The 143,063-nt window shown below is 37.3% G+C and overlaps 5 protein-coding genes, 2 long non-coding RNA genes and 2 pseudogenes across 10 annotated transcripts; 3 read left to right on the top strand and 6 right to left on the bottom strand.

The window, feature by feature from the left end:
* The first annotated feature begins 5,049 nt into the window (after positions 1-5,049).
* Positions 5,050-43,803, top strand: LOC144074454 (uncharacterized). Of its 2 annotated transcripts, XR_013300301.1 has the most exons (13): positions 5,050-5,127; positions 36,178-36,315; positions 37,184-37,277; positions 38,369-38,645; positions 38,722-39,211; positions 40,378-40,427; positions 41,223-41,388; positions 41,906-42,107; positions 42,188-42,261; positions 42,810-42,869; positions 42,972-43,048; positions 43,117-43,583; positions 43,670-43,803. It is a non-coding gene; the product is annotated as an uncharacterized LOC144074454 (long non-coding RNA). The 2 variants fall into 2 exon arrangements; XR_013300302.1 differs by lacking the exon at positions 42,188-42,261 and having other exon boundaries at positions 41,906-41,998.
* Positions 36,099-83,489, bottom strand: hmcn2 (hemicentin 2). The gene is made up of 81 exons (XM_077600893.1): positions 83,200-83,489; positions 80,967-81,037; positions 80,394-80,552; positions 79,244-79,366; positions 75,265-75,436; positions 75,089-75,195; positions 74,901-75,021; positions 74,554-74,817; positions 74,301-74,445; positions 73,870-73,991; positions 72,564-72,836; positions 72,101-72,242; positions 71,710-71,837; positions 70,685-70,798; positions 70,443-70,601; positions 70,172-70,366; positions 69,770-69,865; positions 69,020-69,147; positions 68,776-68,920; positions 68,356-68,468; positions 66,644-66,803; positions 66,421-66,580; positions 63,232-63,359; positions 62,856-63,107; positions 61,610-61,693; positions 59,740-59,931; positions 59,531-59,667; positions 58,615-58,759; positions 58,291-58,417; positions 58,050-58,207; positions 57,578-57,856; positions 57,003-57,139; positions 56,142-56,292; positions 55,852-56,070; positions 55,662-55,775; positions 54,775-54,962; positions 54,608-54,704; positions 54,349-54,510; positions 53,313-53,426; positions 52,939-53,135; positions 52,790-52,871; positions 52,586-52,717; positions 52,368-52,511; positions 51,585-51,744; positions 51,130-51,254; positions 50,576-50,759; positions 50,393-50,490; positions 49,728-50,006; positions 49,456-49,646; positions 49,127-49,208; positions 48,870-49,006; positions 48,644-48,785; positions 48,421-48,565; positions 48,094-48,221; positions 47,859-48,015; positions 47,628-47,749; positions 47,392-47,556; positions 46,793-46,900; positions 46,579-46,713; positions 46,366-46,500; positions 46,030-46,299; positions 45,766-45,956; positions 45,485-45,698; positions 45,257-45,391; positions 44,485-44,675; positions 44,308-44,389; positions 43,967-44,137; positions 43,645-43,797; positions 43,405-43,542; positions 43,152-43,273; positions 42,826-43,066; positions 42,401-42,460; positions 42,180-42,299; positions 41,938-42,072; positions 41,252-41,371; positions 40,736-40,861; positions 38,718-38,846; positions 38,333-38,626; positions 37,704-37,823; positions 37,498-37,624; positions 36,099-37,433 (listed from the first exon to the last, which is right to left on the bottom strand). Exons 1-81 carry the CDS (start codon positions 83,456-83,458, stop codon positions 37,055-37,057), a joined length of 12,606 nt encoding a protein of 4,201 aa, XP_077457019.1. The 5' UTR covers positions 83,459-83,489; the 3' UTR covers positions 36,099-37,054.
* LOC144075052 (5S ribosomal RNA) lies at positions 39,358-39,475 on the top strand (annotated as a pseudogene).
* LOC144075057 (5S ribosomal RNA) lies at positions 39,883-40,000 on the bottom strand (annotated as a pseudogene).
* A 1,490-nt stretch (positions 83,490-84,979) lies between the features above and the next one.
* Positions 84,980-99,955, bottom strand: ncs1b (neuronal calcium sensor 1b). Of its 2 annotated transcripts, none has more exons than XM_077601489.1 (9): positions 99,661-99,955; positions 98,600-98,774; positions 97,493-97,614; positions 93,324-93,348; positions 89,405-89,543; positions 88,052-88,130; positions 87,769-87,857; positions 87,130-87,207; positions 84,980-86,381 (listed from the first exon to the last, which is right to left on the bottom strand). In XM_077601489.1, the coding sequence occupies exons 3-9, from the start codon at positions 97,554-97,556 to the stop codon at positions 86,283-86,285; spliced, it is 573 nt and encodes a 190-aa protein (XP_077457615.1). In that variant the 5' UTR covers positions 97,557-97,614; positions 98,600-98,774; positions 99,661-99,955; the 3' UTR covers positions 84,980-86,282. The 2 variants fall into 2 exon arrangements, with proteins under 2 accessions (XP_077457615.1, XP_077457613.1); XM_077601487.1 differs by having other exon boundaries at positions 97,493-97,617; positions 99,661-99,953.
* A 4,371-nt stretch (positions 99,956-104,326) lies between these two features.
* adamts13 (ADAM metallopeptidase with thrombospondin type 1 motif, 13) lies at positions 104,327-113,793 on the top strand. 2 transcript variants are annotated; one of them, XM_077600823.1, is made up of 29 exons: positions 104,327-104,484; positions 104,668-104,731; positions 104,806-104,939; positions 105,006-105,089; positions 105,166-105,290; positions 105,363-105,509; positions 105,619-105,753; positions 106,422-106,572; positions 106,647-106,751; positions 106,818-106,969; positions 107,059-107,122; positions 107,245-107,371; positions 107,435-107,583; positions 107,642-107,762; positions 107,930-108,010; positions 108,079-108,260; positions 108,366-108,522; positions 108,631-108,757; positions 109,323-109,502; positions 109,694-109,889; positions 109,957-110,047; positions 110,110-110,239; positions 110,309-110,485; positions 110,568-110,772; positions 111,449-111,776; positions 111,850-111,993; positions 112,081-112,260; positions 113,161-113,336; positions 113,448-113,793. In XM_077600823.1, exons 1-29 carry the CDS (start codon positions 104,383-104,385, stop codon positions 113,601-113,603), a joined length of 4,170 nt encoding a protein of 1,389 aa, XP_077456949.1. In that variant the 5' UTR covers positions 104,327-104,382; the 3' UTR covers positions 113,604-113,793. The 2 variants fall into 2 exon arrangements, 1 of the variants encoding a protein (XP_077456949.1); XR_013300284.1 differs by lacking the exons at positions 112,081-112,260; positions 113,161-113,336; positions 113,448-113,793 and having other exon boundaries at positions 110,568-110,747.
* Positions 107,237-112,637, bottom strand: LOC144074406 (uncharacterized). The gene is made up of 3 exons (XR_013300285.1): positions 111,847-112,637; positions 107,426-107,580; positions 107,237-107,360 (listed from the first exon to the last, which is right to left on the bottom strand). It is a non-coding gene; the product is annotated as an uncharacterized LOC144074406 (long non-coding RNA).
* LOC144074405 (carnitine O-acetyltransferase) lies at positions 113,284-121,767 on the bottom strand. Its single transcript, XM_077600825.1, has 14 exons — positions 121,586-121,767; positions 119,538-119,807; positions 118,371-118,489; positions 117,847-117,900; positions 116,766-116,931; positions 116,509-116,683; positions 116,255-116,433; positions 116,073-116,173; positions 115,865-115,984; positions 115,656-115,778; positions 115,431-115,566; positions 115,181-115,243; positions 114,978-115,115; positions 113,284-114,186 (listed from the first exon to the last, which is right to left on the bottom strand). Exons 1-14 carry the CDS (start codon positions 121,610-121,612, stop codon positions 113,971-113,973), a joined length of 1,887 nt encoding a protein of 628 aa, XP_077456951.1. The 5' UTR covers positions 121,613-121,767; the 3' UTR covers positions 113,284-113,970.
* A 494-nt stretch (positions 121,768-122,261) lies between these two features.
* Positions 122,262-123,665, bottom strand: LOC144074561 (immediate early response gene 5-like protein). Its single transcript, XM_077601055.1, has one exon. It carries the CDS (start codon positions 123,300-123,302, stop codon positions 122,337-122,339), a length of 966 nt encoding a protein of 321 aa, XP_077457181.1. The 5' UTR covers positions 123,303-123,665; the 3' UTR covers positions 122,262-122,336.
* Between the last annotated feature and the right edge of the window lie 19,398 nt (positions 123,666-143,063).

Genomic DNA, 143,063 nt, shown 5'->3' on the forward strand with positions numbered 1-143,063 from the left:
ACCTGTCTACAAGGGCGGTAAATCTCAGCCTGAGGATTAGTTGAACAACTGAGGGTCTGGCAATAGGGGGCTTTGGACTCCTGATATAGCTGACACAAAATATCCCGAGGGGGCAGTAAACTTTTCTCTTGTGGATCTGCGAAATGGTTTTCTTGCCGGTGGTGGGCCATGATTGAAAGCAGCTTCTGAAACAGAGTTACTGAAATCTTTAGCAAGTCTTGTTGGAATCTCCCGGTCTTTTCTTAAATGGATGTATTTTTGGCATAATCAGGAGCAGCAGTCACGCTAATGTTCTCTTCTTCTTTTTTTTAAATTTACGAATGGCCCCTTCATTGCAGTTACAATTAGTCTGGTCTCAGTAATCAATTCCAGATAATGTAATACAACCCTGTCTGAATCAGAGTAAATCTGGCCAAGATTAATCCAACCTAACCTTTCTAAAGTATGCACAAATTGTAATTTCTCTCTGTCTAATGTTTATTAACATTATTTTCAACAACAATTGAAAATTATTCTGTTACTTCTACCTACAAAGGCAATTTACTTCGGTACACAGTCGATTGGTCGCCGATCTTTTGGTCACCCGGAAGGTAAGTGATAATTACCATTTAAATCGTTGCTCAAATTCCCTAAATACAAACTGTGAATTACTATTTAGTCATACTTAATGCCCTAGTAATTATTAGGCTAAAGAAAAGCTAAAAATTTCCCGGACTTTTATTGTTTTTAGTTGGAGAACTTGTTAAGACCCTGACTGACGTAGCTTCTTAAAGGGCCAACGCATGTACATACAAACTCTTCTACACTCACGTCGGCTCAGTGAAACTGCTCATGGCCATTGTTGGCTTTTATTGATGCGTAGACCGTGTTGTTTTACCTTGTTTTGTCGCCGGTCTTTTGGTTGTCGGTCTTTTGGTCGCCGGTCTTTTGGTCGCCGGTCTTTTGGTCGTCCGTTGTCGCGGTCGGGGCGACCAAAAGACCGCGACCAAAAGACCGGCGACCAAAAGACCGCACACGTTTACTTCCATACACCATAGAAAAACAAAAAACAAAATAGGAAGTATTTGAAAAGTAAATAAGCGTTTTAACAAAATGCATGCTTAAAAACTATCCTTCATCTAAGTAGAACATAGAACTAATAGTATCAAGCGAAAAGCATAATCCTTCTGTTGTGGTGAGATACCGCAAATAGCTTCCGACGTCATCCATGTTACTGGCAAATACCCTTCTTGACTCAAGAATAAGTGTTCCAAGGTGACTTAACCTATCATCAGCCATTCTTGTCATTACGTGAGTTTTAATGAGTTTTAAGGCAGATAAGCTTCTCTCACAGGGATCATTGCTGATTGGAATAACAACCGCAAACAAAAAAAACCCTGCAAAAATATCATACTATACATCGATCGTAAATTCTATTGTGATTCCTAATGAAAATCAAGTCTATTTTATATGTTAAGACCCCTCAACAGTCAGGTCCCACTTCAAACAGAAGCTTTGAGTCTAATGGAAATCATCAAAGATGTGCGTGTGGTCTCCTCATTTTTATTCACGTGTTGCTCCGTCTACCATTTTCCATTTGAAAGTCAAAAATTAGTTAAGTTTAGATACTCATCTGATTTTCCCCAGTCTACAGCCCTGAGGGAATAATGATAGGAAGCAGGACTTGGCTGGTAGATGGGGAAGCAGGATGGATGGAACTACTGTGGTCAGCATTGTGGCAATGAAGTCAGAGTCTGGCCCAAATTAAAACCAAGCAGACGCCGGCACTCAGACAGCGGCAACAATCCAGCCAACATGTTTAGCACACATGAGCGTATTTTCAGGCTGTGTCACGTGTGGGTAAATGTTTAGCAAGTGTAGGAAATGTCAGATATCTTGTAGCTCTCTACAGATACCCATAACAATCCATATTGTGTTGTAAAAACTGAAGGATTATTGTCAGGATGGATCAAATCATGATGTCAAGAATTACGCCGCCCACTGCGCTACTTTTTTTTATTGCCTTGTGTTGGAATTGCTTTGAAGGCTTTCCGTAGAACCCTCTTGTTGCTTTCCTTGTGTATTGCTAAGAACGCGAATGGTGACTAAGATGCTTCAAGGGAGGTGAGAAGCAAAAGGTAACAAGTTAGAACATTAAAATGTCATTTACCTTTCATTATATATGACGGGTGTCAACTCTTCATTATCCCACACTTGTGTATTTTGCCACTGACCTACTTGAGTGTTTTATTAGAATCTGTTGCCCCCGGCAACAAGTAAATATTAGCCAACCAATCTTTTCATCTATGCAGTCATTTTCAACGGGTTATACGGTTGCTCTGGTTAAGTAAATGTGAGCATTTATTATTATATTAGTTATTGGCTAGACAAGCGTTGAAAAGAGAAACGTGGTACGTCATCTGGAACCACGCACACGTTTCGTTTATTTGTCGGTAGACTGCGTGCGGTGTTGACAAATTCTGTTCAAGGTCATATTTCACATTGCTAGCATCGCTACATTTGGTCACTGCAACAGCCTGATTGAATTTAAATTCTTGGAATGGGATGACTGAACATTTCTGTGAATTCTGTTGGATGATGAGTTGAGAACAAGCATATGGAAGCGCCACTCTTTCTGTATGTTGACAATGAAAAGCATGTCCCGAGAACCCACTCCGTGCCCAGCAGGGCTCAAAAACATTACCACTTTTTCAAGTGCCAATTGGCCACAGATATGCTACATGACTATCATTATCGCTACATCCCCCAAACCGTTATTCAATCATCCCTAAATGACTTTGACAACCTTCTGCAACCATGGCATTACTCATAGTTGGACGGTTCTTTTCCAGTGACAACATGGCTTCAAAAAAAACCAAAAAAATTAAAAAGAAATCCAAGATTGACATTTTTTTTGTCTTGGACTCGTCTTCCATCTTCTTGGAAACAGCTGACCTCATATGCTGGTTCCCTGCCATATTGTTATGTCAATAATGCACTTTGGCCTATCAAACAATGTTCCATGACAAAACTAACAAAGCTTGTCAGTTTCTTAGACTGAGACCTGCCACCCACATGTAAAGCACTCCACCCAAGAGTCAACCGTATACACAAAACCTAATCCATCACACAATGACCGACGACGGACATCTGCATGTTTAGTCATTCAGCAAACACGTGAACACATTCGAAACGAGGGAGCTTTTCAGACAATTCTAAAAGGTCTCTCTCAGGATTCATTACCAGCTGCAGTTTAAGTTTGTGGCTTCCAATGCTTAAACTGTTGCAACAGGTTGCAAACTTTGCCTCCTGAAGCATCTTAACCTGCTTACTGTATAATATTTCTGCTCAGTAGGCGCGTGGACAAAGGGATAATATGAAAAAAAACAAATCAATGACATGAAATGCATCAATTTAACAATATGACAGGCTCAATAGCTACATTTCAGATCATTTGTGATGAAGTTAGAGCATGGGTGTCAAAGTGGTGGCCCGGGGGCCAAATCTGGCCCACCTTATCATTTTGTGTGGCCCGGGAAAGTAAATCATGAGTGCCGACTTTCTGTTTTAGGATCAAATTAAAATGATTTTCCTCCTTTTAAATCAATAATTGTAATTTTTTAATCCATTTTTTCTGTGTTTTTAGTTCAAAAATCATTTTGTAAAATCTAAAAATATATCAAAAAAGCTAAAATAAACATTGTTTTAGATCTATAAAAACGTAATATTCAGGGCTTTTAATCCAATTCTTTTAATCCATTTATTTTAAAAAAATCTAAATATTATATCTAAAATGGTCCGGCCCACGTGAAATCAAGTTGACGTTAAAGCGGCCCGCGAACCACCCTTGAGTTAGAGCATCATACATTGTAAGGTGTACAATGTATAATACTTATTTGTCCTCTTTTTAGTTTGGACCTGAACGCAACACACACCTGCGTGTTCACGAGTGCTCGCTACATCAGGAGGAGCTGCAGGTAGCCAAGGTAAGGCAAAATAATGTGGTTCAGAAAATGAGATGAGATGTCCTTAAATGATTTGCGAGCAAAAGTTGCCTCAGCTCTCAGGAATTAAATCTAATAAAGACCGATTCATACTAGCTATTAGTGCATGATTAAATTAATAGTATTATTCCAGAGGAATTTAAACTGCAGAACAGATTGTTTTAATGAGATTCATGTGTAGAACTGAGCTCAAGGCTTTTTGTTTGGTTATTAAATAAGGTGCCTGGCTATTAATCTTTTACGTGGAAAACACAATGCTGTGGCAACTGTTTACAACAGTTCTCAACATTCATGTGAATATATATTAACCTCGTGCAAATTGACTAAGACACGTCGTTTTATATTATAAGTGTGATCTTGAGGAGAGGTTACAAAAAAGTTGCATAACACTCCCAGCCAATAAAGTTCTGTTCAGATGCTAGTAAACACAGCGTCCAAATTAATGACATTAAACCAGAAGTCAAACATCTCTAAGCAACGCAACATGAAAGACGAAAACAAACACCAACTTTGAAAATCAAATTTAAAAACTCATTTTAATACCATCGTGAAAAAGAAAAACACTGGTTTCAAACATTTGTAATAATTATAATTTTTTTAAATTTAGATTTTATTGATTTAAAAAAAACATTTTTTACTAAAATTATACAAAATTCAATGAATAGTAAGGCTTTTTTGTTAAAAAATGACCATGTATAGTAAGGTTTTTAATGAAAAAAATGACCATATATAGTAAGGCTTTTATTCATTATAAAATAAGGCATTATTTTTCTTAAAACTGACCATGTATAGTAAAGCTTTTTTGTTAAAAAATAATCATGTATGATAAGGCTTTTTTCATTTTAAAAAAATAGCATGTAAAGTAAGGCATTTTTTCTTTTAAAAAATGACTATGTATCATAGCAAGGCTTTTTTGGGGAAAAGATCATGTATAGTAAGGCTTTTTTGTTTTAAAAAAAGACTATGTATAGTAAAGCGTTTTTGTTTAATAAAAAATAACCATGTATAGTAAGGCTTTTTTTCTTAAGCATATACAAGCTTCATATCAATCCCAATTATTTGATTCAGGTGTGTTGGTGGAGAGAGAGATGGAAAACAGTGGATAGGTGCTCTCGAGGACCAGACCTGGCCACCCTGACGTATAGTAAGACTTTTTCTTTAAAAATGATCATGTATAGTAAGTTTTTTTATGTTTAAAAATAACCATGTATATATAGTAAGGTTTTTTTCTTAAAAAATGACATAGTATATTAAGGCTTTTTTTCTTAAAAAACGACATAGTATAGTAGGGCTTTTTTATTAAAAAACGACATAGTATAGTAAGGCTTTTTTCTTAAAAAACGACAGTATAGTAAGGCTTTTTTAAATAAAAAAACGACATAGTATAGTAAGGCTTTTTTTCTTTAAATAAACGACATAGTAAGGGTTTCTTTCTTTAAAAAACGACATAGTAAGGCTTTTTTCTTAAAAAACGACATAGTATAGTAAGGCTTTTTTTCTTAAAAAACGACATAGTATAGTAAGGCTTTTTTTCTTAAAAAACGACATAGTATAGTAGGGCTTTTTTTCTCAAACAACATAGTATAGTAAGGCTTTTTTTCTTTAAATAAACGGCATAGTATAGTAAGGGTTTTTTTCTTTAAAAAACGACATAGTATAGTAAGGCTTTTTTTCTTTAAATAAACGACATAGTATAGTAAGGCTTTTTTTCTTAAAAAACGACATAGTATAGTAAGGCTTTTTTTCTTTAAATAAACGGCATAGTATAGTAAGGTTTTTTTTCTTTAAAAACGACATAGTATAGTAAGGCTTTTTTTCTTAAAAAACGACATAGTATAGTAGGGCTTTTTTTCTTAAACGACATAGTATAGTAAGGCTTTTTTTCTTTAAATAAACGACATAGTATAGTAAGGGTTTCTTTCTTTAAAAAACGACATAGTATAGTAAGGCTTTTTTCTTAAAAAACGACATAGTATAGTAAGGCTTTTTTCTTTAAAAACGACATAGTATAGTAAGGCTTTTTTTCTTTAAAAAAACGACATAGTATAGTAAGGCTTTTTTTCTTAAAAAACGGCATAGTACTATAGTAAGGCTTTTTTTTTCTTAAAAACGACATAGTATAGTAAGGCTTTTTTTTTCTTAAAAACGACATAGTATATATAGTAAGGCTTTTTTTCTTTAAAAAACGACATAGTATAGTAAGGCTTTTTTCTTAAACGACAGTATAGTAAGGCTTTTTTCTTTAAATAAACGGCATAGTATAGTAAGGCTTTTTTTCTTAAACGAGATAGTATAGTAAGGCTTTTTTCTTTAAATAAACGGCATAGTATAGTGAGGCTTTTTTTCTTTAAAAAACGACATAGTATAGTAAGGCTTTTTTCTTTAAAAAACGACATAGTATAGTAAGGCTTTTTTTCTTTAAAAAAATGACATAGTATAGTAAGGCTTTTTTTCTTAAAAAACGGCATAGTACTATAGTAAGGATTTTTTTTCTTAAAAACGACATAGTATAGTAAGGCTTTTTTTTTCTTAAAAACGACATAGTATATATAGTAAGGCTTTTTTTCTTTAAAAAACGACATAGTATAGTAAGGCTTTTTTTCTTAAACGACAGTATAGTAAGGCTTTTTTCTTTAAATAAACGGCATAGTATAGTAAGGTTTTTTTAAAAACGACATAGTATAGTAAGGCTTTTTGTTTAAAAATGATCATATATAGTAAGGTTTTCTAAAAAACGACATAGTATAGTAAGGCTTTTTTTCTTTAAAAATGACATAGTATAGTAAGGCTTTTTTCCTTAAAAAACAACATAGTATAATAAGGCTTTTTTTCGTTAAAAAACGACATAGTATAGTAAGGCTTTTTTCTTTAAATAAACGGCATAGTATAGTAAGGCTTTTTTTCTTAAAAAACGACATAGTATGGTAAGGCTTTTTCTTTAAAAATGATCATGTATAGTAAGGTTTTTTAAAAAACGACATAATATAGTAGGGCTTTTTTTCTTTAAAAACGACATAGTATAGTAAGGCTTTTTCTTTAAAAGTGATCATGTATAGTAAGGTTTTTTAAAAAACGACATAGTATAGTAAGGCTTTTTTCTTAAAAAACGGCATAGTATAGTAAGGGTTTTTTTTCTTTAAAAAAACGACATAGTATAATAAGGCTTTTTCTTAAAAAATGACATAGTATAGTTAGGCTTTTTTTCTTAAAAAACGACATAGTATAGTAGGGCTTTTTTTCTTAAAAAACGACATAGTATAGTAAGGCTTTTTTTCTTTAAATAAACGGCATAGTATAGTAAGGGTTTTTTTCTTTAAAAAACGACATAGTATAGTAAGGCTTTTTTTCTTAAAAAACGACATAGTATAGTAAGGCTTTTTTTCTTAAAAAACGACATAGTATAGTAAGGCTTTTTTTCTTAAAAAAAGACATAGTTTAGTAAGGCTTTTTCCCTTAAAAAACGACATAGTATAGTAAGGCTTTTTTTTCTTAAAAAACGACATAGTATAGTAAGGCTTTTTTTCTTTAAATAAACGGCATAGTAAAGTAAGGTTTTTTTTCTTAAAAAAACGACATAGTATAGTAAGGCTTTTTCCCTTAAAAAAAGACACAGTATAGTAAGGCTTTTTTTCTTAAAAAACGACATAGTATAGTAAGGCTTTTTTTCTTTAAATAAACGGCATAGTATAGTAAGGCTTTTTTTCTTAAAAAAACGACATAGTATAGTAAGGCTTTTTTCCTAAAAAACGACATAGTATAGTAAGGCTTTTTCCCTTAAAAAACGACATAGTATAGTAAGGCTTTTTTTTCTTAAAAAACGACATAGTATAGTAAGGCTTTTTTTCTTAAAAAACGACATAGTATAGTAAGGCTTTTTTTCTTAAAAAAAGGACATAGTATAGTAAGGCTTTTTCCCTTAAAAAACGACATAGTATAGTAAGGCTTTTTTTCTTAAAAAACGACATAGTATAGTAAGGCTTTTTTTCTTAAAAAACGACATAGTATAGTAAGGCTTTTTCCCTTAAAAAACGACATAGTATAGTAAGGCTTTTTCCCTTAAAAAACGACATAGTATAGTAAGGCTTTTTTCTTAAAAAACGACATAGTATAGTAAGGCTTTTTTTCTTAAAAAACGACATAGTATAGTAAGGGTTTTTATCTTAAAAAAACGACATAGTATAGTAAGGCTTTTTTCTTAAAAAACGACATAGTATAGTAAGGCTTTTTCCCTTAAAAAACGACATAGTATAGTAAGGCTTTTTTTCTTAAAAAACGACATAGTATAGTAAGGCTTTTCCCTTAAAAAATGACATAGTATAGTAAGGCTTTTTTTCTTAAAAAAACGACATAGTATAGTAAGGCTTTTTTTCTTAAAAAACGACATAGTATAGTAAGGCTTTTTTTTCTTAAAAAACGACATAGTATAGTAAGGCTTTTTTTCTTAAAAAAAGACATAGTTTAGTAAGGCTTTTTCCCTTAAAAAACGACATAGTATAGTAAGGCTTTTTTTCTTAAAAAACGACATAGTATAGTAGGGCTTTTTTTCTTAAACGACATAGTATAGTAAGGCTTTTTCCCTTAAAAAACAACATGGTATAGTAAGGCTTTTTTTTCTTAAAAACGACATAGTATAGTAAGGCTTTTTTTTCTTAAAAAACGACATAGTATAGTAAGGCTTTTTTTCTTAAAAAAAGACATAGTTTAGTAAGGCTTTTTCCCTTAAAAAACGACATAGTATAGTAAGGCTTTTTTTCTTAAAAAACGACATAGTATAGTAGGGCTTTTTTTCTTAAACGACATAGTATAGTAAGGCTTTTTCCCTTAAAAAACAACATAGTATAGTAAGGCTTTTTTTTCTTAAAAACGACATAGTATAGTAAGGCTTTTTTCTTAAAAAACGACATAGTATCGTAAGGCTTTTTTTCTTAAAAAAACAACATAGTATAGTAAGGCTTTTTCCCTTAAAAAACGACATAGTATAGTAAGGCTTTTTTTCTTAAAAAACGACATAGTATAGTTAGGCTTTTTTTTCTTAAAAAACGACATAGTATAGTAGGGCTTTTTTTCTTAAACGACAGTATACTAAGGCTTTTTTTCTTTAAATAAACGGCATAGTATAGTAAGGTTTTTTTTCTTAAAAAAACGACATAGTATAGTAAGGCTTTTTTCTTAAAAGAACGACATAGTATAGTAAGGCTTTTTCCCTTAAAAAACGACATAGTATAGTAAGGCTTTTTTCTTAAAAAACGACATAATATAGTAAGGCTTTTTTTCTTAAAAAACGACATAGTATATAGTATAGTAAGGCTTTTTTCTTAAAAGACGACATAGTATAGTAAGGCTTTTTCCCTTAAAAAATGACATAGTATAGTAAGGCTTTTTTTCTTAAAAAACGACATAGTATTGTAAGGCTTTTTCTTTAAAAATGATCATGTATAGTAAGGTTTTTTAAAAAACGACATAGTATAGTAAGGCTTTTTTCTTAAAAAACGACATAGTATAGTAAGGCTTTTTCCCTTAAAAAACGACATAGTATAGTAAGGCTTTTTCTTTAATAATGATCATGTATAGTAAGGTTTTTTAAAAAACGACATAGTATAGTAAGGCTTTTTTTCTTAAAAAACGACATAGTATAGTAGGGCTTTTTTTCTTAAACGACATAGTATAGTAAGGCTTTTTTTCTTAAAAAACGACGTAGTATAGTAAGGCTTTTTCCCTTAAAAAAAGACACAGTATAGTAAGGCTTTTTTTCTTAAAAAACGACATAGTATAGTAAGGCTTTTTCCCTTAAAAAACGACATAGTATAGTAAGGCTTTTTTCCCTTAAAAAACGACATAGTATAGTAAGGCTTTTTTTCTTAAAAAACGACATAGTATAGTAAGGCTTTTTTTCTTAAAAAACGACATAGTATAGTAAGGCTTTTTTTCTTTAAATAAACGGCATAGTATAGTAAGGGTTCTTTTCTTAAAAAAACGACATAGTATAGTAAGGCTTTTTTTCTTAAAAAACGACATAGTATAGTAAGGCTTTTTTTCTTTAAATAAACGGCATAGTATAGTAAGGGTTTTTTTCTTAAAAAAACGACATAGTAGAGTAAGGCTTTTTTCCTAAAAAACGACATAGTATAGTAAGGCTTTTTCCCTTAAAAAACGACATAGTATAGTAAGGCTTTTTTTCTTAAAAAACGACATAGTATAGTAAGGCCTTTTTTCTTAAAAAACGACATAGTATAGTAAGGCTTTTTCCCTTAAAAAACGACATAGTATAGTAAGGCTTTTTTTCTTAAAAAACGACATAATATAGTAAGGCTTTTTTTCTTAAAAAACGACATAGTATAGTAAGGGTTTTTATCTTAAAAAAACGACATAGTATAGTAAGGCTTTTTTTCTTAAAAAACGACATAGTATAGTTAGGCTTTTTTTTCTTAAAAAACGACATAGTATAGTAGGGCTTTTTTTCTTAAACGACAGTATACTAAGGCTTTTTTTCTTTAAATAAACGGCATAGTATAGTAAGGTTTTTTTTCTTAAAAAAACGACATAGTATAGTAAGGCTTTTTTCTTAAAAGAACGACATAGTATAGTAAGGCTTTTTCCCTTAAAAAACGACATAGTATAGTAAGGCTTTTTTCTTAAAAAACGACATAATATAGTAAGGCTTTTTTTCTTAAAAAACGACATAGTATATAGTATAGTAAGGCTTTTTTCTTAAAAGACGACATAGTATAGTAAGGCTTTTTCCCTTAAAAAATGACATAGTATAGTAAGGCTTTTTTTCTTAAAAAACGACATAGTATTGTAAGGCTTTTTCTTTAAAAATGATCATGTATAGTAAGGTTTTTTAAAAAACGACATAGTATAGTAAGGCTTTTTTCTTAAAAAACGACATAGTATAGTAAGGCTTTTTCCCTTAAAAAACGACATAGTATAGTAAGGCTTTTTCTTTAATAATGATCATGTATAGTAAGGTTTTTTAAAAAACGACATAGTATAGTAAGGCTTTTTTTCTTAAAAAACGACATAGTATAGTAGGGCTTTTTTTCTTAAACGACATAGTATAGTAAGGCTTTTTTTCTTAAAAAACGACGTAGTATAGTAAGGCTTTTTCCCTTAAAAAAAGACACAGTATAGTAAGGCTTTTTTTCTTAAAAAACGACATAGTATAGTAAGGCTTTTTCCCTTAAAAAACGACATAGTATAGTAAGGCTTTTTTCCCTTAAAAAACGACATAGTATAGTAAGGCTTTTTTTCTTAAAAAACGACATAGTATAGTAAGGCTTTTTTTCTTAAAAAACGACATAGTATAGTAAGGCTTTTTTTCTTTAAATAAACGGCATAGTATAGTAAGGGTTCTTTTCTTAAAAAAACGACATAGTATAGTAAGGCTTTTTTTCTTAAAAAACGACATAGTATAGTAAGGCTTTTTTTCTTTAAATAAACGGCATAGTATAGTAAGGGTTTTTTTCTTAAAAAAACGACATAGTAGAGTAAGGCTTTTTTCCTAAAAAACGACATAGTATAGTAAGGCTTTTTCCCTTAAAAAACGACATAGTATAGTAAGGCTTTTTTTCTTAAAAAACGACATAGTATAGTAAGGCCTTTTTTCTTAAAAAACGACATAGTATAGTAAGGCTTTTTCCCTTAAAAAACGACATAGTATAGTAAGGCTTTTTTTCTTAAAAAACGACATAATATAGTAAGGCTTTTTTTCTTAAAAAACGACATAGTATAGTAAGGGTTTTTATCTTAAAAAAACGACATAGTATAGTAAGGCTTTTTTTAAAAAAAACGACATAGTATAGTAAGGCTTTTTCCCTTAAAAAACGACATAGTATAGTAAGGCTTTTTTTCTTAAATAAACGACATAGTATAGTAAGGGTTTTTTTCTTTAAATAAACGGCATAGTATAGTAAGGGTTTTTTTCTTAAAAAAAACGACATAGTATAGTAAGGCTTTTTTCTTAAAAAACGACATAGTATAGTAAGGCTTTTTCCCTTAAAAAAACGACATAGTATAGTAAGGCTTTTTTTCTTAAAAAACGACATAGTATTGTAAGGCTTTTTCTTTAAAAATGATCATGTATAGAAAGGTTTTTTTAAAAAACGACATAGTATAGTAAGGCTTTTTTCTTAAAAAACGACATAGTATAGTAAGGCTTTTTCGCTTAAAAAACGACATAGTATAGTAAGGCTTTTTTTCTTAAAAAACGACATAGTATAGTAAGGCTTTTTTTCTTAAAAAACGACATAGTATAGTAAGGCTTTTTTTCTTAAAAAACGACATAGTATAGTAAGGCTTTTTCCCTTAAAAAACGACATAGTATAGTAAGGCTTTTTTTCTTAAAAAACGACATAGTATAGTAAGGCTTTTTTTTCTTAAAAAACGACATAGTATAGTAAGGCTTTTTTTCTTAAAAAAAGACATAGTTTAGTAAGGCTTTTTCCCTTAAAAAACGACATAGTATAGTAAGGCTTTTTTTCTTAAAAAACGACATAGTATAGTAGGGCTTTTTTTCTTAAACGACATAGTATAGTAAGGCTTTTTCCCTTAAAAAACAACATAGTATAGTAAGGCTTTTTTTTCTTAAAAACGACATAGTATAGTAAGGCTTTTTTCTTAAAAAACGACATAGTATCGTAAGGCTTTTTTTCTTAAAAAAACAACATAGTATAGTAAGGCTTTTTCCCTTAAAAAACGACATAGTATAGTAAGGCTTTTTTTCTTAAAAAACGACATAGTATAGTTAGGCTTTTTTTTCTTAAAAAACGACATAGTATAGTAGGGCTTTTTTTCTTAAACGACAGTATACTAAGGCTTTTTTTCTTTAAATAAACGGCATAGTATAGTAAGGTTTTTTTTCTTAAAAAAACGACATAGTATAGTAAGGCTTTTTTCTTAAAAGAACGACATAGTATAGTAAGGCTTTTTCCCTTAAAAAACGACATAGTATAGTAAGGCTTTTTTCTTAAAAAACGACATAATATAGTAAGGCTTTTTTTCTTAAAAAACGACATAGTATATAGTATAGTAAGGCTTTTTTCTTAAAAGACGACATAGTATAGTAAGGCTTTTTCCCTTAAAAAATGACATAGTATAGTAAGGCTTTTTTTCTTAAAAAACGACATAGTATTGTAAGGCTTTTTCTTTAAAAATGATCATGTATAGTAAGGTTTTTTAAAAAACGACATAGTATAGTAAGGCTTTTTTCTTAAAAAACGACATAGTATAGTAAGGCTTTTTCCCTTAAAAAACGACATAGTATAGTAAGGCTTTTTCTTTAATAATGATCATGTATAGTAAGGTTTTTTAAAAAACGACATAGTATAGTAAGGCTTTTTTTCTTAAAAAACGACATAGTATAGTAGGGCTTTTTTTCTTAAACGACATAGTATAGTAAGGCTTTTTTTCTTAAAAAACGACGTAGTATAGTAAGGCTTTTTCCCTTAAAAAAAGACACAGTATAGTAAGGCTTTTTTTCTTAAAAAACGACATAGTATAGTAAGGCTTTTTCCCTTAAAAAACGACATAGTATAGTAAGGCTTTTTTCCCTTAAAAAACGACATAGTATAGTAAGGCTTTTTTTCTTAAAAAACGACATAGTATAGTAAGGCTTTTTTTCTTAAAAAACGACATAGTATAGTAAGGCTTTTTTTCTTTAAATAAACGGCATAGTATAGTAAGGGTTCTTTTCTTAAAAAAACGACATAGTATAGTAAGGCTTTTTTTCTTAAAAAACGACATAGTATAGTAAGGCTTTTTTTCTTTAAATAAACGGCATAGTATAGTAAGGGTTTTTTTCTTAAAAAAACGACATAGTAGAGTAAGGCTTTTTTCCTAAAAAACGACATAGTATAGTAAGGCTTTTTCCCTTAAAAAACGACATAGTATAGTAAGGCTTTTTTTCTTAAAAAACGACATAGTATAGTAAGGCCTTTTTTCTTAAAAAACGACATAGTATAGTAAGGCTTTTTCCCTTAAAAAACGACATAGTATAGTAAGGCTTTTTTTCTTAAAAAACGACATAATATAGTAAGGCTTTTTTTCTTAAAAAACGACATAGTATAGTAAGGGTTTTTATCTTAAAAAAACGACATAGTATAGTAAGGCTTTTTTTCTTAAAAAACGACATAGTATAGTTAGGCTTTTTTTTCTTAAAAAACGACATAGTATAGTAGGGCTTTTTTTCTTAAACGACAGTATACTAAGGCTTTTTTTCTTTAAATAAACGGCATAGTATAGTAAGGTTTTTTTTCTTAAAAAAACGACATAGTATAGTAAGGCTTTTTTCTTAAAAGAACGACATAGTATAGTAAGGCTTTTTCCCTTAAAAAACGACATAGTATAGTAAGGCTTTTTTCTTAAAAAACGACATAATATAGTAAGGCTTTTTTTCTTAAAAAACGACATAGTATATAGTATAGTAAGGCTTTTTTCTTAAAAGACGACATAGTATAGTAAGGCTTTTTCCCTTAAAAAATGACATAGTATAGTAAGGCTTTTTTTCTTAAAAAACGACATAGTATTGTAAGGCTTTTTCTTTAAAAATGATCATGTATAGTAAGGTTTTTTAAAAAACGACATAGTATAGTAAGGCTTTTTTCTTAAAAAACGACATAGTATAGTAAGGCTTTTTCCCTTAAAAAACGACATAGTATAGTAAGGCTTTTTCTTTAATAATGATCATGTATAGTAAGGTTTTTTAAAAAACGACATAGTATAGTAAGGCTTTTTTTCTTAAAAAACGACATAGTATAGTAGGGCTTTTTTTCTTAAACGACATAGTATAGTAAGGCTTTTTTTCTTAAAAAACGACGTAGTATAGTAAGGCTTTTTCCCTTAAAAAAAGACACAGTATAGTAAGGCTTTTTTTCTTAAAAAACGACATAGTATAGTAAGGCTTTTTCCCTTAAAAAACGACATAGTATAGTAAGGCTTTTTTCCCTTAAAAAACGACATAGTATAGTAAGGCTTTTTTTCTTAAAAAACGACATAGTATAGTAAGGCTTTTTTTCTTAAAAAACGACATAGTATAGTAAGGCTTTTTTTCTTTAAATAAACGGCATAGTATAGTAAGGGTTCTTTTCTTAAAAAAACGACATAGTATAGTAAGGCTTTTTTTCTTAAAAAACGACATAGTATAGTAAGGCTTTTTTTCTTTAAATAAACGGCATAGTATAGTAAGGGTTTTTTTCTTAAAAAAACGACATAGTAGAGTAAGGCTTTTTTCCTAAAAAACGACATAGTATAGTAAGGCTTTTTCCCTTAAAAAACGACATAGTATAGTAAGGCTTTTTTTCTTAAAAAACGACATAGTATAGTAAGGCCTTTTTTCTTAAAAAACGACATAGTATAGTAAGGCTTTTTCCCTTAAAAAACGACATAGTATAGTCAGGCTTTTTTTCTTAAAAAACGACATAATATAGTAAGGCTTTTTTTCTTAAAAAACGACATAGTATAGTAAGGGTTTTTATCTTAAAAAAACGACATAGTATAGTAAGGCTTTTTTTAAAAAAAACGACATAGTATAGTAAGGCTTTTTCCCTTAAAAAACGACATAGTATAGTAAGGCTTTTTTTCTTAAATAAACGACATAGTATAGTAAGGGTTTTTTTCTTTAAATAAACGGCATAGTATAGTAAGGGTTTTTTTCTTAAAAAAAACGACATAGTATAGTAAGGCTTTTTTCTTAAAAAACGACATAGTATAGTAAGGCTTTTTCCCTTAAAAAAACGACATAGTATAGTAAGGCTTTTTTTCTTAAAAAACGACATAGTATTGTAAGGCTTTTTCTTTAAAAATGATCATGTATAGAAAGGTTTTTTTAAAAAACGACATAGTATAGTAAGGCTTTTTTCTTAAAAAACGACATAGTATAGTAAGGCTTTTTCGCTTAAAAAACGACATAGTATAGTAAGGCTTTTTTTCTTAAAAAACGACATAGTATAGTAAGGCTTTTTTTCTTAAAAAACGACATAGTATAGTAAGGCTTTTTTTCTTAAAAAACGACATAGTATAGTAAGGCTTTTTCCCTTAAAAAACGACATAGTATAGTAAGGCTTTTTTTCTTAAAAAACGACATAGTATAGTAAGGCTTTTTTTCTTAAAAAACGACATAGTATAGTAAGGCTTTTTCCCTTAAAAAACGACATAGTATAGTAAGGCTTTTTTTCTTAAAAAACAACATAGTATAGTAAGGCTTTTTCCCTTAAAAAACGACATAGTATAGTAAGGCTTTTTTTCTTAAAAAACGACATAGTATAGTTAGGCTTTTTTTTCTTAAAAAACGACATAGTATAGTAGGGCTTTTTTTCTTAAACGACAGTATACTAAGGCTTTTTTTCTTTAAATAAACGGCATAGTATAGTATGGTTTTTTTTCTTAAAAAAACGACATAGTATAGTAAGGCTTTTTTCTTAAAAAAAACGACATAGTATAGTAAGGCTTTTTCCCTTAAAAAACGACATAGTATAGTAAGGCTTTTTTCTTAAAAAACGACATAATATAGTAAGGCTTTTTTTCTTAAAAAACGACATAGTATATAGTATAGTAAGGCTTTTTTTCTTAAAAAAACGACATAGTATAGTAAGGCTTTTTTTCTTAAAAGACGACATAGTATAGTAAGAATTTTTTTCTTAAAAAACGACATAGTATAGTAAGGCTTTTTCCCTTAAAAAATGACATAGTATAGTAAGGCTTTTTTTCTTAAAAAACGACATAGTATTGTAAGGCTTTTTCTTTAAAAATGATCATGTATAGTAAGGTTTTTTAAAAAACGACATAGTATAGTAAGGCTTTTTTCTTAAAAAACGGCATAGTATAGTAAGGGTTTTTTTCTTAAAAAACGACATAGTATAGTAAGGTTTTTTTCTTCAAAAACGACATAGTATAGTAAGGCTTTTTCCCTTAAAAAACGACATAGTATTGTAAGGCTTTTTCTTTAATAATGATCATGTATAGTAAGGTTTTTTAAAAAACGACATAGTATAGTAAGGCTTTTTTTCTTAAAAAACGACATAGTATAGTAGGGCTTTTTTTCTTAAACGACATAGTATAGTAAGGCTTTTTTTCTTTAAATAAACGGCATAGTATAGTAAGGGTTTTTTTCTTAAACGACATAGTATAGTAAGGCTTTTTTTCTTTAAATAAACGGCATAGTATAGTAAGGCTTTTTTTCTTTAAAAAACGACATAGTATAGTAAGGCTTTTTTTCTTAAAAAACGACATAGTATAGTAAGGCTTTTTTTCTTTAAATAAACGGCATAGTATAGTAAGGCTTTTTTTTAAAAAAACGACATAGTATAGTAAGGCTTTTTCCCTTAAAAAACGACATAGTATAGTAAGGCTTTTTCCCTTAAAAAACGACATAGTATAGTAAGGCTTTTTTTCTTAAAAAACGACATAGTATAGTAAGGCTTTTTTTCTTTAAATAAACGGCATAGTAAAGTAAGGTTTTTTTTCTTAAAAAAACGACATAGTATAGTAAGGCTTTTTCCCTTAAAAAAAGACACAGTATAGTAAGGGTTTTTTTCTTAAAAAACGACATAGTATAGTAAGGTTTTTTTCTTAAAAAACGACATAGTATAGTAAGGTTTTTTTCTTAAAAAACGACATAGTATAGTAAGGCTTTTTCCCTTAAAAAACGACATAGTATTGTAAGGCTTTTTCTTTAATAATGATCATGTATAGTAAGGTTTTTTAAAAAACGACATAGTATAGTAAGGCTTTTTCCCTTAAAAAACGACATAGTATAGTAAGGCTTTTTTTTCTTAAAAAACGACATAGTATAGTAAGGCTTTTTTTCTTAAAAACGACATAGTATAGTAAGGCTTTTTTTCTTAAAAAACGACATAGTATAGTAAGGCTTTTTCCCTTAAAAAACGACATAGTATAGTAAGGCTTTTTCCCTTAAAAAACGACATAGTATAGTAAGGCTTTTTTTCTTAAAAAACGACATAGTATAGTAAGGGTTTTTATCTTAAAAAAACGACATAGTATAGTAAGGCTTTTTTCTTAAAAAACGACATAGTATAGTAAGGCTTTTCCCTTAAAAAACGACATAGTATAGTAAGGCTTTTTTTCTTAAAAAACGACATAGTATAGTAAGGCTTTTCCCTTAAAAAATGACATAGTATAGTAAGGCTTTTTTTCTTAAAAAAAACGACATAGTATAGTAAGGCTTTTTTTCTTAAAAAACGACATAGTATAGTAAGGCTTTCTTTCTTAAAAAACGACATAGTATAGTAAGGCTTTTTTTCTTAAAAAAAGACATAGTTTAGTAAGGCTTTTTCCCTTAAAAAACGACATAGTATAGTAGGCTTTTTTTCTTAAAAAACGACATAGTATTGTAAGGCTTTTTCTTTAAAAATTATCATGTATAGTAAGGTTTTTTAAAAAACGACATAGTATAGTAAGGCTTTTTCCCTTAAAAAACGACATAGTATAGTAAGGCTTTTTTTCTTAAAAAACGACATAGTATAGTAAGGCTTTTTTTCTTTAAATAAACGGCATAGTAAAGTAAGGTTTTTTTTCTTAAAAAAACGACATAGTATAGTAAGGCTTTTTCCCTTAAAAAAAGACACAGTATAGTAAGGCTTTTTTTCTTAAAAAACGACATAGTATAGTAAGGCTTTTTCCCTTAAAAAACGACATAGTATAGTAAGGCTTTTTTTCTTAAAAAATGACATAGTACAGTAAGGCTTTTTTTCTTAAAAAACGACATAGTATAGTAAGGCTTTTTTTCTTTAAATAAACGGCACAGTATAGTAAGGGTTCTTTTCTTAAAAAAACGACATAGTATAGTAAGGCTTTTTTTCTTAAAAAACGACATAGTATAGTAAGGCTTTTTTTCTTTAAATAAACGGCATAGTAAAGTTAGGGTTTTTTTCTTAAAAAAACGACATAGTATAGTAAGGCTTTTTCCCTTAAAAAAAGACATAGTATAGTAAGGCTTTTTTTCTTAAAAAACGTCATAGTATAGTAAGGCTTTTTTTCTTTAAATAAACGGCATAGTATAGTAAGGGTTTTTTTCTTAAAAAAACGACATAGTATAGTAAGGCTTTTTTCCTAAAAAACGACATAGTATAGTAAGGCTTTTTCCCTTAAAAAACGACATAGTATAGTAAGGCTTTTTCCCTTAAAAAACGACATAGTATAGTAAGGCTTTTTTCTTAAAAAACGACATAGTATAGTAAGGCTTTTTTTCTTAAAAAACGACATAGTATAGTAAGGGTTTTTATCTTAAAAAAACGACATAGTATAGTAAGGCTTTTTTTTTTAAAAAACACATAGTATAGTAAGGCTTTTTCCCTTAAAAAAACGACATAGTATAGTAAGGCTTTTTTTCTTAAAAAACGACATAGTATAGTAAGGCTTTTTTTCTTAAAAAACGACATAGTATAGTAAGGCTTTTTTTCTTAAAAAACGACATAGTATAGTAAGGCTTTTTCCCTTAAAAAACGACATAGTATAGTAAGGCTTTTTCCCTTAAAAAACGACATAGTATAGTAAGGCTTTTTTCTTAAAAAACGACATAGTATAGTAAGGCTTTTTTTCTTAAAAAACGACATAGTATAGTAAGGTTTTTTTTTTAAAAAAAACACATAGTATAGTAAGGCTTTTTTTCTTAAAAAATGACATAGTATAGTAAGGCTTTTTTTCTTAAAAAACGACATAGTATAGTAAGGGTTTTTATCTTAAAAAAACGACATAGTATAGTAAGGCTTTTTTTCTTAAAAAACGACATAGTATAGTAAGGCTTTCTTTCTTAAAAAACGACATAGTATAGTAAGGCTTTTTTTCTTAAAAAAAGACATAGTTTAGTAAGGCTTTTTCCCTTAAAAAACGACATAGTATAGTAGGCTTTTTTTCTTAAAAAACGACATAGTATTGTAAGGCTTTTTCTTTAAAAATTATCATGTATAGTAAGGTTTTTTAAAAAACGACATAGTATAGTAAGGCTTTTTCCCTTAAAAAACGACATAGTATAGTAAGGCTTTTTTTCTTAAAAAACGACATAGTATAGTAAGGCTTTTTTTCTTTAAATAAACGGCATAGTAAAGTAAGGTTTTTTTTCTTAAAAAAACGACATAGTATAGTAAGGCTTTTTCCCTTAAAAAAAGACACAGTATAGTAAGGCTTTTTTTCTTAAAAAACGACATAGTATAGTAAGGCTTTTTCCCTTAAAAAACGACATAGTATAGTAAGGCTTTTTTTCTTAAAAAATGACATAGTACAGTAAGGCTTTTTTTCTTAAAAAACGACATAGTATAGTAAGGCTTTTTTTCTTTAAATAAACGGCACAGTATAGTAAGGGTTCTTTTCTTAAAAAAACGACATAGTATAGTAAGGCTTTTTTTCTTAAAAAACGACATAGTATAGTAAGGCTTTTTTTCTTAAAAAACGTCATAGTATAGTAAGGCTTTTTTTCTTTAAATAAACGGCATAGTATAGTAAGGGTTTTTTTCTTAAAAAAACGACATAGTATAGTAAGGCTTTTTTCCTAAAAAACGACATAGTATAGTAAGGCTTTTTCCCTTAAAAAACGACATAGTATAGTAAGGCTTTTTTTCTTAAAAAACGACATAGTATAGTAAGGGTTTTTATCTTAAAAAAACGACATAGTATAGTAAGGCTTTTTTTTTTAAAAAACACATAGTATAGTAAGGCTTTTTCCCTTAAAAAAACGACATAGTATAGTAAGGCTTTTTTTCTTAAAAAACGACATAGTATAGTAAGGCTTTTTTCCCTTAAAAAACGACATAGTATAGTAAGGCTTTTTTTCTTAAAAAACGACATAGTATAGTAAGGCTTTTTCCCTTAAAAAACGACATAGTATAGTAAGGCTTTTTCCCTTAAAAAACGACATAGTATAGTAAGGCTTTTTTCTTAAAAAACGACATAGTATAGTAAGGCTTTTTTTCTTAAAAAACGACATAGTATAGTAAGGTTTTTTTTTAAAAAAAAACACATAGTATAGTAAGGCTTTTTCCCTTAAAAAACGACATAGTATAGTAAGGCTTTTTTTCTTAAAAAATGACATAGTATAGTAAGGCTTTTTTTCTTAAAAAACGACATAGTATAGTAAGGGTTTTTATCTTAAAAAAACGACATAGTATAGTAAGGCTTTTTTTAAAAAAAAACACATAGTATAGTAAGGCTTTTTCCCTTAAAAAAACGACATAGTATAGTAAGGCTTTTTTTCTTAAAAAACGACATAGTATAGTAAGGCTTTTTTTCTTAAATAAACGGCATAGTATAGTAAGGGTTTTTTTCTTTAAATAAACGGCATAGTATAGTAAGGGTTTTTTTCTTTAAAAAACGACATAGTATAGTAAGGCTTTTTTCTTAAAAAACGACATAGTATAGTAAGGCTTTTTCCCTTAAAAAAACGACATAGTATAGTAAGGCTTTTTTTCTTAAAAAACGACATAGTATTGTAAGGCTTTTTCTTTAAAAATGATCATGTATAGTAAGGTTTTTTTTAAAAAACGACATAGTATAGTAAGGCTTTTTTCTTAAAAAACGACATAGTATTGTAAGGCTTTTTCTTTAAAAATGATCATGTATAGTAAGGTTTTTTAAAAAACGACATAGTATAGTAAGGCTTTTTTTCTTAAAAAACGACATAGTATAGTAGGGCTTTTTTTCTTAAACAACATAGTATAGTAAGGCTTTTTTTCTTTAAATAAACGGCATAGTATAGGAAGGGTTTTTTTCTTAAAAAAACGACATAGTATAGTAAGGCTTTTTCCCTTAAAAAAACGACATAGTATAGTAAGGCTTTTTTTCTTAAAAAACGACATAGTATAGTAAGGCTTTTTTTCTTAAAAAACGACATAGTATAGTAAGGCTTTTTTTCTTAAAAAACGACATAGTATAGTAAGGCTTTTTCCCTTAAAAAACGACATAGTATAGTAAGGCTTTTTTTCTTAAAAAACGACATAGTATAGTAAGGCTTTTTTTCTTAAAAAACGACATAGTATAGTAAGGCTTTTTCCCTTAAAAAACGACATAGTATAGTAAGGCTTTTTCCCTTAAAAAACGACATAGTATAGTAAGGCTTTTTTCTTAAAAAACGACAAAGTATAGTAAGGCTTTTTTTCTTAAAAAACGACATAGTATAGTAAGGGTTTTTATCTTAAAAAAACGACATAGTATAGTAAGGCTTTTTTCTTAAAAAACGACATAGTATAGTAAGGCTTTTTTTCTTAAAAAACGACATAGTATAGTTAGGCTTTTTTTCTTAAACTACATAGTATAGTAGGGCTTTTTTTCTTAAACGACAGTATAGTAAGGCTTTTTTTCTTTAAATAAACGGCATAGTATAGTAAGGTTTTTTTTCTTAAAAAAACGACATAGTATAGTAAGGCTTTTTTCTTAAAAAACGACATAGTATAGTAAGGCTTTTTCCCTTAAAAAACGACATAGTATAGTAAGGCTTTTTTCTTAAAAAACGACATGGTATAGTAAGGCTTTTTTTCTTAAAAAACGACATAGTATAGTAAGGCTTTTTTTCTTAAAAAACGACATAGTATAGTAAGGCTTTAATTCTTAAAAAACGACATAGTATAGTAAGGCTTTTTTTCTTAAAAAACGACATAGTATTGTAAGGCTTTTTCTTTAAAAATGATCATGTATAGTAAGGTTTTTTAAAAAACGACATAGTATAGTAAGGCTTTTTACTTAAAAAACGGCATAGTATAGTAAGGGCTTTTTTCTTAAAAAACGACATAGTATAGTAAGGCTTTTTCCCTTTAAAAACGACATAGTATAGTAAGGCTTTTTTTCTTAAAAAACGACATAGTATTGTAAGGCTTTTTGTTTAAAAATGATCATGTATAGTAAGGTTTTTTAAAAAACGACATAGTATAGTAAGGCTTTTTACTTAAAAAACGGCATAGTATAGTAAGGGTTTTTTTCTTAAAAAAACGACATAGTATAGTAAGGCTTTTTTCTTAAAAAACGACATAGTATAGTAAGGCTTTTTCCCTTAAAAAACGACATAGTATAGTAAGGCTTTTTTTCTTAAGAAACGACAGTATTGTAAGGCTTTTTCTTTAAAAATGATCATGTATAGTAAGGTTTTTTAAAAAAACGACATAGTATAGTGTTAGGTTTATCCTTAGGTATTTCCAAATTCAGCTTTCAATAAAAAAGGCATCTGTAGTCACATCACCATTTAATTCTTGCAAGAAGAGAATACATCCTCCCGCTCGTCCGGTCAAGATTATTCTAACAACTCGAAGTCCGTTTCGCTAATTTATTCATAAGATTTTAACGCCATGCCCCACAGAAGTCTAAACATTCGTAGAGTCTCACAACAATTTTGTACAGTTATCAAAACAATTGTAGGTCCTGTCGAATCTTCCCAAGCGAGTTTCGATGCGAACCCTTCAGTGAAGAGGTGCTTTCCAAAACAGTCCAAGGTTCCCAAGAGCGCTTGTTGTGAGACCATCTTCCGAAGCCGAAAACAGTCCTCAGTTCCCAAGAGCACCTGTCGTGAGTCCTCCGAAGCCGAAAACAGTTCGCAGTTCCCAAGAGCAATTGTTGTGAGACCTCTCCATGCCCATGGCCATTCCCTGTCCTCTTGATGTGAACCACAGTCCTTACTTTAGCAAGGCATGCATTAAAATGGCTTTTATTAATGCCAATAACTCTAACATAAAAGCACAGCGTTCAACACATATATCGTTTAATATTGTTACACATTTAGGATGAGCATTACTATTCCTAATAAGCAAATATATTGAATAATATAGTAAGCATGTTTATAATAAGGCTTTCTATTCCTAAATAAGCATTGCAAACACATTTATAATAATGATTACTCCAACATATAGTAAGGCATTTTTCTTAAAAAACGACATAGTATTGTAAGGCTTTTTCTTTAAAAATGATCATGTATAGTAAGGTTTTTTAAAAAACGACATAGTATAGTAAGGCTTTTTTTCTTAAACGACATAGTATAGTAAGGCTTTTTTTCTTAAAAAACGACATAGTATAGTAAGGCTTTTTCCCTTAAAAAACGACATAGTATAGTAAGGCTTTTTTCTTAAAAAACGACATAGTATAGTAAGGCTTTTTCCCTTAAAAAACGACATAGTATAGTAAGGTTTTTTTTCTTAAAAAAACGACATAGTATAGTAAGGCTTTTTCCTTTAAAAAAAGACACAGTATAGTAAGGCTTTTTTTCTTAAAAAACGACATAGTATAGTAAGGCTTTTTTCTTTAAATAAACGGCATAGTATAGTAAGGTTTTTTTTTCTAAAAAACGACATCGTATAGTAAGGCTTTTTCCCTTAAAAAACGACATAGTATAGTAAGGCTTTTTTTTCTTAAAAAACGACATAGTATAGTAAGGCTTTTTTCCTAAAAAACGACATAGTATAGTAAGGCTTTTTCCCTTAAAAAACGACATAGTATAGTAAGGCTTTTTTTTCTTAAAAAACGACATAGTATAGTAAGGCTTTTTTTCTTAAAAAAACGACATAGTATAGTAAGGCTTTTTTTCTTAAAAAACGACATAGTATAGTAAGGCTTTTTCCCTTAAAAAACGACATAGTATAGTAAGGCTTTTTTCTTAAAAAACGACAGAGTATAGTAAGGCTTTTTCCCTTAAAAAACAACATAGTATAGTAAGGCTTTTTTTCTTAAAAAACGACATAGTATAGTAAGGCTTTTCCCTTAAAAAACGACATAGTATAGTAAGGCTTTTTTTCTTAAAAAAACGACATAGTATAGTAAGGCTTTTTTTCTTAAAAAAAGACACAGTATAGTAAGGCTTTTTTTCTTAAAAAACGACATAGTATAGTAAGGCTTTTTTTCTTTAAATAAACGGCATAGTATAGTAAGGTTTTTTTTCTAAAAAACGACATAGTATAGTAAGGCTTTTTCCCTTAAAAAACGACATAGTATAGTAAGGCTTTTTTTTCTTAAAAAACGACATAGTATAGTAAGGCTTTTTTCCTAAAAAACGACATAGTATAGTAAAGCTTTTTCCCTTAAAAAACGACATAGTATAGTAAGGCTTTTTTTTCTTAAAAAACGACATAGTATAGTAAGGCTTTTTTTTCTTAAAAAACGACATAGTATAGTAAGGCTTTTTTCCTAAAAAACGACATAGTATAGTAAGGCTTTTTCCCTTAAAAAACGACATAGTATAGTAAGGCTTTTTTTTCTTAAAAAACGACATAGTATAGTAAGGCTTTTTTTCTTAAAAAACGACATAGTATAGTAAGGCTTTTTTTCTTAAAAAACGACATAGTATAGTAAGGCTTTTTCCCTTAAAAAACGACATAGTATAGTAAGGCTTTTTTCTTAAAAAACGACATAGTATAGTAAGGCTTTTTCCCTTAAAAAACGACATAGTATAGTAAGGCTTTTTTTCTTAAAAAACGACATAGTATAGTAAGGCTTTTTTTTCTTTAAATAAACAGCATAGTATAGTAAGGCTTTTTTTCTTAAAAAAACGACATAGTATAGTAAGGCTTTTTTTCTTAAAAAACGACATAGTATAGTAAGGGTTTTTTTCTTAAAAAAACGACATAGTATAGTCAGGCTTTTTCCCTTAAAAAGACATAGTATAGTAAGGCTTTTTTTCTTAAAAAACGACATAGTATAGTAAGGCTTTTTTTCTTAAAAAACGACATAGTATAATAAGGCTTTTTTCCTAAAAAACGACATAGTATAGTAAGGCTTTTTCCCTTAAAAAACGACATATTATAGTAAGGCTTTTTTTTCTTAAAAAACGACATAGTATAGTAAGGCTTTTTTTCTTAAAAAACGACATAGTATAGTAAGGCTTTTTTTCTTAAAAAACGACATAGTATAGTAAGGCTTTTTCCCTTAAAAAACGACATAGTATAGTAAGGCTTTTTTTTCTTAAAAAACGACATAGTATCGTAAGGCATTTTTTCTTAAAAAACGACATAGTATAGTAAGGCTTTTTTTCTTTAAATAAACGGCATAGTATAGTAAGGGTTCTTTTCTTAAAAAAACGACATAGTATAGTAAGGCTTTTCCCTTAAAAAAACGACATAGTATAGTAAGGCTTTTTCCCTTAAAAAATGACATAGTATAGTAAGGCTTTTTTCTTAAAAAACGACATAGTATAGTAAGGCTTTTTGTCTTAAAAAAACGACATAGTATAGTAAGGGTTTTTGTCTTAAAAAACGACATAGTATAGTAAGGCTTTTTTTTTAAAAAACGACATAGTATAGTAAGGCTTTTTCCCTTAAAAAACGACATAGTATAGTAAGGCTTTTTTTCTTAAAAAACGACATAGTATAGTAAGGCTTTTTTTCTTAAAAAACGACATAGTATCGTAAGGCTTTTTTTCTTAAAAAACGACATAGTATAGTAAGGCTTTTTTTCTTAAATAAACGGCATAGTATAGTAAGGGTTTTTTTCTTTAAATAAACGGCATAGTATAGTAAGGTTTTTTTTCTTAAAAAAAACGACATAGTATAGTAAGGCTTTTTTCTTAAAAAACGACATAGTATAGTAAGGCTTTTTCCCTTAAAAAAACGACATAGTATAGTAAGGCTTTTTTTCTTAAAAAACGACATAGTATAGTAAGGCTTTTTTTCTTAAAAAACGACATAGTATGGTAGGGTTTTTTTTCTTTAAAAACGACATAGTATAGTAAGGCTTTTTTTCTTTAAATAAACGGCATAGTATAGTAAGGGTTCTTTTCTTAAAAAAACGACATAGTATAGTAAGGCTTTTTTCTTTAAAAACGACATAGTATAGTAAGGCTTTTTTCTTAAAAAACGACATAGTATAGTAAGGCTTTTTCCCTTAAAAAACGACATAGTATAGTAAGGCTTTTTCCCTTAAAAAACGACATAGTATAGTTAGGCTTTTTTTCTTAAAAAACGACATAGTATAGTTAGGCTTTTTTTCTTAAAAAACGACATAGTATAGTAAGGCTTTTTTTCTTTAAATAAACGGCATAGTATAGTAAGGGTTCTTTTCTTAAAAAAACGACATAGTATAGTAAGGCTTTTTTCTTAAAAAACGACATAGTATAGTAAGGCTTTTTCCCTTAAAAAACGACATAGTATAGTAAGGCTTTTTTTCTTAAAAAAACGACATAGTATAGTAAGGCTTTTTTTCTTAAAAAACGACATAGTATAGTAAGGGTTCTTTTCTTAAAAAAACGACATAGTATAGTAAGGCTTTTTTCTTAAAAAAAACGACATAGTATAGTAAGGCTTTTTTCCTAAAAAACGACATAGTACAGTAAGGCTTTTTCCCTTAAAAAACGACATAGTATAGTAAGGCTTTTTTTCTTAAAAAACGACAGTATAGTAAGGCCTTTTTTCTTAAAAAACGACATAGTATAGTAGGGCTTTTTCCCTTAAAAAACGACATAGTATAGTAAGGCTTTTTTTCTTAAAAAACGACATAGTGTAGTAAGGCTTTTTTTCTTAAAAAACGACATAGTATAGTAAGGCTTTTTCCCTTAAAAAACGACATAGTATATTAAGGCTTTTTTCCCTTAAAAAACGACATAGTATAGTAAGGCTTTTTTCTTAAAAAACGACATAGTATAGTAAGGCTTTTTTTCTTAAAAAACGACATAGTATAGTAAGGGTTTTTGTCTTAAAAAAACGACATAGTATAGTAAGGCTTTTTTTTTAAAAAACGACATAGTATAGTAAGGCTTTTTCCCTTAAAAAACGACATAGTATAGTAAGGCTTTTTTTCTTAAAAAACGACATAGTATTGTAAGGCTTTTTCTTTAAAAATGATCATGTATAGTAAGGTTTTTTAAAAAACGACATAGTATAGTAAGGCTTTTTTTCTTAAAAAAACGACATAGTATAGTAGGGCTTTTTTTCTTAAACAACATAGTATAGTAAGACTTTTTTTCTTTAAATAAACGGCATAGTATAGGAAGGGTTTTTTTCTTAAAAAAACGACATAGTATAGTAAGGCTTTTTCCCTTAAAAAACGACATAGTATAGTAAGGTTTTTTTTCTTAAAAAACGACATAGTATAGTAAGGCTTTTTACCTTAAAAAACGACATAGTATAGTAAGGCTTTTTTTCTTAAAAAACGACATAGTATAGTAAGGTTTTTTTTCTTAAAAAAGACATAGTATAGTAAGGCTTTTTTTCTTAAAAAACGACATAGTATAGTAAGGCTTTTTTTCTTAAAAAACGACATAGTATAGTAAGGTTTTTTTTCTTTAAAAACGACATAGTATAGTAAGGCATTTTTTCTTAAAAAACGACATAGTATAGTAGGGCTTTTTTTCTTAAACGACATAGTATAGTAAGGCTTTTTTCTTTAAATAAACGACATAGTATAGTAAGGGTTTTTTTCTTTAAATAAACGACATAGTATAGTAAGGGTTTTTTTCTTTAAATAAACGGCATAGTATAGTAAGGGTTTTTTTCTTTAAAAAATGACATAGTATAGTAAGGCTTTTTTCTTTAAAAACGACATAGTATAGTAAGGCTTTTTTCTTAAAAAACAACATAGTATAGTAAGGCTTTTTCCCTTAAAAAAACGACATAGTATAGTAAGGCTTTTTCCCTTAAAAAACGACAGAGTATAGTAAGGCTTTTTTTCTTAAAAAACGACATAGTATAGTAAGGGTTCTTTTCTTAAAAAAACGACATAGTATAGTAAGGCTTTTTTCTTAAAAAACGACATAGTATAGTAAGGCTTTTTCCCTTTAAAAAAGACATAGTATAGTAAGGCTTTTTTTCTTAAAAAACGACATAGTATAGTAAGGCTTTTTACCTTAAAAAACGACATAGTATAGTAAGGCTTTTTTTCTTAAAAAACGACATAGTATAGTAAGGCTTTTTTTCTTAAAAAAGACATAGTATAGTAAGGCTTTTTTTCTTAAAAAACGACATAGTATAGTAAGGCTTTTTTTCTTAAAAAACGACATAGTATAGTAAGGCTTTTTTTCTTAAAAAAACGACATAGTATAGTAAGGCTTTTTTTCTTAAAAAACGACATAGTATAGTAAGGTTTTTTTTCTTTAAAAACGACATAGTATAGTAAGGCTTTTTTTCTTAAAAAACGACATAGTATAGTAGGGCTTTTTTTCTTAAACGACATAGTATAGTAAGGCTTTTTTCTTTAAATAAACGACATAGTATAGTAAGGGTTTTTTTCTTTAAAAAACGACATAGTATAGTAAGGCTTTTTCCCTTAAAAAACGAGAGTATAGTAAGGCTTTTTTTCTTAAAAAACGACATAGTATAGTAAGGCTTTTTTTCTTAAAAAACGACATAGTATAGTAAGGTTTTTTTTCTTTAAAAACGACATAGTATAGTAAGGCTTTTTTTCTTAAACGACATAGTATAGTAAGGCTTTTTTTCTTAAAAAACGACATAGTATAGTAAGGCTTTTTTTCTTAAACGACATAGTATAGTAAGGCTTTTTCCCTTAAAAAACGACATAGTATAGTAAGGCTTTTTTTCTTAAAAAACGACATAGTATAGTAAGGCTTTTTTTTCTTTAAATAAACGGCATAGTATAGTAAGGCTTTTTTTCTTAAAAAAACGACATAGTATAGTAAGGCTTTTTTTCTTAAAAAACGACATAGTATAGTAAGGGTTTTTTTCTTAAAAAAACGACATAGTATAGTCAGGCTTTTTCCCTTAAAAAGACATAGTATAGTAAGGCTTTTTTTCTTAAAAAACGACATAGTATAGTAAGGCTTTTTTTCTTAAAAAACGACATAGTATAATAAGGCTTTTTTCCTAAAAAACGACATAGTATAGTAAGGCTTTTTCCCTTAAAAAACGACATATTATAGTAAGGCTTTTTTTTCTTAAAAAACGACATAGTATAGTAAGGCTTTTTTTCTTAAAAAACGACATAGTATAGTAAGGCTTTTTTTCTTAAAAAACGACATAGTATAGTAAGGCTTTTTCCCTTAAAAAACGACATAGTATAGTAAGGCTTTTTTTTCTTAAAAAACGACATAGTATCGTAAGGCATTTTTTCTTAAAAAACGACATAGTATAGTAAGGCTTTTTTTCTTTAAATAAACGGCATAGTATAGTAAGGGTTCTTTTCTTAAAAAAACGACATAGTATAGTAAGGCTTTTCCCTTAAAAAAACGACATAGTATAGTAAGGCTTTTTCCCTTAAAAAATGACATAGTATAGTAAGGCTTTTTTCTTAAAAAACGACATAGTATAGTAAGGCTTTTTGTCTTAAAAAAACGACATAGTATAGTAAGGGTTTTTGTCTTAAAAAACGACATAGTATAGTAAGGCTTTTTTTTTAAAAAACGACATAGTATAGTAAGGCTTTTTCCCTTAAAAAACGACATAGTATAGTAAGGCTTTTTTTCTTAAAAAACGACATAGTATAGTAAGGCTTTTTTTCTTAAAAAACGACATAGTATCGTAAGGCTTTTTTTCTTAAAAAACGACATAGTATAGTAAGGCTTTTTTTCTTAAATAAACGGCATAGTATAGTAAGGGTTTTTTTCTTTAAATAAACGGCATAGTATAGTAAGGTTTTTTTTCTTAAAAAAAACGACATAGTATAGTAAGGCTTTTTTCTTAAAAAACGACATAGTATAGTAAGGCTTTTTCCCTTAAAAAAACGACATAGTATAGTAAGGCTTTTTTTCTTAAAAAACGACATAGTATAGTAAGGCTTTTTTTCTTAAAAAACGACATAGTATGGTAGGGTTTTTTTTCTTTAAAAACGACATAGTATAGTAAGGCTTTTTTTCTTTAAATAAACGGCATAGTATAGTAAGGGTTCTTTTCTTAAAAAAACGACATAGTATAGTAAGGCTTTTTTCTTTAAAAACGACATAGTATAGTAAGGCTTTTTTCTTAAAAAACGACATAGTATAGTAAGGCTTTTTCCCTTAAAAAACGACATAGTATAGTAAGGCTTTTTCCCTTAAAAAACGACATAGTATAGTTAGGCTTTTTTTCTTAAAAAACGACATAGTATAGTTAGGCTTTTTTTCTTAAAAAACGACATAGTATAGTAAGGCTTTTTTTCTTTAAATAAACGGCATAGTATAGTAAGGGTTCTTTTCTTAAAAAAACGACATAGTATAGTAAGGCTTTTTTCTTAAAAAACGACATAGTATAGTAAGGCTTTTTCCCTTAAAAAACGACATAGTATAGTAAGGCTTTTTTTCTTAAAAAAACGACATAGTATAGTAAGGCTTTTTTTCTTAAAAAAACGACATAGTATAGTAAGGCTTTTTTTCTTAAAAAACGACATAGTATAGTAAGGGTTCTTTTCTTAAAAAAACGACATAGTATAGTAAGGCTTTTTTCTTAAAAAAAACGACATAGTATAGTAAGGCTTTTTTCCTAAAAAACGACATAGTACAGTAAGGCTTTTTCCCTTAAAAAACGACATAGTATAGTAAGGCTTTTTTTCTTAAAAAACGACAGTATAGTAAGGCCTTTTTTCTTAAAAAACGACATAGTATAGTAGGGCTTTTTCCCTTAAAAAACGACATAGTATAGTAAGGCTTTTTTTCTTAAAAAACGACATAGTGTAGTAAGGCTTTTTTTCTTAAAAAACGACATAGTATAGTAAGGCTTTTTCCCTTAAAAAACGACATAGTATATTAAGGCTTTTTTCCCTTAAAAAACGACATAGTATAGTAAGGCTTTTTTCTTAAAAAACGACATAGTATAGTAAGGCTTTTTTTCTTAAAAAACGACATAGTATAGTAAGGGTTTTTGTCTTAAAAAAACGACATAGTATAGTAAGGCTTTTTTTTTAAAAAACGACATAGTATAGTAAGGCTTTTTCCCTTAAAAAACGACATAGTATAGTAAGGCTTTTTTTCTTAAAAAACGACATAGTATTGTAAGGCTTTTTCTTTAAAAATGATCATGTATAGTAAGGTTTTTTAAAAAACGACATAGTATAGTAAGGCTTTTTTTCTTAAAAAACGACATAGTATAGTAGGGCTTTTTTTCTTAAACAACATAGTATAGTAAGACTTTTTTTCTTTAAATAAACGGCATAGTATAGGAAGGGTTTTTTTCTTAAAAAAACGACATAGTATAGTAAGGCTTTTTCCCTTAAAAAACGACATAGTATAGTAAGGTTTTTTTTCTTAAAAAACGACATAGTATAGTAAGGCTTTTTACCTTAAAAAACGACATAGTATAGTAAGGCTTTTTTTCTTAAAAAACGACATAGTATAGTAAGGTTTTTTTTCTTAAAAAAGACATAGTATAGTAAGGCTTTTTTTCTTAAAAAACGACATAGTATAGTAAGGCTTTTTTTCTTAAAAAACGACATAGTATAGTAAGGTTTTTTTTCTTTAAAAACGACATAGTATAGTAAGGCATTTTTTCTTAAAAAACGACATAGTATAGTAGGGCTTTTTTTCTTAAACGACATAGTATAGTAAGGCTTTTTTCTTTAAATAAACGACATAGTATAGTAAGGGTTTTTTTCTTTAAATAAACGACATAGTATAGTAAGGGTTTTTTTCTTTAAATAAACGGCATAGTATAGTAAGGGTTTTTTTCTTTAAAAAATGACATAGTATAGTAAGGCTTTTTTCTTTAAAAACGACATAGTATAGTAAGGCTTTTTTCTTAAAAAACAACATAGTATAGTAAGGCTTTTTCCCTTAAAAAAACGACATAGTATAGTAAGGCTTTTTCCCTTAAAAAACGACAGAGTATAGTAAGGCTTTTTTTCTTAAAAAACGACATAGTATAGTAAGGGTTCTTTTCTTAAAAAAACGACATAGTATAGTAAGGCTTTTTTCTTAAAAAACGACATAGTATAGTAAGGCTTTTTCCCTTTAAAAAAGACATAGTATAGTAAGGCTTTTTTTCTTAAAAAACGACATAGTATAGTAAGGCTTTTTACCTTAAAAAACGACATAGTATAGTAAGGCTTTTTTTCTTAAAAAACGACATAGTATAGTAAGGCTTTTTTTCTTAAAAAAGACATAGTATAGTAAGGCTTTTTTTCTTAAAAAACGACATAGTATAGTAAGGCTTTTTTTCTTAAAAAACGACATAGTATAGTAAGGCTTTTTTTCTTAAAAAAACGACATAGTATAGTAAGGCTTTTTTTCTTAAAAAACGACATAGTATAGTAAGGTTTTTTTTCTTTAAAAACGACATAGTATAGTAAGGCTTTTTTTCTTAAAAAACGACATAGTATAGTAGGGCTTTTTTTCTTAAACGACATAGTATAGTAAGGCTTTTTTCTTTAAATAAACGACATAGTATAGTAAGGGTTTTTTTCTTTAAAAAACGACATAGTATAGTAAGGCTTTTTCCCTTAAAAAACGAGAGTATAGTAAGGCTTTTTTTCTTAAAAAACGACATAGTATAGTAAGGCTTTTTTTCTTAAAAAACGACATAGTATAGTAAGGTTTTTTTTCTTTAAAAACGACATAGTATAGTAAGGCTTTTTTTCTTAAACGACATAGTATAGTAAGGCTTTTTTTCTTAAAAAACGACATAGTATAGTAAGGCTTTTTTTCTTTAAATAAACGGCATAGTATAGTAAGGGTTTCTTTCTTAAAAAAACGACATAGTATAGTAAGGCTTTTTTCTTAAAAAACGACATAGTATAGTAAGGCTTTTTCCCTTAAAAAAACGACATAGTATAGTAAGGCTTTTTTTCTTAAAAAAACGACATAGTATAGTAAGGCTTTTTTTCTTAAAAAACGACATAGTATAGTAAGGGTTCTTTTCTTAAAAAAACGACATAGTATAGTAAGGCTTTTTTCTTAAAAAAACGACATAGTATAGTAAGGCTTTTTTCTTAAAAAAACGACATAGTATAGTAAGGCTTTTTGCCTTAAAAAACGACATAGTATAGTAAGGCTTTTTTTCTTAAAAAAACGACATAGTATAGTAAGGCTTTTTTTCTTAAAAAACGACATAGTATAGTAAGGCTTTTTTTCTTTAAATAAACGGCATAGTATAGTAAGGGTTCTTTTCTTAAAAAAACGACATAGTATAGTAAGGCTTTTTTCTTAAAAAACGACATAGTATAGTAAGGCTTTTTCCCTTAAAAAAGACATAGTATAGTAAGGCTTTTTTTCTTAAAAAACGACATAGTATAGTAAGGCTTTTTTTCTTTAAATAAACGGCATAGTATAGTAAGGGTTTTTTTCTTAAAAAAACGACATAGTATAGTAAGGCTTTTTTCCTAAAAAACGACATAGTACAGTAAGGCTTTTTCCCTTAAAAAACGACATAGTATAGTAAGGGTTTTTTTCTTAAAAAAACGACATAGTATAGTAAGGCTTTTTTCTTAAAAAACGACATAGTATAGTAAGGCTTTTTCCCTTAAAAAACGACATAGTATAGTAAGGCTTTTTTCTTAAAAAACGACATAGTATAGTAAGGCTTTTTGCCTTAAAAAACGACATAGTATAGTAAGGCTTTTTTTCTTAAAAAAACGACATAGTATAGTAAGGCTTTTTTTCTTAAAAAACGACATAGTATAGTAAGGCTTTTTTTCTTTAAATAAACAGCATAGTATAGTAAGGGTTCTTTTCTTAAAAAAACGACATAGTATAGTAAGGCTTTTTTCTTAAAAAACGACATAGTATAGTAAGGCTTTTTCCCTTAAAAAAAGACATAGTATAGTAAGGCTTTTTTTCTTAAAAAACGACATAGTATAGTAAGGCTTTTTTTCTTTAAATAAACGGCATAGTATAGTAAGGGTTTTTTTCTTTAAAAAACGACATAGTATAGTAAGGCTTTTTCCCTTAAAAAACGACATAGTATAGTAAGGCTTTTTCCCTTAAAAAAACGACATAGTATAGTAAGGCTTTTTTTCTCAAAAAACGACATAGTATAGTAAGGCTTTTTTTCTTAAAAAACGACATAGTATAGTAAGGCTTTTTTTCTTTAAATAAACGGCATAGTATAGTAAGGGTTTTTTTCTTAAAAAAACGACATAGTATAGTAAGGCTTTTTTCTTAAAAAACGACATAGTATAGTAAGGCTTTTTCCCTTAAAAAACGACATAGTATAGTAGGGCTTTTTTTCTTAAACGACATAGTATAGTAAGGTTTTTTTCTTTAAAAAACGACATAGTATAGTAAGGCTTTTTTTCTTTAAAAAAACGACATAGTATAGTAAGGCTTTTTTTTTCTTAAAAAACGACATAGTATCGTAAGGCTTTTTTCCTTAAAAAACGACATAGTATAGAAAGAATTTTTTCTTAAGAAACGACATAGTATAGTAAGGCTTTTTTTCCTAAAAATCGACCATGCATAGTAAGGCTCTTTTTCTTTAAAAAAAAACTACCATGTAAAGACAGCAAAGAGACCCTACAGTAACGTGCCGAGGAATTGTTAACATTTATGCAGTAATCTGACATCAGCTCCATCTGCTGCGAAGCAAAGGAATAACCTGAGCCAACTTTTCTTTGGGTTTTCACCAAAAGACTCAAACAAATACAAATCTCAAAAGAATAGATGCAATCATCATTTGAAAGCATTTACAGGACGTGGCATATTACGCATTCCTCAAAATCAAGAAAACAGAGTGACGTAAAACGTACAGTCGGATATCTTGATTATGTTTATCCATCGTCTTTTAAAGAAGGGACAGCAAACAAACTTAAACTTTAAATTGGAGTCACAGATTGATTTCCATCTGTTTTTTTAAAGTTATTTTAAAGTACTTTCCATCTTCATTTCGGATCAGACTCTAGTGTACGGAATTTTACAATTTGACAGTGTATATAAAGTCTACAACTCCAGATTTTGCATGTCCAATCATTGGAATGCTTTAGTACGATTGATGTATGATGGAAAAAGAACATTTTCCAAAATTTCGATATTTTTTTATGGGAAAGCTGTCGACTATTCTCCAATAGCAAAGAAAACTTAACGTTCTAAAACCCATAAGACACTCATAGCAAGCTCTCATTAACCTTGTAATATTAGTACAATCATAAAAAACAAATAATTAAACAAAAAAACTCAATCTTAGTGAAAGCATTTCAGGCCTGAGTTCTACTGTTTATGTAAAATAAACACAACTAATTCACCATATGTACTATATTACCTTATTAAGCTCCCGTGTAGATATAAAAGTCTTTTGGAGACCAGGTTTTGATGGGAATAGTTGTTTCACAATTTCTTTTCCAGATACCGGTCGTTGACCTGGTTATAATAGTTAGGCTGTGGAACATACTTAAGTGTGCTTGACGTCATTTTGAGTTCTTTTCCTTTTATTAGGAGCCAGTGGGAGCAGGAACACCTTTGTGCCAAGACTCAGTGCCCAAATACAAAGCTTATTCTCATCTGTTTATCTCAACACTTCATCTTTAACAAATACAGTTTATATTGTCAAAGAAAAGCCACATTCCGTCTAAGGTGAGTATATTTTTTCTCATAGATGGAATTGTCATGGAAAATATATCTTTGACAGTTTTAAAAAATATGTTCTTTTTTTCCTGCCAAAACTCAAGAGCCATTACAGTGAAAACACAAAACTTTAGGGGGATCAACATTTTTTTCACCACGAAATATAATCAATGCGCGTAATGTTATGATTCCAAAAATAAGAACAGTAAAAAAAAAATCTGTGTAGAACACCACCAGCACCAGTTGAAACACCGCGACAAACTTTGACACATAGTTGCATTTTTAAAAATGTAAAATAATCCTGCAAAAAAGTGAGCACATTCATGATTTTGTCATTAATGGTAAACATTTAGAAAGGCTCTTGTGAAAGATCAAGCAATTAATCATTTTGATATATATTCTCCCTAATTAAACAATACCAGTAAAAGTACACCAGGACAGTGACACACTTAAATACGAGAAGAGCCAAGTTTATGGAAGGTTTTGGTCAATAGAAGAGTATTACGGCGTATATACTTACCGCAGGACAAATTTTCTCTTTAAGTGCTCTTAAACTTGGAACAGAAGTTCTCCATTCACACTAAAGGCAAGATTTACCTGTCACAGTTAGGTATCGTCTTTAATCGACCAATCAGATGATGTATGTGGAACCCAAAATCCACATGACGGTCAAATTTCAACGAAACCATCTTGGTAGAAAAGTATCTCGAGGTCTTTGAGAGCCGTAGTCATCCATAGTGGCGGTTGCTCAGTAGGGGAATGCCGAGATTGAGATGTAGATGTTGAAAATGCTCTGGTAGGTCCCCCGGCCTTGCCGTAACACGGTGTCGGCCTGCACTTTGAGTCGCACTAATTCAGGTCTGTCCAAAACTCGCAGGGTGTAGATGATCCCACGGCCGGCATCGTCCTTGATGCCAAACGCCCAATCGTCCAGACCTGACTCGGATTCTTGCTCCAGGATGCTAAAAGAGGTACGTTCTTGCAGGACGCCTGACTGTGAGAAGGCGGATAGTCGAATGATGTTGTGATCGGCCGGTATCCCAGAGGGAAGGGTGAGTAATTTGTACTGCATTAGCAGAGGAGAACCTCCTTTGGCACAGTTTAGACCGCACGGCCTGTAGCATGTCCTTTGAAAAAAACAAACAAGTGTTAAAATCACAATATCATAGATATTATATTCAGCGGATTTACCCTGGGCTTCTTCCACGCTGGTAGGATGCAGGGCAAGGAGTATCTAGGCACTTGTATCCTCCTCCAGTGTTAAAACACATCTGATTGCGGCCACATTGAACGCCTTTCTCTAAACACTCGTCCGTGTCTAGAGTGAAGGAGAAAATTTACTTGGAGTGATTGTGGGACAGATAGTGTACATCATGATGAATTGATTTTACAGGTACCTTTACAGTTCCTGCCATTGGGTAGCAATTGGTAGCCGGGGGGACAGAGACACCGGAAACTGCCAATCGTGTTTCGACATTCGTGTTGGCAGGGCTTTCGGAGCAGGCATTCATCCACGTCTACACAAAGAGCAACTTAGTATACAGTAGGGATGTCATTCCTGTCAACCTTGGCCAATTGCTCCCCTTACTAATGATTGCAATTCCCCTTATTAAGCGATTAAAAAAATCGTACAAATGCAACGAGGCACATATTTACTCAGAAAGAGCGCACTTAAAAGTCTTAAATTTTCTCCAAAGTGGACGAGGTGCCCAATCAGTCAATGCACTAAATTCAAGATTCTGTAAATGTCGCTGTATGACGCTGACAGGTTGATTGTCTGGGTACATTGCTTGCTGATGCGCTATATTATGTGTATAGTGAAAAGGCGGATGGTAGTCGATGATGACGTTTTCGTCTGCTACCAGTGACCGAGACGATCTGGATTACAGCCAAAATGGGTAAAACAAGATAGGTTTTTTACAAAAAACGAACTTGAAAAAAATTCCCATACAAAAGTTGTTATAAAAAACGTATTACATACGGGAAAAACTTATACGTTGACAGGTATGTGATGATGAATGCTTACCAATGCATGCGCCATCTCTGATGCTATATCCTACAGGGCAACTCTGCCTGGTGATACGAGATACCCCAAAAGGACGGGAGAAAATGGGCCTGCCAAGGGTCGACACCAGTTGGGGCCGAAGTCTCGCCTTGACTCTGGTTCCATTACTGAAGATGCGTCCTCTGTCCAGGCCTGCACATGAGCGCCCATCCCCGAGAAGCACGGTTCCAGGGGGACACAGACACCTGAAGCTGCCGGGCACATTGCGGCACTGATGAGCGCAAGGGCTTGGTGTCTGTAGGCATTCGTCAATGTCTAAAAACAAAGAACATAGGTATGACGACAAAGGTATTGCACAAAAATGGTGATTTAAAAAAAAAAAATGAAATTAAGTTTTATGTCCTACCTAGGCATGGCAGACCAATTCCTTGAGATCGGTACCCTCTGGGACAAATACAGCTGTATCCACCGACGGTGTTCTGACAGATCTGAGAGTAACGGCACAAGTGACTTCCATCTGCGCATTCGTCAATATCTGAAAATGATCAAGAAAAGAATTACAAAGCCAAGCCACAAGAAAAGAAATCAAGTTAACAGGTTCAACACGCATACATACACCCCAATTGTTTTATGACCCGTGTTTGACTTTGACTGCCGGCGACGTAATGTCTGTGGGACCACGAAACATCCTTTGCCGAGGGTTTAACTTTGGTCTGAACTCATCACATTTTTACTTTCCGTACTTTTCTTCTTTTTCCATGACATTAAGCTGTTTCCCTGGTAACTGCCATTTTTTTTGGCTGACCCTAAAAGACTCCGATTTCTCCATGTGGAAAAAAAGGCAAAGATACTACCGACACACGAAGCTAAGCCGAAACGAGGGCCTTCATGGTGGATGAGGTACTTTAAGGTCAAGCTTTAAATATCATTGTACTTGTATATTTGTGGGGCGAACTCAATGAAAAATGTGGACTAAACACGTAAAAGTTTGATTTTGCTCAAATTATAGGTGCCACTCAAAATATCGGATCTCATGTCCTAGTTGGGCTTACGGCATACTACCCTGAAAACGCCCGATCACGTCTGATCTCAGAAGCTAAGCAGGGTTGGGCCTGGTTAGTAATTGGATGGGAGACTGCTTGGCAATACCAGGTGCTGTAAGCTCTTATGTTACAAAGGGGCATTAGCTCAAGTGCTCGCTTGGCATGTGAGAAGGAGTGGGATCTCCAAGAGACATTAACATAATAACATGGCCTGAGTAGTTAGTGCGTCAGCCTCGCAGCTCTGGCGCCCTGGGTTCCAATCCTGGTCGGTCCTGTGTGGAGTTTGCCGTACTTGTGCAAGTAGAATTTCCTTTTGCTGGGGGCACCCAGAATCAGTGGCCAGTCGATCGCAAAGCAAACTTCATACAGGACCGACCGGGATTTGTACCCAGGACGCCAGAGCTATGAGGCTGTAAGGCTGACGCAGTAACTACTGAAGCCACTGGTCCCCCCTTAGATTCCATGCATCTTAGAGATCCCACTACTTCTCACATGCTAAGCGAGCAATCTACCCCTTCGTAACATAAGATCTTACCGTACCTGATATTGCCAAGCAGTCTCCCATCCAAGTACTAACCAGGCGCAACCCTGCTTAGCTTCTGAGATCAGACGCGACCAGGCATTTTCAGGGTAGTATGCCGTAAGCCTTCCTGCATAGTCCTCGGATGAGTGTTAGAAGAGCAAGTGTGGAAAGCCACATTCCAGCCCTTTTCTTGAAATTTTTGGTGCCTTCTTTGCAAAATTCGTGAAGAAGGAACGCTGCACTGTCTTTGTTGACTGAGTCCGAGCATACTCTGCCATTCACTTCAAAAGAATGTTATTTATTAACCTGAAATGATAGAAATGCCAAACGTTACATACAAAAACTTTCAACGTTTCTACACGATCTGTGGAAATTTGAGGTCATTCCAACGAAAATTGTCAAAATTATTGGCCTACGAAATGGGATGAAACATTTTGGAACACCCTGTATAATGACGATAAAGGCATTTAATTGAAATTAATCAAGTTCTAATGTTGTAGGTCGAGGACATTGTATCACGAGGACTCCCTGTCATATGTTGGTACTTCTGGTAAGTATCTTTTAGTGCAATCTGTGCAACAGATTATAGCATTTAAGAAAACTCTTGCTGGCTTTATGGAAGAAAACTCTCTAAGCAATGCAGCAGATTTCCTGCAAAATCAGACTCTGTTACACAATGTAAACTGCAGCGCCAGCAGGCTCATCTTCATCTTCACCCACTTGAGAAAATAAGTGTTTTCAAAGAGTTATTGGAACTTTCAATGATGATCTTACGTAATGTAGCCTCTGCGGTTAAAATTTGGAAGTGCTGTGGATCAGCTCCAAAAATGAGGTAAGTGAGGAAAAGCAGATAATTACCCACGCACACGCCGTTGTCTGCTTTGGTCATGCCGGCAGGACAGCTGTCGAAACACTGGTATCCGCCGTCAGTGTTATGACACTGTTGGTGAGCTGGGCAAACGTTCCTCGAACACTCATCGACGTCTGGATTGAAAACAAACAAACACAGTGTTAAAAATGCTAAGGGAAATATGCTGTGTTCAGACTGCAAGAATATCAGATTTCCCGTCAAATCCAACTTTTAAGGGCTGGCTGTTCACACCATGTTAACAACTGTCCAAATCCGATCTGTGCTTGTTCAATATTGACCTATCTGACAAATTACTGTGGCAACAAAGGCGTCATCCGGCGTGGAGTGATGTCAGTAAGAAAATGATTGTCCATATCGGATATAAAACAGATGGATTGTTTCCATCTGTCTCGCAAGAGTTGGATTTCTGTACTTTATAACTGTTCAGACTACAAAAAAAGCCATTCGGTTTTAATCTGGATTTTTTTTTTCTAGGAGTCTGAACAAGGCTTTAGATGACTTACCAAGGCATTGGTCTCCTGACAGTTGGTACCCAGGGTGGCAGATGCAGCGGTAGGAACCCAAAGTGTTGTGGCAATGATGTTGACACGGTGACAACGTAGACTCCCGACACTCATCCACATCTAAAGCACAAAATTAGGTATCAGTCTTCTGCGTAATTACGGTTTACTTAGTTAAGACAGAATGACTGTGTTTTGTCGTGACCGGACGTTGGGTCGCCCGGACCCAAACAACGGGCAACCAAAAGTCCGGCGACAAAACAAGGTAAAACAACACGGTCTACGCATCAATAAAAGCCCACATTGGCCATGAGCAGTTTCACTGAGCCGACGTGTCAGTGTAGAAGAGTTTGTATGTATACATTTGTTGTCCCTTTAAGAATCTACGTCAGTCAGGGTCTTAAGTTCTCCAACAACAAACAATAAAAGTACGGGAAATTTGGAGCTTTTCTTTAGCCTACTAATTAATAGGGCATTAAGTATGACTAAATTATAATTCACAGTTTGTATTTAGGGAATATGAGCAACAATTTTGAATGGTAATTATTAATAACCTTCCGGGCGACCAAACGTCCGGCGACCAAAAGTCCGGCGACCAAACGTCCGAGTACCGTGTTTCGTAACCAAAACCACCTAACTCAAGCTGTGCTTACACAGGTTTTTTTCTGGAAAAAGTGAACATGACTTGCCTTCGCAGCTGTTTCCTGTGATGCTGGGCCTAAATCCTGTTCCACATTTGGCTTGGCAGCGGTACGTGCCCACAGTGTTGACACACTGCTGGTTGTAGTGGCAAACATGTGAGCCCTGGGTACACTCATCGATATCTGTTGGGCATATTTGATGGATGACATTATTTGAGGTTACGTATAAAATACCAGCTATCATCGCCATCAAGTCTTAGTAAAAAAAAAAGTATGTGTTCTTCTCTCACCTTGGCAGGAGTTCGTCTCTGCGGAGATGGTAAATCCAGAAGGACAGACGCAGGAAAATCCTCCCATGATGTTGTTACAGGAGTGAGAGCAGGGAGACCGAAGGGCACATTCATCTTCGTCTAATCATAACCACACGTTGAATTACAATAATAAAGCGGCACAATTACACGTCTTTAGAGTGAAATACTGCCAAATCATAGAGCAGGCAGAGGCCACCTACCAGCACAGTAGGAGGTTGTGTCGAGGACAAAGCCTTTGGGGCAGGTTTCTTCGTGGCCATCTGCAAACAGACATTTTTCGTGATATACATTTTTATATCGACATGTCAACATGTATATATACGTATTCTCTGGACTATAAGTCGCACTTTATTGCATGATAAGCCTAGCCTGCGACTAATACTGAAGTACTTACGATTTTTTTTTCTCTTTGACCACCGTCTGTTTTTTTTTGTTGCTATAATTATCAAAAAAAAACTTTCATGTAAAGAAACACCTTTTAATTCAGTTCTCCTATTTATCATTGTTATTTTAAGGCAAGTTTGCATTCTTTGCCTTGTATGACTTATACTCAGGTGCGACTTATAGTCCGAAAAATACGGTACATTCATTTTTTTTCCCTCTGTCCAGAAATAATTCCTCCCACCTGGAATGACGAGGGTTGCCGTGATTTGGAAGTCCAGGGTCAGGGTAAATATATTGTAGACGCCACTGATTCCAGAGAGTTTCACCATCTGAAGCAGGGGGCCTTGCCGGTTCTCTTCACCCTCATAAATAACGGTGTGATTGCAGCGCAATATCAGAGGGGGCCCACCCCTCTGGTGGTTCTGTGACGACCAGGAGTACATCTGGCCTCGACCCGTTTGCACGTAAGATTCGTCAAACTCCTGCATTACAAAAAAATTCAATGAAATGTCTAAATTTGAGAATTTTGCAGAAAACCATCAAGAACGAGGAGACTTCTGGACATACCTGGAGGACCAATTGTGATGTCATCAATGCAGGAGGCACAAATCCATTGATGACAATGTCAAGCAGTAAAATTCCTTCAGAATCCAGTCCTCTGGCCACATGAGTGAGACGAAGGACCTCTCCTGGAGTAAAAATAATGGAGATGATCAAACAGAAGCCTAAAAAGACACTTTTGAAGTCGATGACTCCATCTTCTGGTTGTGTTGTGAACTGAACACCATGCGGCTTGATGATGATAGCCGATCGGACAAACCTGTGTCGAATTCCAGCTGAGACTCCTGCCTGAAGTGTCCGTGCGTAAAAGAGTAGCCGTTCTTCGTGGCTCCATTCTGGAACACAGAGGTCCAATAGATGGGGGCAAAAGCAGACACCAGCATCCGCAACATGGGACCTAGAGGATGAAAATCGATACACTCCATTACTCCAACCATGGTAAACCCAAAATAAATATTCCTTCTGGTGCCTATAATATATATTTATGTTGAGCACTAACCCACACTTGGCGGAATGTTTTCTAGACGGGCCTGCAAAATGCTGCATCTTTCCTCTTCATTATCTGTGATGTTGGCCTCCAGGAAGGAGACTCCAAACTCTCGTTCGTTGATCATGCCTATCAGGCTGCCTCTTGTCTTGCGGGGGCTTTCACCTTTCATAAGCAAAATAAAAATACACTTATGCATCCGATGAAGTCCTTTGTATCTTTTCTTAATGACAAAAACAATGTAGCAATGTGTCCATACACACAACTGACATGTTAACTGTCAATCATGATGCTTGGGAACGTTAGAAAGGAAAATAGAGTATTCTAGTATTACCTGGACAAAGGCCAGCTTGACATTTCCTGGAGTCGATACTCGGCCCGTTACATGAATGTCCTCCGTTAGAAGGTTCCGGGCTGTTGCAAAGCCGAATGCGTTCTTGGATGCCTTGACCGCATAAGCTACTGCAAGGACCCCAGCCTTGCCAGTTGGAGTAGCCGCCATTAACTGGAGAGAAGATTCGATTATTTGGACAATTAAAGGGTACAAGAGAATAACACTGGTAATCTGAGAACTTTAACCAAGGAAGGTATTTACAGAAAAGAGCAGCTTTGGGAACAAAGTATGTTTTTCTTGAAGAAAAGACTGTTTAATTATAAACAAAGTTCAAAACTCACTCTGAACCTTGAGCGTAATAGTGCGTTCAGTTGACCCGGCTTCGCTCTCAGCCACACATTCATAATCGCCTTCATCTGCAGCCTGTAGGGTAAAATGATTTCTATAACTTTACGCATGGAAGATAAACGATTCAAATTTGACTAACGTAAGGAACATAGAATGAAATTGGTATTTACCGTGATGCTGTAAATGATCAGGGATCCATTGTGCAATGCCTGCACACGGACAGAGCGGTGAAGGGGTTTTCCATTTCGGAGCCAGCGGAGAAGAGGGTGGGGGTCCCCTCGGACCGGGCAGTCCAGGACAGCGGAGTTACCTTGAATGACTGTTTGAGTAGTGTGGGCTTCGCCCTTCAGCACAGGAGGCTCTGCAGAAAGCAAGCATTATTTTATCCACAAAACTTCTTTGTTCGGTTAGAGCAGAATTAAGTAATTTCATTTTTTTTAACAAGGGCGTTGCTAAACCCGATTATTGTGATCAAGTACATCCACTACAGCACTTTGCGCATTCGTCTCTCAAAACAGCCACTTCAATGGCGACCAAGGAGTTAATAAAGAACCTTAAAATGCACTAAAACCACAACAGCAGGTCTTTGAAAATGCCCAAAATCAGCAGGAAGCAACAAGCGAACAAGAAGAATCCCAGAAAGTAGCTCAAAATCAATAGGAAATTATTCAAAATTTACTCTAAGTTTACTGTAAGTACACTAAAATGAAAGTGGAGGGAAAAAAAAGTAACGCAAAATTAACTCAATGCCTGCTATTGACATTTTTAGATGTTCAATTCACTTAAACTGGCTGTGGATGCCAGAATTATTGAACGTAAATAGCAGCAAGTTATTTTTGGCCTAAAAAATAAACTGATCCGGCCCACATTGGATCAAGTTGGCATGAACGTGACCCTCAAACCAAACCAAGTTAAAACATCCGCTAATCAGCAAAAACTTACCTCTGACGCGGACAAAGGAGAGTGCACGGATGGATCCCACGCTGTTCTCCGCGATACAAACATATGTCCCAGCATCGTCCATTGTAACATTCTTAATCAAAATGGTGTCCCTGCCCGTTTCATCTAGACCGTCACCTACAAAACATGATTAATCAACAAAGACGTTGGGTGGAAAAGGTCTGAGATGCAGTACTAGTCGCTGTACGGTAGCATCGTTAAAATAGATACCTGGGTAGGGTATGTTGTTGACAGTCCACGAGATGACTGGAGGAGGAGTTCCCTGAGCATGGCAGGACAAGGTCAGATCGTGTCCTTTATTCAAGGTTACATCAGCTGGTAACTCTTTAAAGGCAGGTCTCATGTTGACAGACAGCTGAATATCCTGTCTTGCCGTGCCAGCTGCATTGGTGGCGACGCAGGTGAATGTTCCAGAATCTCCAGGCTGTGGAAAAACAACTTATATCTGTTGACTGGGATAAAAACTAAAAATGCTTATGTTTCACCCTTACCTCAGCCCTCTCAATAATCAGCTCTCCAGATCTCAGCAGAGTGAATTTGCCAGGAAGGTTGCGCAAAACTGCGCCATCTTTTTCCCATGATACTTTGGGATCAGGTGAACCCTGAGCAGTACAAGGTAAAAAGGCCTGAAAGCCTTGAATAACGGACATTTCTGTTTGCCCAGAAGAAATCATCGGTGGAACTGAAAGATAATGAGAGAAGAAGTCAATTTTTCTGGTTTCTTCCCAATCGAAACTCAAAAATTATTGACTCACTTTGAATAACCAATCTGATATCATGGCTGATTCCACCTGCGACATTCTTGGCAGTACACGTGTACGTCCCGGCATCGCTGCGCTGGGTGGAAGTGATCGCCAGCGTACCATTTGCATAGATATGAATATGAGCACTATCAACTAAAGACCTTCTCTCCTTGTGCCAAGTCACTTCTGGTTGCGGTTGACCATCTGCTGCACACTCCAGACTGATCGGTTGTCCCAGCAAGGCACTGTACTCCACACGGGGAACACTTAACACTGGTGGAACTGAGAACACATGGTGATTACGTATATTTGCTAACATGTCACGCTTTGAAAAGAGCAGACGTATACCTTGTAGGACGAGCGTGGTTCTTCCTACGGCAACACCAGCTTCGTTCTTCGCCAGGCATTGGTACGTCCCCGCATCCCCGAGAGTTACACGTGCAAACTTGAGGGCACCGTTCGAGAGGACGGCTAGCCGGTGACCTGAAAAAATGAGCTCTTTTTAAATATTTGGTTGGCCTAAGTGAGTATTTATGATGAGTATTCAGTTTAGTGTGTTACCGGCTGCTATGGGAACACCCTCTCTTTGCCAGGTGATGGATGGTCGAGGGAATCCTTGGGCCTCACATGGTAGGATGGTCCCGTGATGCAAGACGACTTGTACTTCCTCGGCCATGGGCCTGATCTCTGGAGGATCTATCATATAGGGGAGAGGTATGAAGTCTCCACTTATGAGATGTCTCTATTTGATTTTTTTTCAAATATGGCTTCCCACCTTGCACCGTAAGTGAGATGTGTTTGTGTGCCACTCCGGCTATGTTGCGAGCTGAACAAGTGTACCTGCCGCCGTGGCTTGGTAACACGGCAGTTATCTCCAACACCCCTGCGTAAAGTACAGTATTTGTAAGTAATGCAGTGCAGTCATCCCTCAAATACAATGGACCCATGGCCATAAGACAACAAAGGACTTAGACTAAAACTCCCATTACCTGTTTTGGGGAATTTATAGCAAGCGGAGAGGAACTATTTTCACTGAGTATAGTATTTAAAGTATTTACATTTACATATTTTCACGACTATAAGGCGCACTTAAGTCTTAATTTTTCTCCAAAATAGACAGGGCGCCTTATAATCCAGTGTGCTTTATATATGGGGGAAAAAGTGTCATTCATTGAGGGTGCGCCTTATAATGTGGTGCGCCTTATAGTCGTGAAAATGCAGTTTATATATGTATACGTATATATGTACACATATCAGTACTTTGATTTGCAGATTACAAACTTCTGAAATATGGAAATGCTGGAAAATTACAGGGATGAGTTTTCATCTCCCGGCTTTTCACGACAATAAGATATTTCCAGGAACACATCTTACCGGTAGGCAGGATGCGATAATTTCCTGCTCTAGATCCCAACTTGGCTCCACCTTTAGTCCAGGTGATATTAGGCTGAGGTTGTCCTTTAACGTGACAAGGTAACTCCACAAGTGACATTTTCACAGCAGTGACTGTTGTGACATCGTCTTCAATAGACGGCGGGACTTTCAAGAGAGAAAAAATATATATATTTAATTTAGTCATTTCTTGCACTTGCTTCACTTAAAATTCATACCTTGAAGGTTGACTTCAATAACCCTCCGCTCTTCTCCAACCTCATTCGCAGCTGTGCACTCAAAGTAACCTTCATCCTCATTGGATGGGGACAAAAGTACCAAAGACCCAGAAGATAATAACCTTCAAAAATGAGCATATTGTCTTTTACTATTTTTATGACTGCTGTAGCCACAATGCAAGCATTTTTTCTTTTTTTAAGTACCAGCCGCAAAATATGAATTTTCTGTACCTGTATCCCCTCAAGTGATTGATGGCATCAAAAGGAACGCCATTCCTTTTCCAAGATACTTTAGGTGGTGGTATGCCTGTTGTCTCACAGCTGAGGACAGCTCTGACGCCTGTGGTTACGGTGATGTTGAAGGCGCCTGGACTAATTTCAGGGCCCACTAACAGGACAACGACCAGATTACAAAATGAAAACCACAGTCGCCCTATTAATACTTTCCGATTTTTGCTCCATTTACCAAACACTCGGAGATCGATTCCTCGGTGGTCTGAGCCCGCCTGGTTGGACACCGTGCAGTGGTAGCGCCCGGCGTCATTCAGCTGAGCCTCGTGGACACGCAAGGAGCCTTCTGTTAGCACGGTGTACCTGAAAATCAATAAATAGCTTGACGGACACCTACAGTGTGAATTTTACTAGTGTAAATACTTGAAAACATTTTGAATTGAGATGTTGAGAAGTTGCAAATGTATGATTGAATTTCATCGGGGTGCTCGTAGTTCCACTTAGTCACAGACCTTAGCAGTCTAGAATGTATTTAACCATTTCGGACAGCATAACAACCTACTTCTTGTCATTGTGGGTGATGGGAAATCCATCTTTTCTCCACATAATTGTAGGAGAAGTGCCAACCTCGACTTCGCAAGGTAAAACCACATCCTGGCCCAGGTGAGCTGTCACCAAAGTACTGCTTTCTTTGATTACCGGTGGCACTGAGAAGCACAAGCATAATTCAATCAATCAAATGGCTAGAACTGGTTTGAACAATATCTGTTAACAAAGCAACTTACAGAGAATCTCCACCGTGAAGAAAAGGCTAGTGCTCCCTGCCAAGTTGGTAACCTCACAACTGTATTGGCCGCTGTCCTCAGGTGTGACATCCTGAATTTCGAGGTACTGGCCCCCCGCAAGCCGCTGAATACGACCACCCGGCTAATTGGATAGAGGGATGTGGGAAAGAAGACAAATCATGTGAGCAGCATATGTTCTGTTTGGGAATATTTGAACATCATATACCTGAATTTGGAGCTGATCCTTGTACCACTCTATATCAGGAGGGGGGTCACTATCTGCCAGGCACTCCAAGGTCAAATGTCCGTTAACTGGTACTGACATTGTCCGTACATCTTTGGAGCTAAGAAGAGTTGGTGGGACTGAAAAAGGGACAGTGTTTTTTTCTCAAATCACAGCTTCAGAAAGCATTTGTCAGTACAATTTAAAGCATTTTTTAGATCTCATTACACCCAACAATAAGATAGAATGACTTGTATCACCTTGTACTCGAACCCAATGGTTTTTTCCATCATCTCCAGCGGGGCTGCTGGCCAAGCAGGTGTACAGACCTGCATCTTCAACCTTGGGGGAGACACAGTATTGATCACTAGGAGTATCTGTTTTAGATATTCTATATGTTTTTTCATGGGTTTTGCACTGTAAATGAAACAGATGTATTTAGTGTGAAGACTAATAATAGTATAGATTTGTGAATCCAATTGTGACAGGTTTGTTCACAACAGCATTTTCCCTCTGAGTTACAGTACAGTTTTTGGACATATGAGTTAGAAATCTTGCAGTTTACAACAAAGATGTTGCTACTTTGTACCTGGACTTTGTTAATACTGAGAATCTGTCCGTCCTGCTGAATGAAGTTGCTTCCTTCTAGTGGACGACCATCCTTGAGCCAGCTAAGAGTGGGAGGGGGAACTCCCACTGCTGAGCACTCCAACTTCAACGGGCTGTTTATCGCAATCGTAAGTTCTTCTGTGTTACCCGTCCTGGATATCTTTGGAGGCTCTGAATCAAATGGTGATCTGTCAGTTCATACCAGGACTAAAAAGGGAGTGTCTGTCTGCAATCGAGATTTGTTATAATTACCAAGAATGGTGAGATTAAAACTCTTTGTGCTGCTTCCAGCCTGGTTGCTGGCAACACAGCTGTAAAGGCCTGCATCTGAAGGTGCCACGTCAGGCAACTGTAGTCGTGTCTCTTGTCCATCCAGGAGCAGGTTCCGGTGGAGGGACAGTGGTTGGTTGTCCTTCATCCAAGTCAACGTTGGAGGAGGAATGCCGCGGGCCTCACAGGTAAGCGTGACTAAGGATCCCTGGACAACAGTCACTGGCTCCACCGGTTCCACATGATCCACACCAGGGGGCACTGTGAAGCGTTTCTAAATTACATGAAGCCAAAATCCAACAGACATATATTGCACTAATATGATTTTGCTGGGATTAATTACATCATTTTTTTATGATGATAATATTATATCATCATTTGTCAATTGTGTGTTTGTCAAGCTTTTTTGCAACTGTTTGATTTATAGGCCATACCAACAAATTTAACTTGACTTTTTTTTTATATGTCAATTGCTTGTTCAAGTACAGTATAGTTTAACGAGAGCATCAGGACAGAGAATCAAACCCGCAACTTCTGGGTTGGAGAAAGACTATGTACTCTTACCACTGAGCTACGCTGCCCCGTATGGACGTAAATTTGTAAATATATGTCTCTTTTACATTAAACTTTGTGTGTAGTAATGTTACCTTGGACCTGGACATTATAGCTAAGTTCAGCAAGACCAGCTCGACTGCGAGCAATGCACGTGTAAACTCCAGCGTCTGATAATTGGACAGGAGAAATCCTAAATGAAGTCAAAAAAGGGATTGTCAGCAAGTCTTTCTTCCAAAATTTTACAAAAAATAAACAAATTAATGCTATACGCAGACCTGAGTACTGAGTCCCCAGACGTCAGACGTGTATGGGGTGATAGAAGTAGCGGCTCTCCATTCTTAAGCCAGCTGATCTGAGGTGGTGGTTTTCCATCAGCACGGCACTCAAGAGTCACACCAGTGTCCTGTATGGCCTGCACCTCTTTGGGTTCGGTGGTTTCCCCCAGGATGGATGGTTGTACTGTGACGAAATAGCAAACGCTTTACACCAGGGGTACTCAACACGTATCTCAACGGCTCTCTGCCCAAGGTCTTATGTGTGAAGCCCGACGCCTGGCCTAACACAAATGAACAGTGACAGCTGCTCGTTAAGTGATACATTGATCCTGGACACTTCAAACATGTGCCTCAATTACATGCTTCAATTCGGGAACCCTCTGTGCATAGCATGTATAAACGCAACCTTATATGAATAAAGTTTAATTGTACACGTGGCTATGCAACATACATCATCATAAGTTGTAGGAATAAATAAATATATATTGTCAATCTTTATGACTTGATCATTTCTTTAGAAAAATAAACTATGACAGTTAAAAATCAAAACTGACCAAGAACAAAGAGGGTGTAGATCTTGCTTTCCTGGCCAGCAATGCTGACAGCCAAACAAGTATATGTTCCGGAATCCTCAGGAGAAAGCCTTAGTAGAGTTAACGTGCTGCCATCGGGAGTCACGCTGGTAAAGAAAAAGTGCAAAAAAGTTTACATGCTAAGATTATCATTATATAAGCTACCGAACATCTGCAGACCAGCTGCCGTTAATGCTATTCAATGATTATAACATAAACACATCCATTTGTCTCTCTACATATTCATCTCTAATGCCTAGAACCCTCAGTGTTAATGATTGCTAGTACATTCCAGAAAGCTTTAGGGAAAGACAAAGATTAATAGTTATGCCGGCTGTAAAACAAATTCAGCTACTTGGTAGAAACATGGTATTATGACTATGAGCTCATTCAGTTTATTATTTTTCTGTGAAGGATATGGATTGGAAATAACTTACGCAATATCGCGAGAATCTGACCCTTCCAAAGTCAAACCGTTTTTCAGCCAGCTAAGGTGAGGTGCAGGGTTTCCAGTAGCTTTGCACTGGAGTGTTACCTGCTCTCCCATGGCCGCACTCACTTCCGATGGATGATCAGAGTCCAGAATGGTGGGCGATACTACATAGAAAAAAAAATACATCTGGTCACTGAAAATAACGTTTCTTAAACCTTCTGTACCGCATCCATTTAAGTTTGATGTTCCATTCCAATTAGACTGACAGAGTTAAACTGGAATGGAAGTCCAGTGCAGTCAAAGGCCCTGAAAGATTATTATTCACCACTCGTCTTCCCAGTTTAAATGGAAAACAAAGAACTTTAATTTTCTCATTGTTAATTTAAATATTATTTTATTCAAGTGCCTTTTTACGGCTATTTATAAAAATATTCCTTCATTTTCCATACCGCTTATCCTCACAAGCCAACAATGAACACCAGGCGGGGGACAACCTGAATTGGTGGACCAGCCAATCGCATCACAGAAATATATCTAAAATATTTATAAAAATACAATTGGAGTCTAAATATGCCGACATCACATTTTGAGTCAGGTAGGCTATTATTTTATAACAAATGTTTGTATTGTGGCCTACATGATCCACATATGAGCACAACAGGTCTTTGTAAAGTTAAGATACATTTTGTTTAAATGGCCAAAATGACCATAATAACTTGCTCTAGGAAGGGTGAATAAATTTGTATTAGGAATGACTATAATTCTTTCATACTGTAGCATTCTTTACCATGCATTGTGACAATGTATTCCTTTTGTTCCTGTCCTTCACTGTTCTTGGCCACGCAAGTATAAGTTCCAGAATGGGACAGCGTAAGAGGTCCCAGCTCCAAACGGTTCCCTCGAATGGACCACTGCCACTGTAAACTGCTCTCTGCAAGCAAACACGTTCCAACATTACAGTTGGTACAAAATACCGATACGGTACGTTTCTTGCCGCAATCTGACCAATCGGTATTCCATCCTTGAGCCACGTGATGCTTGGCACGGGAACCCCGGAAGCCTCACAGCGAAGTGATACATGGGAACCCAGGGTGAAGTTTAGAGTCTCCTGGAGAGGCCCATCAAGGACAGGTGGAACTGCCAAAGTAATTGTACTATAGTTTAAAAACTGTTCCAAACTCTTGCCCGTAACACAGTAGATACTCTCACCATGAACCGCCAATCTGAATGTCCGGTCCACCTCGCCAGCTACATTAGACACTTTGCAAGTATAAGTGCCTCCATCTGCAATCTGTGAGGGAACAATTAGGTGGTATGGTGGCATGACTTTTGGGGTTTGATCGTTTGTGTTCCCAAACCTGAACTCCTGTGATCTCCAGCTGGTGGCGATCTGTCTTCAATCCATTCCCCGTAGCCAGTTGGAGTCCATTTTTATACCATGTGACCTCCGGCTCGGGGACACCATAGGCCTCACATTGCAGGATAACAGAAGAGCCAAGCTGAGGGGTCACCACATCTGACTCAGCATCAAGACGATGCTTCAGGGTGGGCAGGACTGTTGGTTTGTATTCAGAAGAAGTAAGTGATGTCAGTGGGATTCATTCCAAATTGCCGTGATTCGCTTATGAATGACGTATTCTGTATGACAGCTGTGGTAAACATTTTTTTTTGCTGAACAAGTTTTTGAGATTCGATCATCTGTGTATGAAGCTGACGTGTGCAGATGGCTCACCATAAACACTGAGGAGAAGACTCTTCTGGTCCTGGCCAGCTGAGTTAGACGCCGTGCACACATATTGTCCCGCATCGTCCACTCTTGCCCGGGGCAGTTGGAGCATCTGGCCACCTGTAATCGTGAACAAGACGCGTACGATGATGATTTGCTAGCATACACATTCCCGGGAGTGCCTGAAGGAATAAATGACGAAATCTTAAAAACTGGTACCGTATTTTCACGACTATAAGGCGCACATATAAGTCTTAAATTTTCTCCAAAATAGACAGGGTGCCTTATAATCCAGTATGCTTTATATATGGACCAATACTAAAATTGTTATCACGATAAAACAAAATAAATCAGTCGATAGGGTACACCATCCTCTACAGCTCTCACAACTACGGCGAGCAGCCCCCGACTCTACTATTTTCCCCGTAGAAAAAGTACTGCGCAGTGATTGCTGGGATATGTAGTTCTTTCGTCAATACACCCAATGGATTGTGGCCTGTATACATCGACATCAACAAAGCTTGACGAAGCATGGAAAGCAGCATTGGAAAAGTGACGCTAGCTACTAGCTAGCTACTATTTGCGAATGGATTGTGGCCTGTATACATCGACATCAACACAGCTTGACGAAGCATGAAAAGCAGCGTTGGAAAAGTTCTGCTAGCTACTAGCTAGCTACTGTTGGCGAATGGATTGTGGCCGCCTGGACGAACGTATAAAACAGCGTTTTCGATGGACACAGAAAATGAGGACTTTGATGGATTTGTGGGTGATGATGACGCGAGTACATTGTAAAATGGCTAAATAAAGTACAACCGTACTCAGTTTTGCTTCTGTTGCCTTTTTAAAAACGTGTTTTTAGCGTGTATGTTTAAGATGGTGTATGGTTTGCCATGCCTGGCTGCGTCTATAAAAACAGTGCGTCCTTTGTGTGTGTAAAATACAGAAATAGCACTCGTTATTGACACTGCGGCTAAAAATAACATGCGCCGTATAGTCGTGAAAATACGGTATATCCTGATTAATCCTGAATTGATCTAACCTGGTAATATGTGGACACCAGAACTGAAGTGGAGGACCTGTCCATCTTTGGTCCACGTGATTTCTGGCGTAGGGTACGCTTGTACATCGCACAGTAACGACACCATGTGACCCTCGGTCACGCTCACTTGCTCCTCTTTAGGGCCTAAAATTCTTGGTGGAACTACAGCAGACATTAAAAAAGTTGTACATCAACTCGAGATATGAGTAAAAATATTCAGCTGTCACATCTAACTGAACAATAGAATGGTATTTCTTGCCTTGGACAGTTAGACTGAAGAGCTTCTCAACTGACCCAACCTTGTTTTCTGCTATGCATAGGTACCCGGCCATATCTGAAACCTGCACGCTGAGGAGCTGTATAAAATCACCAGAGTTATTTTAATATACAGCAGATCATGTTTGGTAGGACAACAATGTTTTTTACCTGTAGTTGTGTCTTGTCCTCACTTATGACATGCTGGGCGTCGGTTTCAACGGGCTGTCCGTCTCGAAGCCACGTGATGGCTGGACTTGGATGTCCAATTGCGTCGCAATAGAGGACCACGGTGCTGTTGACCACTGCTCCTATTTCGTCTATGAACTCCTCAGACGCCCCCGTTATCACCGGGGATACTGAAAATGTCAAATGTTGTAATGGAATGGGTATATTTTGGGTCATTGCAGAATGGCTTTAAAATTCCTGAAAGATAAGTCTTAATTTTTCAGATTTTCTGCCAATTATTTATCAATAATAAATAATAATAAAAAATTATGAACGGTTTGATTAGCCCAACCAAAAGATCAATGCTAACCACTTATTGTCAATATATACACGACATTATCAAAGTAACAGGGTTGCAAATGTGCATTATTTTTAGCTTTTTTAGCTAATTCTTTATATTGCTGTTACTGATTAACAGGGTTAAATGCATATTGACATGTTTCATTATTATTTTTATCATTTTTAAAACATTGTTTAATAAAACAAATATTCCCAGAGTTAAAAGAGACAAAAATAGAGGAAAAAAAGAAATTTAAGATTAATGTTAAAGCCCACATACTAAGGTTTTAATGTAATGATTAGAATTAAAATGTTCTTTTTAATTTCTTTTTTTAGGCTCCAGCACCTCCGACAACCCTAATGAGGATAAAGCGGTTCAGAAAATGAGATGAAAGGAGTAGATTTTATTTTTATCATTTAAAGTCACTACGTGCAACTGATTAGGTTCCCTCAAGGATTTAAAATAGACTGGCTGGGAAGTTGGAGTTAGGAGCTCAGTTAAAGGTCTGATTTTAGGAAAAGAAAATAATACAAAATATGGTTATCCTTACCCAAGACATCCAGCTGAAAATGCAAATGGTCTTCTCCAGCCTCATTGACAGCCACGCAGGTATACTTTCCGGCATCCGCTTTCTGCACTCGTCCAATTTGAAGCACCTGCCCACCTGAGAGGACAAACCACATAAGCAAATGGGTCATTTATGAAGAAAACTGAGCTCACGCAACTATTCTGAATCTGACCTGGCAATAATTGTACTCCATCGGCAAAAGCGAGGTTGTGTCCATCTTTGTACCAGTTGAGTTTGGGCGGAGGAATAGCATTACTTTCACAGGACAGGCTGATGGGATGGCCGAGGATGACCTCCCGCTTCTGCACCGTGGCGTCATTCTCCTCATCCTCCCGATCTTCTGTACCCCAGGCGGCTTCTCTGTTCGTCACGCGGTGGAGTACTGGTGGAACTAACACGTTCATCTTCATTTAGAAACCTTTCATATAACTTGCGATTGGCGTATAACTCAATATGACACACCTTGTATAGTGACATGGAAATATCTCTTGTCTTCTCCAGCTGAGTTGGTGACCACGCAAGTGTAGCGCCCCTCATGGGACAGCATGGCGTTGTCCAGATGGAGGAAAGCCCCATTTTCCGTAATGCCAATATGGGTGTTTCCTGTCAACAACTTAAATGGAAAAATATTGAGTTAAATCAGGTGTTAAGTGAGAGAGTTTTTTTTGGTAAGGATGTGTTTGGTCTCTGTTGGGGTTATTCGGGGATATTATTATATGTGCATTTTACATCATTAATATGTATAGGAGCTTCATCTAATTTGGGACCGAGCAAAAGGACGGGGCCACTTCGAGGACATTTAATTGTTTTCAGGACTATTGACTCGGACGGGACACCACGTTCCAGGCCAAGGACTGTTGATCTGAGTTCGCGATGAAGATCTACGAAGGACTCTTAAATTGCTTTGACCTGGATTCCGGCAGATGGCGATAATCGAACCAACTTCCGAAAATACTCGCATATTGTTTAAAAATACTGTTGCTCGGGTTTTACCAGATATGGAATTATTATGCTTACTTGTGCAAATTCTTACGCAGGTGTTCTTGGTTTCCGACCTGATAGGAAATTGTTGTGGCAGTTGTTTTTTTACCTCAATGGTGTTATTCGGTTATCTTATGCAATTGTTTGAATCAGATTACAGTAAGTGTTCTGATTATGCGCGACTAAATGGACAGAGGAGGATGCCGTTTCTTCAGAATCATCTGTGACGAGGACGAAGTCAGGGTGGATTCTCCTTGCAAGTTTTGTAGCTGGAATATGTCAACGATGTCTCTCTGTTTTTATTAAAGTATACCTATTAATAAACCTATCAGTCTCACTTACCTGGCCGTCTTTGAACCAGGCAACCTTGGGCTCGGGAAAACCTTTTGCCAGGCAGGTGAGGGTCAAGCTGCCATTGATTCGGACTTTCGCTTCCTGAGTGTCAAGAGATGTTGAGTCCCCTTCTATTTGAGGGGGGACTTGGTAGGGGGAGAAAAGCAGAATCGAATGTATTGTTTTATAAACAATTCAGCATTATTACCGAATTTTCTAGTTGGACTTTTTTCATAGTTTGACTGGGTCAGTTACAGTAAATTTTAATGATATTTATGGTGGAAGTCAACCAAACGAATATTCAAGCACTTTTTAAATGTTTTTTTTTCCTCCCTGACTGTTATATTGGTTTTTTTAGGTTCTCATTATCTGAAAAACAGATATGGTAACAGATGCCTATTTAGCACATTCTACTATTGTTAACTTAGCGTATGTTCATTCTTGGTATGTAGAATAAAAAATTCCCCTCCCAAAATGCGACTTATATTCAAGTGCAATTTAAATATTTTTGTGTATTCTTTGACTAGTGCGACTTAATGTCCCCCCCCCCTAAAAAAACGGTAATATATGAAAGTCAGTCTTACCCAGAACCCTGAGAGAATAATGCTTGACAGCAGTTCCAGCTGGATTGGAAGCCCGACAGGAATATAAACCTGTGCTGTCCCCATGAGCCGAGCCCACCCTTAGAGCCTGCCCACCCTGGGTGTATGTCAGCTGGGGGCTCGACACAATGGCCTGGTTGTCTTTCAACCAGGTGATACTCGGCAATGGTGAACCTTCAACTTCACAGAGCAGAACTAGAGAGAAACCAAGCACCACTGACACATCTGAAGTCTCGCTGGAATCCTTAATTGTTGGAGGAGCTGCAGAAAAAGCAAATATACAAAACATTTTAGGAAAAAATGGCTTTATCATGGCCTAAAATGTTTTTTTTCTGTACTGGGTCCTGCCAAAAGGATGACATATACCTGTTGTCCATATTTTACACTCCAATAGATAAATGCAGGTAATACATTTCTAATAATTAGGTGAATGGAGAAAGAAGAACATTGAAACCTTGCACAGTTAATCGGAACTGCCGCGTCTGTGTCCCTGCATTGTTGCTGGCCATACACTGGTAAAGTCCTTGATCTCTTAGCCGGACAGATTTCACTTTCAACACCTGACTGTCTTCGATGAGCTCTACGTGTGGATCTCCATCGCGAGACAGAACTCTGACAACATGGAAATACAGTAAACACTATATCAAATCCTTGAGGTTCTTGAATTAAAAGTCTAAGAATGTAAAAATGCGTACTCTCCATCGCGACTCCATTCCACTCTGGGTGAAGGACTCCCACTAACTCTGCATTGAAAATCCACTTCCTGGCCAAGGACTGCTGTTACTTCTTGTAGTTTGGATGTGCCCGAGATCACTGGTGGAGCTGCAACAACAAAAGTAAGACACATATTGGCATTATTTCCCGTTATTAATTTAATATCAGCAACAGACATGCAATATTGGAAGAAATTTTTTTTTTGAGTGAATTCTGGAAGTTGTGTTTGCCAGAATTTCACCGTGCTTCAGTACCCGTAACAGTTACAGTAGATTTATAATGATTTTATGGTATTCTAAACTCACCTTGCACCACAATGTGATATTCTCTTTGTGCTTCCCCAGCCGAATTTCGAGCTATACAAGCAAAAATTCCAGCATGTTCCTGATGGACCCTGTAAATTCTGAGCAGACGATTCCCATTTTGCAGATAAAGCCCAGGACTATCGACCTGTTGAAACAGAAATCATCAACTGTCTTGATTGATAATATTCATAATTACACATTATATTTCATAGCACCTTAACGGACACTACAGGACATATAAAGTAAATAACGCACAGATTAAAAAGAAACAGCGGCCCCATGGGGAGGGGTTAGCGCATTGGCCTCACAGTTCTGGGTTCCAGGGTTCGATCACAGGTGGGGCCTCACTGTGTGGAGTTTGCATGTTCTCCCTGGGCTTGTGTGGGTTTTCTCCGGGTACTCCGGTTTCCTCCCACGTCTCAAAAACATGCTGGTTGAACACTCTAAATTCCCCTTAGCTATGATTGGTTTGTTTTCTTGTGCCCTGCGATTGGCTGGCCACTCATTCAGAATGTTCGCCTGTTGGTTCCAGCACCCCCCTGCAAGCCTCGTACGGTGTTTGTAAGGTTTTTTGGGGGTTTGTAAGGGGAATCATAATCATTTATAAGGGCAGTTATCGGCAGAGGTTGACAGGTATGATGAATGAATAAAAAGAAAAAAACAGTAACAGGAAGGAAAATATCAAACTGGATATGACCATTGTAAAAGATCTGTTTTGGCTGTGTTTAAAAAATGACAAAAGAAATTAGAAAGGTGAAAATTAGGGGCAGAAAGTTCCAAAGTGAAGTGGTTGGGGAAGGAGTGAGGTCAGCCCATGAGAAGCTTCTTGTATCTTGTAGTTGCAAGAAAACCACAAGATGGCATGGCGGGGTCATTTATGGTTTGAAAATATTAACACAGTTCAGTTCAATGACACACTTACAAGGTGACCATCTTTAGTCCAGGTAATTGTAGGAGAGGGAATACCAAAAGCGTCACATCCAAGAGTGAGAGGCTGTTTTAAGGTGACCGTGAGGTTGCCTGCTTGCCCGTCATCTTGGATTTCAGGAGGCACTGAAATAGAAATGTGGTAGAAAATTACAATTGTGTTTGTCATTCCCTTTAGTCGTGAAGCTGAGTTATTACCATTCACTTTTAACCTGGTCTTCCTATCCACAGAGCCGGCCTCGTTTGTCGCCACGCATTTGTAATCGCCACTATGACTGGCAGATGCCCTGTTAATGACGAGAGCGCCGTCCCTGGTTGCGGAAAAGTCAGATTGTCCGGGATGGATCTCCAGGCCGTTCTTGAACCAGCGCACCTTGGGATGTGGAGAGCCTGTAAAATACAGATGAAAAGTAGAGTCAATTAGAGAAAAGGAGAGCATGGCATGCACATAAAAATGCTGTTTCTAAGAACGAGATCAGTTTTTAGTCGCTGCCGTTTCGAGGAACGAGATCACAAACGTCTACGGCACAGGTGTCAAAGTGCCGGCCCGGGGGCCAAATCTGGCCCGCCGCATCATTTTGTGCGGCACGATATTGAACATAATTTAAAAAAATATTTTGTTTCCTTTTGAAAATAAAAAACATGATTAAAATAATTTTTCCAATACTAAGAAAAAAAAGCTCAAATAAACATTGCTTTAGATCTATAAAAACGGCCTATTTAGGTCTTATGATCCAGTTCTTTTAATCAAATTTTAAAAAAAAAAGGAATATTATATCTAAAATGGTCCGGCCCACATGAAATGGCGTTGGCGTTAATGCGGCCTGCGAACCAACCCTTGGTCTACGGCACATGTGTCAAAGTGGCGGCCCGGGGGCCAAATCTGGCCCGCCGCATCATTCTGTGCGGCCCGGGAAAGTGAGTCATGAGCGCTGACTTTCTGTTTTAGGATCAAATTAAAATGAAGAGTATAGATGTATATTACATTTCCTGATTTTCCCCCTTTTAAATGAATAATTGTAATTTTTTAATCCATTTTTTCTGTGTTTTAGTTCAAAAATCATTTTGTAAAATCTAAAAATATATTTTAAAAAAGCTCAAATAAACATTGTTTTAGATCTATATAAAAACGAAATATTCAGGGCTTTTAATCCAGTTCTTTTAATCCATTTATAAATAAAAAAATCTAAATATATCTAAAATGGTCCGGCCCATGTGAAATCAAGTTGACGTTAAAGCGGCCCGCGAACCAACCCGAGTTTGACACCCCTGGTCTATGGGGTTTGAGGAAAAGATTGGAGCTACTGTTGTGAAGATTTATGAAACACACAGGGGAGTACGAAGGAGTAAGAGTGGTTCGAAAGCATGGCAGTCACACTCAACAGCCTGAAACAGATGTTTTCTGCAGATTAGTGGGTGGAAAGGCGCTAGGAGGGGTAAATGAGAGATATGTGGAACGAGGAAAAGGTGGGTGGAGGAGGTTCTGAACGCAAACGCCGACTCACAGGATGAGGAGAAGTGATGAAGGCACGATGAAATGCATGAACTGACCCAAATGCTGCTGTTCAGTCTATTTACAGAGCTGTGACAAATGGAGACAGCACCTTTCCTCCACCCATCAAGCAATTCCCAAGGGTCACGTCGAAAGAAAAACTGGGATGTTATGGTCTAGCGTTTTTCTGGACACATGTTTACAGTTAAGGAGCTCCGAAGGCAATTTATCTCATTACCGAGAGGAAATGCAAACAGATGTTCTATTTTAACGTTTTAGAGCTTGTTTAATAGACTGGCGAATTCATTTGCTGCGGCCAACATTGGCTGATTGATATCCAACAAGTGTTTGGGAAGTGATTACCTCTTTTAAATGCAATGTTCTTTTACTATTTTTTGTATGTTCTTGTGACTGGAAATGGGAAGCTCAACAATAATTTTGTCAAAAATAGGTGTCAGAATAAGGAGAAATTAATTACATGGCTATCAGGTTAATGCAGCAAAGATAGCTTTTTATTTTTCATACTATTTCGTGTACAAGTATGATTTTTTTTAGATGTTTTATGTTTTTTATTACCTTCAGCAGGGCAGGGGATGACAACCTTGCTGTTGGTTATTTTCTCCATGACTGCATCTCCTGGTTCTGCAAAAAATGGGGCCTCTGTAGGGGAAAAAAATGGAGAAATGCTGAGTAATAATATGAGAAGTTACACATGATAGAGTTCTAAGATTAGAGACATAGCATCATGAACTATATATAATGTCAACATGTATTTATTGGAAGAAACATGAATCAAAATCAATTTTCCAGAGGTATTGGGTTCCTGATTCATGAGGAAAGTAACGCTTTAGAGCATCATATTCATTTGGCGTGCCAATAAAAAGTGATCCTTGGTGTTTAGTGAGGTTGGAAAATGTGGTGCTAGACATGACAGATAAAAAATAAATAAAAATTTTAAAAAACAGCTAGCAGAGGCAAATAAGATTCACACTTAGTCAAATGTTTTTCTCATTTAACTGGTGAAGTCTCAAAACCAGAACTGTCAACCTCGGAGAATTGCTCCCCTTTTTAATGATTGCAATTCCCCTTATTAAGTGATAATAAATGTGGCACATATTTACTCACATAGGTCGCACTTATAAGTCTAAAATTTTCCCCAAAGTGGAGTTGACTTTTGTATGCACTAAATCACGTGTGTCAAAGTGGCGGCCCGGGGGCCAAATCTGGCCCGCCACATCATTTTGTGTGGCCCGGGAATGTAAATCATGAGTGCCGACTTTCTGTTTTAGGATCAAATTAAAATGAAGAGTATAGATGTATATTAAATTTCCTGATTTTCCCCCTTTTAAATCAATAATTGTATTTTTTAAATCCATTTTTTCAGTGTTTTTAGTTCAAAAATCATTTTGTAAAATCTAAAAATATATTTAAAAAAAAAGCTAAAATAAACAGTTTTAGATCTATAAAACACTGAATATTCAGGGATTTTAATCCAGTTCTTTTAATCCATTTATTTAAAAAAATCTATGCTTTAAGCATGACAATATTAGCAGTCGATTAGAGCCGAAATGGGTACTTTTTAAAAAAAAAAAATTTCCCGAAAAAAGTTGTTATACAATTTGAAATGGTCAAAAATAATTATAAAATCTGGGAAAAACGTATCAGTTGACAGGTATGCCAAACTTCAAATTTATATATATATATATATATATATATATATATATATATATATATATATATATATATATATATATATATATATATATATATATATATATATATATTTTACTGAATTGTCTGGTGTTATGCAATAGGTATTCACCAAGAATTTCCAGAAAGATCTCCAAAGTCTCCTGTCCCGCGCTGTTCCGAGCCACGCACTGGTAAGTTCCTTTGTCACGCAGGCTGGCCTCTTGAATCCAAAGCGGCGACGTGTTCTTGATCCCAACAGGAAGACCATTGTGGAACCAATTGACCTCTGGGCTTGGCTCCCCCTGGACCACACACGGGAGCGTGACCGTTTGGCCGACCAGCGCTTTGAGTAGAGGGGGTGCCGGCTGAATCCTGGGCTTGGCTGAAGACAAAAGTACAAACCCAACATATGTCTCAACATGACCATATATCGGGAAGAATCGACTTTTTACCAAGAGATCTATCAACTTGGCAGAGTTCTCAACAGACATGAATTAGACTTATACCTTGAACATGTAAATTATAGCTTAAGGACACATTGCCAGCTGGGTTTTCTGCAGTACAGGTGTACAGTTTACTATCAATCAGGCGCACATCGGTGATCTTCAGCGAGCCTGAGGGTAAAACAGTAAACCTGGGGAGTGAAAAAGCAAAGAAATAACACATAAGATACACTTACTAAATCAGTGAAGGTCATTTACCTGTCTGGAAGAAGAAGAAAATTCCCCGAATAAGCTCATTTTTTTCTAAGAACGATGGTAAAAAAATTTTTTACATTGAATGTGCTGTATTGGAAAATGTGACTGTTTGTTTTAGTGAATTATGGATGAAAAGTCTAAAAAAAACACTTAGTGGAATGCAGACTTGGGGTCGGGTGATCTCCCCTGTGACTTGTTAGCATTGTCCAAAGTAATTACGGGGGAAAAGGGTAGCTTAGAGTTTAACCTGATGAAGTCACCCTGGGAAAGATCGCATGGATGCCAACATCAATAGAATTCTAGTGTGTTAACTGCTTTTGGGTTAAGGGTGATTTGATTTCAAGAAAGGCTTGACTGTATGCTGTCTATTAGATGTCAGTCATTGCGGCGTCTGCAATGGGAAAAAAAGCTCATGCAAATGTACCTATTAGTTTGGATAGACACACACAAACAAAAGATTTGAAGATTTGCTTTGGGATCAAAACATCCCCGGCTGTTTAGAGAGAAAATTGCTTGTATTCAGGAGCATCAAAGTGGAGCTCTATCAATGGAAAAATGCTGACAAATGTAAAAAGGTATCTCCCGGTTACAGTAGTAGCACTTTTTTCATACTTTGGCTCAGTCTGTTATCAAGTGTGGAAAATATATATATATACACATATATACACATATATATATACACATATATATATATATATACATATATACATGTATATACATATATATATATATATATATATACATATATATATATACACATATACACACATATATACATACATATATATACACATATACACATATATATACATATATATACATACATATATATACACATATATATACACATATACACATATATATACATATATATACATATATATACACATATATACATATATACATATATATACATATATATACACACACACACACATATATATATATATATATATATATATATATATATATATATATATATATATATATATATATATATATATATATATATATATATATATATATATATATATATATATGTTATTTTTTGTTATGCTATAGTTATCTGGAAAACATGTTTATTAGGGCTGTTGTTCTCAATTTTACTATTGTTAATTTAACATATGTTTGTTCTTGGTTTCTGAAATAAAAATTTGCCTTAACCAAAAATACAATTATACACATATACGTATATGTTTTTTTTCTCTTTATTGAGTATTCTTTGGATGGTGCAACTTGTGCTCAGCTGTGATCTCCAGACAGTACATAAAGTTTGCTAATAAGTAACGGAATGGGGAAAAAAGGCTTGGTATTCCAGGTTCTAGCTTATCAATTACCATTCACACCTATGTTTTAAAAAAGCAGCGACATTGTCTTCAGACATCTTAAATTGCTGAAAATATGGCCACCCCTTCCCTTTACAATGACGTGCAACAATCAGCACCTTCCTCATCTTTTCTCAACTGTACAGCTCGCGCGTGTTTGCAGTAGCTAAATTTGCAGAGCACGGGCTGCTGTGGGGGTCGTTCGCAGGGAGATGTTATTCTCATCAGACAAGACTAGTAAAGAGTCAGCATGTTGTTTTATTGCTAACGCACCCCAGGGATTCCCAACTTGAGGCGGACAGGGTTTGTATCTCTTCTGTCAGTTTTTTTTTCCTTCTTCCTGGCATCCCCCACACTACCACCCACATTTCCCTTCTTCCTGGCTTCATTTGAGTCACGACTGGAGCTTTCGGCCCCCTCGTCGCCCTCCTCCGAGGCTGTCTTCTATCTTGGGGCTGCCTGCCTCCCTCCCTCCCCGCCCGCCTGCCTGCTTGCAGCCAGTGTGACCACACATGAATGCGAACCACGCGTGAACAGATGTTCCACCTCAGTTTAGTTAGCGAGTCAAAGATACACAAAGATAGCCTCCCACAAGCATTGACTTTTGTTTCCTCTGACAAGTGGTGCATTAAAAAAATCGGTGTAGGAATAAATGGAAGGCAATCCCAATTAAAGGTCTAAGGAGGACTTTTAATTTAGCCTGGTTGGCGTGATTACAATCTGGTTAGAAGAGCATTCAAGAAGAATGTGCTCTGTTGAAACGTTTCTAAAGAAACGCGTGTTAAATCCAAAATGATTTCAAATATATATGCAGTATTTCTTTGGTTAAGCCAACTAGAAGTAACATTTTGTCATGTAAATAGTGATTTAGAGCAGTGTTTGCCAACCAGTGTGCCGCGGGAAATTGCATTAAGCCATACAATGTAATATTCCTAGAGAAAAAATAATGTGAATACTATAAGGAGATTAAAATGGAACTATTTCAAGGTTAAAATCAGAACAGGATGAGCGTTAAATTTTAGATTATACCACTACAAGATTTAAATTGTGTCTCTAACATGAACTGGAATTTGTTTGGTTTCAACTTTTGGCGAATTAAAGTCCGTGTGACCACAACATTATTTTTTAGCGATTTTTTCAATGCAAAAAAGTGTGCCGTGGCTCATAAAAGGTTGGGAAACACTGATTTAGAGTGTTGAGAGGCTGCCTTCTTGACGCAAATGCGCGATCAATTTATTAGTAAAAGCTGAATTTTTTTTTTTTTTTAAAGGCAAACAGATTGTGTGAAACTTTTCCCATAGTTCAACCCTGAACCTTCTCTCAGTTTCCAAATGTTAAAAAAATCATATTTAGATTAAAATCATGTTAAAATTCCTCAAATACTCTCCTTTGTTTGAGATTGCTCTTTTGTTATGAAACTACATGTAAAAAGAATCACAAATGCAAAAAAAAGACAACTCGTCTACATCTTAACAACTCTTTTGTTGATGACATCAAACTATCAGACGTCAGTAAAACAACCGTTCTGATTAAATGTATAGCGCATGTAATCATAGACTAAAATGGATCGCATGTACACATTGTTGGCCTTTCAGAATAATTGAAACAAAAAAATATCCTCTCTCTAAATGCGATACTATTGCAATTAAAAAAAACAAAAAAATCCACTTACCCTGCTGTAACAGGGGGGATGGGATGCCCGTTTCTGTTCCAGGTGACAAGTGGTGACGGAGTCCCTTGGGCCTCGCAAGGTAAAACGAACTCCGTTCCCACCTCTGCCGCCATTATGACTGTGTTGTCATGGTCACTTGCACCCATTATTTTGGGCATTGCTGCGGAAAAGGGGAACGACTGTGAGCGCCAACTGCAGCGTTAGAGGGGTTTTTTTGCCTTACAGTTAACACTGAGCAGGATCTCTTGGCTGGTGTAACCCACGGGACTCGTAGCGGTACAGATGTAGATTCCCGCATCATCAGTGGTGGGCCAGGTTATGTGGAGGTGTCCATTGGGGTCAGTCTTAAGCGATGAGCTATCCCGAGGTAGCGATTGCCTTCCCTTAAGAGTAGCAAGTATTAAAAGCACAAGTTTTGCATTTTGCACGTCGTCAAAAAGGTTAAATTATTTTGAAAGTTAAGTAGTGTGATGACTTGTCAATGACACGTGTGCATTTTCATCAGTTTTTTGTGTTAGATTTGTCCACAAAACAAAAATGTGACAAATAGTTGATTCGCTGTTCGTGTTTTTTATTACTTTGCAAGAATTAACTATTTTAAAAGCCTTAGAAATTTAGTTTTCATCAGTTTTTGTGCGTTAGATTTGTCCACAAAACAAAAAATGTGACAAATAGTTGATTCGCTGTTCGTGTTTTTTATTACTTTGCAAGAATTAACCATTTTAAAAGCCTTAGAAATTTAGTTTTCATCAGTTTTTGTGTGTTAGATTAGTCCAGAAAACAAAAATGTGACATTGTTGATTCCCTATTTGTGTTTTTTATTAGTTTGCAAGAATTAACTATTTTAAAAGCCTTAGAAATTTAGATCATATCGACCTTTATTTTTGGGCGCGTCGCTGGTAAATGCCACTAGGAAAATAAAAGGTCATAAAATCTGAAAATTCTCTCTTTACACGCTACGAAATATGATTTTTGTCGTTTGGCAGCTGTGGGGATGTGAATAAGAAATTGGCAAAGAAAGAATCAGACCTAAGGCAATAAACCATGATATGATATGTTGGGAATATTGTATGTGATCCATTTGTTCCACCCTTTTCTACAAATCTTTTACTGCTCAAGGTCAGGGGCTTGGAAGACTCTAGCTGGCTTAAGGTATTCGATCCCTGAACCTCTTCACTCAACAGTAGGACATTTGTCAACGGTGCATTGCGTCCTGGTCAAGCAGTTAAGCTATTCTCCATTTTATACCAGGGCAAAAAAGACTGAAAGGTGCTGCAAATATACTTAACTGGCAAACAATATTAATACCTAGACAACATAGATCACATTTCCATCATGTTTAATTGCGCACTTTGTTTAAACCAAGCTGCGAGTAAGCAGTACTGCACTGTTTTTATATTTTACGGACTTAAGTTTCACTTTTAGTCGGTGAGCAAATCACTTATGCTCTAAGGCACACGTGTCAAAGTGGCGGCCCGGGGGCCAAATCTGGCCCGCCGCATCATTTTGTGTGGCCCGGGAAAGAAAATCATGAGTGCCGACTTTCTGTTTTAGGATCAAATTAAAATGAAGACTATAGATGTATATTAAATTTCCTGATTTTCCCCCTTTTAAAATCAATAATTGTGATTTTGTAATCAATTTTTTCTTTGTTTTTAGTTCAAAAAATCATTTAGTAAAATCTAAAAAGATATATAAAAAAAGCTAAAATAAACAGTGTTTTAGATCTATAAAAAACTGAATATTCCGGGCTTTTAATACAGTTCTTTTAATTCATTTATAAAAAATAAAAAGATCTAAATATTATATCTAAAATGATCCGGCCCATGTGAAATCAAGTTGACGTTAAAGCGGCCCACGAACCAACCCGAGTCTGAGACCCTTGCTCTAAGGGATGCAGCTATAATAAATAAATAATAAATGTCCAACTCCTACCTTAGTCCAAACCACAACTGGTTTAGGAATGCCACTTGTCTCGCAGGATAATGTGATGGCGACACCCTCATTGGCTATGTAGTGATAGGGCCCAGCGTTGATCTCGGGGGGCACTGTGGAGAAAGTAGGCCAACGGACCACAGCTGACTATTTGCTTGGCCCTTAAAACCACGGCCGGCCTTTGAAAGCCAACTGCGTCGGCACCTCAGGCATTTATTCATTACAAAGCGATGAGGCGTAATCTGTCTTGCCTGTCATTATCCTCTTATAAGCAAAATGACTGCACTATTTCAAGCATGTAGCAAATTGAAGCCTCTCACGGTAATAACAGCAGATGGTCAGGTCCATGAATTACATTTTTGGAGTGCAACGACCTCCCTTTAAACCGAGTTCGAACCCAGAAAAGAGAGGACGACCTACCGTGGACTTCTATGTTTACTGTGATGTTCATAGACCCGGCTACATTCACTGCCGTGCACACGTATGTCCCAGAATCCTCTGCAATAGCCCTTCCGATGTATAAACTTCCATCACTCCTCACAAAAATTCTCCCATCGAGTTTGACCTGCGATGGAAAAAAGACAGCCATCGCTCAATTGATGATTGTGGAATTTAGAGCAGTTAATGTTCCACGATTAGATATTGATGGATATAGATATTTTACATTTTTCCCATTTAGTGACCAGTGTCTTTCTGGTAGAGGTATTCCTTCCAGCAGCATACATGGGATACTCAGAGACTGTCCAACGCCGGTGATGATGATTGGGACACCTTGAGCTAAAAGAGGAGGCTCTGCAATTGAAAACGTTGAGTGATTATTAGGCATGTTAGTTGACGAGTTTCAGGTTTGTAGGGAACGAGGCGAGATTAAAAAATATATATACCGTATTTTCATGACTATAAGGCGCACCCTATTATAAGGCGCACCATATTATAAGGTGCACCCTATTATAAGGCGCACCCTCAATGAATGACACATTTTAATTTTTTTTCCCATATATAAAGCACACTGGATTATAAGGCGCCGTGTCTATTTTGGAGAAAATTTAAGACTTTTAAGTGTCCCTTATAGTCGTGAAAATACGGTACATGCATATACTAAAGCAGGGGTGGTGAACAAGTTAAACACAAAGAGTTAACATTTTTAACTGTGAGAGACAAAGAGCCAAACCTAATGTCAGAAGCAGCATAAAAAAATCCAATCTGCCACATTATTATTTTCCTTGAAATTATTATTTGTTTTTAACAGAGCCCGAAGAATTTGAGTGTGTTTTAAGAGAGAATAAAAATAAGAGAAACGTGAGCCACAGTTTATGCAAAATATAATAAGCAGCAAAGAGCAGGAATCATTTTGGCCGTTGAGCCGCATGCGGCTCGAGAGGTACATACTCGCCACTCCTGTATTAAAGCCTACCTAGTCCGGTGACACTAATCCTGGCATCAGCTTTGATCGTTCCAAAGTGGTTCTTGGCCTCACAGGTGTACGTGCCTTCGTCATCCAGCCAGACACCTGAGGTCAATTGAAACATTTGAACACTAAGCAATAAATAATAATAAACAAATAATCAATGAATGAATAATCCATAAATAAGTTAGTCAACATAATACGTAGTCAACAACATAGATAAGCAGTCAACATGAATAAGTGGTCACATAATTAAGTAGGTACAAAGTGACTAAACAAGCTAATGACTGTTAAATAGCAAACCGCAAATGACGTTTTGTTTAACTTGTTGACTGATGAATTTCTTTAAATGATGATGACCTGGTAATAATGCAAAGCAACTTTTAGATAAATGCATCATGGATAACTCACTTTGAATCATAAGGAATCCGTTCTCCAGCTGAAATTTTCGACCCTCCCTCTCCGTCCTGGCTAGTATTTTTTTGCCACCTTGAGCGTACCAGGTCACAGTAGGTCGTGGAAAACCTCGAGCCGCACAGGGAAGGGTGACGTTCTCCCCTACATTGGCCGCCATGTCGACTGGTGCCTCCAAGAACAAAGGCCCCGCTGTAGAGTAACGCAAAATGCTCTGATACTCATTCTCCATTGGTTGACTTGACTTGGAAGGCAGTCCAGTCCTTACCTCCAACCTCCAAACTGACTGTACCCGAAGAAGTCCCAGCCAGGTTGGTGGCCACACAGTTGTATTGACCAGCATCGACCTCCTGCACCCCTCGAATGTGCAGGGTGCCGTGATGGACATCCTGCTCAACAAAGGGTGCAAAGGCCATCTTAAGTTTCCCTGGAAACAAAAGAATATAATGAAGCTCCATTTCCTCGACTGTATTTTAAGGTACGGTATGAAACGACGTTAAAGCGGGTTACCTTTAAACCAATGGATAAGAGGAGGTGGGGTTCCACTGGCCTGACATTTAAGGGTGGCATCATCCCCAATAGCTACAAGTAGAACCTGCTCCATCACTGTTATGACAGGAACCTCTGAAGTCAAACAGGAAATTTCAAAAGCTGTTAAATTGCATATTCAAAGTATTATGAGATTGCAACTGGGTTTTTAAATCTAGTAACAAAAAGTGGTAAGGCAAAACTTTCTTTAAAGTAATGTTTAGCATTGACTTTACGTAGCTTTTACAAAGTCTTATGCTACTCAAAGCCAATTGACAAATCGTGACATTAAAAAAAAGTAATGAACTGACTAAAGGTCTACACAAGATGGATAGCAAGTACATTAAAAAATGTCAAAAGTAATACATTAATTCTTGCTCGTTTGTGTTTTTGCTGCTTTTCTGTCTTAATGATTTGATGATTCTCAATGATCCCATTTACTTTGATTTGCTTTGGACTTTGTGCTTTTGCTTTGTCGTTCTGTCTAATAACCCTCTTGCTACTGGCATAATGAAATTTCCCTAATACGGGATAAATAAAGTTATCCAATCGAATCCAAGACCTCATCTCTCATCTCATTTTCTGAACCGCTTCATCCTGATTAGGGTTGTGGGGGGGGGGGGGGGGGGGGGTTGGGCGGGTGGAGCCAATCCCAGCTGTCTCCGGGCCAGAGGCGGGCGACACCCTGAATTGGTGGCCAGCCAATCACAGGGCCCGAGGAGACGGACAACCAGTAACTCATAGGGGCAATTTAGAGTGTCCAATCAGCCTACCATGCATGTTTTTGGAATGTTGGAGGAAACCGGAGTACCCGAAAAACCCAACATGCAAACTCCACCCAAGTGGACCGACCTGGACTTAAACCCAGGACCCCAGAGCTGTGAGGCCAATGCGCTAACCACTCGCGCCACCGGGCCGCCTTTCAAGGAAACATTCATATCTAAAACACATTGAGGATTGTATTCTTTGCAAACAAAAGAAAAACATCCATGTTCATTGATACCAACCTCCGTAAGTCAGAAAGACAGACTGAGACGCATTCCCAGCAACATTGCTTGCCAGACACATGTAGTTCCCAGCATCCTCTGGGATAGCATCTCTTATGGTCAAAACTCCTGATTGGTGTAGACTCAACCTACATCAGGTAATTGGCAGAATTCACAATGCTTTCTTACACTGATTACATGTGCAGATGTGCTGTAAAATAAACATCAGCTCCAAACATTTTTATTTCTCTTCTTTTACAAGGTTTTGCCTCAATAAGCACATAAACAGCTTTTGGGTAAAACAATCGTTATACCAACATAATGATTCAAACAGGATGTAGCAATCTCTCTCAAATATATTGTAATGAGTGCTTTGTGCCAGAGGTGTCGAGTGGGCCGAGGGTCCTCTTACCTCGACCGATTAGCGAGGAACGTGTTTCCATGACTCCAGAAGAGCAGAGGAGGGGGCGAGCCGGATGCTGAGCAGACAAGGCCAATTTCATCCCCTCGGGAAAATACCTGGCTCTTGGCGTGTAGTACCACAGACGGTTTCTCTACACACACAAAAAACAAAGATGGCTGGCGGTTAGTCTGACGTTGTGCCACGTGTGTGCATTTTAAGTGAAAAATTGGTCAACACTGAAACAAATCTTGCTGTTTGTGAAACGAATCAGGAAATTCAAGGGCCGTACCGCAATAAAACCCACAAATATTAACATGCATCATGAGAAAAACATTTTTTGACAAGGATGTGGCTCAATCCAACTGTAGGATGGCTTAACCTGCAATGGAAACCAGATGACAGGGTCCTGACAGGAACCATGAGGCCCCAGTGAGTTAAGTATTTAGACAGATGGAGTGTTTTTGCACTGTACCCGGGACTAGGAGCCACAAGGTGATGCGGGTGTCTCCGTGGGCATTCAAGGCCTCGCAGTGGTACTCCCCAGCATCTTGAGTCCGCACGTCGCTAATCAACAGGGAGGAGTTGGACAGCAGCTTGACCCTCCCCGAGCGGGCTCGGATGGTGCGACCTGCTCGGTGCCAGGTCAAGTTGTAGCGCATGGAGCCCTCTACCGCACAGGACAGCAAAGTGGCACTTCCCACTAAGGCAGTCACGTTGACTGCTGGCTTTAGTACAGGTGGAGGCTCTGTTTTATGGAGACGGGACCGAATTACAACCGATTGGAACAAGCGAAGCAACAAAGAAAACTGATACTTGAGACAGAGCAAAAAATGCGTGGGAAATTATTTCAAGATTTGACTTGTCCATACTTGCATAGTGTGTGACTATGCTGTAAATTTATAAGTGTGTATATTTTGTGTGTTTTAGTCATACATTTTTACCTTTTCCTAGAACGTACGTACACATGCCAAATCTGTACATCGTGCTACTGTGGTATTGGTAAAATGACATCCTTGCTTCCCTAGACATACCCACTTTTTTACAAACCTTCAAAAAGCAACGGAATAATAAAACAACCCCATATTTCACTTTTGTGAAACCATGTAAAAATCACGTTAACATCAGTGAATTGGCATTTCACTCCTAATTCGCTTGGCCAGGCAACATGTCGATCATTACAAAAAAATGCGCCACAATTTGCCTTTTCCATCGCAGTCCTTGCAAGTTAATTTACAGTAGCGGGATAATGGTAGAAAACCACAAGGATTACCCTAATCTTGAGTTCAAATCCAGATTTATACAATCAGCATTGCACAATTTGACACACTACTTTCTCCTGATGAATTTGCACGCAATGATTAGTAAGTGAAATGTTAACCAAAAGCACAATCTGTTGTGGTGAGGTAAACTGAACTGTTGTACTCTGGAGTGAACTTTCATGTACCGTATTTTCCGAACTATAAATCACACTGTTTGTCATAGTTTGGCCGGGCCTGCGACTTATACTCAATTGTAACTTATACTATGTATTTTGTTTATTTTTTCGCTCTGACTGCTGACAGCTTATGTTGTTTTTTAGGCAATAGTTTTCCAAAAAATATTCATATGTTGCTTAGAGAGGTGCCTATTTTGTCTGTTATTCCCTATTTTACTATAACGTCAATGCATAATGTTTGTTCTTGCTTTCTGATCACTGTGATAAATGCGACTTATTCATTGTGCATTTTTTGGCTAGTGCAACTTATTGCCCTAAAATTATGGTATGTGTCGTGATGTACCTCTAACAGTGAGCTGTGTCAAAGCATGTCCTTGTCCGACACCACTCTGTGCGATGCACTCATAGAAGCCTTCATCGTCTGCAGAGGCATGGCCAATCTCCCATGATGCAGTGCCAGACTTCCTGACACAAAGACAATGTCGGTTCAGTCAGTAACTGAGCACGACAGTAGCAACTAGATCACACAGTCCGAAATTGACGCACACACGTTGGGATTGTTCCCAAAAGTAAGACTTGGGCAAATCAAAGCAGAGTCATGAGATATATACACACATATAGACACATCATTAATTGAATAAGTGAGTATACTCTGCCTGTGAAACTTTAGGTAATAAGGCTAACTGATCCCAGGCATGCTCAAGACCATGAATGCATATGGTAGAGATGATTAGGGAGAAAGTAAACAATTTATAAAAGTTGTAAAAGACTTACTGGAATAACCTCTCCTCCCCCAGTGTCCTCCCACTTCGGATAAATCTCAGCCTGTAGGGTACGTCGCTCTCTACCGAACATTGAATCATAGCAGATTGCAAGTAGATGCCGTTCACGAAAGCAGGCATGTTCACAGCTGGGGCGGCTACACAAGGGAGGAAACAGAGGTTAAAGGCCACAAGCGAAATGAATGAGGTGCGAGAACTTATAGGACATAGCCTAAAATACATATCTGGGGGATGTAGCGTCTTACCTGGAACTATGTTGGTGTACGAGACACTTGACAGTCGTTGGAAGCGAAAGCCCTCCTCGTCTCTGCCCATCGCCTTGATGAAGAAACTCTGGGACGGGGTGCGCAATTCTGGGACAATCCACAGCCCTTGTTTGCCGAGGTCAGAGGGCAGAGGCACTTGTACGGTGCGCAGGGGCCGACCCGAGCCAGACACTAGCTCAATGTGACTCAGCTGGCCTGGTGCTTTCAGGCCTGTGCATTTTAGCAAAATGTAGGCTGGAAGTCCTGAACGGGACAGAAATCCACCCAACAGTTCATTCACAATGCAAACTTGACGGATGACTAGCTAACAGAAACACCAGAAGTACCCTTTATCGGCCTCTCTCTAGTGAGGTTGAACTCTTTGACAGGTATGCTGGAAAAGCCAGCTCGGAAGTCCAGATGGCTGACTCCTGTCACCCTCAAGGTATGACGACCACTGCAGCCCACCTTTAGGGTGAAAGCACATCTAGAAGCCCATTGTTATAGAACAAAACCTACCTTCGAATAGTGGTACCTTTAGATTCCATGCCCCGGGCCTGGGAAACTTCAGGTTGACAACACGAGCAGAATTGGGGATATTTAGAAGCTCTATCAGACCCTGCTCAACACCCACTACGCGACCTGGATCGAGTAGACAACACAATTTTAGGTCTCCAGCTTACTAAAATGGAGTTTCTAGGTTGTATATACCCAAGGGATCTCTGAGCTCGATTTGTGGCGCAGGCCCGCTGAGTGACACAGTGACCTCACGAAGACTGGAGTCGATGGGAACCTCCCACTGGTTCACCAGAGCACTGTCATGGTTTGAGGACAGTAAATGGACCTTCATCGCCTGAACCGTCTCCTCGACCCACTTCAATACCTAACAAGCATGGGAAAACTGTAAGCCTTTATTTATTAATAGACTACAGATATTTCATGCTGGTACATTAGACAAAGCTGGCTTCTGTCAAACTTTATCAGTGAAGGTTCCTCTCTGAACAGGATAAAGGCAGGAAGGACATAAGCATGACCTTTCCCTGAGATTCTGTTCCTTCACCCTGCTCGAGCGGTAGTTCGCTGTCTATGTTTGGTCTTTTCTTTTTCATCGTTAACGTCCTTCTCTGCAGATGTTTTTATTTTTCCAAACAGCTCAACTGTCAAACTGATAATGTCAAAATTTCTGCACTTTGAAGTCTGTATGCTCAAGAGATTGTCTCCGGTTTCTTGGCTTTAACAAATCATGACATTTGTGCAACAGCAGAGAAAGTCATACTGGTGGTTTTAAACAATTGACCATATTTTTTGGAGTAGAATGTTTCTTTAAAAAATCTAAAATATAAAAAGTTACATATTTGTGCAGGTTGCTTTAAATTGATTCAAAAAGGTCTAAAATAATGCTTGATGGCTCGATTACATGAACCTGCAAAAGTAGTCTGTAAACCTGTCTGTCTCATTTCAGAAAACCATCTTATAATATAGAATAACAGTTTGGACAGCTGTTCAACTAAAGCTTTCTTTTTTACATGATAAATGAAAACAGAAGCAGCAAAAAAAATCCACTGACATTTCAAAGCCTAGTTTCGGTGGCCACAATGGACCTAGTGTCCTCCACCTCTAAACGCTTAAACAGCAACTGCTGTGTAGATTGAAACATTTATTTTGACTTTGTATAGTGAGGCATTGTGGTTGTACTTCATTTGTAAGAAGGCAATTTTTGGGACATTCATAGAAACCCCAAAACAAAGAAACCCTTGATAACCTAATCTTCAGACCTTTCCGATTTTGTCTAGCTAGCGCTGACAGCAGCTGGTTCTTCTTGACATTTAACAACTGGAAACAGCTGTAATGCCTGCCATATGTGCAGTCATCACCTGCAGAGCAGGAAACTGCTAAGAGTTGACCTAGATCTGGCCCAAAATGCTCTCTATTCCCTCCATAAATGAGCGCTCGAGTGTCCATTGGTCTGTTCTCCCATCACAGATTAAAAACAAGTTGGACGGCAGACGTTGGAGTTCTGCCGTCCACGCAAGGGTCCTCGTTGGAAACCTGCTGTGCTATGCAACTACGCCCTGTTTCAGCCGGTAGGAATGCAGACCAATGATTCTGTAAAATATCACCCAAGGTGTCTGCATCAAACAAGTTTTTCGGACTGACAGTTACCGTTGGTATTTGTAAAAGTATGTGTTGTGGGCTAAATTAAGTAAGTAAATTAAGATGATCGTCCTGTCTCTTTTGTTTGTGCGAAAATAACTATTGGTGAACCTATCATTTTGGTCCTTCGAACCTATCAACAGGCATTGTATTTCACTGACCAGGTACGAATTAGACACTACTTAAGAAATTCGGATGTGCCAGGAATGTATTTGGCAGGGCAGGTGTTCATCTATTACAGCTTGACTACCTACTTCTTGTTCGGAAAGGTCAGATTTATAAAAGTCGACAATTTACATCACCATTCGTCACCCCTAAAACCACTTTTTGCACGTCAAAAGACTTCCGGAAACCTTTTATGAGTCCGCATTCTTTTCCATGAGACAATTTTTGGAACACCGTAAAGTTCACTTAAAATTAAATTTTACAATCATTATATATGTTTTAATGATTCAGCTTTACCTTAATGAGAAAATTCCATTAAGCCAACCTTAGTATGTTGGTGTTAGTATTTTTGTTGGTGTGTACGCAAATAATTTGATCAATTACTCCATTTTTGGAGGACAGATCACAATAGGATTTGGTTGGTATATTCTAGGGATGTATATGTATTCATCTTTTTTACTTTTTGTATCAAGGCAGAGTTATTAATTGCTTATCGCCACCTGTAGGCTAGGATTAAGCCATGGATGCTCTTCAGTTGACAGCCTTCAGCCTGTAGTATAGCACATGAGTGCGTGTTCGCCACTCAAGCTGAATGCATGTGTAAAACAAAATGCAAAAAGTGACTAAAAACTTTTCTTATTGCGTTGTATAAATGTCCTAAATGACCAGCCCTGGAAGCTACCAAGAACATTCTTTTTTAATATGACCTGATTTGATTTGGCCAAACCCTATATTAAAATGGAATCGTGTACACAGCACTGTTCTCACACCACATAGATGTGTATGTTTGGTCGCAAGCACTCATAACTTGACACAAACCAGACCAAGCATCACCCGACCCCGCCAACGTCCACCTAACACACCCACACACAAACATGTTTGAGTTCACGGGTTCATCCAGCCTCCAGCACACAGACCAGTTGGGTTGGGTTCTGGACGACCTGCCCTACGGTGACTTGACAGGCCAGGCACGATACAGTGTGCATTGTCAAAGAACGATTCCTTGCCAACCGTTTGATACAGCGTACTTAACATCATCAAGATTTGACAAACAATATCACACACAGATGTTCCAAGGTCAACACAGCTGGATTTTTTTGGTTCATTGTTCAACTTTGGGGAAGAATTTTTAACGTCAGGACAAAGATGAGTGAAATATTTGAGGTCAACGACCTACATATCCCTCCATTTTCTACACCAATTATTAAGTTCAGTGCTAAAGGGGAGCTGGAGCCCATTCTGGTTTGACTTCAGAAAAAAGACAGATTGGTCGACTGTCAATCACTGGATGCATGTTAGAAACTCACATTCACACGGTCACGGAGTTTCCACTCGACCAGCAAGTCGGGCAAGTGAACCACTATAATACCAGGGACTGTCAAATCATTCTACTGCATTTTGAGCATTCCTGCGAGAGAGAGACCCATTTTTCTTTTTTTTAATAAACTGGGTAGTGTTTTAGTGGTTAATACGCGTATGCCAACCCTTCAACTCATCCTGGAATGCTCTGCAATGACAGGTGCAATGTCATACATTTCTACCCCAGCTCCTCTGTTGACAGTACAGTTGCTCGTAATTACTCATGGTCTTCATCCACCTATCAATTTTTAATACCACTTATCCTGTTTGGGATCAAAAATTGCTGGAGACTCGCCCAAACAATGTTGGGAACTCTACTCACCCAACCTAAAGTCAGATTATGCTGTATATATTTGCCCAGTATGTAATATTTACTACTCAGATCATGTTAGATGAGGACAAAAGTGCGACTGACAAATAGATGCCTAAGAAAATATGTTTTTTCCATTTTGTGGAAAGGTTATATTTAATTCATTGGCAACCCAAAAATTTAGAACATAACAGGTGTAAAGTGCACATAATGTAAGTGAATTGAAAAAAAAACTATATGTTGGCAACAGCAAATTTAAATAATGTCAATGAGTCTCCGGTCTCTTTTATTTGTGCGTGCATTTGGGAATGCCTATTGGTGAATCTATCAGTAGTCATCCTCTTAATTTATTGGCTGCCATTAACAGCGATCGATTTCTAATCCATTTTGTTGGGCTAGCAACCGACCTTCCCAGTTCAAATGATTATGAGTCTAAGAGGGATAAACTCAATTTAAAAAGGAAAGTAGAAATATGAAAAGAGCCAAATGGTTGGTGTCGGAAAGAATGTGTTTTGGGCATTCAGGTTCATTCAACTGAAATTGTGAGAGTTTTTTATTTTGTGGATTTACCAAGTGGAGTGTTCTGTATGCATGATAATGAGGGCCAAATTGCCCTATGGCGAATTGCACTGAAAGTGTTCAATCAGACATCCATTTTTCTGTAGATGGACTAAAATTGATGGCTTTTTGTCACGGTCTCACCTCATTGACCTGTTGCTTGTCAAGGTGAAAAATCTGGCCTGACGACGTGGCTGCAATCTCCTCGTAGGCCTTGTAGCCTGGCTGGGAGCGGTCTCCGCAGTCCCCAGTCAGTACAAAAACCACCTGGAAAACCAGTCCGAGAGTTACTTCTGTCTTACAGACATTTTTTAAGTTACACAAACGCCTTTTTTTCATGTAACCACTTCAACGTTAGTGTTCGTGACTGGTGTATAAGTCTTTTTCCTCCATGGAATTGCTTCGGATGTGACGGAATGCCTCGTACGGGACACAAGGTCAAAAAGATTGCAAAGATCAATGTATTAAAAGAATTAATCGTAATAAAATGGACTACATTGCGTAGTAACAGGAGTCCAGAAAATATAAACTTTTTCCCGCAAACAACAACACAGGAAAAACAAGTTTTGTGCATTTTTTCTGCTTATATTCAAAATAATTACCATTAAAAATGAGAGTAAAAGCAGAAGGAGAATGAAATACTAAAGAAATAATACTGCCCATGGCCCATGGCGATAATGTTTAAAATATTATCATCTATTAATTATTTTCTATGCATACATTCATAGTGTAGAACACATGTGGCAAAGTGGCGGCCCAAGGGCCAAATCTGGCCCGCCGCATCATTTTGTGTGGCCCGGAAAAGTAAATCATGAGTGCCGACTTTCTGTTTTAGGATCAAATTAAAATGAAGAGTATAGATGTATATTTAATTTCCTGATTTTCCCCCTTTTAAATTAATAATTGTAATTTTTTAATCTATTTTTTCTGTGTTTTTAGTTCAAATATCATTTTGTAAAATCTAAAAATATATTTAAAAAAAGCTAAAATAAACATTGTTTTAGATCTATAAAAATGAATATTCAAGGCTTTTAATCAATTTATATAAAAAAGTAAATATTATATCTAAAATGGTCCGGCCCACGTGAAATCAAGTTGACGTTAAAGCGGCCCGCGAACCAACCCGAGTCTGACACCCTTGGTGTAGAACATGTTTGAGCTAAAAAGCTCACACACTTAATCCATAGTAGTGTATGTGCCCCAATGATAATAAAGTGTATCTCATCTAATGTAAACCATTTCTCATGTTGCATAATTTATCATTTCACCGTTCTGTAAATTTCTTAACTTTTACCTGAGATTGACGGAGTTGTACCAGCTGAAGAACATCCCTTTTAAGCCGATAGTCTTTGGCTCTGGCGTCGGTGAAGACATAAATAAATGATCCCGGAAGAGAAACCTCCAAAGCTTTTTTAATGGCTCCAATACTCATCTCAGGACAGTCACCACCGCCCTGTTCAAATTACAAACATATAAATGCATTTCCCGACCCCAAAATATCCCTAATTCAGAATTCTTCAATACAAGAAATCAAATCAGGACATGATCAAAATGAATTTTAAAAAGATGAATCATAGTGCCAAGATCCTACAAGTTGTAAAATATATACATACAGTGCACTCTGATTGGTAGCTATTTATAATTACTACATCTTATTAGTACAAACGTAGTCGTCTGTCACAATGACAGAAGACTTTTGCTTGAAATTCTTGAGTTACCCAGTTTCAAATGCTGAGGGATCACACTACTGTTTTCACTGTGTATATTGACACAGTCTTGACACAGTGCACACACACTTGCATAAAGCCTGAGATAATATTATGGTATATTAATGGTGCAATGATCGCTGCATGTGTTCTGTTCCCACCTGAACAAACAGGTCTCGAAGATCCCTCTGGAACTTTTTGGGGTCAGTGGTGATGGAAACCGGACCGATATCTGCAAAGATGAAAAGATTAACTGAGTGACAAGTTATCCCTAACAAAGACATATCATTTAAAAAATGCCTGCAGCCTGTGGAGTTTTAGTGCAGGTGCAAGGTAAGAAATTATAGTCTAGATCAGGGGTGTCGGACTCGGGTTGGTTCGTGGGCCGCGTTAACGTCAACTCGATTTCATGTGAGCCGGAGCATTTTAGATATAATATTTAGATTTTTTTTATAAATTGATTAAAAGAGCTGGATTAAAAGCCCTGAATATTCAGTTTTTTTATAGATCTAAAACAATGTTTATTTTAGCTTTTTTTTTTAAATATATTTTTAGATTTTACAAAATGATTTTTGAACTAAAAACAGAAAAAATGATTAAAAAATTACAATTATTGATTTAAAAGGGGAAAAATCAGGAAATTTAATATACATCTATACTCTTCATTTTAATTTGATCCTAAAACAGAAAGTCGGCACTCATGATTTACTTTCCCGGGCCACACAAAGTGATGCGGCGGACCAGATTTAGCCCCTGGGCCGCCACTTTGACACATGTGGTCTAGATTAAGTCCTCCTATGTGCAGAACTCGAGTTGATGCATATATTGAAATTTTGTTTTGTTTTTTAATCTCAGTAGATTGGTTACTTTTGCATTTCAAACACCAGAAGCCACGAATGTGATTGCACTTTAAAAGTACAGATATTAGGATGTGATTGACAGCTTTGCATGATTTAAATGAGGCAAAATAACATCCTTTTTCTCTCGAATATATTATTCATTATTTATTAGATTCAGATCTACTAGCAGTATTTGCTGTATAAAATTGAATTTGGTGTTCAAATAGTCTTTTTCCAAACTTGAGTCTTGAAAAAGAGGGTGTCATCTTATATTCGGGCCAAAACTCAACATTGACAATGAAACAGAGTTGTATCAGGATAAGAAGATGACTTCATCAAGTTTGGTGTATTTTCCCTAACAGTTGTTTAATCCTCCATGGAAGTAACCATAAATCCTCGAGCCCACCGTCATGCATCTATGAGCTACTGTAATTTTTTTCAGCACCTCTGAACCTTACTCAACGGAAGGCCACATTAAACAAGACAAAATGTATGATGTCAAGGCAAGCCGTTCGAAAAATATATCCCTCTAGTGCCGCGACCACAATACTGGGGGGCTGATATTTATGTTTTTTTCCCTCGGCAGCTAGCATGGTAGAAAGGGCAGACTGGGGAGGGTGATTGGTGTAATTACACACAGTCAGACAGCATATGCTTCTCATCAGGGCCCAAACACCCTCCCCCATTAGAGGTCTTTTCATTTTCAAGATCCAGAATTTCCAATAGGTTATGAAGGCGTACCTGGACTTACTTCTATTTGGGTTTACTTTGACAGGCCTGTTACCCTCTTGGCCCACCAAAAAAGTTACATTTAAGCACTAAAGTATGTTATAGCTACTGTGTCAAGTCATTATTTGAGGTATAACTACATTATCATTCATTTCCCTGAGCCAGTTTGATAAAAGTTTAGAGCATTGCTCAGAAAATCTGTATTTAGACAAATAAAAATGCAATTACCCGTCATATAAGGTGTTTAACAATGTTTTTTTCAATACTTTGGGAGTAAAATGCATTATAGTGGAAGATGTTTCAAAATTTTGGTCACTTATTTTAATTACAGGATTTAAAAAAAAAAACCAGATTATTGGATCACTATTATATAACTTTTCATATTTGTGTGCATCAATAAATAATGTGCCTTGTAGTCATATTCTGCGTATTTTGGTAAAAAAAATATGGTTACCTATTTAAATTACAGGATAAGAAAATAATACGACTATTAGATAACTTATAACGTTTTCATATTTGTTTACATTATTAGATAATGGGCCTTATAGTCATATTCTGCGTATATTGGTTAAAAAAAATAGTTTCCTATTTTAATGACCCCCAAAAATAAAATACCAGACTTTTGCACAACTTTTATAACTTTTTCCATGTTTGTATGCATCAATAGATGACGTGCCTTGTAATCATATTCTGAATTGCAGCTGTGTATTTCTACATATGTCGGCGTTATTTTGAGTTACTTAATGCGCTCAAATATAATTAAAAAAAGAACCCCTCCCCTTTCCGATCCCCCCAAAAAATAAATATAAAGAATGCACAATCGTACCTGGATCATGGAATGGGACCAGAACAAAGTTTTTGATGGGTCTAGCCCTCCGGTTAAGGGTCTTCTCCAAGATCCGCGAGGCGCCATCAATCACCTGTTGGAGATCGTCGTACATAGACCCGGTTACATCGAACACAAAAGCCAGGGTCGACCCCCTGTCACCCGTCCGATGACCCTCTTCCAAATCGGGGGGTCCCGGTAACCCTTGCACGCCGCTACAAAGCACCGGGAGCAGGCAGATCATCAAGGAAATCTTCATTTTTTTGTTGTTGTTTTGTTTGGTTAATCTACCGCAGCTGCCTCATTGAGTGAGCCAATCAACTGTGGGGGGTATGGGCAAGATAACCTATTTAGAAGGTGTTTTAAAAGGGGCGTGGCTCTACTTTAAAGGGGCGTCAAAAAATGACTCCAAAAGCGGTGTAAAATAAGTTTCCAAGGAGCAAGAACATCCGTGCGTGAAGTTTGGAGCAAAGTGTGGAAGAGGTTGAGTTGTGAAGCACTCCTGGAGAGATGCTTCTATGACGCTGCAAAAAGGGGGCGGGGACAAGCATGGAAAAAAAAAGTTCCTGTGGAGACCCCCACCTGAATGGGTGTCTGAAATGCTTGTAATTTGACCCCAGTGGGACTTCCAGCCCAGTTCAACAGGCCCCTTCAATCTGATTTACAATCAAGGACGCTTTAGAATTTAAGATTAGATCAGGGCTAAAAAAAAGTTAATTTAATGGCCGACATTGATGACGATAGATGTCAATGGCAGGGAAAAATGAGCATCCAGTCAGTTTCTGTGAATTAGACGTCTATGATTGTCAATGGCAGGCAATGACTTAATTTTGCGTGACTTCGTTTGGTGGTAAAATATAGAAATTGTCAGTTTTTAAAATGTTGGGATTTATACATTATAGCACGTGTCAAAGTGGCGGCCCGGGGGCCAAATCTGGCCCGCCGCATCATTTAGTGCGGCCCGGAAAGTAAATCATGAGTGCCGACTTTCTGTTTTGGGATCAAATTAAAATGAAGAGTATATATGTATATTAAATTTCCTGATTTTTCCCCTTTTAAATCAATAATTGTAATTTTTTAATCATTTTTTTCTGTGTTTTTAGTTCAAAAATCATTTTGTAAAATCTAAAAATTTATTTTAAAAAAAGCTAAAATAAACATTATTTTAGATCTATAAAAAAACGGAATATTCAGGGCTTTTGATCCAGTTCTTTTAATCCATTTATTTAAAAAAATCTAAATATTATATCTAAAATGGTCCCACGTGAAACCAAGTTGACGTTAAAGTGGCCCGTGAACCAACGCGAGTTTGACACCCTTGCATAATAGGGACAATTATACATATTATAGGTGATTTTGTTTTTACTTGGACCTATACAGCCTGCAAAAAGGGAAACTCCAAAGTTGCAAAATCCTCTATTAGACCACAAAAAAAGAAAATATGTGTACATTCCAGTTCTTTACATGCCAAACATGCACTTTAGTTAGAAAAAAAGCAACCTACCTAAACAGCATTGACATCCCGATGGGTTTGCTCATATTATTTTCGACAACAGTTGAATGTCTGCATTCAAAAGTAACGCCAATTTGCATACAGGCACAGGAAAAGACAAAAATACATTAAAACAAAACCTAATGAACATCATACTTACCAATTGACTCCTAACACGTGTTGACAAGCATACCAAATATGTCTTAATAACCAACAATTGCATTCTAAACAGGTCAAATTATAAAATGTAGTACTATACGTAGACAATAATAAAAAGATGCACACGTAGCCATTGAAATCCATTTTATTATGTGCTCTCATACTGGTTAATGACAGGTACTGTAAATGGCATTGTCATTCCGTAAATGATCCTTTGCATAAGGCATAATATCAGTGATGGCTAAAAACGTGTCTGCTCCGACAGAGAGGATTACGAATTGGCAAAAAGGCGTGATTGCATGCTCTGGCTTTTTACACAGCAGGACAAACAGAAAGTGGATAATTGTCGCCACACTTTGCAAAAGCTCAACGACGTAAATGAGTTGATGTTTTGTTTCAAATTGTTTGGGGCCTAACACAATTTGGACATTGTACTGCCTTCGTGGTGATGGAAAAGAGAAAACATGATAGGATTCTCAGGCCGCACTCACGGGAATATAATCCTAATAAACTGCTTCAGCACTCTTCCACGAATTAAGACTATTCTCTAAACAGAGGAAACTCCCATAAATAGTGAAAAATGCAGTGCAAAACATTGAAACAACGTTGATAAAAACATTACTTCAATGAATTTTGAAGAGGTGAAAACCATAAAGCAGGGACTAAATGAGCATCATACTCTATTTACATCTGCAATGTTAAATTAGAGTTACTTTATGACCACGAAATACACTTTCCTGTGTTTAAATACTGGATGAAAGCACAGTTCTCTGCTTGTCAAGTCGGCAAAATCGTCCGAGGGAATTCACCTCATGGGATTTTTTGGTCCGAGAAAAAAGCAGAAAATGGCAACGTTTTTGTAGCAGCTGAAGAACGACGAAAAGATGGCGAACTTTGCTTCCCCTTGTTTGAATGTCATCGGAAAAAAATGTCCGCAAACTTGGTCGTAAACGCAAATTATGATGAAATGATTGTCAGTCCACTCCTGGATGAGCAGCAAAAAAGACAAAGTTGTCCGCCCAAAAGTGCGAAACCAGATCCATCTTGAGATAATCGAGACTTCAACATCAGTCTTTTCCAGGATTATCGCGTCAACGTTGCGTTCGAAATATGTATTGACAAGCCGAGTTCACAGCTGACAAAACACCACGCGCGATGTGTCAGCAACAATTGGCAGAGGTTGTCGATTTACGCCAGGCGGCGGAAAAGCCTCTTCTTCGCTCGGCGCTCAAAGACCATTGGATTGCCAGCAAAACAAGTGGGTCGCTTGAATAATTCATCAGAACAAACTGAGAGCGGAAAGCAGCTGCGTTGCTTTAAAAATCGGGCCGTTCGCCAAATTTTGCGTCTCTTGTGTTGAGAATCGCACAATATTTCAACGTCGGGGGTCCTCTTGGCTATTATACCCACTCACCTTGAATTCCTTCCATTTTTAGACTAGACCGTCATAGAGGGACAGCGCTTGAACGATAGAAGGGTCGGCCTTGGAGCCCTCCTGGAACTCCTGCAGGGTCAATTTCCCGTCGGCATTCTGCAAAAGGAACACGGAAAAGGGACGTTATTACCGGAGCGATACCAGCAGGGGGCGAACTTGGACCCCGGCGCAGACAGAATTGGATTGGATTGGATAACTTTATTCATCCCGTATTCGGGAAATTTCATTGTGACAGTAGCAAGAGGGTGAGAATGCAGATACAGGAAAAGGCATAGTTATAAGTTAGACAGTACAGTCGCAAAGGCCGCAGAACAACAAAGCAAAAGCACAAAGTACAAAAGCAAATCAATGTAAATGGGATCATTAAGAATCACCAAATCAAATCATTAAGACAGAAAAGCAGCAAAAACACAAAACGAGCAAGAGTGGACGGAGCTACCGCCACTGGCTGCCACTTTAACGGCGCCATCTTGGTTGCGGTAGCAAAAACCGAGTGCCGTCGGGCCCATTTCCGCTCAGCGGGCTTGGAGTTTAGCCAATTTGCCGACATAAATCGGCAAGTGCTCCTTGGACACGCCCCCGCAGAACTCAGTTCATCACTCAGAGAAGACAAGTAGATTCCCTACCGCGGTGAGTGGGCACTGCCGCTGAGGGCAAGTGTGGAAGGAGAGGTGACTATATCATGTTGACAGCATGAACCACACTGTGTTAGATCAAATTTACAGTTCTACGTTTGAAAATGTCCATCTCAATCCCAGTAGCATCTATTTTCTTTCAAACGGTAAACAAGACGTGAGCACTGCTCTTGAACGCATCCGGTCAATTAAAGTACATAAGCACTTACCTTATCCATCATTGCAAAAATGCGATCCACTCGCTTTTCTGGTGTGTTTTCTTCTTCTGGCAACTCCACAGTGTTTCCCTAGAAAACAAATTCATGACATTTACAAACTCATTATAGTTACATTTAAAAGACAATCAGACCCAAGTAGTACACCAGAACATCGTTATTAATTTTCGTACTTTAAAATTTAGGCCAAAAGATTAACATGAGATGTGAAGACACGTCCTAGTCTTATTATATGATATTTATACATAGAGAGCTGTTACACAGAAATGTGGCATTGATCGAAATGATCTTTATTAACCAAATGAATACGCCCTGATAGGTCATTTTTATTTATATCCAGCGGCCAGAAACCACAAGTGTCTCTCACGTTCTTTAAGGTAGTCTGAAACCTTCAAAACAACACCAACCTTTAACAGTTCACTACTACTAAGTAAGCTTAGTGCTGAATTTTGCTTTACACTTATGATAAAAATGAGACTGTCATTTTGTCTGCTTCATTCTTTGCTTTCTGGCATTTTAATTTCTTCTTAAAATTAACATTATTTTCAACTTATTGCAGTCAACCAGTGGAAAAAGAATGGATTGTGATTGACTTCCGAGGTGCCACTGTAATGCAATATTTGGTCAACTTACCACCATTTGATAAATTGCATCTACAATATTCAACATCTCATCACGGGTGATGTAGCCATCATTATCCAAGTCATACAGCTTGAATGCCCCTGAAACACAATCAAAGTATTAAAGTATGTAGGTTTTTTTTAACAAATACCATAATTCTAGACTACATTAGCTATAAAACATGAAAAAAATAATGCTTACACCAGCATTAAAAAGCCTACAATCCTTTCCAAAACACCCAGTTCAAAAACTTGTCATTTAAATGGCAGCAATAGTAAAGAAGGTGACGTCTTACATCGAAGTTTTTCATCCAGAGTCCCCCGAGAAGTCACAGATAACGCCTGAATGAATTCCGAGAACTCGATGCGTCCATCCTAGAAAATGGCACAAGTAAAAAAAAAGATGGATGACTTTTACTTCACATTTCCACTCCATGTTGCTCAAAACAGGGCCAGACAGTTGTTTCTATTTTTTTTCCTTCCACCTAGCGCTCTCCTCAGGTAGAAATATGTCACCTCTCGCTGTTAGTTAGATGGATGCCAAAAGCTCCCCATCTAAAAAAGTTTCCTACACAATACAAACACTTTTACAAGAATACAGTGGCCACTTTATCATGACATATGACATGGCAGATGTTTTTTTCTACTTGAATTATTCCAGTTAATAATTCATGTTGATCGGTATCTTTAGGACAGAAGCGGAAGGGAAGGTCATCTGCTACAGATTCAGGAAAATTTTAGAATTCCACATGCAACAGTGACCATCTTATTTAAATAAAGTAGCTTTATTTTGGTGAATCAGTCAGCCTAACTTCCTGGTTAAATGCTTGTGAGTATTTAGCCCCGTGCTCCAATTGGACAGAATAGACAAACTCAGATGGTAAACAACACAGAAGAAAAAATGATTCACAGTATATATCACATGTGTCAAAGTGGCGGCCTGGGGGCCAAATCTGGCCCGCTGCATCATTTTGTGTGGCCTGGGAATGTAAATCATGAATGCCGGCTTTCTGTTTTAGGATAAAATTAAAATGAAGAGTATAGATGTATATTAAATTTCCTGATTTTCCCCTTTTTAAATCAATAATTGTAATTTTTTAATCCATTTTTTCTGTGTTTTTAGTTCAAAAATCTTTTTGTAAAATCTAAAATATATATAAAAAAGCTAAAATAAACATTGTTTTAGATCTATAAAAATGAATATTCAGGGCTATTAATCCAGTTCTTTTAATCCATTTATTTAAAAAAATCTAAATATTATATCTAAAATGGTCCGGCCCACATGACGTTAAAGCAGGCCGCGAACCAACCCGAGTCTGACATCCTTGGTATATAGTAAGAATTTACTTTATATAATTCTCCCTTGTGTAATGTGGTTTAGCTCCCCTTAATAAAATATGCCATTACAGGAAAAACCAAATCTAATTTGGCTTGAATCAGTCAGGAATTCCCATAACCTGACTCTAATTAGCATTTAAAGAGTAGTTAGTTTTGCAGAAATTGAATCTTACGATACGGGATGCAAAAATCAATTAAAAAATAAATAACTATATACTACTAAGAAAATAGATATTTCAAAAGAGCCATTGTTTTCATTTAAAGGTCTACTCTTCATTGCTCTGATAGAAAATATACTGTAAAGTACAAACCTTATTTTCATCAAACACATTGAAGACAAAAGAGGCAAACTTTGTGGGATCTCCAAAAGGAAAGAATTGTTTGTATATCTTCTGAAAACCGACAGAATCAAGCTGACCACTGGGACAATCCTTGATGAAGCCTTTGTACCTGCCAGAATAAAACAAATGGAGATAATAAATGACTAACTGATCGCTAAAATTGGAGTCATCAGGATACATTTCTCATGTTGGTAGTGGACACGTGGTAAGGATACATTTGATGAAACGGATCAAGTGCAAATTTGTCTCATTCACAGAAAAGATAATTGTGAAAATCCAATAGCAAGCCCCAAGTGGCTTTCTGTAATTGAATTATTTCCTCATCATCTTTTGATAATATATACACAGTTGAAAGAGAATTCTAAGCGCTTCCCTTTAACCTTGAAAAATGACATTTCTAGAGAGTGACTTAATGTAATACGGTAAATATAGCAGCAATTCAATAGCAATTTCAAGTGCAGCCACTCAAATGTGGGCAGTTTTTGTAGGCTCAATCGAAAAGCCAGAATTAACACTAATGATTCCCTCCAGGGCTAAGCAAAGAAGTACTACAGGCATCAAATGTGGTATTATACTTTCCACAAAGGAAACTTGTATCATTTATGCGTTTGGAAATGCACTCATTACAGTAATAATTCACCACTTTGGAATTGACCATTGCAAATGTAACACATTGTGGCTTGGATATGCCAAATATATGTAAGGTTTATGTGTAGGAACAATAATACAAAACATGAAAAAAGGCAAGTCACAATTGGGGAGTATTTCCCTGGCCACTAGAGGAGAGTATCTACCTTTGGGAGTTAAATACTAATAGTACGGAGAGGGTTTTAAAAGTCCAAATAATATTAAATAGTCACCATGGAAACACTGACCCTACATCGCGGATATTGCGGAAGGTCTTGCAACCTATTAACCGCGATAAATGAGGTATTACTGTACTTTGAAAGTAGAAAAGTGCCATACAAGTATTAGCCCATTCACCATTAAGAATCACACTTTCACCATTAATCCATATAGATAACAAGGTATTACTTATATCAGCCTTGGTAAGTGATTAATAGGAAGCCAGTTTTTTCAAAAATACAGAAAACTATTGTAAATTATTTTTTACTTTCACTTCCTGTACTATTATAGGTTCCATGCTGTTTAACACAGATGAAGTGGATGAAATACTTCATTGCTGGGAATTGTTTTGTGTTTACCGAGGATGTGATGACAACTCACAGAGGACACAAACTGTCACAGTGTCAGATCGTCTTCACAGCCTTGATCACAATCAACTTCACTTGTCAGAACATGAGCACGTATTAGAAATCTGACTTGGTGAGAGATGCGCAGCCCCTCTTTGGAGTCGTGCCGCACTTTGCAGGGACCAAGCAAAAATATAATTGGACAAAAAGACCATAATTATGCCCCAACATGGCGATTAAGTACTTCCGTTTCTAGCACCTAGCAGGGGGCTTTCTTAGGCTTTGTACAGGATACCAGTATATTAGGACAAAGTATTATTCAAATTCATTTTAAGGTGAGTTTAGGACAGGGGTGTCAGATTCGGGTTGGTTCGCGGGCCACGTTAACGTCAACTCGATTTCATGCGGGCCGGACCATTTTAGATATAATATTTAGATTTCTTTTTAATAAATGGATTAAAAGAACTGGATTAAAAGCCCTGAATATTCAGTTTTTTATAGATCTAAAACAATGTTTATTTTAGCTCTTTTTTAGATTTTACAAAATGATCTTTGAACTAAAAACACAGAAAAAAATTGATTAAAAAATTACAGTTATTGATTTAAAAGGGGGGAAATCAGGAAATGTAATATACATCTATACTCTTCATTTGAATTTGATCCTAAAACAGAAAGTCAGCACTCATGATTTACTTTCCCGGGCTACACAAAATGATGCGGCGGGCCAGATTTGGCCCCCGGGCCGCTACTTTGACACCTGTGGTTAAGGAAATACTACATTACATACAAACAGGGGCGGCCCGGTGGAGCGAGTGGTTAGCGCGTCGGCCTCACACCTCTGGGGTCCTGGGTTCAAATCCAGGGTTGGTCCACCTATGTGGAGTTTGCATATTCTCCCCGGGCCTGCGTGGGTTTCCTCCGGGTACTCCAGTTTCCTCCCACATTCCAAAGACATGCATGATAGGCTGATTGGACACTCTAAATTGCCCCTATCTACGAGTGATTGGTTGTTTGTCTCATTGTACCCTGCGATTGGCTGGCGACCAATTCAGGGTGTCCCCCCCGGCTCTGGCCCGGAGTCAGCTGGGATATGCTCCAGCACCCTCCCTGCGACCCTAATGAAGATAAAGCGGTTGAGAAAATGAGATGCGATGAGAACAAGAAAGTGGAACTAGATTTTCTATGCAAAACAAGCTTTTTTTTTAACCCTGCTAATACTTGTGTCTGTGCATCTGCTCTAATTACAAGCCATCTGGCATTTCCCCTGGTAAAATTTTCTCTCATCCTACACCCTCAGCAGTGTTGATTGCTACTCATCTCCAAGTGACAACCACGAAAAACAGGGAGAGATGGAAGGCTAGTTTGCATCATAGCGCATGGCAGAAGAATTCTTGTTTTTGTTTTTCAGCAAACAAATGCTTGATTCATTATTGTCAAGGTTGTTACCCCAGCGCCCCCCAGCTGGAAGATTCACAATTACATTGACGACTTCACTCCTCCACAGTAATAATCACTCTCAGCAATTAATGTGTGACTTCTTCTGGTCTGGGGTGTCTCTTCTGATTAAATAAGTGTCATTTTGATATATGCAAGTACTGTAAATGTGACAGGGCATGATTGTGTGGGCTCTGATTTGACAAAAGATAAGGCTGCTGACGGAAGAAATGCTTCGCAGCAGCCTCGTGAAGTGGTAAATCCTGCCATGATTAACTTCTTTAAAGTGCAATTTCCTAATGCCCCTACCGTTGTTCTCTTATCAGGAATTCCTTATCCAGAAAAAAAGAAAAATAAAGGTAGTTGACACATTAATGTTGCCAAGACAGAAAGCTGTTCAGTCTCAGAAAGGCTTCAAAGTCTCATCTCATCTCCTGAACCGTTTTAGCCTCACTAGGGTCATGGGGGGTGCTGGAGCCTATCCCAGCTGACTTCGGGCTAGAGGCGGGGTACAGCCTGAATTGGTGGCCAGCCAATCGCAGGGCACGAGGAGACAAACAACCAATCACACTCATGGCCAGGGACAATGAAGCATTCAATTAGCCTACAAGGCATGTCTTTGGAATGTGGGAGGAAACCGGAGTACCTGTAGAAAACCCACAAAGGCTTGGGAAGAGCATGCAAACTCTACACAGGTGGACCGACCTGGAATTGAACTCAGGTCCCCGACTGTGAGGCCGACACGCTAACCCACATGTGTCAAAGTGGCGGCCCGGGGGCCAAATCTGGCCCGCCGCATCATTTTGTGTGGCCCGGGAAAGTAAATCATGAGTGCCGATTTTCAGTTTTCAATTTCCTGATTTTCCCCCTTTTAAATCAATAATTGCAATTTTTAATCCATTTTTTTCTGTTTTTAGTTTAAAAATCCTTTTGTTAAATATCTAAAAAAATATGTAAAAAAAAAGCTAAAATAAACATTGTTTTAGATCTATAAAAAACTGAATATTCAGGGCTTTTAATCCAGTTGTTTTAATCCATTTATAAAAAAAACAACTAAATATTATATCTAAAATGGTCCGCCCCACGTGAAATCAAGTTGAAGTTAAAGCGACCCGCGAACCAACCACTCAAGCGCCAGGGCGCCCGGCTTCAAAATAATTTTATTTTAAGATAAGAATTGTGAGGAACAGCACGTCAAATAAACTTAAAATGCAATTAGATAACATGGTACTCCATAATTAAAAAGGAAAGCCCACACTTACCACTGTTGCACCTCCTTTTCAGTAACTGCAAAAATACAAGAGTGGTGTTAGTTGATGCAATATATTTAAAGCACAATTAAAGTGTCAATTGTTGGAACATTACAAATGTAATCAAATACACTTGATGGAAAATAGCAGGTAGCCAGGTTACCTGGAATGGATAATTATCGCAATATCAGATTGTATCAGTAGGTCTGATGAAAGAATCATTCTTTATTTGGGCCAGTTAGGAAAGAACTAGTTCAAGTGAACCCTCAGGACTCGACAAGAGGACAAATAACACTTGGCAAAGAGGGGTCAGTTGCGGCATTAACAAAAGGGACCATTTTTTTTAAAGATTTCCCTTCATGGCATGCCTACTATTTTCTATTATATTCAATTAACATTAGCCTAAGCAATGATTTGCTTGACAGCAATTTCCTTTGAATTTAAAGCATAATATTTGTAGGTAAATTTGGCAAAAGTAATTAAAAATAGATTTTCTAGCTGTAACAAGAGAAAATTTGCAGTTCTACAAAGTAAATAAATGTGTATACATCGATTCCAGTTGATCAAAACCCAAAAAATGATTAACACGGTCTTTTAGGCAATGTCAAATGTCTTCTTAAAACAACAAAATTGTAAAAAACCTCAACATTACGTGTTTGACGCCGTTAAATATCTACTATTTCATCGACTTGATCAAAAATAAATTGAACAATAATACAGACATGAAATGATGGGGAAAAAAGGCAAGTCACAATTGGGGAGTATTTCCCTGGCCACTAGACGAGAGTATTTACCTTTGGGAGTTAAATACTAATAGTACGGAGAGGGTTTTAAAAGTCCAAATAACATTAAATAGTCACCATGGAAACACTGTCCCTACATTGCAGATATTCACCTTATCGCGGAAGGTCTTGCAACCCATTAACCGCGATAAACGAGGTATTACTGTACTTTGAAAGTAGCCCAAATTAGCCCATTCCCCATTAATCCATATACAACAAGGTATTACTTATATCAGCCTTGGTAAGTGATTAATAGGAAAGCCAGTTGCTCAAAAATACAGAAAATAATTGTAAATTATTTTTTACTTTCACTTCCTGTACTATTATAGGTTTCATGCTGTTTAACACAGATGAAGTGGATGAAATAGTTCATCTGTCGCAACATTGATGGAAATTGAATTGAATCATGTCAAATGTCAAATTTTGCATCATTTTCCAGGAACCATCATCATGAAATTGGTGATTTACACCTGAATCACCAAAAAATTATAGTGTTTTTATATTAAAGTTCTTTCCTTTAGATACTATACAAAACCTACAGCCCAAGTTGAGATGCAGGACATGTACAGGCAATCCAAACCCTATTCAAGTATTAGATTGTACTCTAATTGCTATTCAAATCAAGGCTGTTATGTGGAAATCTACGTGGGGTAGCTTTCATGTCAGGAACTCACCTAGAAAGTCTTCATGTCTTAAATGTCACAGTCAATCTCACTCCTGTCAGCCACGATAACTGCCGTTAAATTGCCAATGTCGTCGGAAATGGAGGGACTTCGGCATGGCTATGATTTGCTTGAAAAATGTTATATAAATCAGTCAGCGCCAATGTGCAATAATGCAATCCAGCCATGCAAGAAAGCGTGGAGCCTACTTGGCCGGTTGGCCCTGAAGGGTCTGCTAAAACCCTTTCCGCTTGCACTCTGTCACTGTGAGCCTCTTCATGGCTCTGACAACACAGAAGAATCATCACGCTATTAGACGGGCCGAGCCTACGCCCTGGAGACATTTTAATATGACCGCTGGTCTTTTCCATGTGATTTGAGACGCAACGCTAAATCTGCCCTAATCTGGGATCGCTTCAAAAGCGCTCATGTCGGCTTTTCCATGACTCGGCAATGTCTTCATGTTTAGTTTATTAAAGAAAATCTCTTTCCATTTAAATCTCACGTGACAGCTCTCACTGCACGCCAGTTTTGAGTTGATTTCTGTCAACACGAGGTATTATTTGCAGAAAGAAAAAGACAGTAAGAGAAATTCCTTCAGTTCTGGATTGGTGATAAAAATGGAAATGGAGAATAAAGTGGCAGAATTACCGTGTTTTTTGGACTTTCATTCGGATTAGCTAAAAAAAAATGCACTAAGAAAAGGAAAAAGTACAAGCTGCACTGGAGTATAAATTATGCAACATTAGGGAAAATAAATTAAAATAATCCCCTGTTAATTGTAACAAAATAACAGTTTTTTGGACAATGACAGCCTAAAAAATATATTTTAATTCGGATTTGCCATAAAAATGCACAAAGAAAAGGAAAAAGTACTAGTTGTACTGGAGTATAAAATATGCAACATTATACAGGAGGGAAAATCAGTTAAAATAGTCCCCTGTTAATGCAACAAAATAACATTTTTTGGGGATAACGACAGCCTAAATAAAAACTTTAATTTGGATAGGCCATAAAAATGCACAAAGAAAAGGAAAAAGTACAAGTTGCACTGGAGTATAAATTATGCAACATTATACATTAGGGAAAATCAGTTAAAATCATCCACTGTTAATGTAACAAAATAACAGTTTTTTGGATAACGACAGCCTAAAAAAACTTTAATTCAGATTAGCCATAAAAATGTACAAAAAAAAGGAAAAAGTACAAGTTGTACTGGAGTATAAATTATGCAACATTAGGGAAAATCAGTTAAAATAATCCCCTGTTAATGCAACAAAATATTTTTGGGGGGGATAACGACAGCCTAAAAAAACCTTTAATTCAGATTAGCCATAAAAATGCACAAAGAAAAGGAAAAAGTACAAGTTGCACTGGAGTATAAATTATGCAACATTAGGGAAAATCCGTTAAAATAATCCCCTGTTAATGCAACAAAATAATTTTGGGGGGGATAATGACCGCCTAAAAAACACAGCATAAGTAGCTGTTGTGGTCAAAATGAAAAAAAATAAAGACATATGTATGTAGCACTGAGTATAAGTCGCAGGCCCAGCCAAACTATGAAAAAACAGTGCAGCCTATAGTCCGGAAGACACGTCAATCAAAATAAGATCGATGGTCATCTCAAGTCAAGAGACGTTACAAGAACAACTTGATGCTCCTTTGGGCGATGCTAACCAGATAAGATCCTAATTATACTATTCCCTTCCCTGCTCCGAGAGGGCAATTAGTAGATGAAGCCAGAGAGAATGCGAGAAGAGACCAAAAGGCAGCGAGCGGCAAGCAGGCCGGCCCAGCACGAAGCCACGTCTTCCTACACAGCAATTTCCTGCCGCAGCAGCCCTCCTTGCCTCTGCTGTGGCGAGGGCCGCCACACAAACAACACTGTCATTAAGCAGCCAATGGGAGTCAGCTCCCACTCACACCTGCACAATGCACTGATCCAATGACAAGACTAATAACGACGCGATGCTCCAACAATAATAAACACACAAAAATGTGCAGACATCATTTTGTTGATGATCAAACCGAGCTCAAATCGAAATTGAAAACCATAGAGAGAGAATATTAATGTTTGTCATTTATTGCAAACTGTTAAGGGGGAATATGAGCATAAAATGTGGATGTTAATTCTGGTCTTTTTGCATTTTTCACTGCAGTATAATTGCAGAGGGGTCTTTTAATACAATGATACCTCTACTTACGAATGTTTCAACATATGACCAATTCAGTTTATGGAATGCCTCAGAGGGAAAATGTTGTCTCGGATGCTTTGATTCTTTTTAAAGGGTTTAGTTTGTAGTATCAGGGAGCTTTGAACAAATGAGGGCTTTTACAGGTAAAATGTGTCTCTAGTTATGAAAAATTCAAATTACGAAACCACTTCGGAAACCAATTTATTTTCTAAGTAGAAGTAACACTATCTAATTCTGTTAAAATTGAATTACTCACATAGTTTGAAGGTGCTTGTAAAAAGGGCTTATTACTATTTCCATTTTTTTCTTCATTAATAATCAAACAGCAGGAAAATTAGCCTTTCTCAATCACATTATCCTTTTTTTGGCCCCAACTTATATCTTGTTTGTCCCCTTCTGGTCTGCTCATTTCTAACAGAATTGGTGAGTTGCAACTATTTAATGGAAATGATGCTGTTATAAGAAATACAATAAATTCTGCTGATTTTAATTTTGTCTTATCGGTGCAAAATTCCCAAAACAAGCCAAAGCATACTCACAGTAGGTTTTTCTTGTTAATTCCTCCACCACCTCTGGTTTGAGCTTGCTGTTGGATTTCCCCATGATTTTCAGCTCTCTTCCACAGCTTCAATTCCACCAGTTATTACCTCAGCCTGCTCCTCTGCTAGGAATATAAACAAAGGAATACCAGTTAAACCTATGCAGTGAAACGAAGGAAACCCAGATCAGTGAGATATGATGATGAACGACTACGCCTGCCAAGCGAAGATATAATAATAACTCAAATCTAGCTGAAGACACTCATCATAGAGCCAAGGGTCACTGCAATGTAGAGCCGTCAAGTTGTTGATATATTTGCGTTACGGCGTCCTTTCCCATGACAGCAGTCTATCAGATAAGAGTGACACTTGGAAGCATTGACTATATATCTCTATTCAACCCATTTGTTCTTTAACAATACTCTCTTTATTGGTCTGGATAAAGACCACACCCTCGCTACACCTCCTTGACCGATTAAAGTGTTTTAGAGTGGAAAAAAAATCAAATAACATTTTTGTGTGGGTTACACTAGAGCAGGGGTGTCAGACTCGGGTTGGTTCGAGGGCCGCGTTAACGTCATGTGGGCCAGACCATTTTAGATATAATATTTAGATTTTTTTATTTTATAAATGGATTAAAAGAACTAGATTAAAAACCCTGAATATTCAGTTTTTTATAGATCTAAAACAATGTTAATTTTAGCTTTTTTTAAATATATTTTTAGATTTTACAAAATGATTTTTGAACTAAAAACAGAAACAAATGATTAAAAAATTACAATTATTGATTTAAAAGGGGGGAAATCAGGAAATGTAATATACATCTATACTCTTCATTTTAATTTAATCCTAAAACAGAAAGTCGGTACTCATGATTTACTTTCCAGGGCCACACAAAATGATGCGGCGGGCCAGATTTGGCCCCCGAGCCGCCACTTTGACACATGTGCACTAGAGTGATTTGTAAAAAGAAAAATAGTTTGAAAAAAAAGTTCTAATGGCAATGGTCAAATGGCTTTTTTCTTAACAACATGTTATACAGCGATTTCCGCCTCTTCCTATGACCACGATAGACAGGAGATGAGAGATAATGGAATTTCTTTGTACCAGAGGCTCGGCATTGATGTCCGACTGCAAGCACACTTCAACTGTAAGTACTGTAGTGTGCAGGCACCTTCACTCCAAACATCTGTACGAGTCCATGGCCAGTAATGTCCTGGTGACGTAAGCCATGCTCGGAATGACCATCTTGTGTCCTCTGGTTTCCTGAGCTGCAGTATCGCTATGGACACAAGCACACAAAAGAGCAGTAATAAGACAATTAGGGATGTCCAGATACGGACTTTTTGACCTCCGAAGATATTTTTTACCGACCCAGTGCCAAAAAAATATGGGCAATGGTCATATTTGTAGAAACAATGCAAAATACAATCAGCAATGGTAAATCCCATTGTTTGTATTAAAGTCAAGAAATGCTCTTTTACAAATATTACATGAGGCTCCATTACAATCATTAAGTAGTAGACATGGAGATATATATCTTGCCTATTGGTTTAATCTATAGCAGCCAAAAAGCACAATGATACTAAAACACATTCCTCCTGGATCGTATCCAATCTTATGCCCAAATCCGATACTTCAAAAATAATCATATTGTGCACCGATGTTATCAAATCGGGACATCACTAACTATAAGATGGGGGAAATCCTGGTCAAATTAAGGGAAAATGACAGAAAAGCTCTCAAAATTCAAAGAATAAGAAAAAGTGTTGGTGTTCAGATTAAATAAAAGTGGTGTGTGAATTAAATTGGTACCCAATGCCCTAAAAGAAACAAGTGGCATTAGAAAAGGCTCAACTTTTTAATCATAAAATGAATGGGGATGACTCAAGCCCTAGGAAAACACCAGGTATTTGAGTTTTTTCACCCATGACGTGGCATGAAAATACCCCTACCGAGAGAAGCGGTGCTACTGCGGGCAGGATGTTGCCTGGCAATACCATAGCAACACACAGTTTACGGCTACAGAACAGACGGCTACTGCGTGTTTTAGCTAGTCGATGAGCGCACAATAAACGCAGTTTCACCAAGCGACCAATCCCCCGAAAATTGATTAAAAGCAAAAGACGAGAGTCAAATCTATCTTAAGGAGTGTTTTTGCTCTTTACCTAGAGTAGAAAAGAGGACGATCGCCGTGCAGTCAGCGGAGATGAAAATGCGGGCACTCCTGCCTCGCGCATGTCCGCGTGTTGTCTGGGTTGTGCCGCTCCTTGCTTGCCTGCTTGCTTGCTGTCTTGCTGGCTGGCTGGCTGGCTGGCGAAAAGCCGCCGACGGCGAGTGACGTTCAATCGAGCTGCTGGCCTCGCTGCACGCATTCGTGACTTGCAACGTCGCCTGGGTGTGTGTGTGTGAGAGAGAGAGTGTGAGTGCGTGTGTGTAAGTGTGTGAGTGCGTGTGTATGTGAATGTGCGTGTACGTATGTGAGAGTGTGTGTGCGTGTACGTGTTAGAGTGTGTGTTCGTGTGTGTATGTGTGTAAGAGTGCGTGTGTATGTGTGTATGTGTGTGAGAGTGTGTGTGTGAGACTGTGTGCGTGTGTGTATGTGTGTGTGTCCGTTTGGGGGGGGTGTCCGTTTGTGTGTGTATGTGTCCGTTTGTGTGGGGGGGGTCCGTTTGTGTGTATGTGTGTGAGAGTGTGTATGTGTGTGAGTGTGTCCGTGTGTGTGTGAGAGTGTGTCCGTGTGTGTGAGAGTGTGTCCGTGTGTGTGAGTGTGTCCGTGTGTGTGTGAGAGTGTGTCCGTGTGTGTGAGTGTGTCCGTGTGTGTGTGAGAGTGTGTCCGTGTGTGTGTGAGAGTGTGTCCGTGTGTGTGAGAGTGTGTCCGTGTGTGTGTGAGAGTGTGTCCGTGTGTGTGTGAGAGTGTGTCCGTGTGTGTGTGTGAGTGTGTCCGTGTGTGTGTGTGTGTGAGAGTGTGTGTGTGTGCATGTGTGTGAGCGAGTGTGTGTGTGTGTCCGTGCATGTATGTGTGTGAGTGCGTGTGCATGTGTGTGAGAGTGTGTGCGTGTATGTGTGTGTCCGTTTGTGGGTGTGTGTCTCCGTGTGTGTTGTCGTTTGTGTGTGTGTCCGTTTGTGTATCCATTTGTATATCCGTTTGTGTGTGTGTGTGTGTGTGTGTGTGTGTCCGTGTGTGTGTGTGTCCGTGTGTGTCCGTCCGTCCGTGTGTGTTAATGTGGGGCTGAACGTGTGGGGGTGCGTGTGTCTTGAATTGAATGCCTGTATTGTCATTATGCAAGTACAATGAGACTTAAAGCTTCACTATGAAGCTCAAGCATAAATAAGTAGTCATAAAATGTATATACAATGAAAATGAAGTGAGGTCAAACTTTTCAATGGCCACCGGATGTTGAGCTAGTTACGTGGCAGAAGTAGCAGGATTTGATTGGCAGCACGAAGATAAAGGCATTTTCTGGCAGCAATAACATTGGTTTATATGTATATTATGCTCTCTGATTAGTTGGAATTCTAAGCTACTTTGGGGATTTGGATTCTTAGCCCGCTCCAGTCAGTCAGTGCCTTGAACCTATTGTATGTTATTGTTGCTATTGGAGTGCTGAACTGAATGATAGTACTTTTGTGAAGGTGAAGCATAATTTACGGGCAGCTCATCGAAATGTAGTTCCGCTAAGCACTTGGGAGCAAGCAAACAGTCTCCCAATAGAACAATTTCCACCCACACAAAAGGAGGTTTGCATCCAAAAGCCTGCAACTGCACTTACCTGCAGTGTTTTATTGTAATCCACTGCAGGGAAGTAAGGCTGGGAAAATGAGGCTTTGAGGTGGGTGAAATTAACGAGAGACTCTTAATCTCTCTCGTGCTGAGATCAGTAAAAAGTCATTGATTGTCTTGACTGTGCATCACATTTATTGCTGTGTATGAAGCATATATTTGGTCTAATCTTTAGAAATCCCCATTTTGTAGCTCAGATTTATGTTTTAACATCAGGCTTGGTGATGAGGGGATACATAAAAAAAGATGTTGTTCTATCAATTAGGCATTGATGGTGTGAATGTGAGTCCCAGGAAGGAAACTCCTCAATTTTGTTTCTGGGAAGTTATTGTCAACATATTTAATGGAGAAAACAGATAAATATTGCAAAAGCTATTAGCAGAATTTGTAAATTCACAGATTGGCAAAGCAAGTATAATTGTGAGCCCCAAGATAACATTCGTTTTTCCATATATAATATTCTATATAGATAGACTTTGGAGTATATTTGGGTGGAAAAACTAATGTTTTAAGACCATTCATTCATGATTTCACTTTTGTTTCTAGTGGATCGCTGGATCTGTTTTATGAATGAAAACTTGTCCAACATTCAGCAAAAAGATTAAATGGTGCGTGAGATTTTTCCAAAAAGCTGCAAAAAGACTAAAAAAATAAGAAAAAAAATACTATTGTACTCAAGATTTTGTGGCATCTTGCGAGAAGGAAAATTGTCTAAAAATGAGTCTTCGTCACATCTAAATATAGTTGATGTGGACACATGAATCTTTTAGGAGCATGACAGATGGGGGGGATTGAACAGAGAGAACCAGATGAATGAAAATCCTCCAATGTACAAGAGAGACACACTCTACTTAAAATCATGTCAAAATGAAACACTGAAAGGTTGGACTTTCCAGAGCAAACTTTCACTAGCCAACTGTCCGTCCAATGAGATGAGTCATACACCATTTGGCAGGAATCTATTTTTTTAAATGCCTGACAGTTTTATATCTGAAATAGACATTTCTTCTTTTGTAATTCTAAAAACAGGGTGTCAGCGTCAAAATTAAAGGCCTCCTCCAATTGACCTCAGCCAAAAAGTCGTTTTGTTCTCACCACTGACTGAAGTTTAATCATATGAAGAAAAGCTTTACCAACAAGTTGACAATTTAGATTTTAAGTACATTATGTCCAACATTCCTCATATGTCTGCGTGATTTGGTCAACTGTGAGCCTACTGTCTTGTTCTTATCACTTATGTATATATACATATCTATAGATATGTATATATACACATATCTATAGATATGTATATATACATATATCTATAGATATGTATATATACATATATCTATAGATATGTATATATACATATATCTATAGATATGTATATATACATATATCTATAGATATGTATATATACATATATCTATAGATATGTATATATACATATATATAGATATGTATATATACATACATATACACATACACACACATACACATACACACACATATACACACACATATACACACACATATATACACAGACATACACATATGCACACATATACACACACATACACATATATACACATATACATATATATATATATACATATACATATATATATACACATATACATATATATATATATATATATATATATATATATATATATATATATATACACACATATATATATATATACATATATATATATATATACACATATATACATATATATATACACACATATATACATATATATATACACACAAATACATACATACATACATATATACATACATATATACATACACACATATATACATACACACATATATACATACATATATACATACATATACCTACATATACATATATATCACAGTGAGATTATTGATTAACATGTTACTAAAAATGCTATTTCATTTACATCTCAATCTAAGAAAGAGGAGTTGATACAGTATTTTGGACTGCATTAAGCCTCATTTTCCCTAACAAAACACAATTTTTCCTGAGGCATTATCTGGTGTGCATGTTGGAGTAAGCCATATGGCTCTTGATATATAATATATTTCATCATAAATATACAATCCGTCCACAGTCATAACTAGCCGATTTAGCTCTCTGAATACAGGAAGATTTAGCAATGCTGGTACAATGCCAGTGTCATGCAGTTGTTGACTCAGTGTGAGAATGGCCAGATAATGTCATATTAGGCTTCAATCCAATGTTTATGGAGAGAAAATACCACTAAGGATGGATAACGTTTCGGAACAGGAAAAGAAGGATCTGTGAGTCAACACCTGTTCACGGTGGCATTTAGGCAAAAAAAGTTTGGCATGGAACAGACATACAATAACAACATAGGCAATGCTCCAAATCACAATGAAGCCCATTTAAGAGTTTACCATAATAATGTATGTGTTTGGAATTGCAAATATTTAGCAAAGGATTTAGTATCTAAAATTAGGACCAGTTTGGGGTTCTGGTTCATGTCAATTTTCCTCGCAGGTTAAAAACATAAACATTTAAAGTACTCAATATTTACCATATTTAATTTTAGCCGATAGCGTCATTGTGTTGTGTACCTTTCCACAATAACTCCACAACTTAAGACTGACCAAGACAAACAGAAAAAAAACATGTCTGCCCTCTACTGGTAGTAATAGACATCGCAAAAATGAATTTGACGTCTATTTTCGTTAATGGAAGCCCATGAGTAAATACTTAAAATTAAAATTAAAAGCAGTTCTTGTTTTTTTAACCCAATTCTGATTGTCTATTTAAAAAAAATAAAAGTATTATAGTAGATTTCAAGTTGGCCCTTGTGTTCGTTGATTTTTCGGTACAAGTTTGGACACAGCTGTTGTTAACCACATAGAGAAGCAATGTATTCCTCACAAGCAAATGTGCTGAAATCCAAACCAGAATCATTGTGTACACACAGAATCGGTAGCCAATGACAGACCTTTCTGTGCTCCTGCACAAGGGAAAACAGCAAATCAAATGTCTAATGTCCTCAACTTTGTCCTTTCTGTTTGCATAAACACAACCCCCCCTGCTTCTGGCCTGTAGTAGGGGGACTTTGACATATTGTCCTTGTCTTAAAGGGGCCCAGACATGTGCTCACGAAGAGGGTCCGGAAAGGTGTTCGTGATTCTACTCTATCTTTTGCTTCCGCTCGCTGGATTCAGCTCGATAATGAGATCTCCATCGGACGAGGTAAGAGGATAGCTGGCGTTGACGCCAACGCCGTGGCTTCTTCTCGCGATCCCACTGCTCAAGGCCTCTGCTAAGTACATTGGACTTTTCAACTTTAAACTGTTTATCATCTGTGAAACTTTCAAATCGACCAAATTTGGCCGGATATTTGAAATATGTTCTCATTCTCCACCCCGTTTACAGGCTTTGTTTTACACCAGCCGACAGAGAGACAGGCTTACAAATTCTCTCTCTTCTGACATCACAGGTCGTAAGACCACCTCAAATATCGTGAGCATCTAGCCTCTAAAAACACAATTCATGAATGTATATATTGTGCAGTGAGAGGGCGGTCTCGCCGGTCAACTGCGATGCCTGATGTCACACACTTGGAACTCTTAGTAGTGGTCGCGCCGGATGTGCAACAGATCCACAAACAAGATACAGAACGTTATATATTCACCAACCTCAATATTGTAAGTACGCAATGACAAATGCGTAATATGTTCAAGCATTTTTTACATCTAGGACCTCATTCTTAGGCCTCAGAACTGTTACGAGATAGCACTTTGGGAGCCAACATGAGGATGCACTTGGTTCGCATGATTATTCTGTCGGAACCAGAGGTCAGCCACTCTTTCTAGAGTTCGTGCAAACGATTACGATCCTTAATTTTTTCCTTGTTCTTTCTCCCGATTCCAGCCAGAGATCCAAATGTCCCCAAACATCACCTCTTCTCTCCGAAGCGTATGCGACTGGGGCGCTCGCTTAAATCCTTCAAATGATACCGACCCCCTTCACGCTGATCTCTTCTTGTACATTACAAGGTTTGTGACACATTGCTGTTCTGATTGGCTAATTGGGAGACTTTTTTTTTTTTTTTCCTTCCCGCAACGCAGATACGACCTGATGTTGCCTGATGGGAACAATCGAGTGAGGGGTGTGACGCAGCTGGGGGGTGCTTGTTCTAGTCAATGGAGCTGTGTGATCGCAGAAGACACTGGATTTGACCTCGGGATTACTATTGCCCATGAGATTGGACATAGGTACTGCAGAGTCCAGCTCGCAAATGTATTGAAGCAACTATTCTCAAAACTGATCGGTCAACAAAAAGCAAAATATTTTTTTATCACTCACCCAACATATTTACCTCAGTTTTGGAATCAACCACGACGGCGTGGGGAAGTTGTGCAGTGGGAGTGGCTTCATGATGGCGTCTGATGGAGGCTATAACAGCATAGATCTCACTTGGTCGTCTTGCAGCAGAGATCAGCTCCTTGCCTTTTTCAAGTGAGTCACATTTCCAAATGCGGTGTTGACGTTGCTGCACTCTTGCGGTCAAGCGTGCTGTCTGCTGAGCTAAAAAACAACAACATTGCTGTTAGCTTCACCCACTAGCCCGCTCTTTTCAATGCATTAAACACGTACACGTTACAGATAGGATACTTCAGCCAGTTGCGGGCCGTCAGGGCCTTCAAGGCCTCCTCTGCTGGTCTAAGAAATATCTGAATCATATATTATATATTGTCCATCAATACTTTTTTTTCCAAATTGTCTGTTAGCTTCCTCTCATTGCTGTTCCCCCTGGTTGCACTGCTTCCAGATGTGTGTTTTCATATTGAAGCATTTAACCAATTACATTTAAGCCATTATTTGTTGCCAGGGTCAGAAATCTGCCTCAAGGCCTTCACAATCAATTCTGCAGGCTCTGCTGCATTAAACAAGCATCGATAACTGTTGCGTCCATCGCTGTCTTTTCCCGGGGAAATCAACCCTCCCGGTTGTAATGTCTGAAAAGCTCCAGTATTTGTATTTAATCATCTCAAATGCTGCTAGGAAGTGGGTTTTACCCGTTGGAGGCGCTACGAGAAAATGCATGGACCGCCACTGACTTCAGCGTTATCTTTTATGCCTGTAGAATCATATCTGCGTGCAATTATATGCAATTGTGTTCATAGGGAAGGGAATGCAGATTGTGTAAAGGATCCACCAGGCCAAGAAAGTTCCCTACAAGACTGGAAACCTGGACTTTACTACGGGATTGATGACCAGTGTCGAATAGCTTTTGGGAATACCGCAAGAAGCTGTTCGTTCGCAAATCCAGATTTGGTGATATAAACGTTATTTTAATATAGTAATTAATTAAAACAATTTATAAATGATACCGCTGCTTTCTTCGTCAGCCAATGTGTCGGGTTCTGTCTTGTCACACGGACCCAAATGATGACAGCTCCTGCAAACGTCTTTTAGTGCCACTGCTCGATGGGACTCAATGTGCACCTCATCGAGTAATAGAAGACATTTTTCATGGCTTTTGAGGAAAGCATAAACAATATTGAACTTTTTTTTTGCAGTGGTGTCTGAAGGGCCGTTGCGTCTCCCCAGACCAGCTCGGCACCTCTGCCGTTGTGCATGGATCTTGGTCTAGCTGGTCCGGGTTCTCCCCATGCTCACGAACATGTGGCGGGGGGGTCGTTCACCGCATACAGGAGTGCAACAACCCAAGGTCAACATAGTTCATATTCGCAGGGTGGTTCACAGTCAACAGCTAAAAATCAGGTTACCAAAAAGCTGGTTGTAATTTTTGTTTTTCAGGCCTGCCTTTGGGGGAAATGATTGTGTGGGGCTTGGTATTGAGGCTGAACTTTGTAACCAGAAGGTGAGGCTTGCGTCATAATAAAAGACAGAGCATGGGAAACTAAGAAAGTAAAGCTTTTGGCAGTTTGGGTGTAAATTCATGATGTCAGAAAATCATTTTAAAAGAAATATATGCCTTCGCAGGCGTGTGAGGGCACCCAGCTCGAGTTCATGGCCGAGCAGTGCTCCAAAACAGATGTCCAACCACTTTACCTTCGTCCAAACCAGGCCTCCTTCTACACATGGATCCCTGCAGTGGGCTTTTCCCAAGGTGGGAAAACATAAGATATTCATCCTGCGCACTAACTTTTGAAAAAAATCTTACCTAAAACAGGTGACGAGCAATGCAGATACATGTGTCAGTCCAAGGGAGAAGATTTCATCGTTAGCCGAGGCTCTCATTTTGCTGACGGGACGCGATGTGAGACTGAAGGACGATCAGCCTTTGGTCCGACTGGAGTTTGTCTGCGAGGGAAATGCCTGGTAATACAAAAACAAAATGAAAATCAATCCTAAATTGACTAATATTCCTTACTTTCAGATCTTCGGCTGCGATGGCGTGTTACATTCTGGGAAAGTGAGAGATGTGTGTGGTTTTTGCGGGGGAAATGGATCTTCCTGCACACTTACCTCCGACTCATATACCGGAGGTGGAGCAAGAGGCAAGACCAGTTGATTCCTACTGAAGCATTTTGAAATATCGGGTACTGTAATTCATCATATTTATGCTAGTGTAATTTGTGGATGGTTGTAATCATAATTAATGGATTTTGTGTGGGTATTTGCTGATGAATAGTGCTCTGTTTTGACTTCCTGCATTCCATTTCAGAGTACACTACTTTCTTGACCTTGCCAATAAATTCCACACAGGTTTATATCGTCAACAGGGCGCCTCTATTCACTCATATGGGTACGTGGCATGATCTTATTTATAGAATCAATCGTAAGTCAGAATATTTCTGCCTTCTGCTTTTACAGCTGTGATGTATGGAGACAAATACGTCGTCTCTGGGACTGGCAGAATGGCGCTAAATATAACCCATCCCTCCCCTTTGGATGATAAATTTCTAGACTACCGTCTCCATTTGACCCCCGACCTCTTGCCTGAAATGGAAGAGATACTACTGGCGGGACCGGTGCAACAGCCAATAAAAATTCAAGTTAGTGTTTATAACATTGCAAAAAAATTGGATTACAAACTACAGTAAAAGTACACTAAGTCCAAAAGACCTGTCATTTAAAACTGCTACACATTCTTGTTCCAGGTTTATCGCAGATATGGGAAGGAGTATGGGGAAAAAACTAAACCCAATATCAGTTATCAGTTTTATGTTCCTAATGATCGCAGCGACTTTGGAGAAGTTAAACTTTTAGGGATATGGAGCCTTGTTATGACACCCTGCTCTGTCTCCTGTGGTTTGGGTATGTCATAATATGTTCAGATCCTTTTATTAAATGCTAATAATCCAGCTAAGATGCTGTCACAACACATGAATGTTAAATATTAAAGAAAAGCTCTTTTTCTTACAGGTTTGCAGAAGCATCAGCATGTATGTGTGGAAGAAGAAACCAACAAACATCTGGAGGAACACCATTGTCCACCATCTCCACCTTTACCATTGCCTACATCCTGTCAGCTCCCACCCTGCCCTCCAACGCAAGTGTGATATATTGATTACAAACGTTGAACGACAAATACCGATTATTAGTGGTTAGAGGAGGACGACAACCAATATTTGGAGCTGATATTCATTTACAGTAAAAGCGCAAAAAATGGTGCAAAAAAAGCCCCAAACTTCATAGAACTGTATTAAATAAAACACAAATGATCTGTCCTACCCCTATTTTTATTAGGAAATTTATTGTGGATTCTTACAACTTATGTTGATGTATGTTATTGAATGTATAATTCAACTTTATTAGTATAGCAGCAAGGCAACAGAGGTTTAAGGGGTTAAATTTGCATTGGTGCTGATGTTTTTGTTTGTATGTTTATTACGAATAAAGGGTGCCGCGAATTGAAGCGTAGTAGTAGTCGCAACAACATCAAAGTTTCCGACTTAAGCTGCAGCTGCTCGTTTATGTTAGAGAAAAGTGTGGCTGAATCTGAGCCAAAATAACCCAGTGTTAAATTGATTTATCCATAAAAAAATCATGAATTATAATAGTGTTTTGCCTTGTGCCAATAACGTACTCATAATAAGTGTATGATTGTTTCACAGGTGGTTTGCGGGAAAGTTTGGACCCTGCAGCACTTCCTGTGGTAGTGGAGAGAAAATACGTTCTGTAACATGCGTTCAAAAACATGGCGCGGATCTTGTAAGGGTTCGGGATTCCGACTGCCCCGTGGATTCCGCGCCGAACGCTGTTGAAAAATGTCAACTTCAACTATGTCCTGCCAGGTAGTAAGTGCACATGGACGCATTATTTCGCTTTTGTTATCCTCGATAAACCGGCCTCCTATAGACCAAAGTTTGGGTGGGGCCGCACCCTTCGAGCCCCCCCTAATTTCCGTGCCTGTCTCAACAAATGCAAGACATTTAGATCCAAGTGTAAAAAAGTGTAAAAACTGACCTCATTTTTGTGTTTTAAGGTGGCACGTGTCCGAAGCGGGAAATTGTTCTGCAGTCTGCGGTCCAGGAGAAGTATTGAGAAAAGTGTCATGTGTCCGTCAAGAGGACAGCAAAGAGGTTGAAGTGAAAGAAAGCTTCTGCTCAAATCTAAGACCTCCTGAATCTGTGCCCTGTGTCGTTGCCGTCTGCCCTACTGGGTGGAACATAACGAGGGAGGTAAAAAGACAACTGTACTCGCTCATATCAATATGTCAAAATTTTCTTAGGCTATTATTCCTCACAGGATGAGCCTGTCTTGATGCCACGCTCCCGACAAGCTGCAGTCTTTGTATGGACCCCAATGATCACTCCGTGCTCAAAGACCTGTGGCAACGGTATGCAAAAAAAGTTCTCTAAACAAGGATTTTGTACTCATCAAACATGTATATTCCTATAGGAACAAAACATGTATTGTTTTCCTGTGTGAACTACCTCACCAAATGGAGGGTACCTGACTTCCACTGCGACCCAGCGAAAAAAGCTCCACCTACATTTGAGAACTGCAGTGCAGTCCCTTGCCCTCCAATGTAAAAGACACACTTTGTAATGAGAGTTATGACTCTACCTTCTCAAAATATGACATTTTCCAACACCAGATGGCGATCCAAGCTAGGGATTTGCAGTACAACCTGTGGCGGAGGGGTTGCCAACACTGTGATGTACTGTGCTCAGGAAATAGATGGGGAAGAAACGGTACTGGAGGATTCTGAGTGCAGTGACTCCCCAAAACCAACACTAGTAATACCCTGCAACACGCACGACTGCCCAGCCAGGTCAAATACAAACGGCTACAATATATATATAATGGTGTTGTAGTGACGCCAAAGCCATTGATGACCATTTTCTTGTGTTCAGATGGAAGATTCAGAGCATGTCACAATGCTCTGTTTCGTGTAATCTGGGGGTAGCTCACAGGATCGTTACCTGTGTTCAGTTTGTTCAAGGCAAGGAAAGGGTGGCGCTCGAGGAGAGCTGTCAGAAATGGGTCAAACCGGCTACCACGGTGCCATGCCTGGTGCAGGTGTGCACCTTCAGGTGGGAGGCAAAGCCATGGAGCCAGGTACTATCATCAAAATGATTTAAAAAAATCAGGAATCGTGTAAATCTATCAATTTTAAGGATTGGTTGGAAAACAACAAAAACAAACAGACACTGATTAACATACCGTATTTTCACGCCTATACGGCGCATCGTATTTTTAGCCGCAATGACAATAACGAGTGCTATTTCTGTATTTTACACACACAAAGGACGCACCGTTTTATAGACGCAGCCAGGCATGGCAAAACATACACCATCTTAAACATACACGCGACACCCACACGCTAAAAACACGTTTTCAAAAAGGCAGTAGCTAGCGTAACTATTCCAAGGATGTCTTCCATGCTTCGTAAAGCTGTGTTGATGTCTATGTCCAGACCACAACCCATTGGGTGTATTGACAATAGAACTATATATCCCAGCAGTCACTGCATAGTACTTTTTCCACGGGGGAAATAGTAGAGTCGGGGCTGCTTGCCGTAGTTGTGAGAGCTGTAGAGGATGGTGTACCCTATCTACTGCTTTATTTTATTTTATCATGATAACAATTTTAGTATTGGTCCATATATAAAGCGCACTGGATTATAAGGCGCCCTGTCTATTTTGGAGAAAATTTAAGACTTTTATGTGCGCCTTATAGTCGTGAAAATACGGTAATAATAATAAATAACATACTGTTTTTCTTCTTCTTGTAGTGTTCAGTGTCTTGTGGTGACGGCATTCAGTCCAGAACAGTGTCCTGCATGGGGCCCTCTAAACCCGAGCCCCTCAGTCCTTTACTGTGCATGCACATGCCCAAGCCAATCACCATTCAAGGCTGCAGCATGGACAGCTGCACAAATGTGCAATCTACCTCAGTTGTCATTCCAGCTACTTATACCGCATTCGAGGAGGATTCTCACTTGTCTCACACTCCGAATTCAACGATAAAACAATACCGTGTTCAAAATCTACCTCCACGTTCATCCGGTACAGTCGCGATTCCGCAGGCCGCGTCAACCGCAAGCCCTTTGCTCGGACCAAGTAAATAAACTAGATTATTTGCAATTTCAAGGGTGCTTAAGACCGTGTACTGAGAGTGTTTTCGTCTCACCAGATGCATGCGGGCAGCTACTCTTGCAAGAATCGGGCACCGTTGACTTGAGCAACATCACTGGTCTCTGCACGGTGGCCATTGGTCGACCTCTGGATGAGGTCATTCACCTTAAAATAGTGTCCAGCTCCTTAAACTGCAAAAAGAGTGAGCATTAAACTGCAAGCAAACATTTTTACTTGATATTCCACATATAAAAAAGGATAAAATAATGAATTGAAGGCGTTTCCACAGGCGAATATGCTGTGTTTTTTGACCGACTGGCAGTCGTGCGTAAGTGCGAGCGGGCGGCAGGTAGCTCGCTGACCACAAGAACCAATGTCCTTCTCGTCGGACAGAACCTGCTCACCCGTGGGAATGGAATCGTGTTCACCTACAGCTCACAGAGAAATGTGAAAAAGATCCAACATCAAAGTAGGATATGTGCATTCACTAGAACTTATGATGCAATTGGATTAACGGATGACCGTTGTATTGTGTTTGTGTCAAATATGGTCACATTTAAGGCCGCGATTGCCAAAACCAATGCTGTAAACTTTACAGTGTAATGGTTTAGTATTTTCTGGCTGAGTTAAATCACAGATTAAATTGGATCCACAAGCAAAACATGGCACATTTCCGACACAATTAAAGGTGAAATTTGTGATTTTCAATGGTGAATGGCCTGTTGCACATGTGTCAAAGTGGCCAAATCTGGCCCGGCACATCATTTTGTGTGGCCCGGGAAAATAAATCATGAGTGCCGACTTCCTGTTTTAGGATCAAATTAAAATGAAGAGTATATATGTATATTAAATTTCCTGATTTTCCCCCTTTTAAATCAATAATTGTAATTTTTTAATCATATTTTTCTTTGCTTTTAAGTTCAAAAATCATTTTGTAAAATCTAAAAATATATTTAAAAAGATAGCACGGTGCACAGAAGTATATATAAATATATATATATTTAAAAAATCTAAATATTATATCTAAAATGGTCTGCCCCACGTGAAATCAAGTTGACGTTAAAGCGGCCCGCGAACCCACCCGAGTCTGACATCCTTGGCCTATTGTATAATGTGCAGTAATACCTCGTTTACCGCGGGTAATGGGTTCCAAGACTTGCCGCAATAGGCAAATCACCACGATGTAGGGACTGTGTTTTTATGTTCTCTGTATAATATCATTTGGTATTTTAAACCCCTCCGTGCACTATATTTAAATCCCGAAGGTAGACACTGCCCTCTAAAGGCCAGTAAAATAATCTCCTATTGTGACTTGACCCAATCAGCATGTGTTTCCACTGATGAATGCAGTTTTTACTCCCCCCCAAAGATTGCGACAAGCAGCTGTTTTCATCCAGCGGGCAATTTGAGAATCCAACAACATCCGACACTAACCACGCTTGTCGTGTTCTGATCAACGCCCCTCCTTCACTGAAGATCAGAATTCAAGCACTGCACATAGGATTGGTCTTCAACACCACAAACTCACAGTCTTCGTACATTATGGTGGGCACGTTACTGTTACATTGCATAAAGCACTGTGGGAAAACACAAAAACTAAAGTTAGTAGTTTGCCATTGTGGACATTTTCAAGCAACACGTTTGTGTGTCCTTCAGATCCGAGATATGGAAATGCTGAAGACCAACGTGTTTAAAGGCTCGCAGCTGTTTGTGTGGTACTCCTCAGGTAACATGGCGGAGGTTGAATTCCACGGAAATTACAAGCACACAGTGGGAAGCTTCCGGGCAGAATATTCCTTCCTAAAACGTTAAGCATTTTCCAATGTCAAATAAACATTTCTTTTAATAAGATATATCGAACAGAGGAACCTTAAATTTGAGTGTGAAATGAATGTAAAAAGTCAGAATGTTAAATTTAATTTGACATTTGAAAGCAAATGTGCAAACGAAGTTCTTGTAACGAGATATTCAATTGCATGTAATAAAATATAGTGGAGATTTCTATTGGATTTCAATGGCATTGCCTTAATTGTCCCCCATTTTGGCTCCACAGAAACATAACAAACAATAAGTTGCCACCCGCCAGACTCGCAATGGCGCCCAGGTCCGTGTCAAAGAGGCTCAGGGTGCTGGAGCAATAACAGCTAACCCTCCACCCGCACAAGAATTGCGTGTGGGGTCACTGATTGGCTGTCGCCGTGTCCTCCAGAAGAGCTCTCATGTCCAACAGTGCATCATTTACAGTCTGTGCATACTTGGCCGCGTTTGTCTCTTCACAGCTGTTGAAGGCTGTGATGGCAATGTTGATGTGCTCATCCATGGGATTGTAACACACTCCGTAGCCATCTGGCACCATTGGACCAAAGCACATGACACAGTCGGTCTTGGAACCCACCTGGAACCATCAGAGAAGATGAGGACGACTCAGAAGTGAGATGTCGCCGCAAAAAGCGAGGCTAATATGTCTAATATCAGCAAAACGGTCCATTTTAATGGGTTGAGAACCTTCGCCAATCATGCCAGCGCCTGGGAAACACGTCACTTGGAATTGTGTATCCAACAGTGGCGGGCCGTCATGGCCTTCAAGGCCTTCTCTGCTGGATATTGTGTACAGTTAAAAATGATTTTTGGTGAGTAAAATATGGCTATATTCTATATCCTAAATAATATTTCAATTGTGGGCCCGGTTCTGATATCTGAAAAGCTCCAGTGTTTGTATTTAAGATCCAGTGTTTGTATTTAATCACTAAATGCTGCTAGGAAGTGGATTTTACCCCTTTTTAGTGCAATTTTTGCCGTTTTGCCATTGACGTCCATCGCTGTCTTTTCCCGGGGAAATCACCCCCCAGGCCCGGTTGTAATGTCTGAAAAGCTCCAGTATTTGTATTTAATCATTAAATGCTGCTAGGAAGTGGATTTTACCCAATTTTTGTGCATTGATTTATTGATTAGTTTTTATGTGTCGCAGCTGTAGCTGCAGTAGAGGTTTTATAGCCATAAAATAGTTTTGAGGCTTGGATTGATTCGTTGAAGGCGCTACGAGAAAATGCACGGACTGCCACTGGACTATCCAAAGTAGCTAGTATTAATTATGCATTACTGTTCTCTGGCCCACTTACATAACCGTGCATTGACAATTCCGATAAATTTAAGAAGACATTATTCAATGGATTTAAATGAGCACACCTGGCTGGTTAGGAGATTATAATGATGGGCCACAGCAAAAGAGGTGTCCATGAATATCCCCGGCATAGACGTGAGGTCTTCAATACTCTGCAACCGAAGTCCTAGAAGATGTCTGTCAATGGCTTGTCCATGAATGGCCTGAAATGTAAAGAAGTCATTGAGCGAAATGGCATTTTTCTGAGATTCTAATTGTGACTTCTCACATTGTACGTGTTCTCCCGATGCGTCTTGGCAGCCTTGTGCAGCAGGGCTAATCTCTCGCTGCTCTGCAAGTGAGATTGGAGTCCTAGTCAGATTAAGTATCAACAAACCTGTACATTTTCAGGGCATTGAACAGAATGCAACTGGGTTTCTGGTTGTTTTCGACGGGGTACGCTCCTTCAAAGTCTACCAGGAGAATCTTGTTGAGTTCATTTCAACGGCCTGATCAAATTTCAACAACAACAAGCACACCTGTTTATTTGGGTCCTGCATCGCTTGGACAAAATCCAACGACTCCTTGGAAGTCACGCGTATTACATCTGTTCTTCCGTATTTGAACATCCGTAACGACGCACTTTCATATGTAGCACAACATATGCTATACATTCTGAAATGCAAGAAAAAAATGACAAATGGATTGCGCATATGCAAGAAACGGCACATGGGATTAATTAAATGCCATAAGGGATGTTTTACCTAAAATAGGCCAGCTGGAGCGCCATTTGTATGAAGGCATCGGGGCTGAGCTTGTGTTGCATTGGCAGTTCTTTTCCATAATGGGAGAACATCAGAACATTCACATCCAGGTCATGCACCATTCTGGGAAAGGGAAGAAGTCGTTGCTTCAAATATTTGCCTCGCGAAAAAAATACAAGTTCCTATGAATTAAACCTTCAAATACATACATGTTCATATTTTGCTTGGCTTTTTCGATGTCTCTCTTGACTTCAGGTGTAATGTTGAAACGCAGTTTCTGAGGCATGCTTAGAGGAACCATGGGGGAACGGACTATTTCTGTCTTCTGCCTGAGATCGAAAAATACAGATTTCAATCATCCTCAGTCATTTAAAAAAGGTTAAAAAAATGCTATTGAAAGAATAGAAGTAACCTTACATATACTTGACGACATAATCAATGAGAAACACAATGGGCGGACCCTCCGAGGGCGCATGTTCATAAACCAGTCCACAGGTACCGTCTTCCCCGACAATGAACTGTGGACGATTATTACGAAAATGGTGATTCTGAAGTCGTCATCGCTTGCTACGTTTATCGTTCTGCAGATATTGACTCACCTGGAGCGTCTTGTCAAACCAGCGGTTACCGCTATTCCAGCGAGCTCCGCCCCCATGCAGCATTTGTGCGGCGACGCGGCTCATGTAAAGTTCGTCGGAAACGCGAGGCATCGGTGCGTCCAGACAGACGGTGAAGATGCTTTTTTGGATGGCGCGAACGGATTCCTTATTGGTCTTATCTGCAAATGGGGAAAAAAAACAGCATGATCAGTACGCCATTATGACGTCATCCCATTTTTGAAATGTCGCGTTACCTCTGATAAGATTATTATAAGCTTTCCCCCACGTGTTCCGATGCTGCGACGTTAGGATGCCGACGGGCTCTTTGTTGGTCTGCAAAGAGGTGTTCCAAATTTTTTCCAGTTGCATGTAGATTTGATCGACTGTCAGGGGGGTCCCATCACTGTTGTATACATCCAACACGAAAAACTGCGAGGCAAAACAAGCATTTTTTGTACATTTGGGTTAGCAAAATGATGTAATAATAGAACAATAGTGCCATCTTGAGTACCTGGAAGTTATGGACTACAGTGATGTGTGTGGGAGGCGTTTTGCCGATGGCGTGGTTTACTACGGTGTCTCTCTTTGGTCCAGGGATACGGCAAGATGACAGGATTTGGTAATATTGGTCCATACATAGAGGCTTCTTGCTCAGGTACTCTACTGGCAGGGTATCACTGTAATATATATATATATATATTTTTTATTATTGTTTTTTGGGGGGGGGTTGACACAAAAGGTTAAGACAAGGGTGTCAGACTCGGGTTGTTCACGGGCCGCGTTAACGTCAACTTGATTTCACGTAAAATGGACCATTTTAGATATAATATTTAGATTTTTTTTAATAAAAGGATTAAAAGAACTGGATTAAAAGCCATGAATATTCAGTTTTTTTAAAGATCTAAAACAATGTTTATGTGAGCTTTTTTAAATTATATTTTTAGATTTCACAAAATGATTTTTGAACTAAAAACACAGAAAAAATGGATTAAAAAATTACAATTATTGATTTAAAAAGGGGGGGAAATCAGGAAATTTAAAATACATTTATACTCTTCATTTTAATTTGATCCTAAAACAGAAAGTCGGCACTCATGATTTACTTTCCCAGGCCACACAAAATGATGCGGCGGGCTAGATTTGGCCCCCGGGCCACCACTTTGACACATGTGGACTATAGAGGAACTTTGTAGGCCTAACACGCAATTCTTACTGGTTAACCAGATTATTATTTAGTTTTTTGAGGTGGGGCGGGGGGCACAGAGATGTTTTTCCACTATATATAATATATATATATATGTATATATATATATATATATATATATATATATATATATATATATATATATATATATATATATATATATGTATATATATATATATATATATATATATATATATATATATATTTATATTTTTTTTTTTACATTGAAAAAATACAGAAATAAGAGTATATGAGTAAAAATTTAAAAAAAATACTGAGGATTACGACACACTTGATGATGACATTCCTTGATCTAATCTTTTTCTTTGAATTGGAAAATCAACTTATTGCTTTTATTATAATACGTATAATGTCCATTCCAACTCACCTGTCAATCATTTTTTTAAACTCCAACACTCCTGCAATCAGTTTGGCTGCAAACCTGCAGAGAAGATCCCACAATGCTAGTAACACATGCAAAAGACCAATTCTTGTTTGAACGAATCCCCAAAGGAACACTACAAAATTCACTTCTGTACTACAGGAAAACAATACACTGCTGATACATGTATACACTGTCCTGGCTCGTCTCTGGTTGCATGTGGTCGTCATGTTCACTGCATATCCCACGGGTCACGGTGGTCAAAAACAGCTAAGCAATGCTAGCAGCAGCAGCGCGCTTTAAATAGCCTGCATGGCGAAGAAAGCGTAACTAAAGGTCGGCTTAAAACTCCAGTGGTGGTTGAACTTGTTTCCAATAAACCCTCACCCACCGTCTTTAACAAGAACTATGTGATTTTTAAAAAATGGTTTATGTCCAAGAGGGGGTTGGTCATGTATGGAATTGCCATGTGTTTTGTTTACAATGATGGAAATCTGGCAGTACATTTTTGTGGCTTATTTCTCTCTCACCTCATCTGTCCTTGACGATCCTGGAAGTGCATGCGTGGCAGAACCACGCCGGGGCTGGTGTAGACCGCCACCGGCATCCGACAGTCCAAATAGGCCGACTGCACCCACCATTCCGATAGCTGTAAATCAAGGGTGTCAGACTCGGGTTGGTTCGCGGGCCGCGTTAACGTCAACTTGATTTCACGTGGGCCGGACCATTTTAGATATAATATTTAGATTTTTTTTTTAATAAACGGATTAAAAGAACTGGATCAAAAGTTCTGAACATTCCGTTTTTTATAGATCTAAAACAATGTTTATTTTAGCTTTTTTAATATATTTTTTAGATTTTACAAAATGGTTTTTGAACTAAAAACAGAAAAAAAATGATTAGAAAATTACAATTATTGATTTAAAAGGGGGAAAATTAGGAAATGTAATATACATCTATACTCTTCATTTTAATTTGATCCTAAAACAGAAAGTCGACACTACTTTTTCGGGCCGCAGTTTGGGTGCGACTAATACTAAAGTGTGATTTAATGTGTCTTGATTTCTTCACTCTGATCACCAACAACTTGTTATGTTTGTGAGTTTTAGGCTATAGTTTTCCCAAAAAACTTTAATATGTTAGTATGTTTTTTCCCTCTGACCACTGACAGCCTGTTATGTTATTTATTTTTAATTTTTTTAAGCTTTAGGGTCAACCCTGTTATGTTAACAAATGCCTATAGCCTATATGCCTGTTGTTCTACATTCTACAATTGTTACTTTAACATATTCTTGTTCTTGGTTTCTGATTTTATATATATATATATATATATATAATATTATTTATTTATTTATTTTTTTTCTTCCTAGTGTTTTCATTGGCTGTGTGACTTCTACAGAAATACAACTTATAGTCCGAGAAATACAGTGCTTTTTACTTATGTCGGTGTAATTTTCTCTTTACTAAATTAACAAGAGCCATTTTGCTTTGTTCGATCTTTTCAGCAGAAAACTAAATGTAAAGAAAACGCATAAAGAGAGGTCAAGCAGGTTGAGATTTTAAGGACTTTGTTGGGGGAAAGGGGCACTTTAGCACAATTATATGTACGGAGTGGTCACCCAAATCTGACAATGATAGTCGTCAATCAGTTCTACACTGCAACATGAAGAATGAGGTCCTTAACGTGAAATAATTACCCAGTTTTCTGTTTTTCGTGCCCGCCGCTCAAGACCCTTCTGGAGCCGTTCCCCAACACCTCCCTTTAGGAACTCGTCCACCAGCTTCCGCGTGTGTTCCAGCTCTTCTTCGCTGACGATGGGCTCCAGAGCAGCCAAATAGTTCTCACAGGTTTGCTTCAAGGGGGGCACGGGCAACTTGGGTAAGCCCTCCTGATGAACCAGGGACCTCTCCTGGATGTGTGTCACTGGACCGAGCAGGCGGCATGGCGTCACTATGCCGGGCCGCAGCTGGAAAACACATTTTGGGAAAAATACTCATTTGGATCGTTTTCAAATTGGACGTCTTAGAACAAAGGTGTCAAAGTGGCGGCCAGGGGGCCAAATCTGGCCCGCCGCATCATTTTGTGTGGCCCGGGAAAGTAAATCATGAGTCCTGACTTTCTGTTTTAGGATCAAATTAAAATGAAGAGTATAGATGTGTATTAAAATTCCTGATTTTCCCTTTTAAATCAATAATTATCATTTTTTAATCATTTTTTTGTGTGTTTTCAGTTCAAAAATCATTTTGTAAAATCTAAAAATATATTTAAAAAAAGCTAAAATAAACATTGTTTTAGATCTATAAAAAACTGAATATTCAGGGATTTTAATCCAGTTCTTTTAATCCATTTATTAAAAAAAATCTAAATATTATATCTAAAATGGTCCGGCCCACGTGAAATCAAGTTGACGTTAAAGCGGCCCGCGAACAAACCTGAGTCTGACACCCCTGTCTTAGAACATACAAACTAGCCAAATTAATATTTGCATTATGTTCACTTCCTCTGCTTTGAAGGAGATTTTGCACAACCCTGATAACAAATGAAGTTTTATGATTGTCTATCTGGACATAAAAGAGCTAATATGATTACGATAAGCACACTAGCACTGATTGACCTAAAATATGACCGCCGCACGTTGTTATTAAATATTAATTGTAAGTAACGGGGGTCTTTGATGGCAAGACAAAACTAATGTGCAAAGAAGGGCTTGTTTACATCATTTCAACGTTTTACAAATAAACTCCATGCCAGAAAGATGGGCTTGGTTTGTGAAAACCTGACACCAAAACAACAAAGAAGCTTAAGCGAATATATTTCTGTGCACCATGCTATCTTAAAATAGTAGGTTAACACAGTTGAACCTTTGGAATGGTGAAACAAACATTGGCACATGCAGGAAATCTGTCACTAAATAAAGTACGGGTTTTATTACCATCCTACTTGTTTTTTTCATTTTTGATTCAAGCACCCTGTTAATATATTTGTACAAATAGTATAATATCTATTAAGGGAAATTAGAGTTAAATTGTGCTTATCCCAGATCCAGGTCACATATGTACATTTACACTTTTTGAGTCCTTAATGAATTTAACTTAAATGTTTTTTGAATTTGAAATAACATTCGGACAAAGTAACTAACTATATGGCACACGTGTTAATTGCCGTCATAATTCAAACTAAAAACATTGTTTAAGTATCTCTCAATTCAATAATTAACCAGTAATAATTCAAAATAACAAGCGTGGATATTTTAGTATACTTGTTGACCTAAAAACATGGTACGCGTTTAATGCAACACTTCCGGTAAACCTCTTCAAAATAAACAAGTTTTTGACAACACGCAGTAATGTTGCAGCGGCAGTGCATTAACCCCCAATAATAAAACGACGAATTTAACGCGATTATATCGATTTATATAACAATTAATCGCCAGTTTGTGCAATATTAGGACAATTTTGAACTACTAAATAACCGTAATGTCACTCAGGGCCCGCAGGCTATCGTTACGTATGACGGCACCAGACGCGCTGATTAAAACAAAATCTATTTTAATCTTTCTACGCCACACGATAAAAGAAAAAGAAAAGAATATTGTCAAACGGCCTCACTGTCCTGGGCAGGTTGCGAATGGCGTCCCGCCCGCTGTCAAACAAACGTCCTGCCCACACTTCCAGGTTCCTGCCCATGCATTTTGTATTTAATCCACACGATCGCTTGCAAAATGTCACTCAAAAGTCCACTCACCGCAGTTCTGACAAAAACGGCCAACATGTTGTCAGATGGACGCGCCGGTGTCTTTAAAGATGTCAAAGCTTGGAGCAGTCATGTCTCAAGGACGAGCTCGGCGTCTATTTTGAGACGCCCGCCCCCCATCGGCTCCTGCGAGAACGACAACTGGGAGTACTTTAAATACCGGATTTTCAACTTTGATGCCCAAGTCCGCTATACAATAAATCCACACGACTCAATATTGTCAATAAAATCACGATAATAACAGTCACGACCCAATAAAATAGTCGATTTTTTTCACATGACTTATATTAGGCTAATATTAAGCAAATTCATTATTGTCAGTTAAAGAGTAACTGTGTTTGAAATGAATTTAAACGTTGACGTGCTCATTTAAACCCAAAATAACATTTTGCCGTCGCCACCTATGCAGGTAACGAGCGTGCATGTACCCGTAATGACCGCCTGGGGGAGCTCTTCCAACATGGATGCAAAGACCCCGTAATAAACCACCACCACAGTAAACAACCCACAGACTCAAAACTATGAGAACGCACGTAAAAACCGACACTATTTCCACATTTTAAACCCCAAAAGTCAGTTTTTCCTCCTCTAAGATCAGTCCCTGTAACATTCTATTCATACTTGAAAGGTCAAGACATTAATAATCAATAAGAGAAAAGAGGGACACTTTTAGTGATGACTGTTTTTATTGTAAAACAATGAAAAGAAAAAAAGAAAAAGACAAAGCAAAGAATAATACAAATTAAAACGCTTCAATCGCTCTCGTCCAACCGCTGCCTGATAACAAGGTGTGTTTTAAACTAATAGTTTGAGAGGCAAATATTTGCTCCAGGTCCGAATGCTGCCAACTCACAAACTCAGATAGTCCACCTGAACCCAAGACCGAGATCAGGTTGGAGATATTCGAGGAGTCCAATTGCTCAGGATCCGAAAACCCATCTTCGTCAGTCCTGAACCGTTTCCACGGAACGGGTCCGAAATCTGACAAATAAAACCCGGGCTCAACGATGGGAAAACTCGCATCCATCCGTCTCTTCTTGATTTGAGTCTGTTTGGGTTGCGCGCAAAAGTCCGAATGGAAGTATCCGTTGGTAACGGTGGTCACCACATGGGTGTCCAGATCCAGGACAGTCTTGTGATTGACTTGCGAGTTCGGGACGTGCGACTCCCAGACGGGTTTGTCCGCGCACGTCCAGAAGCTGTCCGGATCGCTCGGAGGAACCATGGCGCAAGGCGAAACATCTTGGTGCGCCACCTCGGTTTGGTGTTGCTGGTGCGCTGCTCCGCACTGCCAAGTGTCCGAATCCAGGCCCCCAAAGTTGCAGTAGAAGTCATCGGCCAACTCCGTAAATTGCAGATATTGTTGCGTTTCTCGGGCTGCGAACGCCACGTCTTCATATTGCTGCCTCCTGGGCGTCGGACTCAAGTTCTTGCCCATGTAAAACTGCCGTGCGTTCCTCAGCACGTACGTTACCAGCAAGTTCTTATGGAGCTTGATGCCTCCTCGCTGGGTCCTGGAGCTCTGGATTTTCCTCAAAGAAATGGAGATGAGATTCTGTGCGTCAAAAGCACGCTCCATCCTCGACGGGGCCGCTCTTCTCCTCCCGGTTTTTTTAGTTTTTAAACCTTCTGCCCCTTTTTTAATGGGAGAAATGACGAGGCTTCTAGTGGAGGCTCCCGTTTGCTTCGAGTAGACGACCATGTACATGGCGCTCCATGTCTACTCCGTGAGGGCATGGCTTTGCAACTCTCCTGTTTCCTGGCCACGCCCACACGCGGCTGTCGTCCAATGGGCTTCTGGTACTTTTGGTAGACGCAAACATCAGGCCGTGCCTCATTGAGAATGCACGTAGGAGCGTGGCCATGCTGCATTTCACTCCGTGTTTTGAAATCGTCGGTGCGGCAACCGTCACCTGACCTTAGTGGTCACGTCAAATTACGAGAGGATGCAGGAAGTCAAATAGAAAACACTGAATGAAGCCGGCAAGAGGTTGCAATAGAGCAGGGGTGGTGAACACTTGGCTCATGAGCCTCATGCGGCTCCCAGGCAGAATGAATTGCTTCTTATTCGTACTTACTGTGACTCTTTGCCCCTAAAACACACTCCAATTCATCGGGGCCAATTTAAAAACTAACAATTTATATTTAAAAGAAATATTTGGCAGATTAGAATGTTGTTTTGTAAGGGGAAGGAAGTGTGATGGTGAATTACATGGCTAACAATAATTTACATTTAAAAAAATAATTTGGCAGATTAAATTGTTGTTTTGTAAGGGGAAGGAAGTGTGATGGTGAATTATGTGGCTAACAATAATTTAAATTTAAAATAATAATTTGGCAGATTAGATTGTTGTTTTGTAAGGGGAAGTGTGATGGTGAATTATATGGCTCACAATAATTTATATTTAAAAATCATTTGGCAGATTATATTGTTGTTTTGCAAGGGGAAGTGTGATAGTGAATTATATGGCTAACAATAATTTATATTTAAAAAATAATTTGGCAGATTAGATTGTTGTTTTGTAAGGGGAAGGAAGTGTGATGGTGAATTATATGGCTAACAATAATTTATATTTAAAATCATTTGGCAGATTTGATTGTTGTTTTGTAAGGGGGAGAAAGTGTGATGGTGAATTATATGGCTTTAGTTGTGTTTTTGTGCGTTTGTTGCTCGTGGCTCTTTGACTGAGTTTAAAATTTTTGCACTTTGTGTCTAACTTGTACAGGCAATAATATATCTTTACGTTGCTAGATTTACATAACTAAAGTACAGCAGAGCATTGTATAAAATGGCAAAACTTGGTCATAGTAGAGGTTGGTAGTGTAGCAACACGGCACAATACTGTTTCTCCTATTCTACTATCATACGGAAAGAAGATTAATTATAGCTTGGCCAAAGACCATCTCATTAGTAGAGGAAAATAAAATGTAATTCATTCCAGATAGATGGATATCATATTAGAAACAAAGCGCATTCAGTAATACACTATTGTGAGATCGCCGTATAATATTCTCTCCTAAGTAGAAGGTACATTTTCAAATTGAGAAAACACAAGATGTAATTAAAAAGTAATCTATCAAAAGTATATTTGTGATGAAAATACAGTGATGTACTTTAAAATGTACTGCATCCTCCTTGTTCAACTAATTTACTCCTCTCCCACGAGAGAAAACAAGGGTTCCAAATACATAAAGCATCTCTCTATCAGTTTAAACTGCAACTGTACTTTTGCTTATTCAGTAACACCATCCTTGCAACAGCAAAATATATATTATTGCAACCCATTGTGATTCCATTAGCGTTAAATCATATATTGGGGAAAAGCTGAGAATTATTTTCTAATTAGAAAAATGCACAAGCAGTAGCAAAGAAGAGCGGGAAAGAGCAGAAAGCAGCGCAGATTTGCATTTCATGGCAGAGAAGGCGGCTGGTTCGAATTAGGGCCATTACTGACAAAGTATGGATAGTTCTTGCTGGAGAGATTCCGCTTGACTTCCCATGAAAAACTGCAGAGTTGCCCTTGAGAATGTTATTGAACTCGTAACTGCTTGGGTCGTTTGTGTCGGGCGCCTAATACTGACATTGCCCATGAGCAAAATGTCCACATAGGATCTAAACTCTAAACCGTGTGTCTCTTTCTAGTTGGAATATTTGTAGTACTATTCGGTTGAAAACATGTTCACCTTAGAATACTATACTTATTATAGTATCGGATACTATACTATACAATGCTAGGCTGTGCTATGCTATACTATATAGTTGACAGATGTCAACAATGTAGTATAGTGTAATGCACAGGTGTCAAAGTGGCGGCCTGGGGGCCAAATTTGGCCCGCCACATCATTTTGTGTGGCCCGAGAATGTCAATCATGAGTGCCCACTTTCTGTTTTAGGATCAAATTAAAATGATTATAGATGTATATTATATTTCCTGATGTTCCCTCTTTTAAATCAATAATTGTAATTTAATAATTTTTTTTCCGTGTTTTTAGTTCAAAAATCATTTTGTAAAATCTAAAAATATAAAAAAAAGCTAAAATAAATATTGTTTTAGATATATAAAAAACTGAATATTCAGGGCTTTGAATCCAGTTCTTTTAATTATTTTTAGTTCAAAAATCATTTAGTAAAATCTAAAAATATCTAAAAATATTTTGTTTTCCACTTTAATATGGAACAATGATTAAAAGAGATTTTCCTTTACTAAGAAAAAAAAGATCAAATAAACATTGTTTTAGATCTATAAAAAATTGAATAGTTAGGGCTTTTGATCCAGTTCTTTTAATCCATTTATAAAAAAAAAAATCAAAATATCATATCTAAAATGGTCCGGCCCACATGAAATTAAGTTGACGTTAATGCAGCCCGCAAAACAACACGAGTCTGACATCCTTGGTGTAATGTATGAAACATTTAGGAAAAAAGAGAACTGGGAATTGAACAAGGTATTCATCCTTCCATTTTCCGTATCATATACTATTCCGCTGCAGGAATGCGGGGAGGTGGAATGTATCGGGCAAAAGGCAAACAACACCCTGAAATGGGCACCAGTGTCAATCTCAGAGAATTTACCGTATTTTCTCGCATATATGCCCTATTTGTCGCTAAAAGAAAGATGACTGAATCGAGGGTACGGCTTATTATTAATTTTAGTAATTATTATTATTAGATTAGACTTGACATGCACAAAACTGCAAGGTGACAAAGACGAAACGCCATAGCGCAAGACATTGCGGCCGATATGATCATTTAAAAAAAAACGTATCTTGCATAAAATGTGAAATAACTCACTTACTTGTGCCTGCTCGCTCAGGGCGCCATCATCTTACCTTAGGACAGGGCTGTCAGACTCGGGTTGGTTTGCGGGTCGCGTTAACGTCAACTTGATTTCATGTGGGCCGGATCTTTTTAGATGTAATATTTAGATATTTTTTTAATAAATGGATTAAAAGAACTGGATTAAAAGCCCTGAATATTCAGCTTTTTATAGATCTAAAACAATGTTTATTTTAGCTTTTTTTAAATATATTTTTAGATTTTACAAAATGATTTTTGAAGTAAAAACACAGAAAAAATGGATTAAAAAATTACAAATATTGATTTAAAAGGGGGAAAATCAGGAAATTTAATATACCTCTATACTCTTTAATATGATCCTAAAACCAAAAGTCGGCACTCATGATTTACTTTCCCGGGCCACACAAAATGATGCGGCGGGCCAGATTTGGCCCCCGGGCCGCCACTTTGACACATGTGCTTTAAGGTCTATCAGAGTAGAGGTTAGAATTATAGCTGCATCAAAAATATTCTATTAACACTTAATACTTCTTCAACACTTAATACAGCCATTAAAAATGGCAGTAATGCACTGATAGCTATACCCAATGGGACTGCACATACATGGACCTCGCAGGTAAGAATTGGTAAATTACAGACTAAATCATGACTGTACAGGCTGAACCTGTCAATGATGTCATTGGGACGGTGTCTGATAATAGAATATTGTAATCTAACTCCAAGATGTGAGGTAAAAGCTCTTAGTAGAGAGATTATCTGTCATCCCACATCTGTTTGTGTGCTGACATCATACGGAACACCTGGATATTACTTTGATTTGCTGCCAAAATGGGTGAACGAGGGGGACAGCCGCTATTAGGGTTATCGTGCTCTGATAATAGTGTAAACTACAGCCTGGCATGTATGCGCTCTCGCAGGAATCCAATTTAAATTGCAGCGAACAGATTGACATAAATGCATGGCAGATTATTATAATATTAGTTCACCATTTTTAGGAAAAAAAATGATAGTGGGTGTTGTCGATTAATTTAAAACACATATTTAATGGTTTTAACTGATAATGTCATTAGTGACTTGCTGGATAAATTGCCACTTAAGACATTTGGGCTAAAGACGATGTTCATTCATCTACCAATGGGATGGGAGGAATCAGAGTACCCAGAGAAAACCCACACAGGCACAGGGAGAACATGCAAACACCACGCAGGAATGCTAGACCTTGGGATTCTACCCTTGAAGTGCGAGCCGGATGTGCTAACCACTTCACCACTGTGTCGCTTTAAACACAATATGCAACAATAATATATCAATTTAAATATAAAATGTGATTTGAAAGTATGGGCCTGTCTACATGAACTAAAAGAGTTTTGCAAAATGTACTTTGTCATACAAATGAATGTGAAGTAAGAAATATATACCACTATAATTTATAGATATTGCATATCACTTATCTCACAATGGCGTATATAATTTTATTTTCAATTATTTTATTCTTTCAAAATACGTAGTATCGGTAAAGTATCTGGCGATAGCACGTAGACGCGTTGGTATCGGGATGATATAAAATATAAGAAAATATAAAAAAGCTAAATAACCAGTTTGTTATATACTATTATGGAATATAACATAAAGGAACTTTTTTTGTGATTGTCTTTAGCAATGCAGAGCTGCCAAATACATTATTTACGATGCCATTGTTTTACCAAACTACTAAATACGCATTTTGTATAAAAACTACGAATATCAACTTACCGTATTTTGCGGTTTAATATACCCCCCCATTTAATATACTTGGGTATATTAAACGGCAGGGGTATATTAAATGGCGCACAAACGGGAGGCCCAAAAAAGGAAAAATAATTTAATATACCCGGGTATATTAAACGGCAAAATACATAATTATAAAAAAATGAGATGATATTGAGCTTTATTTTTGTATGTGCCGCTGCCAAATGCCACTAGGAAAAAAAACTCTAAAAATCAGAAAATTCTCATTTAATATACCTGGGAATATTAAACAGCAAAATACGTAATTATTAAAAAAAAAAAAAGAAATAACATTGAGCTTTATTTTTGTATGCGTTGCTGCCAAATGCCACTAAGAAAAAGGGTCTAAAAATCTGAAAATTCTCTTTACCCATTACAAAATCCATTTTTTAACGTTGGGCAGTTGCATCAATGTTTAAGGCAGATATTTTTGCAGTTAAAAAACACGGGTGCAACATCGTAGATAAGGCCTCCAAGAAAAGAATGTCCACTAACAAAAGCACTGTCATATTCTAACTCTCAAACGCAGAGCTTGAATATGCTGCTCTGTAAAGGATGCACCCGATTACTTGAGAGGTGGCTTGCGTTATTTACATATGCAATATGCATAAGCAAGGTTACTGCGAGGGTGAAATAACCGCCAGATAGAAGCAGTCAAAGAAGGAGGGGTTTGGATTCTGCGCATGATGTGGGTGCGTGTCTATGTGCATGTCTACTTGTGTGTGTGTGTGTGTGTGTGTGTGTGTGTGTGTGTGTGTGTGTGTGTGTGTGTGTGTGTGTGGTGATGGGGACAGGGTGTGCGGGGTAGGCAGAAAATTGGCGTTATCAATATTTAACCAACCCTTCCAGCATATTTACGGCAGACAATAGAGCAGACATGCAACTGTCTCATTTGAGTGGAAGTCTATTTATTACACGCTGAAATCCAGGCTGTAAATTGGGTGTTTATTGATAAATCGCTGCCACACTTCTATACGGAGGAGCCTAATTCGTGGTAGATGTTCACTTTTTTCCCCCCTCTTAACCACAGGTGTCAAAGTGGCGGCCCAGGGGCCAAATCTGGCCCGCCGCATAATTTTGTGCGGCCCGGGAAAGTAAATCATGAGTGCCGACTTTCTGTTTTAGGATCAAATTAAAATGATGAGTATAGATGTATATTAAATTTCCTGATTTTCCCCCTTTTAAATCAATCAGTCATTTTTTAATCCATTTTTTCAGTTTTTAGTTCAAAAATCATTTTGTAAAATCTAAAAATATATTAAAAAAGCTAAAATAAACATTGTTTTAGATCTATAAATGCACATTAAAATGCCGTTTCTAGGAACGAGTTCAGTTTTTAGTCGCTGCCGTTTCGAGGCACGAGATCACAAACGTCTACGGCACCGGTGTCAAAGTGGCGGCCCAGGGGCCAAATCTGGCCCGCTGCATCATTTTGTGCGGCCCAAGAAAGTAAATCATGAGTGCCGACTTTCTGTTTTAGGATCAAATTAAAATGAAGAGTATAGATGTATATTAAATTTCCTGATTTTCACTCTTTTAAATCAATCATTGTAATTTTTTAATCCATTTTTTCTGTTTTTAGTTCAAAAATCATTTTGTCAAATCTAAAAATATATAAAAAAGCTAAAATAAACATTGTTTTAGATCTATAAAAAAACTGAATATTCAGGGCTTTTAATCCAGTTCTTTTAATCCATTTATAAAAACAAATCTAAATATTATATCTAAAATGGTCCGGCCCACATGAAACCGAGTTGACGTTAACGCAGCCCGCGAACCAACCCGAGTCTGACACCCTTGCTCTTAACCTATCTCACAATAGCTCTTTGACAATCCAGAGTTCATAACAAATCTACACGGCGGATATATTTCAACATATGGCGAGCACATGTATGCAATTGAATCGCGATGAAAAGTGGGAGGGGGAATAAAAAGGTCTCCAGCTCTTTTTTTTTTTTGCCTTCTTCCTTTCACTTCTCCCGAGCAGCGGCCTCTCGGAAAATGTTTCCATGTGTTTTGTGTCTGAGCCTACGGAGAGCAAAAAGAAGGAAAACATTCTCTCCTCCAAACCACATGCAACGGATTCCTTCTGAATCGAAATAAATCAGCTCGGAGTTTCAGCTCATGTGACATTTTTTTTTCTTTTTCTGTGCTCTATTCCCGACATATCCTGTTTGGGGCCCACGCCCGCCCCCGTACGTACGCCAGCGCGCTTTATACTGCAGGCACATGAGCTCCAAACGCGTACTAACGCGCATTCAGAGTTTCCATTTCCCGTGCGTAAGATCACCTGCGCAGACAGAATGGCGTTCTTCTCTGCAACATGCTCAGGCAGGAAAACAGGAAAAGGGAGTTCAAGGTTGTCCAACTTGAAATAGAGAGAGTTAGGGGAAACCCGCTCCATGCTCATGGCAGCACACCAACGTACGAAGAAAAGTAAAGTTTTACGAGCGCTCTAGTTTCGTTTTTTTTTAACGCGCCGTTTCATATTATGAAAGCGCAAACTTTGTAGAGTCCAATAAGATAAAGCTTTAAAAAGAAATAGTAGAGTGGATTTTTCAAAGAGAATGTCTTTCTACGTACTATACAATTTTTTGTAAGGATTTCGAGTTCAAAATCTGAGTTCAATTTTAGGTCTCTCGTTCTGATTTTAGCGGATTTCCGTAACGTCGTGCTTTTTTTTCAAACCGTTCCTGAAAAGTTGGAAGTTTAAGATTTTGAATGTTTATATGCAGATTAATGAGGGTACGCAATTTTATCCCTAACTTATTAATCAATTAAGAGGATTTCGTGAGCGCCAAAGATTTTTGTCTGCGACATAATATATCACCAAGACTGTATTTATTGTATCAAGGATTGTCTTTCATTAAAAAATATATATATTTTGACACTTCTATGAAGGGTGGGTTTGGTGGGCCAGAAAACATACAACCGCCAGATAAGCCCCGACTAGACTTTTTTTTTTTACCATAACTTTAAACAGTACTTATGATTTGCTTGTCATATTTAATTAACTGTAAAATAAAAGAGCACAACAAACTAATGGAAAGCAGGCTGAGTTGTAGAATGTGGTTATGTTTCAATAATAATAGTCATCTTTATGGTGCATTGGTATTAACGTTAATTGTGTGTTTGTTATTGTGGTTGCAGTATGTCATGACATTCAATGAAACTGCACAATTCACAATAAATGAGGGCGGTGAGGTATTAAAAAGATCATATGTAAATACTACTGTATTTTTACGACTATAAGGTGCACATAAGTCTTAAATTTTCTCCAAAATAGACAGGCCGCCTTATAATCCAGTGCGCTTTATATATGGACCGATACTAAAAATGTTATCACGATAAAATAAAATAAATCAGTCGATAGGGTACACAATCCTCTACAGCTCTCAAAACTACGGCAAGCAGCCCCCGACTCTACTATTTTCCCTGTAGAAAAAGTACAGCGCAGTGACTGCTGGGATATATAGTTCTTTTGTCAATACACCCAATGGATTGTGGCCTGGCCATCGACATCAACACAGCTTTACGAAGCATGGAAGACAGCGTTGGAATAGTTACGCTAGCTACTAGCTAGCTACTATTTGCGAATTGATAGTGGCCGCCTGGACAAACGTATAAAACTCAGCGTTTTCAATGACTCATTTGGACAATTGTTCAATTCGGACACAGAAAATGAGGACTTTAATGGATTTGTGGGTGATGATGACATGAGTACATTGTAAAATGGCTAATTAAAGTACAACCGAACTCAGTTTTGCTTCCGTTGCCTTTTTAAAAACGAGTTTTTAGTGTGTGGGTGTAGCGTGTATGTTTAAGCTGGTGTATGTTTTGCCATGCCTGGCTGCGTCTATAAAAACGGTGCGTCCTTTGTGTGTTTAAAATAGAAATAGCACTCGTTACTGACACTGCGGCTAAAAATACAATGCACCATATAGTCGTGAAAATACGGTACTAATAAAAAACATGAAGTATAAAGTGAAAGGCAAATATGTTACTCTCTTTAGAAACTAATCAAAGTATCGTGCAATATTTGTAAACAGAGCATTTTCTGAGGAGGGATAACTAATAATAAAATTTAAAAAAAGATTGATCCTTCACTGTTTCCATTATTTGTGTATTCTCTTTACTGGTCGGAAAATATCGGCAAACCATATCTAAAAAAAAAAAAAACTAGCATCAGAACGTCAGGTATAAAGTTTGCTAATGCTCCAAACTTGATCTCACTAAATTCTGTACATTAATTTTGATTCTGTCATACCGCAGGAAATACAACATTGCAAAAAATCAAAATCAAATCAAAAGCCTCAGCTGCGTATAACGATTGGTGGTGCTACTTCCAACCTTTTAAAAAATGTGTTTTCCCAGTTAAAAAAAAAACATAAATAGTATTTTAAAAGTATAAAAAGTCACATCCCGGGTAGGTGAATTCTAAAATATTGCACAGAATTCTAAAATATTGCACAGATTCTAAAATATTACACAGATTTCTAAGATATTGCACTTTGTTATTGCACACCCGGAAGTTATTGCACAGCAGGAATTCTGTGAGATGTGTGAGAAAAAAGGGGACACCTTTAATTTCGACACCACTTTTAACGATGAAGAACCTAAAAAAAAATAGTCGTCGTAATCATTGCTTCAAGCTAATGTTCCAAGCGTTAAAAAAAAAACGCATGGCGCCGTTCTCCAGCTACTATATGTGCCGTGCCATATTGATCAATCGGCCAGGCCTCTGAGGGGCGCCGTGCTCCCTGTGCATCTGTCAGCCATTCATTGTCAAATAGGCTCGGCGCTCTTTGCCGGAGCGGAGATGCAGATTTATGCCGAAGCGATGGCGGTTTCTTGCATATTAGATGAAAGCCTTGTTTGCATATACCCGCTCCCTCCCTCTCTCTCTCTCCCTCTCTCTCTCTCCCCCTCCCCTCGCTTCTCTCTCTTCCTTTTTTCTGAGGCGTCATTTTAATATGTATGCAAATGGGCTCGGCTCCACGGGCAGATATGTGTGGAGTCCTGTCCTGCAGTCAGTAGGTGTAGGAGAGATTGTGTTTGTATTTATGAGGCAGGAGCCCGGCCGCTCTTGGGAGAAAAAAAATGCAGCGTGCATAGCGTGCTGGAGACTCTGCAGTGCAGGCAGAATGCAGATATGCCAATAACAGAGGTCACGCTTGTCACTAATGATAAGAAGAGACAATTAGAATGGGGTAGAGCCGTAATGTAAGCAACCTCCCCGTACGGCCGGGCCCGTTTTGCGCGCACCAATCCACTAGGCAGCAAATCGCCGCTCTGTGACTTAAAGAACAAAGCAAAGGCAATCGGGCGAGAAGGAGCTGCCTTTTTTTTTTGCTCCATGCCGTTTGCCGATGAGGGTCTTGGCTTTGTGCTGGCTGGACGTGGGATGGGAAATCCCGCTTGATTGTTTGGAGTCAAAGACAAAATGTATTGATCGCCTCCATCCCTCACGGGGGAAGGATGACTGTCAGGGGCCGACAAGGTCAGGTCGCCTATACGGGAGACACCTTCGACCCATTTCATCAGTCTGATGATTCCCCGGGCCTGGACGCAGACACGTCATCTAGCGAATTAACTAAACGCCATTTTTTAAGCTCCCATTTGTTTTGAATTAACAAAGGATCTATGCCAGGGGTGTCAGACTCGGGTTGGTTCGCGGGCCGCGTTAACGTCAACTCGATTTCATGTGGGCCGGACCATTTTAGATATAATATTTAGATAATTTTTTTAAATGGATTAAAAGAACTGGATTAAAAGCCCTGAATATTCAGTTTTTTATAGATTTAAAACAATTTTTATTTTAGCTTTTTTTTAAATATATTTTTAGATTTTACAAAATGATTTTTGAACTAAACACACAGATAAAATGGATTAAAAAATTACAATGATTGATTTAAAAGGAGGAAAATCAGGAAATGTAATATACATCTATACTCTTCATTTTAATTTGATCCTAAAACAGAAAGTCACCACTCATGATTTACTTTCCCGGGCCACACAAAATGATGCGGCGGGCCAGATTTGGCCCCCGGGCCGCCACTTTGACACATGGGCTCTATGCATAGCAAAAAAAAAAATCCCAATTACCCCAAATGTATAACGAAAACTATATTTAGGAAGAAAAAAAAACTTGAACTTGACCACATGGCTCTTATTATATTCAAATCATAAAAATACCCTGGCTTGTTGCCAATCAGCAATCTACTAAAGCAGCGTGCATGCACACACTTGCAAGACTGTGCAAATCAAATGTTCTCTCTCTCTTACACACACACACCAACACACACACACACACACACACACACACACACACACACACACACCAACACACACACACACACACACACACACACACCCCTTCCTCCATCATGAATAAACCATACTGTGTCTATGAGTCATATACCACCCCCCACATCTCTCTGACCCACTCCCCCTTTTTTGGTGCTGTTGGAGTTTAAAAAAAAAAAAAGAAAAGAAGAAAAAAAAACGCTAATTAACGTGATGGCTAGCTCCAGCGCCTGTCAGCAGCTTGTGGGGGCCTCTCAACCAGCGCACAGACTTCTCTGCGCTCTGCTTTTTGAGCTGCTCTCTCCCCAACTGCCATCTCTGGAGAACCAGGGCCCTTCATTCATATGCAAGCCCAGTCACGGGCACCTGGAAGCAGCCAGCACCACACCAGCACGTCCCACCAACCCCCATCATATCTATCACCAACCCCCTCGTTCCTGGAGAACGCCATCCAACCCCCCTAAAAAGTATTATTTTGAACTCCGACCTCCCGTTTTTTAGGATGCAGGAGCTCCTAAAGCTCACCTAGACTGTTGACACCACCCGAGCGATGGGTTAAATCACCCCACAGCGAACGAGGAGAGAGCTAGAGGAGGAAAATAAATAAATGGGGAGAGCGAGAGAGAGAGAGAGAGCCTGCCTTGGTGGACTAGCTCGGTAACCATGACAACACGGCCGGGAGAACGAGAAACAGGAACATGCAGAATCTGTTTCTGCTGAGACTCGCACATGTGGCACGGTGCTGATGAAGAAGTGGAAGAGACGTGTGTGTTGGGGTGCGTGAGCCAGTTCACCTTATGAAACATACATGCCCCCCCGACCCACATTTTCGTCCGTTTCGTCCGCCCGACAAGTCAGGCACACAATGGCGGATGTTTGTGTTCATTTCCAATTGTTGGATTTGGAAAAGCTAGCATTTGGAATGTTCGATTTTTCAAAAAATGGAGTGAAATTCTCCCTCCGCAGCGGTTGTTTTGGCCCATTTTAGTTTCTGCGCGATTGGACGCCGCTCCCCTTCTGCCCCGTCTTTCCTTTCCCCCTCTCGCTCCTTCTTTCTACAGGCCCAGTCTAACCTCCCCCTCCCCTCTCCTCAAGGGAATAAAGGTCGTAACGCAAACGATTACTCAAACCCGGGTTGCCATGGGAACGCCGTCACGTGACTAGAGCAGGCATGCATAGACCACAACAAAGGGGAGGATCGGGAAGCGGGACTTGGGGAAAGGAGAGCTGCGGCTCGCCTTCCCCGGTGCCTGAGTTCATTTCGCTCAAATTCAAGCTTTTTAAAAATAGGCGAGCGAGCGGCACGGAACGCGGGAGAGGAAAGTAGAGTGAAAAGAGCTGCGAGCTACGATTAGAGAACGACGAATGTGAATGTGGGCTGCAATACTGCAGTGTTGCCTTTATATTCGAGCCTTCCTTCACTGGCATAGCAAGGGTGTGTCCTATTCATCATGTCCTTCTCGGAGGCAGAACTCAGGCGCCACTAGTCTGGAATTTGGGGAAATGGCGTCAGTTGGAGAAATGTAGAGGGTGGTGGATTTTTTTGGGGGGGTGGCTTTTAAAATGGGAGTTGGAGATGCTAGTTTCTTTCGAAAAGTGATAACTTAAAATGGGCTTTTGCTTGAAGCGCCGTTGCTTTAAGTTGTTGTTTGTTCTCTTTAAGCGAGGGAAGATGAAATAGGATTGGGGAAAATGGGTAAAAATGTAGATATAGTGGGAAAATGTAATGTACATATGCTGTCATCTACGTCAGGGGGTGTTAAACTCATTTTTGGTGGGTTTTTTAAAGGGTTACGTCTGGGGCCATTGGGTAATACTTTGTTTATAGCGTGACCGGACGTTTGGTCGCCGGACGTTTGGTCGCCCTGACCCAAACAACCGGTGACCAAACGTCCGGTGACAAAACAAGGTAAAACAACATGGTCTACGCATCAATAAAAGCCAACAATGGCCCTGAGCAGTTTCACTGAGCGGACATTAGTGTATAAGAGTTTGTATGTGCATGCGTTGTCCCTTTAAGAAGCTACGTCTGTCAGGGTCTTAACAAGTTCTCCAACAAAACACAATAAAAGTACGGGAAATTTGGAGCTTTTCTTTAGCCTAATAATTATTAGGGCATTAAGTATGACTAAATAGTAATTCGCAGTTTGTATTTAGGGAATTTGAGCAACAATTTTAAATGGTAATTATCAATAACCTTCCGGGCGACCAAACGTCCGGCGACCAAAAGTCCGGCGACCAAACGGCCGAGTACCGTTTATAGACATTAAAATTTGTCCAAATTCTCTTTTTCAGCCTTTGAAAAGAAAATATTCTCCTGTTTTACTTATTTATTGGTAGTTTTTTTAATCAAAAAATGGGGAGTTCATTCAATATTCAGTTTTATTGTTGAGTTTTTAATTAAAACTGAAAAAAGTAATTAGGGTTAGGATTGGGTTAATTACTGACATAAAAAAGGTGAAAAGATTAAGCACAGTTGTATTTATTTAAAAAAATGTTTGGATTTAAACTAAAATTGAGGGAGTGGGAAATAAAACTTTAGCATACTTAAGTATTGCATTTTCTGTACTTTAAAAAAAAAAAAGTAAATGTTGCTCAGTGCTTTTGTTCCTTTTAAGTTAGTCCTGACAGTACTATACTAAAATACAGTGAAAAAATTCAAATGCCACCATTAGAATTATTAATATTCCCACAACGGTCATATAAAGTGCCATGAAAAATGATTATTACTCTTAACTTTCATTAGATTCTTTTATGAGCTGTAGATTTCCTATTCAGTTGTAAGTCCTGATTGAAAATGTTCAATCGCAATAATTTGTGAGACCAAAGGTATTTCAAACGGCAGCCACACAGTGAATTAACAACCCAATCTCCCATGAATAAGAAATATCAACCAACACCAAGAGTGGAATGAGGAAAATGTCCTGTCCCATCGAGATTCAGTTATTCCGCATCCTGTCCACCCCCATTTCAGATTAGTCCCGGGCCTCGGTTGAACCCTCCGACCTGCAACCATCTCTCAAAAATCCGATAAAAACCCAACAACATCCCCCACAATATCCACACACGCCGCATCCAACAGAATAATTAGGATCTATTCGGAAAAAAAAAAAACCACAATCATTTTATCCTTAGTTTTAGCAACCGTTCAATCTCGTGTTCTCCATCAACGCCAGAAGAGCAATTGGACGGGGAACATTTTTTCGCGATGAAGTCACCACATCTGCGGTTATGAACACTAAGTGCTCTATGCTTCAACTCGTGCTCTCTCTTTGCCGTCTCCCACACGATGAAGAAACGTTGCTCGCCTCGGTCCTAGCAAACATCTACTCCATCCAATGCAATCTAAATCTGAAGGGGGCGTGAGCCCCCTAACTGACTGCTGCCGCTCTCGAGTCCACCTCGAGTCCCGTGAGGTTTGGGGCAGCAGCTGAGTGTTCAGTGATGTCTGCAATTATCCCGTGTCTAGACAACGTCTAGTGGTGAACATTCTGTCTATACTAGGAGAATAGGCCAGGAACACGCACAATGTCTTCCAGCTGGTGACGTAGTGCTACTACAAAAGGTCAAGGCAAGGAGAGAGAAAGAAGGATCCAAAAATAGTTCTGTTTCGCTGTTTAAAAAAATTTAATAAAAGTGTGGGTGAGAATTGAAATGCTTTGAGTTAAAGCAAGGGTGTCAGACTCGGGTTGGTTCGCGGGCCGCTTTAACGTCAACTCGATTTCATGTGGGCCGGACCATTTTAGATATAATATTTAGATTTTTTTTATAAATGAATTAAATGAACTGGATTAAAGGCCCTGAATATGCAGTTTTTTATAGATCTAAAACTATGTTTATTTTAGCTTATTTTTAGATTTTACAAAGTGATTTTTGAACTAAAAACACAGAAAAAAATTATTAAAAATTTATAATTATTGATTTAAAAGGGGGAAAATAAGGAAATGGAATATACATCTATACTCTTCATTTTAATTTGATCCTAAAACAGAAAGTCGGCACTCATGATTTACTTCCTCGGGCCATACAAAATGATGCAACGGGCCAGATTTGGCCCCCGGGCCGCCACTTTGTGAGTTAAAGTGTACCGTATCTTCTGGACTATAAGGTGCACGATTTTAAATAGTTTGGCTGGGCCTGTGATGAATACTCAAATACGACTAAGTTATTATTATTTTTTATATCTGAGCACCAAAAGACTGTTAAGTTGTTTTGTAAGGATGCAGTTATCTGAAAAACGGCAATGTTAACAGATGCCTAATGAGCTTGTTGTTTGCCATTTTACTATTGTTAATGTAACGTATGTTTGTTCTTGGTTTCTGGTCAAATAAATAATGACCCTCTCAAATATGCGACTATACTCCAGTGCAACTTATATTGATTTTTTTCTCTCTCCATGGGGTTTTTTTTCTTTTGGGCTGGTGCGACTTATAGTCCAAAAAATACGATAACAATGCAAGTGCTAAAGTAGTATTGAGAATTTGTATTCATTTTAAATAATGACCCTCCTAAATCTGCGACTATACTCCAGGGCAACTTATATATAGATTTTTTTTCTCTTCATGGTGTTTTTTTCATTTGGGCTGGTGCGACTTATAGTCCGAAAAATACGGTAATAATGTAAGTGCTAAAGTAGTATTGAGAATTTGTATTCATTTCAAATAATTACTCTCCCAAATATGCGACTATACTCCAGTGCAACTTATATATAGATTTTTTTTTCTCTTCGTGGTGTTTTCTTTTGGGCTGGTGCTACTTATAGTCCGAAAAATACGGTAATAATGCAAGTGCTAAAGAAGTATTGAGTATTTGTATTCATATAATGAAAATGTTGATCTATCATTATTTTTTTACTACTGTTCATCATAATATGAGATCAAACATCTATTAAAAAACCCCCAATCAAAAATAGTCTGCTTTGTATTACGTGGAAAATGATTTTTCGGCTCCCACAGACCAGTTGGTGCCCATGTGGCCCACAGATGGACAAAAATCAACCAATTACCACTACAAAATCAGGTCCTCCGAAATAACCTCTACTCATGTTTAAAACACACCTGTCCTAGGAATAAAACTTTAACCTTCTGTTCTTTATAGGCAAGATTGGCGAAGGAGCTTTAGAAATACGTCAGACGAGATCGTTGACCTTCACAAAGCTAAAATGGGTTCGAAAACCATCAGCAAAAGACGACTACCGCCATTATTTCAAAGTAGAAGCCACAAAATAACCATTAATAGCCCTTGGTGGACAATAGAAAATCTTGCCTTGTGGCGCGAGGGTGATAGAAAGGAGCATCTCAAAAGAACACCGCACAATCGTGTTATTGATCTGAACCAGTCAAAACCAGGACACAACTGAGCCCCCAAAAATGTTAAAATGAGTTAAATTCCCATGTTCACAAGTTCTTATTCACTAATTAAATAATATATTCTCAAAGCGTGTTCAAACGAATGATCAAGTCACACACACAGATCAATAAATATCAAAATTGTCTTGATTTAAAAAAATTATGTCACAGTTTGCCTCGGCATAGACGAAACCAGCGGGTAAGGGTTCGTGTGCGACTCAATGGAAAACAGTCAAGACTCGTTGTGTCTATCATGCGACGACTCGGTATGTAAAATTGGAAGTTGGTCAGAGGACAAAGTTCATTATTTCAAATACATTTCTTATCTCTAAATTTCGAATGTATAAAAAATAAACTAAGAGTTAAATAAGGGCATATGGGAGTGGATGCTTTGGAAATGTTTCCCCTGATAAGAACAGAAAGTGCGGCAAAAGTACTCAAACACGTCATTGCAAAGTTGGAAAAGTACTTTAAAAAGTTTCCAGATTAGATAAAGTGCACCTGTTAAAGTTACAGTTGCAATACAGTTTGATCCTAAAATGTCAATGAGAGCACATTATTCCCAAGTTATGATTTTCGCACCTAGGATTTTTTTTCTCTTTCCAAAACAATTGATGATGCCCTAATGCAAGGGTGTCAGACTCGGGTTGGTTCGCGGGCCACTTTAACGACAACTTGATTTCACGTGGGCTAGACCATTTTAGATAGAATATTTAGATTTTTTTAAATAAATTGATTAAATGAACTGGATTAAAAGCCCCGAATATTCATTTTTTTTATAGATATAAAACAATGTTTATTTTAGCTTTTTTAATATATTTTTCGATTTTACAAAAAGATTTTTTAACTAAAAACAGAAAAAATGGATTAAAAAATTACAATTATTGATTTAAAAGGGGAAAAAATCAGGAAATTTAATATACATCCATACTCTTCATTTTAATTTGATCCTAAAACAGAAAGTTGGCACTCATTAATTTACTTTCCCGGGCCACACAAAATGATGTGGCGGGCCAGATTTGGCCCCCTGGCCGACACTTTGACACATGTGCCCTAATGGATATATCTTTGGACCATTATCTTTCTCTTCATTCACTTCTGAATGAGATCAAAATTATTATGTAAAATCCCATTGCCTAGTTCGAAAGGAGTGTTTTGTTGTTGAATGGACTTTATCTGTCAAGAAAATGCTTATTGTGATGAAAAATTCTATTTATCTTGAAAACGAGTCTTATGGCTAATCTTGTTGACATTGTTTAAGAAACATTACTTTGTCCCTTTCTAACATGTATTGACAAATTTGACTCTTCTAATAAACTATAAAGATTACAAACGCCTCGGGCACGATGCATTGCAAGACCCATTGAGTGTCTTTAAAAAAAGTGTTGTTTAAAATTCTTTATAAATAATTAACCCTTCAAAGCCCAAAACACAAAACCAAGGCTCTCCAAACTACAACCAGTGAAAAGACAATAATAATAATATATCAAAATATCGCTCAATATATCCCACACAAGAAGCTTGAATTTATACTAAACCAAAGCAGCTTTAACATTACATGGAAGTAACCATTTTATGTTAGCGCCCCAATTTCCGATGACGTGATCGGATTTATTACGTCACTACCATGGATGTCTTTAAAAAAATAATAATTCTTACTATCACTATTAAACTCTGTCCAATAAAGTCTTACAGTAATTAGCACTAAGACTTCCAAACTGAAATCCTTTATTGAGATTACACAAGTATATTACGAGCATCTGCAATATTCACCCATGTGATTTATTCTTCTATTACCAAGCTTTAATTGGCGAGACAAAAGTTTGAGGAAAACGAATCCCGTAGAAAACATACGAGAGCTTCAATCAAACGCTGCACGTTACATGCTGCAGTGTGAGAGAATGAGCAGGTGTGCTAGAAAGACCCATGGGCTTCAGGGAGCGAATAGATCAATAACTAATTTCAGTCCCGAGCTTCACCCGCACTGTTTTCCAATAAATGCTGGATGGCGAGCACAGACTTGGCCCAGCCCACCATCTCCATTCGATCACCTTCGAGCCGGTGTTGCAAACCGTGAAAACAAGCCTGCATTAAAAAAATGGACGTGATGGTTCGTGTGCGGTCGATTGGTCGCCGGTCGATTGGTTGCCGGTCTTTTGGTCGCCGGTCTTTTGGTCACCCGGACCGCGACAACGGGCGACCAAAAGATCGGCGACAAAACAAGGTAAAACAACACGGTCTACGCATCAATAAAAGCCAACAATGGCCCTGAGCAGTTTCACTGAGCCGACGTGAGTGTAGAAGAGTTTGTATGTACATGCGTTGTCCCTTTAAGGAGGTACGTCCGTCAGAGTCTTAACAAGTTCTCCAACAAAAAACAATAAAAGTCCGGGAAATTTGGAGCTTTTCTTTAGCCAAATAATTATTAGGGCATTAAGTATGACTAAATAGTAATTCGCAGTTTGTATTTAGGGAATCTGAGCAACGATTTAAATGGTAATTATCAATAACCTTCCGGGCGACCAAAAGACCGGCGACCAATCGACCGTGTACCGTGATGGTTGACGTAGTTGTATGATCTTCCACCATCTCCTATCTACTACGGTTATCCAGCTATTATTTCTCCTCGTGGGCTCCACATATGTCATCTCTGTATCTTTAAAAGATTGCGCTTCCTCAGATAGATCCCCCTCCCTTTCTCCCATTCGGACAGGGCCGGCCGGTGTTGAGGTTTTGTCAAGAGTGTGTGGGGAGATTGAGGCAGACAGGAGAGTGAAGCGTGTGTCATGCAGGGCTGCTGCCATCGCTGCCGCTTTAGCTGTAGCTGCTGCTATGGCTCTTCTCCTCAGAGGCTGTGACCTAGATAACCAAGAGGAGCTGGAGCGCCTGCAAGCCTTGGAGCCACTCCAGCAATGTCAGTAAGGGGTTAGTTGTGTAACACAATGTCCTATTTAGTCTGCTTGTCACACATATGCAAGCAGCATATAGTATCCGGAACCTATGGAGGGCCCTACTGGAGTCTCATATGCGGCGTTGAGGAGAAAAGTCAGGGTTCTGGGGGGGAAAAAAAGGGGGCAATGACGAATGAGGAGAGAAGAAATCACGCCTCAACTCGTCTTGATTTCAGAAGTGAGCGTTAAGAATGCTGGCTCTGACTTTCCATGCCAGGAGCTCCTTTGGCCGTACGGTGACTGGAAAGCTGAGTAAAGTGCAGACATTGGCGCTGGAAGCCAGAGTTTGGAGCACTTAA

Source organism: Stigmatopora argus, chromosome 5 (genome assembly GCF_051989625.1).
Source record: "Stigmatopora argus isolate UIUO_Sarg chromosome 5, RoL_Sarg_1.0, whole genome shotgun sequence".
In the NCBI taxonomy this organism is placed as follows: Eukaryota; Metazoa; Chordata; class Actinopteri; order Syngnathiformes; family Syngnathidae; genus Stigmatopora; species Stigmatopora argus.

What these genes read in the sequence shown, in the direction of transcription:
- hmcn2 (XM_077600893.1), bottom strand. Translation starts at nt 83,458, where the DNA reads ATGAAGATTTCCTTGATGATCTGCCTGCTCCCGGTGCTTTGTAGCGGC. An exon ending in TGGAGATCACAGGAGTTCAG is followed by an intron (nt 52,872 to 52,938) that starts GTTTGGGAACAC and finishes GTTCCCTCACAG; the next exon opens with ATTGCAGATGGAGGCACTTA. An exon ending in ATTCAGATTGGCGGTTCATG is followed by an intron (nt 52,718 to 52,789) that starts GTGAGAGTATCT and finishes TTACTTTGGCAG; the next exon opens with TTCCACCTGTCCTTGATGGG.
- ncs1b (XM_077601489.1), bottom strand. Translation starts at nt 97,556, where the DNA reads ATGGGGAAATCCAACAGCAAGCTCAAACCAGAGGTGGTGGAGGAATTA. An exon ending in ATTAACAAGAAAAACCTACT is followed by an intron (nt 93,349 to 97,492) that starts GTGAGTATGCTT and finishes GTATTTTTGCAG; the next exon opens with TTACTGAAAAGGAGGTGCAA. An exon ending in TTTTTGCAATGATGGATAAG is followed by an intron (nt 86,382 to 87,129) that starts GTAAGTGCTTAT and finishes TTCCTTTTGCAG; the next exon opens with AATGCCGACGGGAAATTGAC.
- adamts13 (XM_077600823.1), top strand. Translation starts at nt 104,383, where the DNA reads ATGTGCTCACGAAGAGGGTCCGGAAAGGTGTTCGTGATTCTACTCTAT. An exon ending in CAGCTCCTTGCCTTTTTCAA is followed by an intron (nt 105,754 to 106,421) that starts GTGAGTCACATT and finishes TTGTGTTCATAG; the next exon opens with GGAAGGGAATGCAGATTGTG. An exon ending in CTCAATGTGCACCTCATCGA is followed by an intron (nt 106,752 to 106,817) that starts GTAATAGAAGAC and finishes TTTTTTTTGCAG; the next exon opens with TGGTGTCTGAAGGGCCGTTG.
- LOC144074405 (XM_077600825.1), bottom strand. Translation starts at nt 121,612, where the DNA reads ATGTTGGCCGTTTTTGTCAGAACTGCG. An exon ending in TTTAAAAAAATGATTGACAG is followed by an intron (nt 116,932 to 117,846) that starts GTGAGTTGGAAT and finishes TATATATTACAG; the next exon opens with TGATACCCTGCCAGTAGAGT. An exon ending in CTGTAGTCCATAACTTCCAG is followed by an intron (nt 116,684 to 116,765) that starts GTACTCAAGATG and finishes TTTGCCTCGCAG; the next exon opens with TTTTTCGTGTTGGATGTATA.
- LOC144074561 (XM_077601055.1), bottom strand. Translation starts at nt 123,302, where the DNA reads ATGTACATGGTCGTCTACTCGAAGCAAACGGGAGCCTCCACTAGAAGC.